The sequence below is a fragment of the Microtus oregoni genome, unplaced genomic scaffold, assembly GCF_018167655.1.
Source record: "Microtus oregoni isolate MIOR12 unplaced genomic scaffold, Mior012 000050F_ref0000143, whole genome shotgun sequence".
NCBI lineage: Eukaryota > Metazoa > Chordata > Mammalia > Rodentia > Cricetidae > Microtus > Microtus oregoni.
The window spans coordinates 8,171,910-8,316,088 of record NW_024543256.1 but is presented as its reverse complement, the minus strand read 5'-3'; the positions used below and the strand labels follow the sequence as shown (position 1 = coordinate 8,316,088).

The 144,179-nt window shown below is 41.1% G+C and overlaps 3 protein-coding genes across 5 annotated transcripts; 2 read left to right on the top strand and 1 right to left on the bottom strand.

Annotated features, from left to right (window-relative positions):
* The first annotated feature begins 10,811 nt into the window (after window positions 1-10,811).
* Window positions 10,812-20,926, top strand: LOC121437279 (XK-related protein 2-like). The gene is made up of 3 exons (XM_041637142.1): window positions 10,812-11,149; window positions 15,466-15,734; window positions 20,181-20,926. The coding sequence occupies exons 1-3, from the start codon at window positions 10,815-10,817 to the stop codon at window positions 20,924-20,926; spliced, it is 1,350 nt and encodes a 449-aa protein (XP_041493076.1). The 5' UTR covers window positions 10,812-10,814.
* A 47,353-nt stretch (window positions 20,927-68,279) lies between these two features.
* LOC121437227 (NADPH oxidase 1-like) lies at window positions 68,280-87,277 on the top strand. 3 transcript variants are annotated; one of them, XM_041637092.1, is made up of 13 exons: window positions 68,280-68,354; window positions 71,716-71,811; window positions 74,412-74,522; window positions 74,719-74,803; window positions 75,102-75,253; window positions 75,357-75,538; window positions 75,624-75,756; window positions 80,441-80,533; window positions 81,761-81,996; window positions 82,210-82,372; window positions 82,658-82,804; window positions 82,994-83,118; window positions 87,151-87,277. In XM_041637092.1, exons 1-13 carry the CDS (start codon window positions 68,310-68,312, stop codon window positions 87,275-87,277), a joined length of 1,695 nt encoding a protein of 564 aa, XP_041493026.1. In that variant the 5' UTR covers window positions 68,280-68,309. The 3 variants fall into 3 exon arrangements, with proteins under 3 accessions (XP_041493026.1, XP_041493024.1, XP_041493025.1); XM_041637090.1 differs by lacking the exon at window positions 74,412-74,522 and having other exon boundaries at window positions 68,310-68,354; XM_041637091.1 differs by lacking the exon at window positions 82,658-82,804 and having other exon boundaries at window positions 68,310-68,354.
* A 2,857-nt stretch (window positions 87,278-90,134) lies between these two features.
* Window positions 90,135-123,143, bottom strand: LOC121437161 (cleavage stimulation factor subunit 2-like). Its single transcript, XM_041637006.1, has 15 exons — window positions 123,060-123,143; window positions 121,854-121,932; window positions 121,083-121,252; window positions 120,428-120,564; window positions 119,777-119,899; window positions 119,525-119,662; window positions 115,893-116,013; window positions 112,933-112,995; window positions 103,795-103,854; window positions 103,014-103,155; window positions 101,646-101,830; window positions 101,154-101,431; window positions 93,787-93,897; window positions 92,748-92,873; window positions 90,135-90,371 (listed from the first exon to the last, which is right to left on the bottom strand). The coding sequence occupies exons 1-14, from the start codon at window positions 123,115-123,117 to the stop codon at window positions 92,751-92,753; spliced, it is 1,788 nt and encodes a 595-aa protein (XP_041492940.1). The 5' UTR covers window positions 123,118-123,143; the 3' UTR covers window positions 90,135-90,371; window positions 92,748-92,750.
* Between the last annotated feature and the right edge of the window lie 21,036 nt (window positions 123,144-144,179).

The following is a 144,179-nucleotide window of genomic DNA, read 5'->3' as shown; positions in this document are numbered from 1 at the left end:
AATTATGGGCCAGCAAGATGGTTCAGTGGGTAAAGGCACCTACTGTTAAGCCCGAGAAAATGAATTTGGTCTCCAGAACATACATAGTAGAAGGAGAGAACCGGTTCCCTTTAGCTGTTCTCTGACCTCTGTTTTTAGAAGCTTGGTACATGTGCCCAAGCACACACACATACACTTTATTATTTGTAAATATTTATAATTAACAATGAACGAGACAAAGATATTAAGGAGTTCAAAGAGTATAGTGAGCATTTGTCCTCTTCAGGAACTTGTCGACCATCTGAATCCAGACACTTAGCAGTTCTTACTACAAAGCAAATCCCCTTTGCAATCAGGACAGAGGTATGTGACTTAGATAAACTGACTCCAAGGATATATTCCTTGAATGGGAAGCCAGTAACATACAGAAATCAAAAACCTTTGTTTGAGACCATAATAAAAATGTACCTCCTAGTTCTCCAAAGGTAAGGCGTGCAATTAGCCATGGTCATAGTTGTTATGATCAAAGTTGGCTAATATGCTCTGAGACCTTACTGCTTCTATGAATAACTGAGCAAGCGGGTCCAGTTCTTAGGAATATAGGATTGTTTCAGTAGGTGACTTAGGTCACAGGACTCTTCATCAACATGGCCAATAATTTTATTAGACTTGTACTTCAGTCTAATGCTCTTTTGACCCAGCCACCTCCAGAGTGCCACCTGATTTTCTGCCACAGGGTTTTCTACCAACATATCTGTTATATAGCTCATCCATCCTGGTACCTACTCCTCAGAGGACCTGAGGGTAACAGTAGATGCGGTAGTAACAATGGCTGTTAAGGTGTTGGCTGTGTAGCTTAGAGTCTGCTTCTCCAGCCCAACCAGTCATTCTGTGAGCCTCTTAATACACTTTCAGTACAACTTTCTGCCCAAAATAGTTATCAATTTCTGTCACTAACAGCCATGAACCCTCCAGATTATACAGGAAAAGGACAAAAGCATCATATACAGCACAATAAGAGTTAGGACAGAATCTGGGAACCTAATCCGGTTTTATGCCCACCCAAATAAAATAACTACAGGTTGTGTAGAAATGCTAGTCCACTCTTACCACTAACTTTCCAGGTCACCATAAATTAAAAGATTCATTAACATCTCTCCAATTTACCACTTCTAAGGCAACAGTTCTCATAGTTAAATTCCCATGAGAATCCCTTAAGGGCAGGGGAGGACTAATTGCAAACCCCAGAACCTAAAGTATTAAATGAAGCAGGTACTTGTAGAATTATATTTAGTAGAGGATTGCCCTAGGGGTAGTGGTACAATGCAGTTCTAAAACAGTTCCATCCATCCCCTTATCATGCAGATTTTGACCCTTCTTTTGCTCTGGGTCCAAGTTAAGACTGACTTAATTCTATATACAAGGGTCTGTCACTGACACAAAATCTCTTGATGTTCTTGGGCTACCCACAAAGAATATCCCCTCCAAGTATAATTCAGGAACAATGAAATTGTGTATATACTTTCACATTCTTGCTTATTGGGCACACTAAGCACTTGTTGGACCTAGAAATGCTTAGGGTTTTTTTTGGGTTTTTTTTTTTTTGGTTTTTCAAGACAGGGTTTCTCTGTGTAATAGTCCTGGCTGTCCTAGAACTCGCTTTGTAGACCAGGCTGGCCTCAAACTCCCAGAGATACCTGCCTCTGCCTCCCAAGTGCAGGGATTAAAGCTGGGCACCGCCGCCACCAACCTATGAGCTGCTTGATCTTAATGACAAGGAAAGACAAGTTTCAGCAGTGCCAAGGGGAACAAGGGACTTCTAGACTGCACGACATTGTGTGTGACTTACAAATTAAACAACAGAAAAGATCACAAATCTTGGCTTGCTACCAAATCATGCCTTGAGCACCACTGCCTCTCCCACTTGGCTTTATTTTTGTCCTAAGTTGTTTTTGATTGCTGTGATAAAGCACAATGACCAAAAGCAATTTAAGGGGAGAAAGGGGTTTATTTCACCATACAGCTTAGAGTTCTTCGCTGAAGCAAGTCAAGGCAGCAAGTTGAGGCAAGAACTGAAGCAAAGACCATGGATGAATGCTGCTTCTTGGCTTGCTTTTCAGGCACAAATTCAGCTACATTTCTTAAACAGCCCAGGACTACCTGACCAGGGTGGGGTCACCCCTACTGGGCTTGTCCCCTCCCACATAAATCATTAATTTTAAAAATGCTTCATACATTTGCCTGTAAGGAATCTGATGGAGGTATTCTTTTCAATTGTGTTCCTTCTTCCCAAATTACTCTAGCTTGTGTTAAGCTGACAAAAAGCTACCTAGGACACTTCTGAAAATAAAACCAAAAACATCATTTTGTTTCTTGTAAAACAAATATCATAAACACCATTTACTGAAAGCTAATAACAGAGAATGAGGTTTATAGAGACATAAAATTTATAGCCAAAAACCAACCATAGATTAATACACCCAGTGAGAAGAACAATGCACTCACTGTTTAGTACATAATTATATGTTAAATTAAGTGAAATAGTATACTTTGAAATACAACTCATTAAGCAAAAAAATCTAATGTTTAGTTATAATGGGCTGAGTTTGCAAATTAACATGGAATGTTAAATTTTGTTCAATGTATTTTATTGGTTTGATTATATAAATTGGAACAAACTGAAGAGTTCTTTAACTTAAATAATATTAATCCAACCTGGCTGCGCCAGGTCCTAGTTTAGACCCTGGGTGAACTAACTTGCAATGCCCTCATTGCCTGGGAGCTGTGATTGGCTCCAATTTTAGTTGAGGAACTGAAAGCACAGAGAGATGATTGTTTCATCTCTCTGCAAATAGTTCATATAGTAGCACTGAGATTTGAACCCAGGAAGTCAGGCTCTGGTGCCTGGGTCCTAGTCGCTTAAAACAGAGCACTGTATTGAAAATGAAAATAGGGCTTCCAGAGAAATTTTAGTAATTGATTTGAAAATGCCAAGGATGTTAGAAAAACAAAAACAACTTGAGAAGTACAGAGCTGCCTTGGAACACAAAGCTATCTGCTTTCCCTGCTCTAACTTTTAAACCGTATGCCTTCCCAGTTCATTAAGGTAATTCTATCAGCTGCTCCTCACCAACTAACTTGTAGCATCCATGCTCTATCTTACAATGGTTACTATACCACATCTTCAGGCATGTGGGTGGTTCTACCTCCAAGAATTTGCCCACCTCTTCCACCCTGGGCGGAAAAGCTTCCTGCTTTGTTTTCTCCTATTCCAACACCATCCATCCCTGTTGGTGAAGCACACCCATTCTGCTGCTCTGTAAAGATTCGAATTCTCTAGTTCTCTTCCCTCTCAGAACAATTAAGCTTCTACTTCCTGTTGTCAGTTCTTTTGATATTTAACCGATCTCAGGAGTACAGGCTTTATTTCCCTAATTAGCCTCCCAGATTTCCCAGGAGAAGTGAGAGCTGCACTCTCCATGATGACGGCAACTCTCCACATGTGGCGATGTAAATTTCAACTAAGTAAGATCCAGTAAAATTAAAATTTCAATTCCTTGATCACATTAGTCACACTTGAAGTACTCAGCAGGCCCGTGTGCAATTAGACAGCACAGGTACAGAACACTGCCACCTCATAGCAAATTCCAGCGGACAAGAGCAGGGAGCGTCTGCGCCAGCTGTCACAGTTGTGCCTATCCTCTGTATACTCACTCTCCCTGTAAACACTGTTTCCTCTGAGCACAGAAAGGGATGGAGTTGCTTCACATTTTATTCCTATTCCTAGTACACCAAAAAAAAAGGGAACTCAGAAGATAAATCTCAAGTATAAATATCACTCAGCATGTCTAATCAAATCTTAAACCCCTTGTCTTTCCTCCATGCTCATCTCCCTGACCCCTCTGCTACATTTAGCATTATGTAGGATAGACATGCAGCTCCTGAAAAGTCATCTTTCTTTGCTGTTTGCCAAAGCCTAGTGAGCGGTGATTAGGAAGCGCCGGTGGAACCCAGCCTCAAGCTGACAGTCTCAGCCACTGGCCAGTGTTTCTGTTTTCCACCTTGTTTGGGCAGGGTGTCTCTTGGGTCTGCTGCTGCACTGCATACTCCAGGCTAGTTGGCCTGTGAGCTTCCAGGTGATTCTCCTGTGTGACCTCCTATCCCACCGAGGGGTGTTGGGATAGCTCATGCATATCTTTCTTTGCTCTACTGGCAATGGAACCACAAAAACAACGACGACTGGTTTACTTATTACTTAGCCCTCGTGCCAGGTAAAGTCTTTTAGATGCCTCAGCCTACACACTAGGCAAGAGCTATTGCTATAAATCCCAAAGGGTTTGAAATCTGAAACCTTCTGAACATCAGAAGCATTCAGAATTTTGAAACATTTTGAATTCCAGATTTCAAGATTAGAGATGTTTAACTTCCAAAGGATATGTAACTATTGCAAAATCAGGAAAACTATGAAAGAAAGATGGCCCAAGTATTTCAGATGAGAGATACCCCCCTCCTGCATCTCCATTTCATAGGGATCTGAAGTTCAAAGAAGTTCATTTGATTTGTTCAAAGTCACTGCAATAATGGTCCTAGGACTGCCAGCCAAACCTCTTGCAAGGTTCTTCATGTGAAGTCACTGCAAGACCAAATAAATAAAAGCAGGCAGGTGGGCTGTGAGAAGCAACATCAAAGAACAGAAACAACCTATGCAAAATTGTCTCTTCATTTCACTAGTCTGCCCTGAATTTCAGACCTACCAGCAACTACAGTTGGCCCTATTTCTTGGTGGCATATCTGTACAATGGAATATTACTCATAAGGGAATGATCAGCTGGTACCTGCCACAATGTGGATGAACATTGAACATGCCCTGCTAAGTAAAAGAAGCCATAAAAGGTCACATACATTGTGCCGTTCTATGAAATGGCCATGCTTTGATTTGGCTGTAATTTGAGTGTCCTCCAGGTTTTCATGTATTGAAATTAATCCCCATCATGAGGTCTGAAGAGCCTAGAAACATAGTCTATCCATGGTGTTTAGAGTAGAGCCTCTGGGGAGGGAGTGGTAAGGATTAGATAAGATAATTAGTGTGGAGGCTCCATATTGGAATCCTGGTTGCTTTATGGGAAGGAAGGGGGCCACTCAAACACAGAAGTGTTCACTGTCTTTTGCAGTGTGATCACCTGTGCCACCTTGGAACACTACTGGCAAAGGAAGCCATCACCAGATATGACCCGTCTCCTTTCAGTTAGAATCAATAGCCAAAATAAAATGCATTTCTTCGCAATTCACTGAATCTGTGGTATAGTACAATTGGCAAAAGAAATGGATGAGTCCACAGCAGGCAACCGTATTGAGAAAGAAAGTAGGTTAGTGGTTGTTTTGGCTAAGAGAAGGTGAATTTGTGATGGGCATTTAATGGCTATGGGCCTCTTCGGGGGCGTGGTGAGAAGCTGTGGCGCTAGATTATTGTAATGAACAAATGGCCTTGTACAAGGACCTCTAGACCACGTACTTTTTATGCTGTAGTATATGGCATGGGAATTATACCTTCGATTTATTATTTTCAAAATGAGTAATTTCCATTACGTTTTTTTTCTCCTCACTTGCCTCCACCAGGCAATGTAAATAGAGCTTTCCAGCTGCCTGGCAACATCACCCCTATTTCCATGCTACATTTCGTGAGAGCACTTCTTTCTCTTCGAAGCTAATTTAGATGTTCACTTTTATTAGATTTCCCCCCCACATTTTAAGTAGATTTCTTAAAAAGTAAAGTGCCAGGGGTAAGGTTGTAGAGTGGACACACTTGTGTTTTGATTTCAGGCTCGGAGTCTATCTGTGGATGATACTAATGAGGGAATAGGCTATAAACTGAAAAGCCAGATACTTTAATCCCTAAAGAGTGCATAGAAAAAAAAAGAAAAATAAACCTAAGTCCTAGAGGATCGATTTTTGCCTTAGATCTCTTAGGCTCCTGCAGCCCAAACCAAGCATTCTACAGAAGGAAGCCATCCTTCCTTTCTAGGTATTTATTGATTTTCTCTACCCAATGCCTCCCAGAGACTGGTATTCTGCGAGTGCCCTGCTAGTCACCCACTGCTGATTACTGTCCTTCCTGCATTCTCCCCTTGTGGGTACCCTCTATTGCCCTGATAGCACAGCTCCTGGAAGGCCTGTGAACCCTCTTCCCCAGTTGCAGTGGCTTGGAATGGTCACTCTTCCCAAGTGTCACATATTTTGAAGGTGTCTCAATACTGTAAAAATGCCAAGATCTTTTTGACAAGGTGACTTTGAGACTCCGTCTTTCTTCGTGCTGAACTGAGAATTGGGTGTGGCTAAGGAGTCATATCTTCAGCCTGCCCTTTTTGCACAATTTTGGTGCTTTACAAAAGGGGAACTAGACCCCGGAACACTACCTAGAATTCAGAGACCCGCCTGGAGGCTTCACTTAACTAGCTCTTTTTTTTAAAAAAAAATTATCTATTTATTTTACATCCTGGCCACAGCCTCCTTCCCCCACATCCTCCCCTCCCAGTTCCTCTTCCTCATTAGCCCCCTCCCACCCCCTAAACCCCTCCTATTCCATCTCCATTCAGGAAAGGGAGGTCTCCCATGAATATCAACAGAACATGGCATATCAAGTTGCAGTAAGACTAAGCACCTCCCCATGTATTAAGGCTGGGCAAGGCAACCCAGTATGAGAAGGAGGGTCCCAAAGCCCATAAAAGAGTCAGAAACAGCTCCTGTTCCTACTATTAGAAATTTTACAAGAAGACCAAGCTACACCACTGTAACATATATGCAGAGATCTAGGTCAGTCCCATGCAGGCTCCCTGGTTGTGGGTTCAGTCTCCATGAGCCCCTATGAGCCCAGGTTAGTGGATTGTGTGGGCCTTCCCGTGGAGTCCTTGACCTGTTTGGCTCCTACAAACCTCTTTCCCCCTTCTCCTTCCACAGGATTCCCGAACTCTGCCTAACTTTGGCTGTGGATTTCTACATCTGCATCCATCAGTTGCTGACTGACACCTCTCTGATGATTGATAATTGGGCCAGGCACCAATCTGGTCACAGTAGACTGCCACAGTAGACATCTTCAGAGATCTGTGCTTTTAGCGGGGAAGGGGTTTTTGGATCTTGAGAGTCTTATGACTGTCAACATTTTCAGTGTCCCTTGTCCTAAAGCCTAGAGTTGACCATAGAAATTGACTGATTGTAATAGCTAATCTTGACTGTAAAGTTAATAGAATCTACAATCACCACTAGTCTCTGGGTGTGCCTGGGAGGATTTAAGATACAGTTAATGAGGTGGAAAGACTTCACTACTGTGGGTGATGATAGCATTCTGTGGATTGGGGTCCTGGACTGAATAAAAAGGAGAAAGTGAGGTGAACATGCACATTGCTCACTCTTTGCTTCCCAGTTGATGCTGTTGTGTAGCCAGCTGCCTCCTGCTCTTGCTGCCGTGATGGACTGTATCCCTGAAACTGTGAGCCCAAAGAAGTCCCTCCTCCCTTAAGCTGCTTCTGTTAGGTATTTTATTACTAGAGCGGGAAAATTAATCAATATACAGATGGACCTAAGAATGTTAGAAACAGGGACATTCTCACTTAGTTTCTTCCAGTAGGGCACAGGAACAGGGAAATAAGAGACCAAGGATTTAGTGACCTAGAGCGCCAGGGAGTCTTTAGACTGAAAGTAGAGAAGCTGATTGAGAAGAGGAATCAGATGGCAGGAAACTTACAGGTTTATACCAGCCCCGGGGGAATCCAAAGAAAGTATAATAGGAGTCCTACCTACCCTTCCGGTCCTATAATGATTTAGTTGGAACATAAAAACGAATACACTTGAAATAATTCATAATTTGAGTCTAAAATGTAGTGCTGGCAAAATACAACCTGCCTGAGAAGGGACAGATCCATGGACTGACCTCCTCCGTGAGCCGAGGGGGTGATTAAGTTTGTATATTCAGCTGAATGACTTTGTGCCCTAGGTGTGATGGCCACAGCATTTGGAGTAGAGTCTGATTAGCCCTGCCTCACTACTTCATGGAGGAAGTAACTCCGAGGAACCTTCCTCACCACTGTCATGGCGAGTCGCACTAAACATTCGTTAGGCATATCCTTACAGTTACACTCTGTTGGGAAGGCCGAGCAAACAGACTTGAAGGACTCGTACAAGAGAGGATGTGTACAGGTAGCACAAGGAAAGGAAAATGAGGGGAGAGGAGGTTAGAGGTGGCTTGGCAGGGTTAGGGCTGACTCCTGAAAAAAAAAGATGAGAACTTGGATTCATGGGGAAAGGGATGAAGCCGTGCATGGCATCAACAAGACACAGAAGTGGGGGTGAGCAGGATGACTGTGGATAAGTGAGCAAACCTGCTGGACTGGTGTAAAAGGTGTGCAGTATGGTAGCGTGGGTGACTAAAATTATAGAGAAGCAGGAGTGATTACAGATAGCCTTGGATGGCAGGCAGAACAACTAGTCATTTGTAGACTGTAGAGCTATGTATTGGGGAGCGGTGAAGGCACGGGCATGAGGCAGAAAGACTGCAATTTTATCCTACTATCTTTATCGTTTTGTTTTTCTGTGTTTGGATACCTAATTCACCTTATCCTAGTGAAGTGGATAAGTTGGTCATTCTACCTGACATCCTCCTTCTTAGCTGTTTGCTAAAGCAGGTGGCACACACTTTTAATCCCAGCACTTGGAAGGCAGAGGCAGGTGGATGTGTTTGAGCCTGAGGGCAGCCTGGTCTACATAGTGAGTCAGCCAGGGCTACATCCGGAGAGATCTTGTTGTCTCAAAACAAACAAACAAACAAGCTAGCAAAATAACAAAGCCCCCACATAAAAATAAATAAATAAAAAAGGAAAGCAGTCCCTGTGCCCTGTGCCCCACTGGTGGAGCACCCATCTTCTTAAGTTAGTCTCAAAAGCGTCACCACAAAAGAGGAAGTATGAGCAGCTGCTAGACCAGGGGCAGCTGCTCTTCAGAAGACTACCTTCCAAGTGGGATCTGCCCCCAGTCAACTCATGGGAAAGGAAGCGATAAATGAGGGAGTTTAAATGCACACACTCACACACACACATGCACACGCACACACTAAATGACAAAGACTACATCTATCTTGAGTTCATTCATATTTCAGTGGCTGCTTTTTGGCCTCTCCTCTCATAGATTCCCTTTGCTGACTTCCTCCAGTAGGAGGAGATGGGCACAGGCAGGGTCTGCTCCATTTCTTTACTCAGAGACCGCTGTTTTCCTTTTTTTCTTTGGGGTTTAGGATTAATTATGCAAACGAAGCATGAAAACAAAAGCTCTCTGAGGTGGAGGAGGACTGCCTTTACAAATCCTGGCAATTTTAAGAGCTCTTTAATAAGACACCCCTCTCCATTTTCATGAATATCTGTCTTGGCTCCTTGCCAGTCTATTTTGAATCTGGCCCCTCTTCGGAGCCTTTTAACCAAACACCTAAAAGTTTATTCTGAAGCTTCTGTCCTGGCCTCATTTTGAAAGTGCAGAAATCAAGGCATGCATGTGCTATCTGTCTGTGGGCTGGCTTTGAGCTTTGATCCCTGTCTGATTCAGTCTTCCCTTTGCTGCATACAGCTTTACCTGGACAGGAGCTCTGACCCAGTTTCCTCTTAGGTTCCCACTTTTCTGATATTATCTGGAGGGCAATAGGACCTGGGGAGGTTCAACCCTGCGGCCAAGGGAGACACACCTGCCTAACCGCGTGGGTTGAGCGAGTGTGGGAGCGAGCCACTTTAGCTGGCTGTGGAGGGAGGGGTAGAAGTGGGTGCCTGCTTCTGCTCCCGTAGAAAAGGAAAGCTGTGGCTCCCTCCTGGATCCAGAGGTCATGGTGAGAGATGTTGCGGAAGACTGGCTCAGGCTCCTTTTTGTTGCGCCTAGCTACCTGGAGCATCCCTTGGCTAGTCGTCTTGGAACGCTGGCTCATTTTGTTTTGCCTCAGCTGTCCCTCCCACTCGCCCGGCCCACGCCACCACCACCCCGCCCAAGAGATCCAGGTGCCATAGGTCCCAAAGCCCAGGACCCGCCGCACTTCTCAAACTGTGCCTTCCTTAGCAAAGTGACTCTGTGAAGAAACCGCTCCAGCCTCTTGTGTTCAGTACTGCGCGCTCCGCTTCTTTCTGGAGAGACCTCACTAGGGGACAGTGGTGGCAGTACTCCAGCCCCCAGACAGGCGGTCTGGAGGGCGGGGCTTGGAGAACCTTCCTGAGAACCCTTGCCTCTCAGCAGGTCCTGAGAGCTCTCTGGTGCGCAAACTCCAGCAGACAGACGCGCTAATAGGCACAACCTAGCAGCAGGTTGGATGGATACCTAGTTGCTGAACTAAATCCTCCAGGCTGTGCCCCTTCTGCCTTGGTTCAGTTCTCTGCTGATTTGAGAGGCCACACTGATGAGAATTCCCCCAAGAGAAGCTACTGGCTGTGTGATGCGCTACCCCAGAGTGGCTACTCCCCTGCCTCGGGTACTGTGAAAGGAGCCTCGGTGGAAACAGCTGTTCCTTGACTTTCCACACTCCTGGAATTGGATACCAGCCTCAGTGCTGGAGGGCTTGTCCTAGCTTCTCAGCATCTATGTCGATGATCGCATTAGAGCGAAGTTCAAAGAGATACTTCTGGATTCGCGATTTCAGACTCTGCAAGTTAAGCTTAAAAGAGAGGTGGCTCCTTTTCTGACTTGTTGAGCTTCGTTCAGGAACTTGACTTGCCACAGTCCACCTGACTGATTCTTGGACAGCAGTGGCCACGGAGGCTCTATTGGGGATGGATGGGGAAGAGCTCTGAACTCCAGGCCCAACGAGATCCTCCACAATGGACAGAGTTTATGAGATTCCCGAGGAGCCAAATGTGGTTCCGGTTTCATCTCTGGGAGAAGATGTCATTCGTGGACCTAACCCATGCTTTACCTTTCCGTTTAGTATCCTCTTCTCCACCTTTTTGTACTGTGGGGAGGCTGCGTCTGCCTTGTATATGGTTAGGGTTTATCGAAAGAATAACGAAACCTTCTGGATGACATACACCTTTTCCTTCTTTATGTTTTCATCCATTATGGTTCAGTTGACCCTCATTTTTGTCCACAGAGACCTGGCCAAAGATAGACCACTATCATTATTTATGCATCTAATCCTCTTGGGACCTGTTATCAGGTGAGCATTTTTAAATCTCTCTGTACGGAGGAGGAGGAGGCTAATCTTTGTACGACTGATGCTGTGTTTCTAATCTAATTTTTCCGTTTGTGTTTCTAATCTAATTTTTCCATTTCTTCTCACTCGACTTCCCTGTCTACTGACCCAAGACTTTATCTGAAATCATCTTGGAAACCACCATGGTGACCTTGTGGCATGTATATGTGTTCAAAAACCATGAGCAATATCATTAAGATGACTTGATTAGACAATTCTTATTGAGTTTCTGTTGTGGAAACCGGTATGGGACCAACGAATGTGGTCATGCTGTGCTCTTGGGCATAGCTCCAGAGGGATTTTTTACTTTGCTAGGAATGAAAGCCAGGTGGGCATACTAAGTGCTGTTCCACTGAGCCATAGTCCCAGCCTCCAGAGTCTGTAATTTGAATTCTGCCCTTTAGATGCTTTCTGAATGGATAATCATTCATTCCTGCTCCCACTCTGCCCCGCATTCAGTTTACACAAGCTGAACTTCTTGAGCTGGCCTCTTTTTTTTGTCATTTTCAAAACTTCTGGAGTTCTGTGACATCTGGAAAGTACTTTACTGTAGTAGGTGGTGGCAAGCTGGCACTATAACCCAAGAAAGTTGTCTTTTCTATGTCGGTAGATCAGTCTCTCTCTTGCTTATCTCACATTGTATTGCTTCAATAAATGCACACCGATTGTAAGGGCCAAAGGAAGAATGCCCACCTCTGTCTGGAATTAGTAGCAAAGGGCATTGGTATATCCGGTGTTCACATTCAGACTGCTGTGAGCAGCGTGAGCATGTGCTTAATTGCAGGGAGACGGGCATCGGTGCCCGCAGACTCACCTGGATGCTATGGAGTTTCACGGGAGAGAAACATTGCATAACTTATGAAGTCAGTAGGGAGGAATGGACCAAGTTTGTCATGACTGTAAGAGAGGCAAACATCTGCAGTCAGCTGAGGAATATGGGTCATAATGTTGATGTTGTAACTACAATAGGAAGATAGCGCATCATTAGAGATCTCAAAATAGCCTGTGAAACTTATCAAGAATGAAACCGCCTTTGATAAAATTTATTACCTATCTATACATCTCTATAATTCTGTTTGTCAACTGTATTTCCTTAAATCTGGGAAATGTCAGTCAATATTGTAACATTCCATCCCAGAAAATGTGGGATATCTTCATAAAGCAGTGGCCTGAATTAGCTCAAGAATCTAGTCCTCCTTCTGTTATTCAGCAGGCCTGTGATCTCAGTGACATCTCTTAAAGATTTCTTGGGACTCAGTTCCCTCAGCTGCAAAATAAATGCGTGGACTAGACCTTGTATTCCAAATCCTAGTGGTCACAGGGGCTAGGCATATGCTATATAAACAAACCAAGTGGGCCAAGCATTAGAAAATAGTCTCACATATGTTGATGAATGAAAACAACGTCTCAGTAGTAAAGAAATGGAATACCACGGCAAATTGGAATCTGGGACGTGCTTCTCTGGGAGGCAGCCATCTTAAAATTATAAGCCATTGTTTCTAGGTTGGAATTCAGACTCAGTATTGCCAGATCTAACTTTTGAGGAGAAGTTAGTTCCCAAGAACAGGGTTTTATGTGAGATTTCATGATTTTAAATTTGGAAACTTACTAACTTCAAAAATGCAGTATGGGCCATACTAATTGCGTACTATCCAGATGTGTCTCAGCTGGCCCTATGTAGCTTTTGGGTTAGGTGATCTAAAGATACTTTTCCGATCTAAGTGTTTCAAGTTGACTGTAAAAGGAAGTCTTTATCTTTAACTTGGAACCCTGATGTTTCAAGATGTCACTAGAGACTCAAAACAACCATTATTTTTGTTCCTTTTCAAAATGCAATATACTGAATTAGCATTTGAAGAGGATGCAAATTTAGCAAGTACTCAGTCCTTGGTTTTTACTTCCTTTTTTTTTGTTTGTTTGTGGCCTTCTAAGCTATTTTTGACTTTGCTCTGCCTGGAGTGTTGTTCACTATTTTTCAGATTTGTCCTTGAGCTTGTAGCGCACACGGATTGAAATACATTTATAACCTCAGTTACTCTAAGCCCACATCAGGAAGAATAATTCTTTTTTAATTGAAAATTTTTATATATTTTTGAGAATTTTCTATATACATACTGTATTCATATCATTTCTACCTCTTTCCCCTCCAACTCTTTCTGTGTTCACTCACTCCCTTTCAAATTCACGACTCTTCTTTAGTTACTATTGGTATATCAATTATGTATTTATAAATACATATATATATATATAACTTGTTAAGTTCATTTAGTGTTGCTCATATGTGTATGTGTTTAAGGCTGATCAATTGGGATTGACCACAAGGTAACCTATAATGTGGTCCTGTTTCTGTTCAAGACTGATCCTCCCTCCCTCAGCAGTCATTCATTGCCTGTACTTCTTCAGAAAAACAATTGTCAACCCAGAAGTGGTACTATTTATATGCTTGTTTTCACGGTCCATTCCTTTCTTCATTAAGTAAGAGTTTGATTACTGCTATCAGGCAAAGGAAGCTGTTTCTAGGGCATGGCTCTCTTACATGAAATGCAAGCATGCTTCTGGAAATGAAGATGTACTCTGGTTTACTGTAGCTCGGGAGTAAGGTAAGAATCCTTTCTTAAACTAGCAAAATAGCCACAAGAATAGAAGCATAAACAGAATACCTCATTGCCACTGCCCCAATATTTTGTTAAGCAATAGTATGGGTGGGCTGGAAAATGGTTAACTAGTGAGAGTTGCAACTTCTTTCTTTCCTTCCTTTTCTCGTTCAGATCTTACAGTTTGTCTATCAAAGATGGAAATTTCAGGGCTGGGAAGATGGCTCAGTGGATAAAGCACTTACTGTGTAAGCATGAGAATTTGAGTTTAGGTTCCCAGAACCTTTGTATAGCTGAACCTGGAGTGCCAGTACTTCCATAGTGAGATGGGAGGCAAAGGCGAGAAAATCCCCAGAAGCTAGCAGGCCAGCAAGCCTGGTGCACACAAAGAAAACTACCTCAAACAAGGGGGATGTCAAGGACCAACCCCCAAGGTTGTCTTCTGATCTCTACATACACAGATTGTGGCACATGTATGCTTCTCTCTCTCTCTCTCTCTCTCTCTCTCTCTCTCTCTCTCTCTCTCCACACACACACACACACACACACACACACACACACACACACACACACATGCAGACACATGTGCATACATGCACATGTGCTCAAAAGTGGAAATTTCTTCTGTACATTTTGGAGTAGGCACACCTAAAAAAATTCCAGGGGACCCCGTGGAAAATGGCAGCCAGTACTTATAGTCTAAACCATCCTATTAACAGCCGAAGTCTAGGAGCTACATCAACCCTGTTTTCCTGGTAAGTCACTCCCAGTTATCCTCCCCTTCTGCCACTTCTCACTTGCCTTCTCTTTCCCATTCTCATGCTTTCATTTGCTCAGCAAATGTTTATCAAATTCCCACTATGTGATAAGAGCTGGCAGCAAGAGAAATGGAGCCTCTGCCCTCAATCTATTGGAGAAGATGTCTTAATTTCCACTACAAATATTCTTGTCAAAAATAGTCAAGTGTCCATTTTTTTCGGGGTAAGTGGCGGGGGAAGCAATAACTCAGGTGTAACAAGACAGTGTGTACTAGCTGCTTTTCGCTTCTGTTTACCGCATCAGAGCTGCCAGGGCTTGTGATTTTGATAGGGCATGTGTGGGAGGGTCACAGCAGGAAATAGACTGTCATCAAGACTTCAAGGGTAATATGCTCTGGTAAGGCTATTTTCTTCATAAAGAAATAACCAGGTTTAAAAGGGATCTGTCTCCAGCAAGAGGCACACAAAAACGAAATGTTTTCTTATAAAAGCAGATCTTAAGAATCTCAATTACGAAGCTGAATGCTTTTATTAAAGAGTGTTTGAATTGAGGTCTTGTGAAAACCAGGGCCTTTGAAGCCTTCATCTTTATCTCAGAACATACTATTTCTTAATACTTTTGTATTTGAGACATATTTTTAAGAAACACAGGCACATTTTTGAGGAGATAAAACAATTCCTTGACTACAAGGAAATATTTCTGAAATGGTGTTCTTAGGCCAGTAGGTGAACAGAGAGGAAAAAAAAACTTAGTTAGACTCAAGTGGCTTGGACAAGGTATGGCCAACCCTTTGAGTCATGTACAATGGACAGAAGAAAAGAAATGCCAAAAAAGTAATAGAACCTTCCCCCAGATATTTCCCTTTTATGACACCTTCCTTTCTTGGGACAATTTTAGCTAAGTTCCCATGATGCTTTACTCCCGCAGATGTTTGGAGGCCATGATTAAGTACCTTACACTGTGGAAGAAAGAGGGGCAAGAGGAGCCCTATGTCAGCCTCACCAGAAAGAAGATGCTAATAGATGGCCAGGAGGTGCTGATAGAATGGGAGGTGGGCCACTCCATCCGGACCCTGGCTATGCACCGTAATGCCTACAAACGTATGTCACAGATTCAAGCATTCCTGGGCTCAGTGCCCCAGCTGACCTATCAGCTTTATGTGACTCTGATCTCTTCAGAGGTCCCCCTGGGTAGAGGTGAGTGGGGTCAAGAGAAGGGAGGGCTCTGTTTAAACCAAGAGTCTTGGAAGTTTAGGCCGGAACTGTCCGATAGACTGGTTACTAGCCTTGTGTGCAATTTAAAGAAAAAACCAACCAAAACCCATTGAAAGTGCATTTCCTCAGTAGCAATAGTCACATTGCAAATGCCCAGAGCTGTGTCTGGTTAATAACGCAGCGTTCTGAGATGGCATAGGTTTAAGATGCTTTCATCATCACGGAAATTCTATTGGACAGCACTTGAACTTAGGGAGTCAGACATCTCAGACCTGCCAGGATTCTTAAACTGGGACAAGCTATGTTTATACTCAAAATTTCACAAACACACCCTTTGGCCACAGCAGCCATCAGAATCAAAGAAAAATTTCCCTTGTCTGGAATGTGTACATTGTGCTGCTAGCTGCTTAATTTGTTTAGAGATGGCCACCTTTAGAGAAAAAGTTCTTAAATATTTCTCTATATTTTTCTTTTCTTTTTTTTTGTTTTGTTTTTGGTGATTGGGTCTCACCTTATATTCCAGGCTGGTCTGGAAACTCACCATCTAGCTAGCCCAGGTTGACCTCTAACTCATGACAGTCCTGCTGCTGAGCTTCCCAAGTGCTAAGACTATAGTATAGACAAGAACCGGCATGCCTGGCTTGGAAGGTTCTTTTGAAAATTCCCTTCCCTCCTCAGACCTGAGTCAATCAGAGTGTGGGAAGGCCAGGAATCTGCATTTGTAAAAAGGACCCTCATTGATCCCATCTAGTTTCACTAAAGAACCACAGATTTCATCATTTTCTACCATGGTAGTAGAAAGACAGAATAGGACTGTGGGATGGATACAGGTCGATCAGGCCTGCTCCAAGATCTGCCCTTGTTTCTCTGTGATCTCTGAAGGAACTTACAAAGCAGTCACTGCCGTAAGTTCCTACTGGTAGAAGGATGGGCCCCTAGATGAGTAAGACCTCTGGCAGAGGATGAGATGAGTCAGTATTGTCAGTGCTGACATCAAATGTTGTTATTGAATTTTACCAGCCCCATTTTGCTTCATCTGGTTGGACAGATGCTGCTTCAGATGTGGGCACAGCTTGGGCCATTTCTTTATTAGTAAGTGCTGATCCTATTTGACAAAGTCCTCTGTCTTAAATAAATGCAAGGGGGCAAGTCTATCCCCTTTTCTCCATTAACGATTGATTATGAAGTTCTGTTGCTTTGGAAGGTTTTTACAAGTGTACTATGTGACAGTAATTTGAGGAAAGCATTGTCTGGAAATGATGCTGCTTTTCTTCCTGAGAATTTTGGGAGCTGGGCAATCATCTAATTAAAATATGTATATATTACGAAAGTGTTGAATATGCAGACTGATTGACCTACAGGTAATTGTGTCCACACAGAAAAGTCTACCCCAAGAGGAGCTGAGAAATCCACAGAGTTGTGACTTTCTAAATATTCTGTAAAAAGTTTACATCTTAATATACTACTAATTTTTGTTTTTATTATTTATTTATGGTCTTTTGAGATAGGGTTTCTTTGTGTAGTCCTGCCTGACCTGGAACTCACTCTATAGACCAGGCTGGCTGTGAACTCACAGAGATCCAACTGCCTCTCCTTTCAAGTGCAGGAATTAAAGGCATGCACCACTACTGCCTGACTAAGGGCTGTCAGATGTTTGGTAACATTTCAGGCCATGTAGAATAGAGAGAAAACAGAACGTCACTCATCCAAAGTCATCTTTGTTAACCATTCTAGACTCCTCTTTACTGTGTACACATATTGGGCTGTGGGTATAGCTCAGTGGGAGAGTGCCTGAGCATGTTGAAGGTCTTAGATTAATCTCCAGCACTGCAGGGAACAAAAACATGTATATGTATATGTTCATATGTGAAATACTCAATTTTCCATATTAAAATATTCATTGTTTACATTTTGCCTTTCTTGCCATATTTTTATACCAGTCTTCTAAATAGATTCATTTCCAGGATCAATTTGCAAATTGCCATATCTTTTACATTTTTTAAAAATATATATATGAGTTTGCCTGGACATATGTATTTGTATCACTTGTATGCCTAATGCCCGTGGAGACTAGAAAAGGGCATTAGATTCCCTGGAACTGTAGTTAAAAGCCACTATGTGGGTGCTAGGAACTGAACCTGGCTCCTCTGGAAGAGAGCAAGTGCTCTTAACCACCAGTCACCTATCTAGCTGTTGAGAATTATTTATATTAATTTTTAAATTATGGGTATGTATTTATGTATGAGTCTGTGTGTGGTATGTGCACATGAGTTCAAGTACCTTTGGAGGGAGGAGGCAGAGGCATCAGATGGCCCTGCGGTGAGTTACAGGTCACTGTGAGCTGCCCCTGGGGTGAGTTATAGGTCACTGTGAGCTGCCCTTGGGGTGAGTTACAGGTCATTGTGAGCTGCCCAATGAGGTTGTTAGGAAGAAAAGTCAGGTTCTCTTCAAGGCAGTAAGTGCTCACAACTGCTGATCCATCTCTCCAGCCTCCATTTTCTCAATCTTAATAAGCAATAACTACAAAAGAAAAAAAATACCCTGATTTTAGATTGAGTTAAATTAGTTAGGTATTGGGGGTTTTATATGAATAATCAATTCTATGTTGAATGGTGAGAATAGAAACATGGGTAGCTTAGAAAACTAAGAACAACCACTTTGCAATTCTCCATTTAGGCCTTTGGGAAGAGGGAGGAGGAGGTAGAAGAAATAGAATTTACTAGCTTTTAGACATTTCTCTACATATTTGGCATGTAATTATTTCATCTTCACGGCAACTTTATCTATGAGGTGATTATTATCCTCATTTTACACAAGATAAAGTGATAGACACAGAAGTTAAGTAAATCCTCCCTGAGGTTCTGTAAGTAGGCTATGGGAATGACTAGACTCGGTGTCTTGTTTGGAGCCCATGTTTCTGACTATAGCAGTGTTCAATCTCTTATGGTTAGTCTATTTGTAGAGGGACATATGGAAATGTTTTGGCACTTATTGCAAACATCAGGTTTTCATCATTTGATAGCACAACTATCAGTCACAGAGTTTGAATTTCAGGGAAAACATTGCCTACTTGGCTAGATGTCCATTATGATCAGCTTATCAAAGAGCATTGTATCTTTTGAATAGGAGCAAGAGTGGTTTAAAAAGACAAGGGCAACCACTTCCCCATTCTCCATTTGGGGTCTTTGGGATTTTAACACTCTACTCAATGCTCAGGAAGATTTTAGAAGTAAACCCGTGCTTCCTTTTGGATTTTCATGGGAGAAGGTTTCAGTTTTCTCACAGCTGGACATGTATCTTCTCGGCTCCAGCTTCCCTGGGTCTCCTGTTTTTGTGGGATTAGAATCATATATGTTTCAGGTCTACAATGTGAAGTTTTGACATATGTTTATCACTTCATGGAATTACTATTTGTGCTTGTGAACACTTCCAGAAAAATTACAAGTGTGAAGTAGAATGCCAACTTGTACATCAGAGCTCCCAAACTTAATCATTTTGTGACAGAAGGTTTATTCCCTTTGGCAAAAACCCTCCTGTTTTCCCAACCCCTACCCCTGGTACCATTGCCCTACTCTGTTTCTTTGAATCCAATTTATTTATGAGATTCCACTTATAAATGGGGTAGTACATTATTTTTATTTCTGAGTCTGGCTCATTTCACTTAGCACAATGTCCTTGATATTCATCCATTTTATTGCAATGATGCAATTTCCTCCGTATCATTGTTGAGTGACACCCACTGCATATGTGTACCATTTTCTTTACCTCTGCACTCATCAATGGACATTTAGATTGCTCCCATATACTAGCTGCTTGTGTCTTGCTGCAGTGAATAACATAGCAGGGCAAATATATCTTTGAGATATCGGCTTTCTTTGTATATGTAAACCAGTGGTGGAATTGTTGGATCATATGGTAGTTCTGTTTTTCATTTTTTTTACTTTCATGCTGTTTTCTACGATGGCAGTATCAATTTATATTCCAAATATGTATCAAAGTTCCATTTTCTCCATATCTTTGTTAGTTTTTTTTTAAATCTGCATCCATCCTAGCAGGCAATATCTTATTGTGGTCATTCTTTTCATGCTACACAAGGGTGCTACCACTGAGATGTACTGCCAGCCCTCACTGTGAATTTCATTTTCATTTTTCTAATGGTCCGTGATATTGAGCATATTCTTCTATATCTGCCACCCATTTATATGTTTTTGTAAAAAAATGTGTATCCAGGTGCATGCTGTTAGTGTACCTAGTGTGATCGTAAGTCTGCATATATACATATATATGTATATATAAGTATATATAACCCTTAAATAAATCTACTTTTACTTGAAGTATTCAAGCCCTGACCATCATCTCTGGACCTGTGGTTCTGAATACAGGCTTCACCACAAACATCACCTGATTGTCTCATTCCTTCCTTTGCAGTTGTCCTAATGGTTTTCTCCCTGATATCTGTCACCTACGGCGCCACCCTCTGCAATATGTTAGCTATCCAGATCAAGTATGATGACTACAAGATTCGACTTGGGCCCCTGGAAGTACTTTGTATCACCGTCTGGAGGACATTGGAGATCACTTCCCGCCTTGTGATTCTCGTGCTCTTCTCAGCCACCTTGAAGTTGAAGGCTGTGCCATTCTTAGTGCTCAACTTCTTGATTATCCTCTTTGAGCCCTGGGTTACGTTTTGGAGGAGTGGCGCCCAAATGCCAAACAATATTGAGAAAAATTTCAGCCGGGTTGGCACTCTGGTGGTACTGATTTCTGTCACCATCCTCTACGCTGGCATCAACTTCTCTTGCTGGTCAGCCAGGCAGTTGAAGTTGGCAGACAGAGACCTTGTTGACAAAGGTCAGAACTGGGGACATATGGGACTGCACTATAGTGTGAGGTTGGTAGAAAATGTGGTCATGGTCTTGATTTTTAAGTTCCTTGGAGGCAAAGTGTTACCGAATTACTGCCATTCCTTGATCGCCGTGCAGCTTATCATTGCTTATGTGATTTCCATTGGATTCATGCTCCTTTTCTTCCAGTACTTGCACCCTTTGCGCTCACTCTTCACCCATAACGTAGTAGACTATCTCCACTGTATCTGCTGCCGCAGGCACCACCCGGAGAGGGCTGAGAACACAGAGCCGTCCGGTGAGGCTGAAACAAGACAGAGTATTGTCTGAATTTTTTTTCTTCTGAACATTCTAGGGTGGGTTCGGGGTTGACAAGAGCAACTGTGAAATTGAAGGAGACCCCTATGTGTGTGTTCTTCCAGGTTCGTTTTCTTGACTCTTTTAGTAATCCTATCAAAAGAAAGACTGACGTCCAAATAGGGTTTCCTTTTTTTATGATTGACTGCTATGTTTGGGTACCAGCACTAATCACTGTTTGTTAGTTCATCCTCCTCCTACCCAAGTCAGTTGGGATAACTTCCGGGTACATTCCTCTGGCTCCGCATTTCCAGCTTTGCCCATCTGTTTGAGTTATCATTGTTGCGTCTCCCTGGGCTGATCTGAACTCGACCAGGACACATCTGGACTGACCAGAGGATATGACAGCTTACTAGGAATGAGCACCTCCCAGAAAACAGTCTGAGCCTTGTGGTACCTTTACCTGTGAGAGTGGCTGAGATATTTTGATTCCAATGAGAGACTGTGGCTAAGAAGAAGACCCCATTATGGAAGAAAGCGAATCCCCCAGATAAGCTAACACTCCATTAGGATTTTACCAGTGGTCATTCAGCAAAGACTTCTCTTTTTAGAAGCCTTCCTAGGCACCCCTTTATAGAAGGGCATGCAGAATAGGATTCTTTCAGGGAATAAATCAGAATGGCATATTTTTTTCAAGGCAGAACTCATAGTCACTCCGCAGCTAAGAACTATGTAGTTTGAACTCCTGATCTTTTTTGCCTTTGCCTTCCGAGTGCTGGGATTGCAGGTGCATGGCAGTGCATCTGGTTTATATGGTGCTGAGGGTTGCATCCAGGCCTGGGCAAGCACCACTTAGGTGATGCTGAAGCACTGGACCCAGGGTCAGATAAGCACTCTACCAACTGAGACATCCCTGCCTCCCCCCAGGATGTCTCTTAAGGAACAATGTAGGCTTCTAGCTCCATTGAGGGAAATGTTTGAATGAAATTTCTCAGCTGGTTCCCAATTATTAGGGATTCCCTCCAATTCAGCTTTTCTGTCGCTTTGCATTTTGTTACTTGATGGAAACATCAGAGAAGCCGAACTGTAACTGAAAGTGTTTATGACCTGTGAAAGAAAATGAAGATTTCTTTGTGTCTGCTACTGTCCTGAGTGCTTCATTGATTTTCATTTAGGGGGATAAAGTCATAATGGCTAAGGCAGCACCTTCCTGCTGTTTTGAATTGGGCTGGGTGACTCCTCAGCAAAGGAAAGGTGGAAGAGAGAAGCTGATCACATGAGATTATCAACACTGCTTTCTTCCTGTGGAATTTTACTTGCTAATGGGGAATGTAGGGTTTTTTTTTCTCAATCTTTCTGTCATTAACAAACCCCAATGGCCAGATCAACATGTTTCATCATGCTCAAGTATCATCCCAGCTGGATCCTTTGCTGGGCTTGTCAGCTGGATGCATAGAAGGTAACCAAACAACTGGCACTGTCCTGGCCACTGCCTGCCAGCAAACCAATTATCCCAGCCTTATCCAACCAATCATTCTTCCCCACAGACCAGGAAAGTGAGATGACCTCTCGAAAGTGCACACTAGCTGAGGAGCTGTTGGCAGTTGGTGGCTGCTTGGAGAAGGAGAGTGTTTTCTTCATGGATGCAGCCTCCGAGAGGCTTCTAGTGCTCCAGGAGATGCCCCTCCACCCAGCACACACTGGAAACACTAAGTGGATTCAGTGGGGTCTAAGGGGAAAAAGAGAAGGTACACGGGGTTAGAAGGGAATAGTGGTGAGGGGAGGTAGGGGGAAAATTGGAATGGAGGGAATGAGGGATGGGTTAGGTTGGTAATTTACTTCTCAAAACATTAAAGATGAAAACAAAATGGAAAACTACACGACTTGTGGCTACCATGTTTGAAGAACTTGTAAAGAATCTGACATGCAGTCTTCTGCCACCATCTAGTTGTGGGCACTCCCTCTTCTAGGTAGCGAGCTGTTAACCAGAATTATCCCAGTTCCTCACGTCTGCTGTGGTTCTACCAACTTCACCTGCCTTGGGGAGCTAAAAAGATTGGCTGTTTAATTGGGGAGAAGAACGCAATGATTCTGAGACAGCAGATTTCCTTTTACAGCCTTGACTCCTTCTTACCATTTTATGAGGACAGAATCCCGGGTTGTCATGTGAGACTGACATGGACTTCTGACAACTACTCAGGGAGAATGTGAAGGACATCATCACATTTGAAAGGAACACTGCCTTTTCAGATGCCAAGCAAAAATTTCTGCCTAGTGATTGCTGTGCCCTTGGTTAAAAGCTAAAACAGTGTTTAGAACAATAGTTTGGTGCATAAAGGCATATGAGTCAGCTCCTTAAGGGGAGAAACTATGGGAACAGAGAGACACAGGGTAGAAACGAGTGCCTCAATATCAAATCTGGCAAGCATTTTCCCCATGTGGCCTTCCAGCCATGATGACTTCATATCCTAGGAATGAAGAGAGTTTAGGGACAGGGGTGTGGAGTAACTTCTAACCTGAAAAACCTGCTGCCCTGACCAGGAGAAAGGAGAAGGGTTGTGATGGATACATTATGTAAACGAACCCTTAGATGCTCCTCTGTGGTAGCCTTCCTGTTACACAGCCATCTTCCAGACACACACACACACACAGCAAGTGTAGCCTATGAGAGGGTGGGCAGGGGAAGTACCCGCTTCCATTTGCAAACACCTGTAAGTTCCCTCTTTCAGCATAGGAAGGTTTTTTTTCAGTCCTGGGACTTGCACTCAGTGCCTTGCACCTGCTAGGCATGTGCCACACCACTAAGCTGTATACTGATTCCTTTTTGACTTTTTCTCCTGAAATAGGGTCTTGGTAAGTTGCCAAGGCTGGTCTTAGCTCACTGTGTAGCCTAGGCAGACTTTGAATGTGCGTTCCTTCTGTCCCAGCCTCCCTAGTAGCCAGAGTTAACAGACCTGCACTACCAGGCCCAAATATATCCTCTGAAATCAGGGTGTAGAATATGGACAAGTCTTGCTGAGTGAAAGAGTAGACTCAGAATAGGCTAGCAAAGGGTTTCTGGGGAAGGAAGACTGAGCCATGAGGTTTGGATAAAGGAACTACTAAAGCAAGAATTTCTTCCTAGTAGTCAACCTGTTCTCAACAGCTGTTCTCATACTGGATAATTTTGATAGGCTAGGTAGGGGCAAGTCAGCATAGAGGAAGGTGTAGGAAATAAATTGTAGTCATCATTTTCACTTGTTTCACAAGTATTTGAAATACTATGGACACAGAACGGTGATGTACAGTGAAAAATTGAAATAATAGCTTTTGTTTACGAGCACAGTGTGTATAGTATAGTACCAAATGCTTTAATTAGAGATGAAGTCGCACTTTGTATCCCTGGAATTTGATGGCCTGGAATTCACTATGTAGACCAGGCTGGCCTTGACCTCACAGAGATCCACCTGCCTCTGCCTCCCTAGTAAGTACTTGGGTTAAAGGTGTGTACCATGACACTAAGCCCATGAAGATTTATATATATTCTATTTATATTTATATGTTCAGTCCTTACAACTATCTCAATATGGTAAGGTATTTGCTACTACACCAAGCCTACTTTACAAGTAGAGTTCAAGGCATAACAAGGCTCAACGATACACTCAAGGTTGAAGCCAGTATCAAAGCCAGGGTTCAATCAAGACCTAAGCCTCTATGTCCTAAGTGTTTGTGAAGTTATCTTAGGAGTTTCAGGATTCCTTTCTAAGATATAGCTAGGTTCAGGCCAAACATTCTTTGCTCCAAGCATGTCTTATCAGAAGACAGCACTCGATTCCTTCTACAAAGAGAAGTCCTAAAGAACCCGAGCTGAAAACTGAGTGTGTGTTCATAGGCACCCGTAGTTTAGTACAAAGGTGCGGGGGATGGTGGTGGCTGGTAAGTCCCTTTCTGGTTTCCAATCTTTGTCTCACTTAGGCATTTTATTTGTGTGTATCTTTGTTGATGAGTTCTTGCTCTTTGAGGTGGGTTCTTGCTCTGTGTCCTAAGTTGGTCTCTGCCTCACTGGGTAGCCCAGGCTAGTCTTAAACTCCAATCGTTCTGTCACTGTCTCACAAGTGCTGAGATTCTAGCATCATGAGAACAGAGGAGGCTATGAAGGCATGGGAGCAGGGAGTCTGCTGGGAATCTCTTTCTTATTATTATGTATGTCTATGCACATATGCCGCAGTGCACCTGTGGAGGTCAGGGAACAACTTTGGGGACTCAGTCCTTTACTTTCACCAAGGCATCATGGGTTCCAGATCTAAAACTCGGATCATCGGGCTTGTACAGGAAATGCTTTTATCTGTTGAGCCACTTCCCTAGCCCAATACTGTAACTCTTTGTACTGTTGTCTCGGTTTTTCCTGTGAACATAACAATATAAAGAACATCAAAAAATAAACTCCTTTAAAAACCCTGGATCACAATTTTGAGAGCAACAAGTAGCGGTGACAGTGTGACAATTGAACTAGCACGACAGCGTTGTCTCCAAAATGATCGCTTTAAATGTGTCTTTAGAAAACTAATTCTGTATAATAAACTATATGCTAAGTACTCCCAAAAGGTGGCATGCTTTGGTTCTTAACACATTAACCAGCTTGGATTCTAACTTAGCATCATTATTTGAGTTGACTTTGCCATCCTGCTGGGTTTTTTTTCCCCAGTAAGTCAAAGAAACTTTGCACATGTTATTCTTAGGAAACTTTTCCTTCTTTCTCATCCTCCTTTGTTCCTTTTTCCACACTCCCTTGTTTTGCATCCTGAGAATCATACTTGACCAGTGGTTCCGTTTTGTAAACAATGACAAAAATGTGGGTGGAATTAATTATTACAAACTCTTTTCATCAATTCTTAGTTTAGAGAATGGGGAGACTACTGGAGATTTCTCCTTTTTATTAACTAGTTTGGAATATTTGGATTTTATAATGCTTCACATGACACATAATTAGAAGAGCATACTACTTAAAAAGTAAAGATGTATGGAAATTGATTCATACATGGCTATTTTCACAATAGCTTTAAGGTTTGGATGAAGACAGGCACATGCTTCATAGAATGAACTAGAAATACAAGGTAAATTATAATGGGCACCTTTGAAGAAAAAGGGCTGTCTGCTGAGTCTCTGCTGGATACCAAGGTCCACGTTGGATCATTTATAGACTTCCATTTGATTATCATGGTATTCTTATGAGGAAGATGTTCTATATCTATGCGACCTTGGACAAGAATGACTTGCCCAAGGTCGTGTAGTTTCCACTTCAATCTTTTTGACCCCAAGATTTCAGTTCGTTCCTGCTCTACCACACTGCCTCTCATGAATGGCAATTGTTATGATCCAGACTTCATAGCACGGAAGGCAGTGGACATTTTATACTCACCTATGGATCTTTAAATGGAGTGGGCCCATTCATATACCATATATAAAGGAACAAACAATGGGTCTCTTTAATAGGGGCCCTAATCTGGATTGAATTTACTACAGCCATCTTGGTTGTGCCTGCCATATTACTCAAAAGATGACCCTGGGATGAATTGAAATCCCAATATAATAAAAAATAAATTAAAATAGAGTATGTCCTGCCCTCCAATGAACTGTTTCATAATGAATGCCTGCTATGTTTATAGTTTCTGAGAAACGTCAGCATACTTTTCATTTGGGATCACTGTAGGAATCAAGTGAAATCCTTAGTGAATGTGTGCTATTGACACGACCATGGCCATGTCAAGACCCCCAAAGCCTCAGCCCCATGGAAATGACCAATCTTTGCCTGGGTGAGGCTCAGAGGCATGGCAAATCCTCCCTCTGGTCTGTGTGCAGCTGCTGATAGCATGTGCAGAGAATGTCCACCATAGCTTCCTTCCTCCAGATGTTTATGGCCCAAAGACCATCAGGGACAGCTCCTACTGAGATTAGCCAAACCTGCCTCTTTGACTGATCTGTATCCCATAATCCCTGCCTTCTTGATTCAGCTGTATGCATAACCCTGCTGTTCTGCTCATATGTGTATAACACATATGCTGAGCTTCTGGGTGAGAGGGATTGGACTTTTCCATCAGAGATCCCAGTCCACCCCATCCTAGCTTTTCTTTGTCTGTGTCTTTTAGTCATTGTCTTGCCCTGCTCAGTCAGGTCAATCCCTGGAGCCATGCTGGACATAGCAGTCCACCTTCGTTTAACTTAGTGTATAAGCCCCCTTCCTTTTGTCTCAAGTTGCAGGGGTTCCCCATCTTGCCCAAGATACCATTTTTTTTAATCTGCAAGTCCATAATACATCATACTTTGTGCAACCTGGATTTTCTTTTTCTTTGGTCTCTTGGTGTTTTCTACTTTGGACAGTTGGTTTTTGCATATGAGCCTTTCCTGAAACCTTAGCCAAACCAGCTTGTGGCTTAGCCGGCTCTAGAGGCTCTCCTCCCTCTGCATTCTCTTTGCTTTCCTGACCCAATTGGCTCTGCACCTCTGGATTAACCAACCTCTCTGCCTGACTCACTTGTTTCCTCACCTCACTCTTGCCCATTGGATTGACCCACTTTCAAATGAGACATTCCTCCCACCAGCCGCAACCCCAAGGTACTCACACCAGCTAGACAAGCTTCTCCGTTGTCTAGACAGGAGAGGGAAGTTGAATAGGGATAGTCAGAAAACTATATTTTTCTTGGAGCGACATGCAAGAAACATGTGCTCATGGGGCAAGATCAGAATGCAACACCATAGCAGGAATGCAGTAATTTGCTTAATTAACAATGAAACTGAAAGTTGAAATTGTAAGAAGGGACAGTAAGTAATAGGGCAAATTGAAATTCTATGGGCGTAGTCTGGCCTAGAAACCAGTGAGGCTTTGGGCAGCGACACAGCAGCAGAAGGAATGTACAAACTTGCCTGTAGTGGCTGTGTCTGGATGAGGTATGGGAATGAGCAGTAGCAGGCAATGGGATAGAAGCAAATGTTAAGGGAGCACTGTGAAAAGAGTGAAATTTTAACTATGCCTTGAAAGGTAAATAGGATTTTCATTGGTGATGCCGGGTGGGGATGTATTTTTAGCAGAGAGAAGTGAAAACAAGTGAAGCCACAGAGGTATCATGACTTATCACAGTTATGTTCACTGAACATCAAGTACATTCCAGATGTAGCATTTTAGGGATGAGGCATAGAGGTTAGGTTGCAAAGGCAGACTTGGAGACAGAAGAAATGCAGAAAGCCCTAAGATACTGGCTAAAAAAATTTAATCTGAGTCAGGCGTGATGGCACATGCCTTTAATCCCAGCACTCAACACACAGAGGCAGCCAGACCTCTGTGAGTTCAAGGTCAGCCTGGTCTACATAGTGAGTTCCCAGACAGCCATGGCTACATAGAGAAACCCTGTCTCAAAACAAAAACAAAACACAAAACCTGAATCTGTAAGCTAGTTGAATAATAACTGAAAGCTTTAAAATGCACACACAGAAATTCACATTTCAGAACAACGTGTGAATTTTATCCAGTCAAGCCACAGAACAGTTCCAACGCCCCATAGTATTCCTGTTGCTACCGACTTCTCTTCCTATTCTCCCTAACACCCAACAATCAGCGATTTCTTCTCTGTCCCTACAGTTTGTCGTTTGCAACTGATGACAAAACACATAAGCTCTCAAATTGAAGGCCTTTGAAGGAAGGGATGACTTGGCGAGGGCCCTTTCAGAAAGATCACTTTGCTTTCTGTGCGAAGGATAGTTAGGGGAGGGTAAAATGAGATGCGGGAAGGCCAGCTGCAAGAGTTCAGACCAAAGATGACTGTTTGGCACGTGTGGTCCATACTCATTAAAGGGAGGTTGCAGTCAGCGACACAGCTGTGGGAGGAAACTGCAATGGAACTAGGTCGTGTTGATGTCTCTATATTGCTTTCGCATATTTTAGTATGATTACCAAGGGGGATATAATAGTACACACACAACACAGTGGGCTGCAAAAGAACACATACATTATACTCCATATTTTATTTTCTAAAAGTGACACCTATTTTCACAGAAAAATACCTGCAAGATACAGAAATGGACGTGAAGATCTGAAATTGTTATTGCGGCATAATGGACTCAGTGGCAGTGGTGTTCTCTTCTAACATTCTACACTTTGAAGAAGCTCTATTTGCTCTCCTGCCAGCCTTCCCCAACCCTGATGCTTCTGGACTAAGTAAGAGAGCAGGTGACATAAGTCCACTTCTTTCATTCCTGTAGCCCTAGGGACATGGTCCCCACAGCACATCTTAACCAGCTATTATCTCTTTGTTATTGAGGAGAGAGCTGAGGTATTGTGACTTGAGCAAGATTATACAGCTAATTAAGGGTAATTCAAATAATCAAATCCAGGGCTTATAGCCCTAGCAATATTTCTTTTGTCAATTTTTTAATAACCAAAAATGTATAAGCATACATGAAAGAATAATATAGTAGGCTTCCATGGACCAGCCCTTGGCTTCAGCAATCATTATTTTCCATATTCTTTTATATTTTTTTTCTAGTATTGGGGACCGAACCAGAGCCTTGTGCACCTAGGCCAGCACTCTACCAATGAGCTACACTCCAACTCCGCTTTGTGAGTCTTGTTTTGCTTAGATACCAATCACTTTTTCGTTTCCACATAGCTAGAAGATTCAAATAAAATTTCACAAAAATGACTTTGGCAGACATCTGTAGTACGGATTTTCTGGTTATAAAAAAACAAGTACTATGTCACGAACAGGTCAGGTCAATGGAAATTATCAATAATTCCTTAATTCTCTGCCAGGAATCCAATTTTTATAGTAGCTTTCAAACTGCCTTTTCACAGTGAGCTAATTTCGATCAGGGTCCAAATGACCAAATGACTGAACTTAGCTGATGAACTCTCAGTTCAGTTTTATTCTATAAAACTCTCTCTTACCTTTGCTTTCCTTTTCCTTTTTTTCTTTTAGAAATAGTCTCACTGTGTATCCCTGATTATTCTGGAATTCACTCTGTAGGCCAGGCTGGCCTCAGACTCACAGAGGTCTGGCTGCTTCTGCCTCCTGAGTGCTAGAATTAAAGGCATGTGCCACCATAATCAGCTTCTCTTCCTTTTATGATATCACTGGTGTACTTTTAAAAATCAGGGTCCTCTATTTTTTGAAGTAGAGTTGGGGTTTATGGAAAGACATTTTTAAATACAGATTTTAAGCACAGGGTTAATGAAATGCTTGGGGAAAGAGAAGGGTAGATTAATAGTGAGTAGATTTAGGTTAATTGATGTGCAAAGCTCCAATCTAAATGTGGGCAGGGCCATTTCATGTGTTGGATTTCTGTATAGAAATAAAAGGAGGAAGCAAACTGAGTGCCCACATTTATCTCTCTGTGTTTCCTGACTGTGTATACAGTGTTACAACCTCTCTCCCATTCCTGCTACCATGTCTTTCTGACTTGAATGGACTGTACCCTCAAATCATGAACCGAAATAAACCCTTTCTTTTGAGTTTCTCTTACTGGGTATTTAATTACAGCCAGAAGAGTAACTAACACAGACACTAAAAAGACGATGCTGTGGACTTCCTTTTGGTAGCTCACTATGCCTACCTCCTTGATTTTGACAGATGGGAGCCTTCATCAGTGGGATCCGGGGATACTTGCCATCTCCACACTGTAAAGACTGTCATCGGAGAGGCAGATTTAACTCAGTTGGTAGAGTGCTTGCTTAGCATGCATGAAGCCCTGGCTTGGATCCCAGCACTGCATAAATTGAGGAGTTGGGATATAAGCCTGCACTTAGGAGGTAGAAACATGACGATTAGAAGTTCATGCTTAGCTGGGCCAAGCCTGGGATGCCGACCTGACAAACATGAGATTCTGCCTCAAAATAAATAAATAAATGGATACACAGAATAACATAACAAAGTAAGCTTCCTATCAACTTACCTAATTAATTATTGCCTTAACCCACTGCTTTATTAAGGAATCTCAACATGGTGTTTTTTTCTAATGCTAATGCTTTTCTTCTGTTGGGATTATTCTATAAATAGGTACTCTTTCATCAGCTGTCTTGCTACTCTGAGTCATGCCGTATTAAGGAAAAGGCAAGATAAATGCTTTTTCTCTTGACCAGTTTTATTAAAACTAAATTAAGATGTATTAAGCCTTAAGGGTTTTGGGGGGATGGATGGAAATGGGGGCAGTCCTTCAGTGCTTAGGTGGGCCACTTACAGCTGTGCCCCAGCCTTAGTGCTCTGCTCGTGTGAACCACCATGTGAAGCCAGCAGTGTGAGTGCCCGCAGGCTTTCCAGAGCATACATTCAGCTCTGGGTGCACACATGGCTTCTCATTTCCTCAATTTACAGAAGTCATGTTAAAATCTCTCTTTCACGTGTGCATTCCTTTACTGCCTCAGACCTGAAAAAAACATTTCTTCAAAGGACTCCAACTCTTTTCCATAGAAAAATATATTTAAAGATCAAAGCCTGGGCACCTTGGGTGTTTGCTTGCTGTTGGGTAGTCATTGCTTCTGAACTTTCAGATGGAAAAATCTAGGAAGAACATAATTATTACAATAAAATATGTATTTTTCCTTCCGTGGCAGTGCTAGACCTGCAGGTCTCTCTTCTGAGATTAGTCTGCTTTCCAAGAGGGTTGAGGGATATGCAACAGAAGAAGACATCTTCCGGACATGGCACACGAGACATGGACATGAAACCTGAGACTGCCTTTGCACTCACGAATTCCTGTGGCTGGGATTATATGCACAAGACCTGCACAAGGTTAGTCCATCAGCTTTTCATTGTGGGTGGCAAGGGGCTCATTTGACTCCAGCCCTCCCTCAGAGCCTATTGACAAATAATGGTTGTTCAAGAAGGAGGCGATATAGCCACTGCTAAGTTGTCCCTACTCCATTAAATGACCCCCACCATGCTCTCAAAAAAGTCAGTGGGTCACAGGCAAAAAAATAAAACAACATGAAAATAGGAGGGGGCATGTAGGGAAAAGTATTTTAGTAGAAGAGGGAGGAGATAAGAGAGCACATTGGGGTGATGGAAACAAAATTCATTGCATCTACATATGGAACCCAAACAATAATAAAAATAGGGGAAAAGAATAAGGCCTACTTTAAGAGACACCACGATAAATTTAGAAGAAGACGAGAAAGTGAAACTGATGACTATGTTTGGAGCTACTTGGCAATCCAGAATAAAAATAGTACAACATGCACAAAATACCCAAGGATGCATCATGTGCTGGCAGAGATACCGTTTGTCCGATTGTTCCCACCTGCATGGAAGGAAGCTGACAATGTAGCTTATACACACCCACTACCAATGTGACACAAGCCCTGGCTTGATGACGGAATACACTGTGGCATTTTGTTTTAACACTCAGGCTTCTCAATGAGTGCAGCAGGGATAAAATCCTTAAGAGGCACATAGAGGTAGCCAGAAATGGATAAAATTTGGGATGCACTGATGGACAACCTGAGGTCACTCCCACCTGAATGCAGGCCCTGCTGGCACTGCGTCTTGTGTACATCGTTTTGAGGGCTCTGAAGGGAGAAATGAATGAGGCTTGTCTGTCCATCACAATATCCAGGGATGCCATGATTATGATTTTGAAAGGAAGGAACTTAATGCAGAAGTATACTGAGAACACATTGAGGGTTGTATCATTGCAGACCAGGTGTGGTACCTGATGGGAGAAGATGAAGATGCTTATGGGAAACAGAAAGAGCAACAAAGCTTTAAACATCATGGGATAGATGTCCAAGAAAGTTACTTGTTGAGTAGAAAACAATCTAGTCTCACCTGCCAGCACCCCAGGAAGTCTCTCCCTGGAATTCTGCTGGCCAAGAAATCAAGTAGGTGATTTTCACTCTTCTTCCAACTGCAATTCCCTACTCTTGTTCCCAGCTCAGTAGCAGACGAGCTGCTGCAGCCTGTGCTGCCTCTCTGCCCCCATCCAAAGGGATTTAACAGATCTTCTCTTCTAGCCTGCCTTTCTCACACTGTGTCTCACCCGCCAATACCCAAGGTAGTCTCCCAGACTTGCTGGCCAACTACAAATCCGATAGAGCGCTAATATCTAAAATATATAAAGAACTCAAAAAACTGAACATCAAGGGTGGTGGTTTGAAAGAAAATGGCCACCAAAGGGAGTGACACTATTAGGAGATGTGGCTTTCTTGGAGTAGGTATGGCCTTGTTGGAAAAAGTGTGTCGCTGTGGACCTGAGCTTTGAGTTCTCCTATGCTCAAGCTGCTCCCAGTGTCACAATTCATTTCCGGTTGCTGGCAAGATACAGGACTCTCAGCTGCTTCTCCAGCACCAGGTCTGCCTGCACACTGCCATGTGACCCGCAGTGATGGTTATGGACTGAACCTCTGAAACTGCAAGTGAGCCACCCCAATTGTGTGTTTTTCTTAGAAGAGTTGCTATGGTCATGGTGTCTCTTCACAGCAATAGAAAACAAATACTCCAATTAAAACTGGAGTGCATGCTGGGAGGTGGTGGTGCACGCTTTTAATCTCAGCAGCACTCTGGAGGCAGAGGCAGGTGGATCTCTGTGAGTTCAAGATCAGCCTGGTCTACAAGAGCTAGTTCCAGGACAGGCACCAAAGCTACAGAGAGAAACCTTGTCTTGGGAAGAAAGGAGTACACATCTAAATGGAGAATACTCACAAGAGGAAGCCCAAATGGCTGAGCAGCTCTTAAAAGCTCACATTTTCTTTATAGTGAACTTAATAGCACGTTGCCTTTGAGAATCTTAAAAAATTGACTAATATTCCTAATGGTCTAAGTAACTGCATTCAGTATCCATTTTGTTTCTTTTTATATGTATAAGTGATTATCTACATGAGTATGTGCCATGTATGTACCAGGTGTATGCAGAGACCATAAAAGCATGTCAGATCCCCTGGAGCTATGATTATAAGATGGTTGTGAGCCACCATGTTGGTGCTGAAAATTGAACCATGGTCCTCTGCAAGAGCAGGAAGTTCTCCTGACCACTAAGCTCTCTCTCCAGTCCCTGCATTCAGTATCCTTTGTTTTAAAATTCATATAACATTTTGATCATGGTTTTCCTTCCCCTGTTTCTATCCTGATTCTCCTCACCTCATCACCCATTCAACTCCATACCTTCTTTCTCTCTCTCTCTCTTTCAGAAAAGAAACCAGTAAATAAAAAAAATCAAAAAACCCCACCAGAATTTAAAAGTGCAAAAAATGCTCAAGAAACACACACACATGAAACCTATAAACTCACACGCACACACACATACACACAAATGTTCAACATCCTTAGTCATCAGGGAAATATAAATCAAAACTACCTTGAGATTTCATCTTACACCAGTTAGAATAGCCAAGATCAATAAATCAAATGACAGCTCATGCTGGCAAGATGTGGAATAAGGGGAACATTCATCAGTTCCTAGTGGGAATGCAAAGTTGTACAGCACTTTGGAAATCCGTGTGACAGTTCCTCAGGAAGAAGGGAATTGATCTACCTCAAGATGCAGCTATACCACTCTTGGGCATCTACCCAAAAGATGATTCATTCTACCACAGAGAGACTTGCTCAGTCACATTCATTGCTGCTCTATTTGTAATAGCCAGAAACTGGAAACAGCCTAGATGTCTCTTAACAGCTGATGGGATAAAGAAAATGTGGTACCTTTACACAATAAAGTATTACACGGTTGTGGAAAATGAAATTCACGGGTTAATAAAAGGAATTAGAAAAAAATCACCCTGAGTGAGGTGACCAGATTCCCAAAGATAAATATGGTATATATTTGCTTATGTGTAGATGTTCACTGTTAAATCTTCAATAAGCAGGCTACAATCTATATAACCAGAGAGGCTAGGTATGAGGTAAGGGACTAGGTGGAGGATTAGCTCACTCTAGGAAGCAAAAATAGAATAGATAGTTATAGATGGATGGTAGCGGGGGATTGGAACAGGAGGATCAAATAGTGAGAGGGAGTGAAGAGCGGGGTGGGGAAGGTCATATGGGGAGAGGCAGCTAAAACTAAGGACCATTGAGGGGCTGTATACAGTAGTAGTTTCCTAAAATATAAAAACGTATAAAAGTGATATAAATGTAATTGCCAAATAATCGGGGAGACAGAGCTTCAACTGGATACCTCATAACCAAGCAAAGCTTCCAGTTTTGGGAATGGGTTACATCCAATCTAATTGTTGGCCAAAGGGGTACTAAGGGAACCCCCAAACAATCCAAGGTATTTCCAAGGTTGTTGAATGGTCTCCACAAACTGATGCTAAAGCCTTATTGCTGAAGACAACACCTATACAATTCACTGGACATGGAGAAGTCAGGCTAGTACATAGCTAGAGCCTTCAGCCCCACTGACTAGGGTTCACAGTACGGGAGGAGCTCTGCATGCTACCAGAGGAGAAAGGCAAACCCCAGGCCAGTTAGAAACCTCCTTTGATCTACAGTGGTGACCTGCCTGCAAGACGTGTTAGCGCAATAGTGGTACAAATCTTGTGGATCTAATCAACCAAGATCTGATTGAGTTTAGGATCTATTTCATGAGATGGAATTTATCCCTGACACTTCCAGGGTGGTCAAGAATCTGAGACTAGATAGGCTAGGGATCTATGGGAAAACTGAATACTATTGCTCTGCTAAGGAATATAGCAATAAAATGGGTCCTGTTGACATTCTGCTGCACTCATAGATCAGTGTTGTGCTCATCCATTGTCAGTAAAGCTTCTTCCTGCAGCAGATGGGAACATACAGAAACCCATGACCAGACAGTGTGGACAAAGTGAGAGATCTTGGAACACTCAGCTCTAAATGAGATGTCCCATTCCCTCCCTTCAGGGCTCAGCAAACCCTGCAGAATAGGAGGCAGAAAGATTATAAGAGCCAGAGGGGATGGAAGACACCCAGGAAACAAGGCCTTCTAAACACAGCAGGACCACACATATGAACTCACACTGACTGGCAGTTCACACAGGGCCTGCACAGGTCCAGACCTGATGGTGTCCCAGCACTAAGAGGGGACGTGGGCACAAGCCTGCATCTCTAACCCAGAAGCTATCTCCAATTGATAATCACTAGCAAATGGAAAATTAGCTTTCTCCAAAAGAGTCTTAACTGGGTATACAAATTAGTCTCAAGGCCAGGTCCCATGCCCAGAAGTAGATGAGAAACAACAAAACAAACTCAATGATTTCTGATTTTGTATCTTTATGAAGTTTCTGTGTTTGCCAATGTGTCTATATGTGTTTCTTGTGCTTTTTCATTTTTTTTTGTTTCTCTGTTCTTTGTTTTCTATTCAGGTTTGTGTAGTTAGAATTTTCTTTGGGCTGCCAATCAGCTCCCAAATAAAGACACAGAGACTTATAATTAATTATGAATGCTTGGCTTTATCTTAGACTTGTACCACTATCTCTTTTAACTTAATTTAACCTTTTTCTATTCATCTCTGGTTTGCCTTGGGGCTTTTTACCTTTCCTTCATTCTGTATGTCCTACTTTCCTGCTTCCTCAGTGTCTGTCTGACTGGCCCCTGGCGTCTCCCTGGCGTCCCTTTTTCTTTCTTCCTCCAGCCTAAATTTCTCCTCCTCCTTACTCTCCCTGCCTGGAAGTCCTGCCTATACCTTCTCCCTCGCTATTGGCCATTCAGCTTTTTATTAGACCAATCAGGTACCTTAGGAAGGCAAGGTAAAACAGCAATATATCATTATATAACTAAGCAACACATCTTTACATAAACAAATATCCTGCAGCATAAACAAATGCAACAACATCTTTACATAGTTAAACAAATATTCTACAACATAAATACAATACATCTTTATGTAGTTAAACAAATACTCTGGAACATAAACAAATGCAATATATCTTTACATAGTTAAACAAATGCAACACATCTTTGCATAGCTAAACAAATATTCTGCAACACGTTTATTTTCATTTTATTATTTTTTCTTTTTTTAAGCACCAGTTTGTTTTCTAATGAGAGAGAACAAGAAATGATGTGAATTTCGGTGGAGAGGTAGGTGGGGAGAGTTGGGGGAGGGGAAGATATAGTCATAATATATTGTATAAAAATATGTTTTCAATAAAAATGATGATCTAGTCTATGACAGGGATCCTAATAAATCATTTAAGAAGTAGTGGAATGCTCCTCCAAAGCTCTTTGCCTACAAGAGAGATTGGATAGCTTGAAAGAAGCTTCCATGGAGTGCTACAGGAAGGTTCAGAGCTAACCCAAGCAATGTTGTTCTACAAAGACTTCAGATGAAGACAATACATTTAGTGAGCAAGCCAGAAGAGAGAGGAGAGAAGATGGAGGAGGCAAGGGAAATGCATGCAGAATGATGTTCCAAATTTTAATTCAGTGAAAAGGAATTTTAGCTAACTACACTGTTTGTGTTTTTCTTAAATTTATAGCTACGTTAACTTCATACTTATTTGCTTAAGGCAGTTTGGGGTTTTTGTGGTTAGTTTTGTGTTTAGACCAAATATCACTACAGCTATGTCGTCATGATTATGTATCTAAAGTCACTGGAAGTTATTCGCTTATTTGTAGAATTATGCCACTGACTGGACATATAATTCGGGTACATTTGTTTCCATTCGTTACAATTTTAGGGCTTGGTTTTGTTCTTTGACTTGATTTTATTTTAGCCATACTTCCAAAATCATAGCTAGAATTTCGCTTCCATTCCTATCAGTCCCCCATTCCATTTTCCTTTTCCTTTAGTTTTTTTTTTCCAGATTTGGGTTCACATTTCTGATGTCCACTTTTTCTATCTTGGAACTCATTCTACATCGATATAGGAAGATTGCTTTCATACGATTCTTTAACTCCGTTACTGCAGTATGTGGGTATGTTACGTCTATTTAGTCTATTGACGTTGAGATGATGTCAACACGTAACACTGCACATACTCTAGTCGCAGTTTTTCCAGTATGTAATTGCAATAGCATCTGGGAAGTGATATATCCCTGTTTCATTTGTACTAGATATTGGCAAATTTACTTTATGTGGGGCTATTCTAGCTTGCGTTGCCACTCCTACCAGAGCCAATGCGACTCAGAATGGTAATTTGGGCCTTTCACCTCACTCACAGACATATTCGGTGCTTACGTCTTATTATTTTCCTTGTGACATACCTTGCACTAAAAACAAGAGAGTTGCTTGGTAGCAGTAAGGAAACTTTGGTGGCAAGCTTTGTCTTGCTATGAGTCACTTATCAAGCTGCCTGCCTGGGGCTGAAGAACATTCCAGAACATATTAAACAGCCTTGACTGACAGGTCCACATTGTCTCTAACTACACCAACCACGTTTGTGTAAAGAGTGAAACATTATACATGCATAGCTACATCTCCCTAAAGGAATTGTTTGCTGTTCATCATGAGCCATTGAAGGAAGCCCGCTGAAGGCTTTCCCAGCACAAACCCATTGTTTCTGTGGTTGTTGATCTTGCACCTGGACATTTGCCCTCACTTCTGTCACAGCCTCTCTTGAGTTTCCTTGGAGCTCTCGCCATCTTGTGGCAGGACAGGAGGTTTGAGAATTCTTCTGAGTTCCTAAGTAAAGAACTTGTGTGGTGTTTTTACGTTGTCTATAATTTACTTCAAAGTACTCCACTTTCTGTGATGTGTCATATCTTAGTTCACTTAAGATGTATATTTTTGAATTTTATCACCTCTGAAAGTTGTGTGAATTTTGCTATCAATGTCATAGCATTTTCTGTTTTGTGTATTATTGAATGATGGATCTTATAAATCCATAATATCTTGGACTCAAAGAATCACTTCTTTAATGAAATATTGCATCTGTCTATACAATAATATTTTGAACTTTTAGTCTTGGGTTGAGGTTGTGGAGGTAGGAAGGAGGGGTACATTTGTTATGTAGTTTAAAAAGGAAAGAACTATACATATTTATCCTTATTGCCAAGGCATTTTTGTAGTTCAGCTTATATTGCTTTTGATCCATAGTTGTAGTAATATGGGGTGGCAGGGCTGCGTTCCCCACACCGGGCAGCCCACATGGCTAGCTTATGCTCCGAAATAACAACACACAAACTGTATTCTTTTAAGCACTGCTTGGCCCATTCTCTTCTAGGCTAATTCTCACATATTAATTTAACCCATTTCTAATCATCTGTGTGTAGCACCCCAAGGTGCACTTACCAGGAAGATTCTAACCTAGTCCATCCTGGGTCGGAGCTTCATCCCGGGAGCGGGGCATGGCGTCTCTCTCTGAGGCGTCTGCTCCCGAGAGGAAAGCGGTCGAGTCTCTGACCTCACTTCCTCTTCCTCCCAGTGTTCTGTCCTGTTTTCTCCTCCCACCTATCCTCTAACCAATAAAATGGGCCAGGGCAGTGCCTTTATTAGCCAATGACCTTCCTCCATCATTTCCCCTTTTTCGGTTTAAACAAAAAAAAAAAAAGGCTTTAACTTTAACATAGCAAAATTACATATAACAAAACAGTTATCAAGTAAAAGTTACAATAATCTTTATCATAACTAAGGAAAACTATAACTATAACTAACTATTCTTAACTCCATCAAAGACTCCAGAAAGATATAATATTACCTAAGTAAACAAGAACTAAGAAACTTCAAACTCTAGAAATGACAAAGACATCTCACTGCCTGGACAGTCACCCAAAGTTCTTTTGTACCGTTGGGGCATCCATCTTCAAGCCTTCAGGCCCATGGTATCCAGCAGACATTTCCATAAAGCAGGAAAATTCAAAGTCAGTTCAGTCACTATCTGTTGTGTCCTGCAGAATGTCTCGCAGACTCTTTCATGAATCAGGAACCCCGAAAGATCATCTCACCTTAGGCAAGTTCAGTAGTCCTCTCTCTGCGGGTTCTCTGTGTCCAGTTTATGCAATAGTCCAGGCAAGAGCAGTTTCTTGCCCAAATGGCTATCAAACTCCATAAGGTGCCTCTTCGATGCCCATCTTCCTCTTGAAGTACATTGGTGCTGCCAGGAGCAGAGTGTCTCATTGTCATGAAAAGTCCTAAGTTATTAAAACATTAAATGTCCTATTCTGTAATCTTTGAAAGACATGAAGAATGTCTATCTAAAATATATCTATGCACATCTAGAAAATAAATTGGCCTAAAATCTCTATCAATAAAGCAAAATCTATACTAATGCAAATTATTCATATCTATATCATATCCCCCTTTAAATGTAAAAGAACGTTTATAAACCATATTTGGGAACATGGGCGCAGTTTTTTCTCTCCAAACTGCTTCCTGCTGAATGGGGGCGTCGTTAATTAGGTCTTTCATGGTATAACCTGTGTGCTAGTTTCATCTCAGTTGGCAGCTGAGCAAAGTAAATTTTCTGAAGATGTTCACTGCAACCCTTCAGGAGGGCGTGGTCCATCATACCAAATCGGAATAGAAGAAATGAACAGGGTCTCATCCTCTGTGAAAACAAAATAAGAAACTCCTTTCCAAAGTATCATATCCTTAGATACAAATTCAAAATATCTATGTTGGATTAGTTCAGCAGTATTTATAAATAAATATCTTTTAGTAGCTTTTGCTCTTTCCTCAGCATTCAAATAATTCAAAGAGAGCATAATAGCATACAGTATCAAAAGTCTCTGTGTATTTTCCATCTTTGTACGCTTTATTTTAACCTCTATTTTGTTTATTTTTACTTTCAACTCTTTGCTTTTTTGAGACAGGTTCTCTGTATCTTTGACCTGAAGTAACTCTGTAAACCAGGCTGTCTTTGAACTCTCAGAGATCCGCCTGTCTCTGCCTCCCAGGCATTCGGGATTAAAGGTGTACACTACTACACCTTGAACTCACAGAGATCTGTTTGCCTCTGCCTTCTAGGTACTGGGATTAAAGGCGTGTGCTACCACACATAACAACTCTCTTCCTTTTTTTGTTTTTTACTTCAAGAACTTCAACTTTTAGTCTGCATATATTTTTAACACACTGTAAACCATTCAGAAATTTTCTCTGTCTTTGAATCTCTCTTTACTGTATATCTCTCTTTTTCTGACCACACGAGTCTTTAATTTACCAAGCAATATCAGTAGGATTAAAGGCGTGGCTTTGCAGGCTGGATCCAGCCCATTCCTTAGCTTTCCAGCCTCATGGCTGAGGTACTGGCTGTAGCCAGCAAGCGAGCTACAACAGACAACACTCAAGTCCTCTCTCAGTAGCCGGCCCTCCTGCCTCAAATAGTCAAGAGTTTGCCCTGGCAGGACGGCCCAGAAAGCCGGCATTTTTAAATGGCGCAGCTTTTTTCCTGTTATGGCTGAAAACCGAAAAGCATGTGTTCAGCTTTTCGTCAACACCGTTTAAGTGTTTCGTGGCAGGACCTCTTAATGAGCTGCAGGCTTTGCAGCTAAAGCTGAGTCAGGAAGCCTCTCTTAAATGAGGCGCTTGCTTGCCTCTAGCAAGCAGAGTAGAACCGAGAAATTGCTGCTACCAAGAAACCAGGCACAATGCTTTCATTTTGTTCTAGAATTACTTCCCAAGCTGTCTCAGGCTTTATGTGGAAGCAGTTGTCCACGTGGGCGCCATATGTAGTAATAGGGGGCGGCAGGGCTGCGTCCCCCACACCCGGCCGCCCACATGGCTAGCTTATGCCCCGAAATAACAACACACAAACTGTATTCTTTTAAGCACTGCTTGGCCCATTCTCTTCTAGGCTAATTCTCACATATTAATTTAACCCATTTCTAATCATCTGTGTGTAGCACCCCAAGGTGCACTTACCAGGAAGATTCTAACCTAGTCCATCCTGGGTCGGAGCTTCATCCCGGGAGCGGGGCATGGCGTCTCTCTCTGAGGCGTCTGCTCCCGAGAGGAAAGTGGTCGAGTCTCTGACCTCACTTCCTCTTCCTCCCAGTGTTCTGTCCTGTTTTCTCCTCCCACCTATCCTCTAACCAATAAAATGGGCCAGGGCAGTGCCTTTATTAGCCAATGACCTTCCTCCATCACATAGTCTTTGTATTTGATTAATCTTAATCAAAAATACGTACTGAGAAGTGATTCCTTAGTATCTGAAATAGCTTACTCAAGTGTCCACTCCTCTAGTGTAGCTGAACCTTAGGCTATTTACATTACCCCATCTGAAACCTACCCAATCAAAAGTTTTTAATCTTTCTCTGTGACCTGCATGCATTTGTCAAAGTGTGGTTATTGCCCTCAGCAATAATATGATATAATTGGCATATTAGCAGCACAAGAAATAATGCTTTTTGTATACTTATTCAGTATGAATGATCAAGCTAAGCTAATTAACTTAGCCATCACCTCACATCACCACACCTCACAGATATTGTTCATGGTGAGAACACTTAATCTCTATTTCTCAATCATGTTCAAGCACATCATACATTTGCATGGTCTACAGTTGTAATGTAACACAGTAGATCCCTGGTCTTTCTCCCCATGTGGCCTCCCAACTCCATTTTGAATGACTTTTTTTTTTTACTGTTGTGCTTTTCACAATAAATGATGATATTTCCTTCTTTTTAAAGGCTACATAGGATTCATGGTGTATGATTTTTTTTTATCCATTCATCAGTTGAGGAAGAGTTAGTTTTCCCCTCCCTGGCTATTGTGAATGATGCTGCGACACACACAGGAGTGAAATCAATACACTGATTTCATTGCCTTCAAATAGATATTCAGAAGTAGGGTCACTTGATGCAGCAGCTTTGCTTTTCATTTTTTTGAGGAATTTCCATAATGATTATGTTAATTTACATCCTCACAACAGCGTGCAGGATTCCTTTTTTCCTTCATCCACACCAGCATTCATCTTTTAAAAAAAATTAGTCATTGTCTCCTACAAATAACGGAACTGGCCTTCCCCTGTAATCAGATTGGTGACTGATTACATTGTCATCATAGAACCTTCATCCAGTAACTGATGGAAGCAGATGCAGAGATCCACAGCCAAACATTGGGCTGAGCTCAGGGAGTTCAGTTGAAGAAAGGGAGGAGGGGTTATATGAGCAAGGGGGTTCAAGATCCCGACACAGAAACCCACAGAGACAGCTAATCCAAGCTTGTGGGAACTCATGGACTCTGGACTGATAGCTAGGGAACCTGCATGGTACCAACCTAAGCCCTCTGCATGTATGTGACAGTTGTGAGGCTTGATCTGCTTGTGGGGCCCCTAGCGGTGGGACCAGGACCTGTCCCCGGTGCATGAGCTGACTTTTTGGAACCTATTCCCTAGGGTAGGATGCCTTGCTAAGCCTTGATGCAGTAGGGAGGAGCTTGCTCCTGCTTCAACTTTATATGCTAGACTTTGTTGGTTCCCATGGGAGGCCTTACTCTTTCTGAGGTGTGGATGTGGGGGCAGAAAGAAGGTGGGGGGAGGTAACAGGATGAGAAAAGGGAGGGGAAACTGTGCTTGGATATGTAAAATAAACTAATAAAATAATTAAGAAATACTAGTCATTGTGACTGGAACGCAGTGACATCACCCTGTGGCTGAGATTTGCATTTCTCTGTGCACTAGGAATGTTGAACCTTTTTATTTCTTCTCAAATGTTTGCTCATGTCTTTGCACATTTTAAAAACTAGTTATCTGCTTCCTTGTTATTGAGTTTCTTTTCAGATTTTGATTATTAATCAACTCTTTATTTGATATATATAGTTTGTGAATATTTCCTCCCATTGTGTAGGTGTCTCTTTCACACTATTTTCTGCACTGAGCAGAGATTTGTAGTTTGATGCAATGCTGTTCTTCTCTTTTTACTTGTGTAGCCTGTACTTTGACGTTCAATAAAAAATGAATATTTTTTATTATATTGAGTTTTAGCTGATAAACTTAAGTACTCAATTGATTTTAAGTTGACATTTTTATATGGCAGTTCAACAATGTCCTAAGTTCATTTCTATGCATGTGGATATGCAATTTTCCCAGGACTATTTATTGCAGTGACTGCCCTTTCTTCATTGTGTGTTCTTTGTGCCTACAATGAAGATCAACTGACTATACATATGTGGATTCACTTTCAGGGCCTTTTATATGTTGTAGTTTTCTGGGGTATCTGTTTTTATACTTGTACTATGCTGTTTTAATTAACACACCTTTGTTGTTTATTTCAAATGCAGGTAGTGTGAATGTAGTACTTTTAGGTCAAGCTTGATCTGTCTACTTAGAGACTTTTAGATTGTTTTTTTTTTATTTTTGTTAAATATATTTATTTATTAAGGATTTCTGCCTCATCCCCGCCATAAATAAAGGACATTGAGCTTATAATTCATGTTCCTAGAGAAGCTAAATAAGAAGGTGAATCCAAAGACAAACACATAGGCATCCTCATGAATATTAACCTTCATCAGGCGATGAAAGGAGACAGAGACAGAGACCCACATGGGAGCACCGGACAGAAATCTCAAGGTACTTAGAGACTTTTGTGGTTCGATGTGAATTTTAGGATTCTCTTTTTCTATTTCTGAAAAAAAACCCATCTAATTGGAATTCTGATAGGGTTTCTATTGTACCATGGATCTCAAAGCAAAAAAAAAAAATCATGAAAGTGGGAAAGTGATGTGTAGGAAGGATGGAAGGGCAATAAGAGAGGGTGAAGGATTATAGTAATCGGAACGCACTCCATACATGTATAAAATAGTCAAAGACAAAATTCAGTAAAGGTATATACATACATACATATATATATATATATACACACACACACATATACACATAAATGTATATACTTTTCTCCGTGTGTGTGTATGTGTGTGCGTGTGTGTGAGAGAGAGAGAGAGAGAGAGAGAGAGAGAGAGAGAGAGAGAGAGAGATTGAGTGAGGGTACCCCCTATAGGTACCAGAATCCATGAGATTCCAGTGCCAGGTGTGGGTTACTTCCCTATGAGTTGTTGGTTAGGAAGGCACCAGAGGCCCCACCAAAAGTATAGGGTATTGCCATTTCTCTTGGGTGCACACCAGAACTGGGTGGCAAGACTCCATTGCTAAAGATACCACCCATTTTGGTCACAAGACACAGAGCAAAGCTGGAACTGAACTGGAAAGCTCCCTTCTGACTAGCTTCATAGTGCTGGAAGGTGCTATGCAGGCTGTTTGGGGAGAAAGGTCATCAGCAGTCTTACTCAGCTGTGAACCTTATAAACTGCAATAGTGATCTGCCAGGCATGATATTACCCTCTGGTGCAGTACTGGCATGACTATTATAGGGGTGACCAACCACTTTCTGATTAGATTTGAGGTCCACTCTACAGAAGGGAACTCATGCTTAGTCCTATAAACCCATTCAAGTGTCCCTGACTGGGGAGATCATAGGCACTAGGGAGAAATCTGCTAACTATTGTTTTAATAAATGGCCACATTAAACTGCCTTCTAAATGCCAATATTTGTGTTAGTACTGTGTTTAGCCTTTATCAGAAAGGTTATAATTGCAGTAGATAGCAGTTAGTGGAAAAGATTGTGACTAGCCAAAGTACCAGGAATAAATGATGGTGGAGTGCTTAGTCTAAAGGGACATCGGTCTCACTCCCTCCAAGATTTTGAGAACATCATGGAAGACGGGGAGGTAAGAAGGTAAGAGCCAAAAATATGGGGAGATGTGTAGCAGAAAGGTATCTTCTGGACATTACATAGCCAGTTCACCCATCAACTCACTGCACCTGTGGCAATTTGTACACCACCAGGACAAGACTGAGCCTATCACCAGTTCATCAGGGATTGGACAGGGGCCCATGAAGCCTCGCTCCTCCCTGAGGTACTTGGGAGCGCCGTTCATGGATGCTGAGGAGTTGTCATGTTCTTTAGCAGCGCAGTCGCTGAGAAGCTGCCCTTGGTCCATTAAATAGCCTCCCAGCTGTGCGTGTACCAGTAACTCGTAATTAAAGTGAGTGGGTCAAATGCAAAAAGAAGACATGAAAGAAGGAGGGACTTGTTGGGAAGAAGAAAAGTTTCAGCAGGATAGGGAGGGAGAAAAGAAAGAGGAAAGGGGTGGCATTGACTCAAATTTATTATATACATGTATGAATCTGTCAAAGGTTAAAAAATTGGGAGAAAAGGTGGACTTTCCCTAGTTGTCTTTTATAGTAGTAAAGCTGGCATTTCCAGAAAGCAAGGAAGGAAGAAAGCAAGGAAAGAAGGAAGGAAGGAAGAAAGGAAGGAAGGAAGGAAGGAAGGAGGGAGGGAGGGAAGTAAGGAGGGAAGGAGGGAAGTAAGGAGGGAAGGAAGAGAACGAAAGAAAGAAAGAAAGAAAGAAAGAGTCAATTACAGAAGCACTGAGCCTATGAACCCAGGATTCAGGAAATAGAGATTACAGGATACCTAGGGATTGCTTTCCAGTCAGCCTAGCCGAATCAGTGAGTTCCAGGTTCCGTGAGAGACTCTGTCTCTAAGAGTAGGGTAGCTAGATGTGGTGGCACACGCTTATAATCCTAGCACTTGAGAGGCAGAGGCGGGCAGATGTCTATGAGTGAATCTGCTAGCCAGCTTTGGTATTCTGGGACTAAGCATCACCCTGACTTCTACTCTCATTTTTGTATGTGTGTCGTTGTTCACATTCGCCTTTTAGTAAGAGCACCAGTTGTATCGATCAGGAGCCTGCCCTACTCCCCATCTCATCTTAACTAATCGTATCTACCGTCACCCTATTTCCAAATAAAATACCAAACTAGGATTTCTGGTTTGTACCTTTAACTATGAGTTCTGGGAAGATGAGCACCTACCTGACCCCACCCTTCCTGCTTCTCTAGCACACCATGCTGATTTTTATCTCAGGTCCTTTGTACATGCTAGTCTTTCTGTCTAGAATTGCAAAGAACTATGGCAGCTCCCTTCTCAGCATACAGAAGTCATTCATCATAAACACATGGTGACAGAAAGCTTTCCCATTTTGTTGATTTCCATATCAGCACTTTGTACAATGTCTGATAGCAAATATTTAATAATTGCTCATGATATATGATTATGTGTCAATAAGAAGAAATAGACATAAATTGGGTCTCCTAAGCTTTATAAACTTTTATATAATATAGACTTTAAGTTATATGTTTAAATTTATTAATAGACTTTAAGTTATATATATATTTAAATTTATTAATTTTATAATACAATCAATTGCTTTAGAAAATTTTTTCATTCCTTTGGAATTTTTTTTTAGTAAATGTTTGTTGAATGAACATTAAATAAATGAACACTCCCTTTGTTCTCTGACCCTCAGGATAGTGCAGTAAAGTGTTCTTTGAGGAAAATAGGGCTTTATCTCAAACTCTTAAAGTCCCATATTTGTCTTCTTTGAAACAATGTAATCTCATCGAAGGACCAATTACAAAACAATAAAATAATTGTATTCCTTTCTCCCAAAGTTTCCATTTCCTTGTGCTACCAGTAAACCACCAGAAGGCAGTAGAAATCAGAGCCAACTAAAAGGAGGTCAGTTCCAAGACTCATTTGCATGCTTTCCTCAGCCGGGAATGGCTCTCTGGCCCTCTTCAGCCTTCCAAGTTCCTTCTGGGGCTCTAGAAGCCCACATTGATGGGTCCCACCAGACTGCACATTAGGACAACGAGAATCCTTTCCCATAGATCCACTGACTCAGGTAAAGTCAAGGAACTTCAGGAGAGCGCAGAACCCAATGACCTCCCTCCCTCCCTTCTCCAGGATGTAGGACCAATGACAGGTGCTAAGATAAATTGATACCTCTAAAGACTCACAAGATTTTTCAGATTGATTTTTAATTTCCCTAACAAAGAGGACTCTAGTCGGCATTTTTGAAGTTTATCTTACATCTTTGAAGTTTACCTAACTAAAGTGGGGATTTTCCTGCAATAAAAAGGGAGGGGTGTTTGTGCTTTACAAAGACTCAAATAATGCAGGAAATAAAGTTGATTTTTTTAAAAAAAAAAACTAGTTCTCAGTAGACAAATCTTTAAATAAAAGGAGGAAGTAATTGAAACCATTTTGTGAGATCAATTCCCATCTTGTTCGCATTCAATCTTTTCCCCAACCTACTTGTACAGTGGTTTTTAAATTTTTGTGGATTGTAAATCCTTTAGCAAAGCATTTTATATTAATGTATCAATCACCTGCTGGTACTGTTAAATGAATTCTTTTTTTTTATTCTGGTTACCAAAGAATTGACTTTATAGCACAGAAAAATGCATGATTAATAGACATAATGTTAAATTATGTAACAGATTAAATGCACAAGCGTCTCTGGAACTAAAAATAATATAACAATGTAGCTTAGGGATGATGAGTAAGAAATCAAGGCATCATAAAAATGTAAATACCGAACTAAATGTGTGGGACAGAGGGCTCCCAGGAAGTGGGAATGGCATCCTAAGGTACAGATCTGAATTCAGCACCACTATTCAAAGTTGAGCGGACTTGGTTTTGGTGGTTTTCTTATTATTCAATTCCTCATCTATAAAATGTAACTAACAAGTTATACATCTGGTCTGGATCACAGTGAAGATAAAATGAAATATAACTTAAAATATCTCACACATTATCAAGCACTAAACATATATTTGCTTTTGGCAGTGAAATATTAGCCCTCTGGGGAGAGGAAGAGGGAAGAGGCAATGCTTGGAGAAATGCGTGCTGGATAGGGGAGGCTGGCTACCAGGGAAGCCAAGCCCTGCCTCAGACAGAGTTGGATGAGCGAAAGGGATGCGAATATGGGAATTCAGAGACACTTTAAGGAGGAAGAATTTAAGGATTGAAAGAATGTGGAACCAGAGAGGAACAGGGATGAGTTGAGTTGGTGTGGAACACAGCTTAGGAAAACTCCAAGTCTAGGAGTAATAAAAGATTCATGAGGCAGAAAGTTCATGTGCTTTGAAGAGTGCTTGGTGTTAAAGGACAGCGGGGACATGGTGAGTGCTCGTGTGCACTCTGGCCTTGCAGAGCAGCTTTGCCATGGGATGGTTCTCTGGATCAGCTAAAGGAAACAAAATACAAGAGAGGAGGCCTTGAGGTCAATTCAGAACACTATTTAGGCTTGCAGCTGGGTTGGATCCTTATTCATAAACAGGTATTCTGGCTTTACATGGCCCGAAGGCAAAGGCAGGGCTGAGCAATGTTAACCATCCACTCCCGTAGGATCTCACTAGCATTCTTCAGAGGCTTGCTCCATTGGTAAGCCAGGAGCTGTTTCCAGGGCACATCATCTCATTCCTCTCACAGCAATGCACAGCTTCTCATTTCAGCTTGTAGGGTCCAAGTTCTAACACCAAGATTGGCAGAGGGTCAGAGGAGCTTGGTAGACTGTTTTCTGCATTTCTGCCAGTTGTGAATCTTTAATGGTCTTCATCTGTTCTACGATGGAGCTTCTTTGACACTTACATCTGGAGGTGTCTACAGAGTCTGTGCTGCGTGTCACCCCGGTAAGTGTCCCAAGCACAGGAGCAGGTAATTCTCCAGGATGGCCAGGTCAGAGCAGGAGCGAGGCTGTACAGGCTTTTGTAATGGTAAACTGCTGTGGGGCCATTCTCTGAGGGTCTCAGGGGCAGCAGGTTCAGGCAGGGAGCCTGGCTGGGTGGGAGACCTCTGCAGGTCAGCTGGTCCCACAAGGAGCCCTGGTGGATGAGTGACAGAGACAGATAGGCACTCCATGCAGAGAGAGGGTTTGGGTATACTTTATTCAGTAGGTTATGGGAGGAAAGAGAAGGAAGCTGGGTGGGGTGAGGAGGAGAAAGAGGAGAGGAGAATCTACTTCTTGGTGGGGGAGGGAGAGAGAGAGGGAGAGAGAGAGGGAGAGAGAGAGAGAGAGAGAGACAGAGAGAGAGAGAGAGAGAGAGAGAGAGAGAGAGAGAGAGAGAGCAAGCTTGCAGGCTGGAAGCAGAAGAAAGATCTCTGTTAAATGAATTCTTATTCTGTAGATCTGTGAAGGGGACAGTGGAGTTGACCAAGTGGCTCATTTGGCCATTTACTTGAGCTCTGGTCCACCTCCAGCTGCAATGCACTCGGGTCCTCAGCTGGAGTACCTCATCATCTTAATGCGCTGTGCTCAGCTGAAGTACCCATCTGTAACTACCGCTTCTTGCCAGATCCCTTGGTTCTTATCCTACCTTCAGACTGAACTCTCCTGGGTTTCCTTTGTGGGGAGCCAAGGAAGGCCTTAACGAATGTATAAAGTGAGGATGAAGTTCTGAGCAAATGCGAGTTCATGTAAAGGACCAGTGCCTTGCACCCATGGGGATTTGGTGCCACCCCCACCCCCAGGATCAAGCTCAGACGGAGAGGCAAAGCCTTCCTCTGATCCAAGTGTAAATGTTGGCTGTGTGTGCAAAAACTAGCAATGACAGCTTCCTCCTCCCATAAGCTCTAAGACTGCTCGTCTCCACTTAAGTAGCTAATTCCTCCTCCCTGTGCTGTCTGTAACAAACACACTGGGATTCTGGGTTTTATAGTTGGTGCCCTGTTCCAGGGTGAGCATAGCCCACCCGACCCTAGCTGTTCTGCATGTGTGTGCTCTCTTCACTACCTCACTGCCCCAGACACATTGCCAGAAGTGGATGCTTTCTCTTTGGGCATGCTCTCTGTGAAATTATGAGTAACAGAGAAAAGAGAAAATATAAGTAACAGAAATATATGGCGGTGGACAGATGAGTCACCACCCTACCTCTCTCTTGGGCCATCACAACCACCAGCATCAGCTAAAATGAAATACAACAACTGGGGACAACGACGTTTTTATTTTCCTCAAAGGAATATTGATGGTGAGAATTTCTTACCTCCTGAGAAGGGGGCAAACAGCTGTTTTAGTAGGAGGGTGGGGGAGAACATAACTTCAAATTTCTCAACAACAAATTCATATAATATAGGGGATTGCTAATCTGACCTACTGAACTTTGAGCTACCCCTCTTCTGCTTTGATCCTATTTATTAAAAGCAGCATTGTCTTAATTTATAAGTGAAATCTTGGAATGCTCAAATGGTTATTTCATGGTTTTGTCCAAAGGACTTGCAATTCTAAAGCAATGGAAGCAGCAGAGATCTGAGTAGCGGTTTCTTTAGAGACAATAGTACATTATATGCTATTAATTCAAGCGTGAAGTATTCTGATATCATTGGATCTATATTTACTTAGTAATTCTCTTATAACTCCCCATTGTAGATCTGAAACCATTAATTTTTAGGCCTGCAATTCACACAAGAAAGAGCTTCATAACAGATGAGTTCGCCATACTAGAGATGTAAATGACTGCCTATTCTACCATATACTATACACCAAAGTTTTCCACAGTCCTTTCCTGCCTATTGAACTAGATAGACCTCACTAATAACCACATTAACCGGGTAAGCCAAAGGACGATCACATTGCTTAGTGAAAGACAACTCCATCAAATAGACTAGTTAGTAATTACATCTGGTTTGCAGCATAAGAAAGGTTAGATTTAGCTGGGCGGTGGTGGTGCACACCTTTAATCCCAGTGCTTGGGAGTCAGAGACAGGCGGATCTCTGTGAATTCAAGGCCAGCCTGGTCTGGTCTACAAGAGCTAGTTCCAGGACAGGCTCCAAAGCTACACAGAAATCCTGCCTCAAAAAACTAAAGAAAAGAAAAACAAAGAAAGGCTAGACTGCCCGCATTCTTTTATCAGGAATAGACAATGGTCAGTAGAGCGGATTGTATAAGGATATCTTTAATAGATGTTGAGACAAGGAAGGCTGCGAAGGAACAAAGCAATTGACATAGAGATGAGGGGGAAGGAGATTCATAGCACTGAGATGATACACCTGAAAACATAGTTCCCCTTTGCTTGTAGGCCTTGAATCACAAAGATGAGAAAATAAGTGTTGATGAAGGAAAATGTACTGGAGCCTGTAGGGCTAAAGGAACGGAGGGCATGAACTTTGCTCCATGAAAGGTGCGAGGAAGTCTAATTAAATGTCAAATTGTGTAGTCTGGTAGATTTATTTTATTTATTTTAATTTTTTGTAGATTATTTTTTTCAAAAAATATTTTATGTGTATGGATATCTTATTTGCATGTTTCCATGTGTACCGTTTTCAAGCCTGGTGTCTTTGGAGGCCAAAACAGGGCATTACATTTCCTGGGACTGGAGCTACTGCTTGTGAGCTACTATGTGGGTACAAGAAATTGAACCCAGGTCTTCTGCAAGAGCAACAAATGCTCTTAACTGCTGAGCCATCACTCCAGCCTGTTTGGTAGAATTTTAATCTTTTCATCATCTAGGACTTCTTTCCTTATATTTTGCTCATAGACTTTATTTTGAAGCTTGTATTAATATATATTTAAAAATAAAATTGCCATGAGTCTAATTAATTGTAGATTAGAAAAGAATGGCCATATATGTTATTAGAATGAAGGAGATTGATCTAGATTCCAGAATAAAGAACAAATACACCAGTAAAATTCTATACACATAACAAACATAAAAATGTAATGAAAATGACCATCAAAGTTTCCATCAATAATAAGAATGAGCTCTTAGGAATAAATCTACAGAAAAAATATACCTTAGGTGTTAAACAACCCTTCATGGAATGTTATTTTAAAACACAAATTGCTGTGTCCTGACCCTGGGGTTTAAGCTTGCTTAGTTCACCAGCCCTTCTAGAACAGATGTGGGACGCATCCATGATCCAGGCTTCTAGGTCTCAAGAACTGAAGCACTGAGGATTTTACAAGCTAGTGAGTAAAATGATTACATTAGGGATGCTGAGAAGGACATGAGGTCAAACCCCAGGTCAAAGCACAGAAAGGAGCATGAGCATTCAGGTAGTGTTTGTTGGTTAGTCCTGCCTTTCAAGTTTGACAGAGATTAAGTAAGCAGGGCAGAGGAGGACCATGTGGATCCTGAGCACAGAATGGCTTTACTTTGTGGCAAAAGAATATTGGGCTTGAGAGACTTATTGATAACAAACAGAAGCAGTCCCACTCTTGACTGATGGGAAGACACTTTATCTTCTCTCAAGACTGTGTGCACCAACTGAATGTAGCAAATACCCTGAGTAGGTCATGACCTTGTGTTCGTGGCTTGTTCCTCAAGAGTTTTAGGAGTACATGAAACTTGTGGAGGACTATTGCTTCCAACAAAGGGTGTTTGGGGGTTTTGTAAGGAGACAGCTACATGAGGTAGGTGGTTGTTGACAGAACAAACTATTATTGCAATTAAAATGGTACAGTCACCACTTAAAAAACTCCTTCACTCTTATTCAATTAAGTGTAGAATTACTGTACAATCTATCAGCTTCACTTCGAGGTATATGTGCAAAAGAATGGACTATGGATAGTCAAGCAAAAATGAGCATATAAATGTTCATAGCAACACTATCCATAACAGTCAGAAGATGGAAGCAGCCCAAGCATATCACCAAAGGACAAATAAGCAAAATTTGGTATGTCTGTCTAATGGAGTTTCTTTCAGAAAAGAAAAGGCAAGAAGCCCAGACACATGCACAGTCGTTGATAAATCTTGAAAGCCTTCTGCTAAAGGAAAGAAATCAGATACAAGTGGTTATATATGATGATTACACTTCTATAAAATGTCTATAAGAAACCCAGACACACGCATGGGCATTGATAAATCTTGAAAGCCTTCTGCTAAGGGACAGAAACCAGACATAAGTGGTTGTATATAATGATTCCACTTCTATAAAATGTCCAGAACAGGCAAATCCACAGAAGCCAAAAGCAGAGGCCAGAAAGCTAACAATTGTTGCTAAGGTCTGACGGAGGTGGATGGAAGTAACTGCTTAAGGAGTGTGGGGTTTTCCTGAATGGTGAGGAAAACTGTTTGGGGGCAGCACAGTGCTGGGAATGAGCTATATACCACTGAGCTGTGCATTGAAAAAACACTTATTTATTCTTATTCTTATGTATATGTGTAAGTACTTGCATGTGTACCGTGTGTGTGTGTGTGTGTGTGTGTGTGTGTGGTGCCCTCAGAGGCCAGAAGAAATGGTCTTATGCCCTGAAACTGGAGTTACAAGCCATTGTCATCTGTCATGTGGTTGCTGGGAAGCAAATATGAGTCCTCTAGAAGAGCAGCAAGTACTCTTAACTGCTGAGCCATCTCTCTTGCCCTTGGACTGTACATTTTAAATGGTTAAAATGGTGACTCTTGCATGCATTTTCTAATGATCATGTGTCTGTTTTCATAAGTATCTTATTTATGTATAGGCATTACTCACTCCAAGAAGTCAGTTGGTAAAGCACAGAAGCAACGGGACTTAAGGATACAGGTCCTGCATATGAGCGCTCTGGAGACAGCATGCTGGCCTTCATCTCCAATACACCTGGGTCATCTAATCCATGCAGTAATTGTCTTTCTCCTCTCCCAAACTACCAATCTTCTGTGGATTTCAAAGTACCTCCCCTCTACCCCAATGCCAACCCTCCTTCTCCTTTTTAAAAATAACAGTAAGAACAGTTTTGAAAAAAATCAACAGAACATAAAAAGCTTTGAATCATACTCCTGCTTTCAAAATTCAGACAGTCTTATATTCTCGGTAAGGGAGGATAAATATTTGCTTTTTGTCTGGGGAGCGCTCCTCCCTCTGTGTGAACAGTCTCTAATGTTAGAAAGGGAAATAGATTTTCAAAAGCATTGCACTTCCTTATCTAAGAGGCTACTCATTTCCATATGCTTTACATATGACAAAAGGCTTCTGACTCATTAACGTCATGTATGTTCATGGCAGAGGGTGTGGTTGGTCAGCCTTGACTTCGGAAAGCTTGTAGTTTTATCTTCTGTCCCAGACAAAGCAGGAAAATTCAGGTCCATAAACCTGGGTACAGAAAAATCCTTTCTTTCCCTCCAGCTTCCTTTCCTATCATCACTGTGATAAGTCGCAGCAGTCACTGATGCCACATACACATATCATCTCACGGTTCTAGACATCAGAAATCTGCAGTGTCTCATAGGGCTAAAATCAAACCATTAGTAGGCTGCGTTCTTTCCTGGAGGCTCTCACGTGTGTCCAGCTCATGGACCACGCACACCCCACGACAGCTATGCATGTGATGGCCCAACACAAAATCATAAACATACTTATAACATGACCCATTTATTTGCTATTTCTTTGGCAACTTGATTGTATGATCCTTGATTGTGAACTTTGTATGTGGCAATGCCAAATATTGGACATATCTGCTGGGAAGAATTCACTCTCCTTTTCAACTTCAAGGGGTGGCCTGCAGTCTTTGGCTTCTGGCTTCCTTCCTCAGTATTCAAAGTTAGCAAAAACAGGATGTGTTCTCATGTCCCAGAATTCTGACTTGTTCTGCTTACATCTTTCTTTATTTAAGGCTTCTTGTGATTGCTCAGACCATCCATCTAATCCACAGGCATCACCTTGCTTTGAAGTCAGATGGTTAGTCCATCTTAAGTACACCTGAAACCCTCATGCCTTTTTGTCTTGGAAGGCCACAAACTAACAGGCTTCAATGCTTCAGATGGGAGCATCTTCTGGAGGAGAGGGAGGCATAGTCCTGCCTCTGATGCCACTACTTAAAAATGTTTATTGAACATGAACAATCACAGAGAGCTTTATGTTCAGAGAGAAGAGGTGATCTGGATGAGACAGGGATTATTTTGAGAAGAGAAAATAACAGTGGAACTTTTCTTTCTTTTTTTAAAAATTATTTATTTATTTATTTATTTATTTATTTATTTATTATGTATACAATATTCTGTCTGTGTGTATGCCTGAAGGCCAAAAGAGGGCACTAGACCTCATTACAGACGGTTGTGAGCCACCATGTGGTTGCTGGGAATTGAACTCAAGACCTTTGGAAGATCACGAATTATAGGCTCAGTGTCCTTTATTTGTGGCTAGAAACCAATTATGAGTGAGTACATCCCATGTTCCTCTTTTTGGGTCTGGCTTACCTCACTCAGGATAGTGTTTTCTATTTCCATCCATTTGTATGCAAAATTCAAGAAGTCATTGTTTTTTACTGCTGAGTATACTCTAATATGTATATATTCCATACTTTCTTCATCCATTCTTCCATTGAAGGACATCTAGGTTGTTTCCAGGTTCTGGCTATTACAAACAATACTGCTATGAACATAGTTGAGCATATACTTTTGTTGTATGATAGGGCATCTCTTGGGTATATTCCCAAGAGTGGTATTGCTGGGTCCAGGGGTAGGCTGATCCCGAATTTCCTGAGAAACTGCCACACTGCTTTCAAAAGTGGTTGTACAAGTTTGCATTCCCACCAGCAATGGATGAGTGTACCCCTTACTTGCTCATCTTACTAGACCTGGAAGGAGGTGGGAGGTCCTTGGACTTCCCACAGGGCAGGGAACCCTGACTGCTCTTTGGGCTGATGAGGGAGGGGGAGTTGATTGGGAGAGAGGGAGGGAAATGGGAGGTGGTGGCGGGGAGGAGGCAGAAATCTTTAATAAGTAAGTAAGTAAATAAATAAATAAGTAAATAAATAGACCTTTGGAACAGCAGGCAATGTTCTTAACCACTGAGCCATCTCTCCAGCCCAAGTGGAAGTTTTCATAGGACCAGAAGATGTAAAAAGAGAAGGGAATCTCATGCCATAAAAATCCATGACCATTGAGGTGATCAGAAATGGCTTCCTGGTGGAGGAAGATCATTGGCTAATAAAGGAACTGCCTTGGCCCATTTTATTGGTTAGAACATAGGTAGGTGGAGTAAACAGAACAGAATGCTGGGAGGAAGAGGAAGTGAGCTCAGACTCGACAGCTCTCCTCTCGGGGGCAGACGCCTCAGAGAGAGACCATGCTCCCCGCTCCCTAGAAGATGCACGCGATGAAGCTCCGACCCAGGATGGACGTAGGCTAGAATTTTCCCGGTAAGACCAGTGCTACATAGATGATTAGAAATGGGCTAGTCCAAGTGCGAGAGTTAGCCGAGAAGAGGCTAGATAGAAATGGGCCAAGCAGTGTTTAAAAGAATACAGTATCCGTGTAATTATTTTGGGTAAAGCTAGCCGTGCGGGCGGCCGGGGTGCTGGGGACGCAGCCCCGCCGCTCCTATTACTACAGCTTCCTATAGGACAAGGAACTGACTAAATGTTCAGTGTTGTTTTTGCTGCTGGTGGGGGTTCTATGTCTTGAACCTAGGGTTTTGTGCCTAACTCTAACCCACTGAGCTATATCCCTGCTAGTCTTAAAGAAACAGTATAAGACTTAAACATTATTTCTCTTTTAAAAATTAAAGTATAGTAACATTATTTTTATTTCTGAGGTAAGAAAATCTTGTATCCTTTCTGACACATGAGGTGGAGTTTCATGTATCCTAAGATGGCAGTGAACTAACTACTATGTCGCTGAGAAGTTTGACACTGAACTTGTGACCTCTTGCCTACATCTTCTGAGTGCTGGGACTGAAGATGTACACTACCATGTTTGGTTTATATGGTAAACAAGAAGAACCTTGAGTATGGAGCCCAGGGCCTTGGGTACGCTAGAAGAACACTGTAACAACTCAAATAAATTCTTTATTCATAAGGATAGGATATATATATAGGATGTTATAGAAGAAGAAAAATAAGACCTACAGAAGTTAGACTTTTTTGGTTTATCAAGACGAGGCTTCTTTGTGTAGCCCTGGTTGTCCTGGAACTGGCTCAGTAGACCAGGCAGTCCTCAAACTTACAAAGATTTACCTGCCTCTACTTCCTGAGTGCTGGGACTAAAGGCATATGCCACCACCACCGAGCTAAAGCTAGACTTTTTTTTAAAGGCTTCTTAGAGTCAAAGTGATTTATCACATCACAGGAACCTTAATAGAGTGCTAGTTTGATGAGGTTTCATTCTGTTTATACATGGTGAGGAAAATTGATTTCAAATGATTCCACATCTGTCACTGACTCTTATTCTGGGCTGTGTCATTTTGTTCACACTGTGAATAAGGCCAGATTGTGTCTTTAAAAGGCCTATAAGCTAAAATCCAAAAGGAGCATCTTCTATAAATTCAAATTAAAAACAAACAGCAAAATAAATACAAGGTATCACTAGTTTCATCATCGAGATTATTTAAATGCTTCTTTTTTTAAAATTGGTTTTTATTGAGCTCTATATTTTTCTCTGCTCCCCTCCCTGCCTCTCCCCTTCCCCCTTCAGCCCTCCCCCAAGGTCCCCATGCTCCCAATTTACTCGGGAGATCTTGTCTTTTTCTACTTTCTACTTCCCATGCAGATTAGATCAATGTAAATCTCTCTTAGTGTCTGCATTGCTGTCTGAGTTCTCTGGGATTGTGGTTTGTAGGCTGGTTTTCCTTGCTTTATGTTTAAAACCCACCTATGAGTGAGTACATGTGATACTTGTCTTTCTGGGTCTGAGTTACCTCACTCAGAATAATGTTTTCTAGCTCCATTTTCCTGCAAAATTCAAGATGTCATTATTTTTGTCTGCTGTGTAGTACTCAATTGTGTAAATGTACCACATTTTCCTTATCCATTCTTTTGGTTAAGCTGTTTCCAGGTTCTGACTATGACAAATAAAGTTGCTGTGAAAATAATAGAGCACATGTCCTTGTGGCACAATTGAGCATCCTTTGGATATATACCCAAAAGTGGTATTACTGGGTCTCGAGGAAGGTTGTTTCCTAATTTTCTGAGAAATTGCCACACTGACATCCAAATGGATGTGTTGCATGTTCTCCTGGCCTGCTCAGCTGGTGTGTTCACAGGGAGTGCCTGCTGGTTTTGGAGGCTGGGTAACTGAGATGCGCTGGGGGAAGGAAGGTTGAAGGAGAAAGTCTTTAAGGTCCATTGGGGATGGGATCAGAGAGAAAAGGGAGACCACAACAGGTTTCTATCTATAAATCTGGGGATGAAGCCTGGCGGTGTTGGCACAGACCTTTAATCTCAGCACTCAGGAGGCAGAGGCAGGCGGATCTCTGTGAGTTCGAGACCAGCCTGGTCTACAAGAGCTAGTTCCAGGACATGCTCCAAAGCTACAGAAAAACCCTGTCTCGAAAAAACAACAACAACAAAAAAAATCTGGGGATGAAACTGGAGGATTGACTCTCAGGAGCAGTAGGAGCTGCGTGGGTCTGCTGCCTTCAGCCTACTTTTGCTCTGGGAAGAACTGCCCTTGATCTGCAGGGAGTGCTTGCTAGAGTTGGGATCTGGTGTTGGGAGCTGTGAACCCCCCAGATCCCGAATTTCTGGTAAACAACTTGTAATACTTGCAGCTGCTCTGAGCATGAGACCCTCAGGAGTTCCTGATGGCAGGGGAGTGGTTTCTGGTGGGTTTGGCTGGGGTGTGGCTATCAGTTAAGGATCCCTATATAAGCTGCCCCTGGACATACTAAAGGGGGCATTCTGGCATCAAGGATTACCCATGTCTCTGTCTGTGAGTCTTTGTGTGTTTCAATCTCCAGCCCCTTGCCCGGTTCACGAACTGTATGGTAATACAAAGAGAGCAGACGGGTGTGGTGCGTTACAGTCTGGGACAAAGGAACAAGTTGGGTGAGGGAGGTTAGGTGAAGATGCTCAGTGGGATCCACAGGTGATGTGGGCAAGGTGAGGGAAGGCTGTAGCTGGTGTTCTGTTGCAGTGCTAGGGATGGGACTGGGGGAATGGTTCTAGGAGAACAGAAAGAAAGGAGAAGGTCTGAGGGCCGCCTACCTGATTTTCTGGCAGATGTGGCCTGCCTGTGGTTTAGCAGGGGCTGCCTGCTGGTGTTCAGGCTGGGATATAGTGATGATTGGGGGAAGGAAGGTTAGGATGGGATGGTCCATGGGACCCACAGGAGATGTGGGCAGGGGTGAAGGAAGGCTGCAGCTGGTGTTCTGTTACAGTGCTAGGGAAGAGACTGAGGAGTTGGGTCTTGGGGAACAGAGAGTGCCATCATGTTCTTTTAAAGGTCCTGAAAGGATTGCTTGGAGTGTCCTATGTCCATGTCAACTATCTGTTGCTTGGAGTGTCCTATGTCCATGTCAACACTGTCTGTTACATAGTCATTCCTGGAGATGTGCAAGAATTACAAGTGTAAAACTAAGTTTAGGATAAGTGATGAATAAGACAGGTGATCAAGAATAGGAATAATCAAGTTAGGGAAGGGCTGTGTGTTTATAATGAATAAGAAATCACTAGCCACTGATACCACTGAAGTATTCTCTTGAAGTCTCCAGGAAACAGCCCAGTTCAAATGTACCCAAATGTCAACAATCTATAAACCTGGGAAATGCAAACATTAAGATGATAGATGAGAGAATATAGGGTAGAGGGAGACTGTTATAATGTTTGGAGCTGACGGAAGGGAAGCAATTTCTATAGAATTTAGAGACACGAGGGGCCGTACAGTAAAAAAAAAAATAATGTGTCTTTCATTGTCTAAGGAAGAGAGGTTTCAGATTAGAGGCATGACTATGGTAGTTAAATTAGCTGCTATAAACTTCTTGTTAAATGACCTTCCTGCTGTAGGGTAGTAATAATTTTCCATTCAGAGCACACAGCTATCTTAGTCCAGTGTCATTGCTAACCAGCTTATCAACTGACTTCCTACAACATCAGTGGAAGTTGGGAAGCCGCACCTTTAGACGGAAAGGTCCATTTAGCACAGCATTCATAATTCTTTAAGGGATAAATATATATTGATAACTTAGCGACAATGATAAATTACCCACTCAGTATTGGAGGATATTCAAAACATATTTAGTTCGTAGGACTGTTGATATCCAATGTTGGTATTTTTGTACAAGATGAGTGGCAAGGAATTATCCATCGTTTATTGGGCATCTCAAGTAAGAATAAAGTCATTACCTCTTTCCTTCTTTGAATGCCAGAGTTAGAAAATGTGCTTTACATTGAAACAAAATGTGCTATTTTGGAGTATTCATTCCTTCATTTTTAGGTCATCTTCTTATGTACACACACACACACAGAGAGAGAGAGAGAGAGAGAGAGAGAGAGAGAGAGAGAGAGAGAGACAGAGAGAGACATCTAACCGCAGGAGTGAATTATACATACACATCTTTCCATAACAAATCTCTTTTCAAAGACATTTTCCAAAGTCCTTAACTCTTCCTAACATAGAATGTCTCAAATTCTGGGCACCCTGCCCCTCACTTGGGCTTCCTCTTTTCAGATGTGGTCTTTGGTTTCTCCAACATTCTGCACCGCTTTCAGAAGTAAGTCATTTTGTGGTGAGCCATTAGAACAATGCCCACTCCAGCTTCCCACTGTGCATGCTTTCTTTCACACTGAGGGAGCCTGAAGTGGCCATGAGTGTATCCAGGATCCAGCTATGGGGATGCTTGATCTGTGGTAGCTTTAGCTTTGGGTTAGCGAAATATGAATTATGTGCATTCTTGGACGCTTCTATGTATAGTTAAGTGATTTCGAGATGCCTTAGTGTAAGAATTACATCCATAAATACTCTTAACACCTGCTGTTCCAATTTCACTCTGTATTGCATAACTCTAATGTGCAGGTGTGTCACCCAGCTAATAAAATGTTGCTTTAATGGGGTTTGTGGTGTTGAGATTTTCAGCTTTTAAAAATAAATGTAAAGTGTGCTGTGTGTTGAGCTATACTCTTATAAAGAGTAAAGCTTGTATACAAAATCATACTTTAACGAAGCCATTAAAACATACTATGGTTTCTTCTTTTAAATTAATAGTGTCTTTTTTTCTTCTAGACAGGGTTTCTCTGTGAAACAATCTTGGCTCTTCTAGAAGTCACTCTGTAGTCCCAGGTGGCCTTGAACTCAGTGATCTGCCTGTCTCTGTCTCCCAAGTCCTGGGATTAAACTCACATCAAAGATAATCCTTAAAAGTCAGCAGAATGAGTCTTCTTTGTGACTTTTAAATTAGCTAAACAGATGAGAACACTCCCTTTGTTCAGCATTTTATTTCGTTATGTGAATGAAGTAAGTCAAGAAAAAGAAGAGATACAAGAAACAGAGAGGAAGGAAAATGTAATTAGAGTGGAAACGTAGTTGGGCTTTTTAGAAAACCTACAATAGCAAGCCTAAATACAGAATTTGCGAGAGTTGGCGGGATGGCTCAGTGGCTAAGAGTACTTGTTGCTGTTATGTAGGACCAGAGTTCAGCTTTTAGCACCCACACGGTGGCTCACAACCATCCACAACTCCAATCCCAGGAAATCTGAAATCCTTTTCTTACCTCTGTGGGTGCCAGGCACAGACACACATGCAAGCAAACACTCATACAAATAAAATAAAAATAAAATACTTCATAAGTGAATTTGTTAATGTTAAATATAGCATTCAATATGTAAACACTAGTTTTATTTTTATGTATTGGTCATAATTTAAACATGTATCATTTATGATCTCATGAAAATATAAAGCACTTAGCAATAAAGTTTGTATAAAAGTTTCAAAGGCTAAGGATAGCCATGCTCTTGACTAGCAAGATGTGAAAGCTTGTCCTGTCAACTAAGACTTCAAAAACCATAGCAATTAAGGCGACTGCAAGGGAGAAGGAAACTGAGAGATCAAGAACAAAGCCACATGCAATAGACATTTTATGTCTATTAATAAACACAAACCTATGAACACCTGATTTTCGATAAAGGAGCTAAAAGTATAAAATGGAAGAAAGAAAGCATCTTCAACAAATGGTGCTGGCACAACTGGATGTCATCTTGTAGAAGAATGAAAATAGACCCTTATCTATCACCGTGCACAAAACTCAAGTCCAAATGGATTAAAGACCTCAATATCAGCCCGAACACACTGAACCTGATAGAAGAGAAAGTGGGAAGTACCCTACAGGAGCTGGGCACAGGAGATCGCTTCCTATGTATAACCCCAGAAGCACAGACATTAAGGGCAACACTGAATAAATGGGACCTACTTAAACTGAGAAGCTTCTGTAAAGCAAAGGACATAGTCAATAAGACACAAAGGCAACCTACTGATTGGGAGAAGATCTTCACCAACCCCACAACAGACAAAGGTCTGATCTCCAAAATATATAGAGAACTCAAGAAACTAGACTTTAAAATGCTAATTAACCCAATTAAAAAATGGGGCACTGAACTGAACAGAGAATTCTCAGCAGAGGAAGTTCAAATGGCCAAAAGACACTTAAAGTCGTGCTCAACTTCCTTAGCAATCAGGGAAATGCAAATCAAAACAACTTTGAGATATCATCTTACACCTGTCAGAATGGCTAAAGTCAAAAACACCAAGGATAACCTTTGCTGGAGAGGCTGTGGAGGAACGGGTACCCTCATCCATTGCTGGTGGGAATGCCATCTTGTGCAACCACTGTGGAAGTCAGTGTTTCGGTTTCTCAGGAAATTCGGGATCAACTTACCCCTGGACCCAGCAATACCACTCCTGGGAATATACCCAAGAGATGCTCTATCATATGACAAAAGCATTTGTTCAACTATGTTCATAGCAGTATTATTTGTAATAGCCAGAACCTGGAAACAACCTAGATGCCCTTCAATGGAAGAATGGATGAAGAAAGTATGGAATATATACACGCTAGAGTACTACGCTGCGGTAAAAAACAATGACTTCTCGAATTTTGCAGGCAAATGGATGGAAATAGAAAACACTATCCTGAGTGAGGTGTCCCAGACCCAAAAAGATGAACATGGGATGTACTCGCTCATAATTGGTTTCTAGCCATAAATTAGGGCCACGGAGTCTACAATAGGTGAACCTAAAGAAGCTAAGTAAGAAGGTGAACCCAAGGAAAAACATATAGTTATCCTCTTGGCTAAGGGAAGTAGACCCAATTGCCGGGGAGAAAATTGGGATTTTGGGGGTGGGGTGGGATGGGGGTAAGGGGAGATGGGGAGAGAAAAGGTAGAAGGGAAGGAGGGGGGACTTGGGGAATCAGGAGAATTGGGATAAAGGAAAGGTGGATAGGGGAGCACGGAACCACAATTCTTAGTTAAGGGAACCACTTTAGGGTGAGCAAGAGATTTGACCCTAGAGGGGCTCCCAAGTGCCCAACATGAGGTTCCCAGTTAGTTCCTTGGGTAGCTGAGGATTGGGAACCTGAAATGACCCTGTCCGAGAGCAATACTGACGAATATCTTGCATATCATCATAGAACCTTCATCTGGTGATGGATGGAGACAGAGACAGAGACCCACACTGGAGCACCGGACTGAGCTCCCAAGGTCCCAATGAGGAGCAGAAGGAGGGAGAACATGAGCAAAGAAGTCGGGACCACGAGGCGTGCACCCACCCACTGAGACAGTGGAGCTGATCTACTGGGAGCTCACCAAGGCCAGCTGGACTGTGACTGAAAAAGCATGGGATAAAGCCAGACTCTCTGAACATGGCGAACAATGAGGGCTGATGAGACGCCAAGGACAATGGCACGGGGTTTTGATCCTGCTTAATGTGCTGGCTTTGTGGAAGCCTAGCCAGTTTGGATGTTCACCTTCCTAGATATGGACGGAGGGGGGAGGACCTAGGACTTGCCACAGGGCAGGGAACCTGGACTGCTCGGTGGACTGGAGAGGGAGGGGGAGAGGAGTGGGGGGAGGGGTAGAAGGGTGGGAGGAGGGGGAGAGGGGTGGGAGGAGGGGGAGGGAGATGGGAGGCTGGGAGGAGGTGGAAACTTGTTTTTTGTTTATGTTTTTTTTTCTTCTTTTCTTAATAAAAAAATTATAAAAAAAAAAAATAAAAAAAATAAAAAAAAAAAAAAATAAACACGACACAATTCACACTTCATAGCAGGAAAGAAAGAAGACATTTGAAAAATGATCTTGGAATTTTTAGTTTTCCATGTAGAAAACTACTACATTAAAATTCTGCCTTACACCATACATAAAAAGTCAACTCCAGCAATTAATACACTCTAATTTTAAAAACCGCTTAAGAATTATACTAATCCTAGAAGCTACAGGTTACCGCATCAAAAAATGCAATTCCAGATGCAGGATACTTTGCTCCAGGTTGTTCACAGATGTACCAAAGACCTCCAAAGCCACACGTACTATGGCCATTGATCTTGGTTACCCTCCGTAACTTCATGTAACTACTTTTGGATTAGATTTAAGACGTGTTTCCCCTGCCTCTTCCTGTCAGGAGGAAATACATCCTAGTACTGTAAATCTACCCCAAGATCCCATGGCTGTGGAGCTCATAGGCTCAAGAGGTGAAACTACTGCTATTACTTTCCTAAAGGGACACAGTGTTAAACTGCTTTCTAAATTCGCATCTCTATATCCATAGAATAGTGCAGCTCTCAGACCTCCTGAAAGAGACTTCTTTGTGTAGTGGATGACAGTTAACACATGTAGTGACATTTCATTTGTATTTTAATAAATAGAGCTTGCCTGAGGATCAGAAAAGTAAAACAGCAACACTGGCCAGCCTTCCAGATCAGGCAGCAATGAAACACACCTTTAATCCCAGCAGGCACAATGACACACACCTTTAATCCCAGCAGGCACAATGACACACACCTTTAATCCCAGGAGCCACAATGACACACACCTTTAATCTCAGGAGCCACACTAGCTGGCCATAGAAACCAGGCGGTAGTGGTACACAGCTTTAATCCCAACAATAGAGAGGAATATAAAACAGGAGGAGACAGCTCTCAGACACAGTCTCATTCTGAGGTTTCCTGGAGGCAGGATCACCATTTTTTGGACTGAGGTTGAGGTAAGAGCCAGTGGCTGGCTGCTTTGATTTTCTGGTCTTCAGGTTGAACCCCAATATCTGTCACTGAGTTTTTATTAATCGTTCTTCCAACACAGAAATTCGGAACTGATCAAAGTGCAGAGATTAAGTGGCCTCGTGAAGTTCTCAGCCACAAATGAGACACTGCACTACAACCCTTTCCCTCCAGGCTAAGGAAACATTGTGTAATAGGTGGGGATCTTGTAAGAGCAAGAAGTCAGAGAAAATGGGCTAACCATGAGTCTAAGGGGAACTCAAATTTGACTCAGTGGGCTATAAAAGAGGCTATGAAAGAGGACATGAAGTTCAGACAGAATTTGGGTGGTGCGGGGTGTATCTGGGATGAGTTGGAAGAGAATAGGGGGTGAATATGCTAAAAATACCTTGAAATGCATGTTTGAAGTTCTGATGCATGATGTGAAATTCACAAAGAATCAATAAAAGTGAAAAAAGAATTGATAAAAACATTATATTTAAAAACCTTTTCATGAGTGCCCAGCTGCTGAGGCATGTCTGATGTCCAGAGTTCAATCCCTAAATCACACGTGGTGGAATGAGAGAACTCACACTTTCAAACTCTCCTCTGACCTCTAGATAAACACGGCGGATATGTAATTAAGAAAGAAAACAGATGGATCCAGAGCATAATTGTGAAAGGCAAAACCATGAAGTTTAAGAAGAAGATATATGAGACTATTCTGACATCAGTGTAGTAATGGATTACTAAAACAGTCACAAAATATAGAAATCATTAAGAAAAAGACTGGGAATCGGAGCATATAAAATTTAAGACTTTCCACTTATCAGAAAACACTATCAAGGCCATAAAGATAGGGTTGGGAAGATGGCCAAGTGGGTAAAGTGCTTGTTGAACAGGCATAAGGAACCTGACCTGAACGCCATCACCTGTGGTAAAGCCTGTGTCCTGGGGTTGTCTGTAATCTCAGAGGCGGGTGTGCTGAGATAGCTTTGGCCTCGGGGACTTGCTGGGCTATTCAGTCCAGCTAAACACAAGCTTTAGGTTAATGGGAGACCTGTCTCCAAAAAATCAACTGAAGTGTGACAATAAAACACTTGACATTGGCCTATGGCTTCTGCTGCATCCATGGACACTTACACCTGCACAATTGCATGTCACTCACGTTTTTTAAAGACAAAGAAAATGTAAAGCTACAACAACTACAATCAATAAAAGAACTCTCAAAATCTATAAGCAGGGGAAATGAAGCCAATAGACATATAGATTTAAAAACCAGAGCAACTAGACTTGGCAATTATCAAAAGAGAAAATGTAAGTACTAGCAGTTGAATTAAAAGATGCTTAATTTAATAATCCTAAACATTCACGTGGAGGAAGTGGAACTCTTCTGTGGAGTTCATTGGAGCAGACAATTACATGAGGGTTTTAGAACATCTTGGCTGTGAAAAACATTTGCAAATCTCAGGATCCAGGAATTCCACTCCCGGGTAGGAACCTTAGACAAAATGTGGCATATATGTGACAATCCATTAATACTATCCCATCATTACTCCACAAACAGAAGGCTTAATACGAAGTAAGTGAATTGTGACTACATATACCAGCATGTGTGACTCTCTGAAGAAAAGGTGTTGAAGAAAGCAAAACACAGAAGTGTGCAATGCATACATACAACTATATTTCTTTGACAAAACTTCAAAATAAGAAAAAAATCAGAATGGAAATAACTGAAGAGTTTGTGAGCCATGAAATATAGTTATGAAAAATCTAAAGGGGGAATTTGTGCTTCAAATCTCGGGTTTCATTGGTGAAGCAGATAAAAGAGACGTGATTAAAGAGGAACACCCTAGGTATTAATTCTTTACCATTGTTCTGTACTTCACACACACAAGCACATGCACACACACACACACACACACACACACACACACACTGTGTACTCTTATATGCATCTCTCAGTGTAGAAAGGAACAGTTTTAGTGCTCAGAGCTCAACAGAGAACTCCAGCTTCCCCACCATATTAGAGGACAATCACCTCCCCATTTCTGAAAGCTCTGTTTTGAAGTCTGTTTGAATAAGGTGCTTGTCATATTCTATTTGTCCTTCGGGCCAGTCAAGTTCTCCTTGGCACCCTTACCATATCCATCAGTCTGGAATCATCCTGCAGGGATATTGGTTTACTCAAATTTTGGAGTTAGCTGAACTATGGTCTAGATAGCTGCTGCTGTGATATAGCTTCTGAGGGATCAGCTCCAAAATTCTGGGAATGTATCTCAGTTTGACAGAGTATTTGCCTAGTGTGGAAGAAGTTCTGGTTTTGACCCCCAATATTGCATAGAGTAAGTGTGGGGGCGCACTCCTATAATCCCAGGAGGCAAGAAGATCAGAGCCTAAAGGCATCCTCAGCTACACAGTATGATTGAGACTAGCGTGGCTACGTGCGAGCCGTCTCAAACCACACAGGGTAGAAACTTCCTTAAAACACTTGCTTCCCTTCTTCCTCTCTTATAGTGGATCTCTGTGTAGTTTCAGCCTGATTGTGCTTCTTGTGAAGAATTTAAACAAATGCCTTGTCAAGGAAAACGGTGCTTTATGAAGTCACCTTGTGTAGGATTACCAGAGAGGTGGCTATTTCCTGAAAGAGCAAAAGCTTCACCAGGGAAAATCCCTGTGGTTGCCACAGGCGGGGCTTTTCTACCTGAGCTGATAACACAGCTCCATCTAGATGAGAAGGCAGACCACAGTTTTGGAAGCTTTGTGAGTAGGTGTGTATTTTGGCATCTTACAGACTCATAAACCTTGTTGAAGAAATCTTTACCAAGAGGGCCCGCTCCAGAAGCCACATTGCTCCTACGGAGGTTCCAAACTTGGACTCAACAATGGGAAACTGGCTGGCTAGCCACTGGCTCTCAGTTTTGTTTCTGGTAAGTGCTATTTCATTTCCTATTAATTGGGAATTTTAGCAGAGTAAGAAGACACCATGTTTGTTATTATTTGTAAAGTTATTCAAAAGAGAAAGCATCTTGTCAAAGTCAGTTATCACTTAGAAACAGCCAACTCTAGGCCAGATGAGAGAGCAAAGCCAAATGAAGTGCAGCTGCTCTTGTTTCCAGACCATGAGGACCTGCAGTTGAGATTTGTTTCCATGTTTTCTCTTTTCTCTTCTGTCTTATTTCCAACTGTTGACATGGAGTCTTGATTTTTTTCTGCCCTCCCTATATTGCTGCCATTATAAAACTATTGATTGGTTGAGATGAAAGTCATCTTCGAGATCATCTTGACCCAGCAATGCTCAATAGAAATATACTATGAGTCATTTGAGAAATGTCTAAATTATCTCATACTTGTGCTGAAAAGGATAAAAAGAAACATGATACTTGAGAAGTGTAATTCATGGGCATTCGTTCAGCATGTAATCAATATAGACAATATCAATATAATTTCTGTTGTTTGTTTCTAGGTCCTTGGAAGAGCATGTCTACTTTATATGCACAGCACATCTCAATCAGAATTAGTCACAGTTCAAATGTTTCATAACTACATGCTGATGGCTAGCTACTGCTTTACACAGAGCAGATATAAAACAATTCCTGGAGGTTTATGAAGGAAATCAATTTAGATGATAGATGATACACAGTGAATTGGTAACCATATTTAAACCCAGTTCACTGGTATTCAAGCTAGACTTTGCTCACCATTCCACCTATATAGGATCCCTTTCTACACACACACACACACACACACACACACACACACACACACCACATTCTTTATCGTTTTCCCTACATTTGCAAGTCACACCTCCATGAGGCTCCAGCGCCCTTCCTCACTCTCCGGGGTCTCTTGATTTTTGTTTAATAGTTAATGAAAACCCAAGCGCTTGTTTTTTTAATCCTCGGTGTCCTGTGTTTAGTTCCCCCTGCACTATAACCAAGAGATCCCCAGCTTAGGACAAGGGAAATGTGGCAAGTAGTTTCAGTTCTGCTACTGGATGACCTTGACTAAATTATTTATTCTTTCCAGACCTCAGGTCCTGCATGGTGTGAGTGGTGATCAATCAGCTGGTGGAGGAACATGTGATTAATTAACTGAATTGATTAGCTTCGGATAAAGGCTGTTTGTTTCTCTAAAAGCCTCTGCAGTCCCCCCTTCTAGTCTTTTCTGGGGGGCTGGAGAAATTGATCATTTCCAGGGATGAGTCACATTTAACTCTCTGACTTCTGGTTTCCAGCTGTTGTTCGGCAGCCCTGCTGGTGGCCTCGGCTTCTTGCTATCTCTGCCATGCACTCCTATGTACTATTTAGAAAAAAATGAATAAATTGCTCTGAAATAGTTTTACTCCTCTTTCTTCCCAGGTCTTGCACTTCACCTTCTTTTCCATTCACAGTGGGAAATGTAATTCCTGACTCCCAGATGTTGCTGTAATTACACCTACCTTGTCTACAGGTGTCAAGGGGCTGATGCAGAGCTGTGTTCCTGTGTCCATCTCACATTCTGAAATAGTTCTGATCCCAAAAATGAGTTTTTTTTTTCCTGTTCACCAGATTCATTTCCCTCCAATTTGTTTGTTATAGAATTTCATATAAGAATACTATATTTATACCATTCTCTTCTCCTCCCTCCTCATCCTCCCAAACACCTTCCACTCCTCAGGTTCATGGTCTCTTATTCTTTAATTATTCTTAAAGTATCTATGGCTTTCAATTTTCTTTCCCCACTGGCACAAATAATCTCTAAAAGACCTTCATTTTTGAAAAAGGATCCCAGGCAAAGGAGGCAGGAGGGAACTGATTGGATGTGGTGCCTGCTGTCCCTGCTACTTGGGAGGCTGAAGTGGAAGGACTGTCTAAGCCTAGTTCAAGACTAACTTGGGTCAAACCAGCTACGATGAGACCCCATATCACACACACACACATACACACACACACACACACACACACACACACACACACACACAAAACAGGAGAAAAACGGCAGAAGGAAAGAAAGGAGGAAGGAAAGAAGGGAGAAATTAGGAGTGAGCAAGCTAGTGTGGAAAATCAGCCTGTAGTTAGTATGTATTAAGCTTGTACTATATGTAAAACATTGTATTATTACTCAAGTCGCATGCATTAGTTATTTCAAGTCCCACAACACTGCTGTGGGATAGGTATTTCACTTCATAGGTGAAAGAACTGTTCCTAGAATTCAGATCACATGTCTGATATTACAGAGCTACTAATGGTGGCACTAGAATGGAGTCTCAGATGTTTGACTCCAGTTTACACTGAGAACCACTTTACTGTGCTGCTCCCGGTCTGTGAGTGCTCTATAGCTAGGGAATATGAACGGGCCATGCCCCAGACTAAGACCCTTTACTACTGGGCTGAAATGCTTCTTAGTGATTTGGGGTTGGGGTGTATCAAAACGCATCCCAGTGCTAAAGAGATCTGTTCAGTTGCAGACTAGGATAGAGTTCATCTCCATAGCAACACATACTGGCTTCCAAATTATTCTCTTAGCCAATGTGCGGAGGTTTGGACAAGCGCACACAGTCGTTACAATTCACACAATTACAAAACAATAGGTTAGGTTGCCAAAAAGTCTCACAACCTAAAAGCAGGAAAATATGTCAGGGTATAATTAAAGAGGCAGACCCAGCTGGGAATGGTTTAGACTTTCTCTAGTGAGCATTGTTTAAAAGATGCTAAATTTCTTTGTTTCTTCAAAAATTTACATGTTCATTCAGCGTCATTCTTTAGGGGTGATAGTTTGAAAGCTCATGCCAGTCCAGGAACTGGCCACTGTTTCTGAAGAGAGCTAGATACATGGTTTAGGCTTTTGCAAGCTATTTGGTCTCCATTCCCGCTACTCAAGTTCACCATAGCACAAAGAAAACATCCATAAACAATATGGAAAAGATTAGACATCCCAATCCCACTTTATTTATAGCCAATGACATTTGAGTTTTGTATATGTAATTTTTATGTCACAATATGTTATTCTTTTGATGTTTTCAAGCATTTAAAGTGAAAACCAAAAAGCAAACACTCTGAGTTTTGAGGACATGCCAATCTGGTGATGAGCCAGGTGTGGGCCATGGGTCTCAGGTGGCTGATCCTTCTCATTAGCATCAGATGCATGCCTCAGATTGGCCACTCTGAAAACAAGCTAGATACTAGTAGTTATATTAATTTAAAATGAAAATAGGTGAGTACAAGACACTCGATATGTCCATATTATTTCCTACCCCTTCCCTACACTTTTCCCAGCTCCTCCATATTCCTTGCTTGTTTTTTCTTCTAGGTGTCTTGGTTGGGGCTGAACATGTTTCTGTTTGTGTATGCCTTCCTGAATTATGAGCAGTCTGACAAGTACTATTACACAAGACAAATTCTTGGGGTGAGTAGTGGGCTTTGATTTCTGTTTCCCTTTTTTAGATGTATTTTTGCTATGTGACCCATGATGGCCTAACTCTCGCAATCCTCATACCTTAACTTCCCAAACAGCTTGTTATGTATGTATGTATGTATGTATGTATGTATGTATGTATATGATTATAGGCATGTGCCACCAGGCCTGGCTAATGTTTTTTTTCTTGCTGATGTTGTTTCTTAAAATCTTCCATTTGTGATCCTTTCTGACCCAGCTCTTTGATTATTTTCTGGGGGGCTTGGTTTACCAGGGGAAAAATACAGATGCTCATTCAACGTTGAATTTCAAATAAATGATGAGTATATATATATACTGGAAGCCTTCTTAAAGATCTGTGCAGTTTTTGCTGCTACCACGGAGTCAGGAAGCCTTCTCTTAAAGAAATCATACCTCTTCTTGCTTCTAACAAACAGAACAAGTCTGAAAAAAATACAGCTACCAAGAAGTCATGCTTAACTCTGTTCTTTTGTGTCTAGAACTTTCCAAACTCTCTCAGGTTTTATGTGGATGTAGTTGCCTCACTTTGGTGGCCCATTTTGTAGGTGGAGACTGCTTGTTCGTTTCCCAACTGCTCAGACCCAAATAATCACACAGAAACTATATTAATTATGATACTATTTGGCCAATAACTTAGGCATATTTTAGATAACTCTTACATCTTAAATTAACTCATTTTTATTAATCTGTATATCCCCATGAGGGTGTGGCCTATTGGTAAGGTTCTGGCTGGCGGCTGCCATCTTTCTCCTTTGGCATGGTGTCTCCCTGACCCTGCCTACTTTTTCTCTATATCTCTGTTCGGATTTCCCACCTGACTTTACTCTATTAAGCCATTGGCTGAAACAGCTTATTTAATAACTAATGGTAAAGAACATATTCATAGCATACAGAGGGCAATCCCACAACAGGTCCTCTTTTCTATTACATCAGACTATATACTGTTTTATAAAATTATTTACTTTGTGTGGGGAGTATACATGCATCTGTGTGTATAGGTGTGAGTACTTCTGTTCTGAAGCCCGGAGCTGTCAGCTCTTCTGCTCTGTAAGTCTCTACATTATTCATTTGAGATGAAGCCTCTCACTGAAAGTGGAGCTAGGCTGGTGGCCAGCAAGCCCCGTGATACTCCTGTCTCCATCCACACTCCTCAAGCACTGTAGTTACAGCTGTTGCTGTCATGCCTGGCTTTATACATGGGTGCTAGAGGTTAGAACTCAGACTCTCATGTTAACGTAACAATGTTCTTACCTGCTTCACCATCTCCCCATCCCTTTGTATGTATTTTTATGACATTACCATGTCATTCTGTTGCTATGGTTCTCTTGTATTAATTTGAGATTCGGTTTTGTAATACTTATACCATTATTCTTTCTGCTAAGGATTTCTTTGGTTATTCAGGGTCCTTTTGTATTTCCATAGAATTTTAGGGTTTTTTTTTTCTAATTCTGTGAAGAATGTCATTGGAACTGTGAGGGGAATTGCATTGAATCTGTAGACTACTTTCATTAATATAACCATTTTAACAATATTGATTTTTCCAATCCATGAGCATAAGAAGTGTGCCTTAATAATTGTTTTAAAATACTAAGAAATCATGCATTCTCACCCATAGTTGTCTTTTTAGTTGTTTATAGGCACATATGTAAGACTCATAAATTTGCTTAATTGCAATGAAAAATAGCCTGACTCTTCCACTACCCAATTACTACTATAAGATTGTCGTAATTCATAGATAGCAGTCCAAAAACAAAAAGCAACTTGGAGACCAGTTGTATAAAATTGAGAGGTTGACTTCAGCTGCCATGACTGCCTAGACCTTTTGCTGTTCTTATTTTATGCTCCCTGGTCACTCAAGGAAATCATCTTAAAGCTCTTCACTTAGAAATTACACTTTCTCGGGGAACAGTGCTTACCTGGCATGCAAACGGCCCTGTGTCCCATGCCCAGAGCTGAGCAAAGAAAGGCTTTCCCTTCTATCTCTAGCTATATTTAATAGTTCTCCAAGCATTCCATTTTAAAGATATCACATACAGCTAGTTAAATTTTTATTTTCTAAACAAGTATTGCTTTCTTAAATTTTCAACATTAGAAAATGTGGAAAAGAGAATAAAAAAGTCATCAACCATAATTGTATCTTTAAATATAAGCTTTAGTTAATAATATATAAAAGTATATATGATCTCCAAGGCTATTTTATAAAGGGCAAACAATAAAAGTATAATTAAATGCATGAAATAAAAATATCTTCTGCAAACTATTACATTCATAGATTGTATTTGCTAATGCAGAATTACTGAACCTTGTTCTTGTTCACATTAGTAAATAAATCACCCAACATTTCCAAACCACTGTCATGAGAATTCCTCAATTCCAGTAAGTTCAGCCCATTGTCTCTCTTTGGCAGAGGGACTGGCCTGTTATGCTGGTTGCTGAGAGAGAGTGACTGAGAGAGGCAGGAAACCGCCCCTTAATGTCCATTTGCTCATCCTAGAAAAGTAGACTGGACCAGTCCTCACCTGCTGGATGCTGAGATAAAGTAGCAGTCTCTTTTTTCTCCTCTATTCCAGACCGCCTTGGCCTTTGCCCGAGCCTCTGCTTTCTGCTTGAATTTTAACAGCATGATGATCCTGATTCCTGTGTGTTGCAATCTGCTGTCCTTCCTGAGGGGCACCTGCTCAGTGAGTTTCCACTGTGCTCAGTTCAGCTTTCACATTAAAGGAAGAGTCCCTTGGAATGGAACCCAGAGGTCTCCTTTGGTAGATGGCGATGGTTGGGTACTGGAATGCTGTGGTTAAGGCAGGCATGTTGGTGGGAATTAGTGAATTTCATAAGACTGACTTGTGACACCTGACCAGGATGACTTTGCATTTGTAGTTTTGCAACCACTCACTGAGAAAGCCATTGGATCACAACCTCCTCTTCCATAAGCTGGTGGCATATATGATCTGCATATTCACAGGTAATGTGGCAAAAGATGCAACCATGGACAACAGGTGATCAGGGTGCAATGTCATTTGCCTGTGCATGTAAACATTAAAAATATTTAATGAGCACCTGGAACTCTTTATGAGACACTTTTTAGAACCATATTCGTGGAGTATATAATCTGTTCCTTTGGGAACTGAGTAGATGGTGGTGGGAGGTCTTGGGTATATACTGTGGACTCTGCATTCTGCTAGGCATTATAGGTGGGAGTCTCCTATTTCAGTGGGATATGGTTGCCATAATGTCCTGACACCTCCCATCCTTCCACTTAGCTATTCCTGTCATTGCACACCTATTTAACTTTGAACGCTACAGTAGAAGCCAGCAGGCCATGGATGGATCGCTTGCCTTTGTTCTCTCCAACCTCTCTCGTCATGAGAAAGAAAAGGATTCTTGGCTAAATCCCATCCAGTCTCCAAACACGGTGAGGTGATTTGATGCGAAAGCATGGGTATCTGGTCATGATCAGGGAGATCATGGTATTCTTGGTAGATTTTGTGGCCAGGCTGACATTTCTCCTTTCACAGACAGCAATGCATGCAACGTTTACCAGTGTTGCTGGCCTTACTGGAGTGATTGCCACAACAGCCTTGGTTCTCATGGTAACATCAGCTATGGAGTTTATCCGCAGGAATTATTTTGAGCTCTTCTGGTATACGCATCACCTTTTTATCGTCTATATCATCTGCTTAGGGATCCACGGCCTGGGGTAAGGTCTTCAGATCCCATTCTCATGCCCACCCCTGTCTTTGGATAATTCATTGTCACAAACTGTCCTACTTTGTGTGTTTCAGTGGAATTGTCCGACGTCAAACGGAGGAAAGCATGGGTGAAAGTCATCCCCACAATTGTTCAAAGTCTTTTCTTGAGTGGGATAAGTATGAATGGAGTTGCAGACGTCCTCACTTTGTGGGGCACCCCCCTGAGGTAAGAATGCCATGGAAGAAGGCCTGTCTCCTATTTCACAGTTACCCTTGTTAGTATTGTCATTATTATTTGCTCACCGTTGGTTCCTTCCTATGAAAGATATCTATAATTTTCCAAAAAAAATCATCTGCAACAGGCAATTACAGGGACTCTTGAGAAAGAAAGAAATTGCTACAGCATGTAGCAACCATTAATTGCTGCATGCTGTGTGGCCTCTCTATAGAAGTAAAGTTATTGATAATATTTACTGTGTCCCAGTTTTGCTGTTTGAGATAAATGATCTCTGAGGTAAGCACTTCTTTTATCTCCATCTTGGGACAAAAAAATCTGTAAGATGATGTGAAGTCGGGCTGGAGAGATGGCTCAGAGGTTAAGAGCATTGCCTGCTCTTCCAAAGGTCCTGAGTTCAATTCCCTGCAACCACATGGTGGCTCACAACCATCTGTAATGTGGTCTGGTGCCCTCTTCTGGCCTGCAGACATACACACAGACAGAATATTGTATATATAATACATAAATATAAAAAAAGATTATGTGAAGTCATCATCAGTAATTAATGTAGCTTTCCTTCAAGTCTAGGTTTTTTACAAACCCAAAGATGAAACCCTTGACCACTGTATTGTTCCAAAAGTTCAGCTGATAAATCCCGGTCAAATTTTCATGGAGTAAAATCAAAACATCCTTGAAGCAGGCTATCTTTAATGGTACAGCATGCTTGACAAGTACTGTTTCACAGTTTTTATGAAGGCATGCAAAGTGCTTGTCCACAGACATAAGGATGAGTTCAGATCCTCAGCACCCACAGAAAAAGTGGGGCAGAGCTGCATGCACTTAAAATCCCAGCACTGTGGAGGCAGAGACAAGACGATACCTAGTGCTTGGTGGCCTGTCCATCTAGTCAAATTGAGAAGTTTAAAATTTGGCGAGAGACTCCCTGTCAAACAGTAAGGTGGAAAATGATTTCTGGCCACCACATGCCTATGCATGTGCAAATGTGTGCTTGCATGCATGTATACACACCCACACACACACCACACATGTGCACATGTGTGCTTGCATGCATGTATACACAGCACACACATACCACACATGTGCACATGTGTGCTTGTACGGATGTATACACACATCCACACACATACCACACATGTGTGCTTGCACGCATGTATACACACCCCCACACATACCACACATGTGTGCTTGCATGCATGTATACACACCCCATCACATACCACACATGTGCACATATGTGCTTGCACGCGTGTATACACACCCACATGCCGCACATGCGCACATGTGTGCTTGCACGCATGTATACACACCCACACCACACATGTGCACATGTGTGCTTGCACATGTGTGTACACACATACCACACATGTGTGATTGCACACATGTATACACACCCACACATATACCACACATGTGCACATGTGTGCTTGCATGCATGTATACACACACCCACACATACCACACATGTGCACATGTATGCTTGCACGTGTGTATACACACCCACACACATACCACACATGTGTGCTTACAGGCGTGTATACACAACCCCCCACATATCACAAATGTGTGCTTGCACGCATGTATACACACACCCACAATACCACACATGTGCACATGTGTGCTTGCACGCATGTATACACACACCAACACATACCACACGTGTGTGCTTACACGCATGTATATACACCCACACACATACCACACATTTGCACATTTGTGCTTGCATGCATGTATACACACCACACACATACTACATATGTGTGCTTGCACGCATGTATACACACCCACACACGTACCACACATGTGCACATGTGTGCTTGCACCCATGTATACACACCCACACACATACCACACATGTGTGCTTGCAGGCATGTATACACACCCACACACATACCACACAGAGAAACAGAGGCAGAGCAGAGAGACAGAAACAGACAGACAGAGGAACAAAGACAGACAGACAGACCGAGACTGAGTTCCAGAGGCTGTTTACAGCTCAGTGGTGAAGGACACAAGTTCAGATCCTCAGCACCCACAGAAAAAGTGGAACATAGTGCTTGCAATTCTGGCACTGAGGGGCACAGAGACAAGAGGATCAATATATGCACAAAACCTTGGATTTGATTCTCAACACCACCGAAAATAAATAAATAACAAATAAACTCATGGAATTAAGATGTGTATCCTCTGGAAATTATCATAGATGTAGTTTACTTTAGCTTGCTCATAACATTTGCTACATTGAGGAAATTGATGGAACTAGAACAACTTGTGATGCCTCAAAGCACTCTGAGAAGGATTAAATCTTTCAATGATATGCACAGATAAACTCATAGACTATATAATGTGCTATGTAAGAATTAATATTAATAGCTAAGATGTGACTATATGAACTGGTGTTTGCTAATAGCCTGGCATCAAGGGAAATCAGGACTACTCCACAAAACACAACCTATAGTAGCTTGTGTATTTGTTGCTGTTTAATAAGTTCTCTCCTTATCGAAAATCCCAAATGTATCATCTGTGGTTCTGATATAGGGCACCCATGACAAGTCCCTAGCAGATGCCTCTTTCTTTTTATCATCACTGAATATCTTACTGTATGAATTACCCCGACTGCTGGACACATGTTACCAGTATTAGGTTCTATCAAGTAATGGTATAATTAACAGCCTAGTACATGTAGTTAAACATATATACAAGTAAATTTATGGAATAAACTCCAAGTCTGGCAAATATTGCCTAATCACCCTCTCCAAGTACCTAGAAATGTGTATGTTCTCACCAGTGCTGGATAGGTTTATTTCTCCATAACCCACTCAATGCATTATGTCAGGAGTCTTTTGGGTCCTTACTAATATGTCAAGTAATTTAAAAGTATCTTTTAAAAAGTATCTATCATCTATCTATGTAGTGATAGAATGGCTACAAAGAAGTAGAGAGGCCACAGCAGAGTTCAAGAATTTCGAGGTGACTTTACCGGAAGCAGACGCAAGGCTGATGGTATTTCTGCAGAGGGAATCTCTGTGGGAGTCAGCTAATAAATCCTGCAGGAGAGCTATTGAAGAGGGCTCCAGCAAAGCCACAGCATCATAAGTGAGCAGAGCTTCAGCACTGAGTCTATCTGCAGGGGCGAGGTGCAGGACCAGGACCAGGGAGGCTGTGGAGGTCAAGTGCAGGATCAGACCTAGACAGATGAATGGGTGGATGGACAGACAGATGCCTTATAGTAGATCCTATCAACAGTAGGGACTTAACTGAACCAAAGCCTCTGAGACAGTGGGTAGTCCTCTATCTTTTCAGTCCTTTGATGAACATATGAAATGACCAGATGACAGGTTAATGGCGGACCTGCCCTTTCTCTTACACGGGTAGATACTCTGCTCTTTATGGGATCCAGTGAGGATATTGCTTATCAGTGTATTTTCTCTATGTAGTGCTGAAGACACATTAGATGAATCTATTTTAAGATGTACTTAAATTCAGGAGTTGCTTTGATTGACCATGGAATATCCTGAGTGAGGATGCCAGTTTTGCTACCTAAATGCATTGCTTTGTTTCTTCCATAAATGCTTACAAAAAGACACTCTGGTTTTTCAAGACAGGCTTTCTCTGTGTAACAGCTCTGCCTGTCCTAGAACTCACTTTGTAGACCAGGCTGGCCTCAAACTCACAGAGATCTGTCTGCCTCTGCCTCTCAAGTGCTGAAATTAAATGTGTGTGCCCCTACACCTTGTTATAAAAGATACTCTTAACACATCCGCCATTTAAAAATTAGAAAAATAACATATATTAAAGTTTTAAAAACAAAAATTCATATATTTCTACAACCTGAGATAATACTATCTATATCTTTGGAGTCTTTCCTCTATTGTCAAATATTCCTTTCAAAAATTTGTTTTTAAAACATCTGTATATACCATTTTGGTCATTTTTTTAGTGAATATTTTGGTCACTATAGTTGCCAAGGGCTTTTTGCACACCCTTGCTATTTTTTTCGATCCCTATTTTCTAGAAGTAAATTCTAGGATCAAAGAGAGGGACTACTTTGACACTGTTGAGATGGGCTGGCAAATTGCCCCCTAGGCAGATGCTGTCAACATCCATTAGTTACATATGTGAACACGTGAATTGTTCCAAACCCCGGTTAATTCTGGACATCACTGCTAAAATTTGACTTGTAACTTGACAGACTAAAGTGCTACTGTGTTTTTAAGAAGTCTGCTTACTTTGGGTGTTTTGCAGTGTGTTGGTACCTATACTCCGTCCTCCCTCGATGTTTTGCTACTTTTGTATTTAATCATTTACTTCTATTGTGCATTTCCTTTTTTCATAATGGGCATCTTTCTTTGATTTTCATTTTTTTTAATTTTGAAATATAATTTAAAACACACACATACACACATACCCTTCTGTCTTATTTTTGTCATTTGCATTTGTTCCCTGATATGACCTGTACATTTCAGGGAATGCTCTATTTTGTTGATGACATATTGACAAAGAAAACTCTTGTTTTGTGTTTGTTTCCATTTTAACCTGTGCTGAAATCAGTGACTCAATAATGATACACAGTAGAGAACTTGATACGCATGTGTTAAATGAAGAACCTCTACAAGAATAAGTCCTAAGGGAGAGCTTTAGGGGTGATTTCACTCTTTACCCTGTCTTTGTGCAGTCTTGGAAGTGGATCCTGGCACCAATCATTCTATATATCTTTGAAAGGACCCTTCGCTTTTACCGCTCCCAGCAGAAGGTTGTGATTACTAAGGTAAAGAAATATCCACTTTCCATCGCAGTGAGAAAAGCTCTGTTCTACCTGAGTGCAGAACTAAGTTGTCAGATGTTCACCCCCGAAGCCATAAAAATGATGTTGGAAGAAGAAACATGCTTAGTTTCCCCAGTGCTGGACAAAACTGTGGGCAATAGGGCTTTGGCCGGAACCACTAGCATGGGTCTACATTGGAGCGTACAAAGAGGGGACCTGAGCCAGAGCTTACCCACAAATGTCTTTTGTTCTGTGTACATGGTGATTATTTAAAGGGTGGATGGGACTGGGGATGTGGCTTCGTGGTGGAGTGCTTTCTTACTGTGCTCAAGGCCCTGGAATTGTTCTTGTGACCTAAACTAAAATAAAGAGCTGGTTATCAGCCATTTAAGAAACTGGATGGAAGTTTCCCCTTTAAAAGGACACTTCTGAGGGACTGGGGAGATGGCTGAGTGGTATTCACAGAAGAAGAGCTGCATCCAGGATTATCATGGTAAGTGAAATAAGCCTGGAAGGCAAATCAATGCCATGTTTTCTTGCACGCTTGGAATAGGAATTTCAATATGAATTAAATATAAATGCATATAGAGTATGAAAGCAACGGAGAACTATGTGGGGGACGAAGAGATTGTGACATGAAATCAGAATGGTGACTACTTGGGGGAGAAAGGTGTCGCCTAATAAGGGGGCAAGTATGGAGCAGACAAGAGCAAGGTACAGTGATATATGTGTATATATATTATACATACATATTATATACACACATCACAGTGTATTATATAATACATATATTATATCATATACACATATATCACAGTATGTATCTATATTATATACACATATCACATTATGTATATATAATATGTGTTATATAGTATATACACATATATCAGTGATATATATCATACTTATATGTTATATATCATATACACATATATTACAGTGATATGTATAAATATGTTTCATACTGGCATCCATTATTTTTATGAGAACTAAAGTACAACATTATTAAAGCAATTTTTTTTTTCCTTCTCTTGAAGTATCAGGAGCCCCGAGAGCACAGAATCTCACTCCCACATTGCAACTATTGTCTGGAGCTAAGTAGTGGCTGCTCCCTTTTAGAGGGGACTTGACCTCATACCTTACAAGTCAAAAGCACTCATTTAGCTAAATGCCTGCCCTTGCCATGTTCAGAGTTTGCCTCTCATGATCTATGTGCTTCACTCACAGGCTGTCATGCACCCATCTAAAGTGCTGGAACTGCAGATGTGCAAGCGTGGCTTTAGCATGGAAGTGGGACAGTATATATTTGTAAATTGCCCCTCCGTTTCCTTCCTGGAGTGGCATCCCTTTACTCTGACCTCTGCTCCAGAGGAAGAATTTTTCTCCATTCATATCCGAGCAGCAGGGGATTGGACAGAAAATCTCATAAGGACATTTGAACAAAGGCCCTCACCAATGCCCAGGTAGGTCCTTGAGACCTTCAGAGACTCAAAACAGAATGTAGTTTAACCAAAAAGAAAACAACTCCTTTTTGAAGCAGAAGCCTGGTAATCAAGCACATAATTAAACTAAGTGGGCAGGTACCGGCTGGGGAAGCAGCTTGTTTCTGGAAGGATAATTAAGGTTAAGGACTGAGACGAGACTTCATGCATCTGTTGTCTTCTCTCATTTGGTAGGATTGCAGTGGACGGCCCCTTTGGCACAGTCAGTGAGCATGTTTTCCAGTATGAAGTGGCTGTACTGATTGGGGCAGGGATTGGGGTCACTCCTTTTGCTTCCATCTTGAAATCTATCTGGTACAAATTCCAGCGTGCAGACCACAAACTCAAAACACAAAAGGTATGTTCCCACATGTCATTTTCCTCCTGGCCTGGTCCTGACAGGTTAAGGCCATTGTAGCTTGAGGTCTTACCCTTAATAAGGGGGGGCAGGAGAACTTATCTGGAGATAGTTAAGTAGGGTAAATGTCATTCATTACCCTTAGACTTAGTCAACAAATATTGATAAACCTGTGTATATACATATGTGTTATATATGTATGGATGTTACACACACCTGTCATCACCACAGTGTACTTTGTGAACGATACATAATAAGGGTATGGGCTATTTTTGCTGATTTCAGATCTATTTCTACTGGATCTGCAGAGAGACAGGTGCTTTTGCCTGGTTCAACAACTTACTGAATTCCCTGGAACAAGAGATGGAGGAATTAGGCAAAATGGATTTCCTAAACTACCGTCTCTTTCTCACTGACTGGGATGGCGACATTGTGAGTTCAATTAAAGCACTGACTCCAATCTCTAAATGTTAAAATAAAATATAATGCATGAATACTAAAATAAGTATTCCTTATCATTTCTTACCTGGCCTCATTCTCACACCAAAGGTTTCAAACTGGCTGAAAGCAGAAGCAGCTGTCAAACTTGGATTTTTTAATTTTATATTTTTCTGCTTCCAGGCTGGTCATGCAGCATTAAACTTTGACAAAGCCACGGATGTCCTGACAGGTCTGAAACAGAAAACCTCCTTTGGGAGACCAATGTGGGACAATGAGTTTTCCAGAATAGCGGCTGCTCACCCCAAGTAAGTACCTCGCCCTCCACTTAACTGAGTCTATAGAGTTAGAATTTAAGTCTATTGAGCACACCTGGGGAAAGAGCGCTGGGCCAGAAAGGGCCAGAGAGACAGATTATCAGGTAAGGTGTTTGCCACCAAGACTGATGATCCAACTTCAGTTCTTGAGACCTCACATGGTAGAAGGTGAGAACAAACTCCCTCCCCTACGTTGTCCTCTGACCTCCACTCTTGAACCATGGCACTGTACCCACGTGTTGAGCTCTGACTGACCTACACAGCGCGCGCGCGCACACACACACACACACACACACGCACACATATGCATGCACACACACACAAATAAATTTAACAGAAAACTTGAGGACTGAGGAAATTTCATCTGGGATTTTAGTAAAATAAGGGTCACAATCTTGCAGTTGAGGAAAACCTGTTCCTTGTTTCCACAAGCATCTGTGCCATGAACAAGGTGAAGATACTCTACCCTTATAGATAGTACTGAACCAAATAGAGCACCAGAGAAATTAACACACATTTTGGGGTTGGGGTGCTCAATAATTTGGGGTACTTTATCTAGTTCACTGACCAACAGAGCTCATTGTTTTGAGACAGTGTTTCATATATCCCAGGCTGGCCTCTACAGATGTGTGTGTATGCATATATATGTATGTACATATATACACATATATGTATGTATATATACAGATACATGTATACACACATCCTGATATATAGTTGTCTTACTTAGGGTTTTATTGCTGTGAAGAGACACCATGACCACAGCAAGTCTGACTTACACTTTCAGAGGTTCAGTCCATTATCATCATCGTGGGGAACATGGTAGCATGTGGGCGGAAGTGGTGCTGGAGGAGTAGCTGAGAGTCCTACATCTTGCAGGCAAGAGGAAGTCAACTGAGACACTTGGCGGTATCTTGAACATAGAAAACCTCAAAGCCTGCCCTCACAGTGGACAATTCCTCCAACAAGGCCATACCCACTCTAACAAAGCCACACCTCCTAAAAGTGACAGTCCCTATGCAATTATGGGGGCCAATTACATTCAAACTACAATAGCCAGGAACTGGAGAATAAGGACTCTAACTATATTGCATGTACATAGCAGCATTATTTATAATAGCCCAAAGTGAAAACATCCCAACTTCCAATCATCAGATGTATTGTATGTGGAGGATAGAGTTTTATTTATCTATAAAGAGGAGAGAAGTACTGACACATGCAATACCGTGGATTAACTTTGAAGATACTAAGCTGAATAAGAGAAACCGGGGGGGGGGGTAAAGATACACCTCCGTGGTGAAGAGTGTTTGCTGTTCTTCCAGAGGACCTGAGTTCAGTTCCCATTGCCCATAAAAGGTGGTTCACAGCTTCCTATAAATCCAGCTCCTGGGAATCTGATATTATACATGCACATGTTACCCCCACATGTATACATTTTTTTAAAAAATGAACATTATTAGAAAGAAAAGGTCACTTGTGGTATGACCTTTCTGTATGTAGAGAAAGTAGATCAGTGATTCTGTAGGGCAGGATGGTACAGCTGGGAGGAAACCAGTGAGTTCTAATGTATGTAACATGAGGAGCTTGCTTGTTGGGGTTTCTGTCCCACCCAGTACCCCACAGCCGGCAAGCCCCCCCAAAAAATCAGAGATCTCTATAAGTTATAAAGCTGATTGGCCTATTAGCTCAGGCTACTTATTAGCTCTTGTAGCTTATATTAACCCATTATTCTGATCTATTTTTGCCATATGGCTCGGTACCTTTTTCAGCTGGCAGGTCACATCCTGCTTCCTCGGTGATCTGCACAGGACTGGGAGGAATCAACTTCCTCCTTCCCAGAATTCTCCTGTTCTCATTGCATCATTTCTACTCCCTGTCTGGTTTTCCTGCCTATACTTCCTGCCTGGCCAATCAGTGTTTATTTAAAACATGATTGACAGAATACAAACAATTCTCCTGCACCAAATGTAGATGAGGAGGATGGAATTAGTGATGATGGTTGTGTATTAACTTTGTGGTTACGCTGTGGTTATGCTAAAAAGCATTAATGGTACAGTTCAAAGGGTGCATTTTATGGTACATGTACTATGCCATAATTAGACTTAAAAAGAGAAGTTGATATCCACAGCATAATTAGGAAGGTTGGCTTTGGCAGAATACCTCCTTCAAAGGCACAGTAAAGTTTGGGGTGGGGATAAGTTCACAAAAGCTTCTTTATATAGCACTTAGCTCATATGCACTTGCTGCAGGACAGGTACTTTTCCATCTATTTCATGTCTGTAATTCTCAGAAGAACCCTGCAAGGTAGGTTCTACTTGAATTCCAATTCTCTAAAGAGAAAGAGATGACATAGTGACATAGGTGGGATGGCAGAGCTGGCCTCTGCCTGCACTAGCTGAGATAGCTCAACCCTTCCCCCTTAGGGACCTCCATTCAGGAAAAGCCAAAGCCTTGATTATTTGGCAGAAAAGAATTTGAAGACCAACCAAAACGAAGCAAGTTCATGAGTTTAAGTATTTCAACAGAGAATCATATAGGACAAGGGCAGTATATAATCCCAAGACATGGACACAGGCTTCTTAAGAGAGTTGCATCTATGTACTTTCACAATGACAATGTATAATCCTGTCATTGGGTTTAACATTCCCCAGAGGGTATACTTTACATGGTTTAATATGGAAACAAAGCTTAAAATTCAGGGGAGTTAAAAATGAATAAAACTTTCTTTACTTAAGTGTTATTCTTTTGTGAACGAAGTTGTCAGGTGCTTTTGTGAAGTATGAGATAGGGAAGCCTCTATGGCAAAACTCAGGATGATGCTCTAGGCCTGAGTAAGCACAGTTCATCGATTTAATTAACATTCTTGTTTGACTTGTCTTTAGAAAAAACCTTGCATTATCTCGGTAGGTCATTTTGGTTTTATCATCTGGGCTGAGGTCTCTTCACTTAGCATCAAAGACAAACTAGATCTCTCCCTGATCGTCCTCTTAATTTCTCCTGTCTTTTTCTCCTGCCCCTGCCCCAAAGCCTATCATTTAACAGCAGTATTGCTCAGTATCTTGTGTCTCAATCAAATGGGGGAAGGCTGAGAGCATACTTAGGACTTGGAAACAAAATGTTAAGAAAAAATTTTCTTGGAAGGAGGATTTCAACAACTGAATTTAAATTTTTTGAATCAGAACATATAAATTATATACAATGGGTTTCATTATATTTTCTTTTCTTTTTTTTTTTTTTTTTGGTTTTTCGAGACAGGGTTTCTCTGTAGTTTTGGATCCTGTCCCGGAACTAGCTCTCGTCAACCAGGCTGGCCTCAAACTCACAGAGATCTGCCTGTCTCTGCCTCCCAAGTGCTGAGATTAAAGACGTGTGCCACCACCACCCAGCTTCATTATATTTTCGTACATGTATATAATGTATTTCAAATATTTTTATTTTTTGGAGTTAAAGTAAGTACATTATTTCCTCCCCCAATTCCTTCCACCTCAAATTCATGGCTATATATATTTCCATATATGTGTGTATATAAACATATATACACACATATATGGGAATACATTTTTTCCTAAAATAATTTATATAAATACCACCTGCTCAGTTTAATGTTAACTTTATGTGTGGTTTTAGGGCCGATCACTTGAATTTCAATCCTATTTACTTCCTATCTTGTGCCCCTCCCACTCCTGCTGGTACTCATCCCTCTTCCACTTTCATGGGTTCTTTTTCCTCCCTTTTTGGTGACCTAGTAAGTTTAATTAGGGCTGCTTCCAGCATTGGCAAGTTTCCAGTAGCTATAGGACTGAAGAAAATGGTGAAAATGACTCTTTCCCTCAGCAACCATTACTAATAGCTCCTCAGAGAATGGTGGGGGCCATGTGGCCATGTGCACCCCAGCAAAGGACAGAATGATGATGGACCCAGTCACACACAGCTCGACATTGCTGGGAGTAGCAGAGGCTGTTCTCCATTTCCACTAACAGCTTTCATTGCATCTGGGTAATTACTGTTGCTCTATTCCTACAGGTCTGTAGTGGGGGTTTTCTTATGCGGCCCTCGGACTTTGGCAAGGAGCCTGCGCAAATGCTGTCAGCGATACTCAAGTCTTGATCCTAGGAAGGTTCAATTCTACTTCAACAAAGAAACTTTCTGAATTACAGAAAGCAGCACAGTAGCCCACTTTCCCACCTTGCAGTCAGCTACTAGATAATACTGTGCCTCTCAAGGACTTCACTCCCTCCTTTTAAAAGCTTGCATTCAACTTCACCATAACTGAGCTTTGCCAACCCGAGAGCTGCATAAGCCACAATAATTTCAAAGCACATGAACTGGGTTTTGTAGGATAGTTGTAAATCCTGGGAAACCTGACTTCAGCTGAGCTTTGCTGGTTGACACTTGCACAATCTAACCCCTGGTGTTTTGGTTGATTCCTGAACTTGGTTCATAATCTCCCCTCCCACTAGTCCCTCACAAAAGATTTCTAAGTAGGGTGACTTTTAAAATATTTATTAAATCCAAGACAAAACAATAATCATAAATAAACAACATAAAATTACCAAGATTCCCACTCCCATATCATACTTACTAGGTACATTGTTAAACACAATCTTATCCAGTGTGACCAACAGTTTACTTTGTTTTGTCAAGAAAAACTGAAAGTTTCATCTTTGCTTATTGAACAATTTTGCTTACTTTCCCTAGAATTTCCATCTGAAGTATATTAACCAATCAAATTTGAATTAGAATTAGAAACCTATACTGCCATTTTGTATTGTTTGAATTAACTGGGAAGGCCTGGCCTACATCATGGAATAACTTAATTCAACAGCAGCTTTCTACTACTTTTGTTAAAGGAGTTTTTGAATGTCTCGTATAGAAAAATAAAGATTTTTATAATTTTGACTATTTTCCAGGTCTTATTTACTGAGGAATCATTCACTAAATGTCTATTTTTCCTATCAACCAGGACAATAACTACACTGGCTCTGGGATGTTGGTCATGTTACAAGAAACAGAAGCCCCAGCCTCCTCAGAGGCGAAAAACCCCACACTTCATTGTACTCAGACTGTTGAATTCACAGATTTAGCACACTGAATCTAGACCACTTATTTTCTACCAAGAGTGAACAAATTTACATTTCCTACTACTTAGGAAGCTATAGCTTGAAAGATTAGCAGGATCATTTTTCAGTCACTAATCTGAACATAAGAGACAGGTCACAAACTTGGGGTAGCTAAGTGTACTAATTATAGCAGAAAAAGCACATCCATAGGGATGAATTGGGATGCCACTGCTCATGTCAATTTATTCACCTAAATGTTTGCTAACCACATTAAGTTTAATGAGGCCTTGGGAAAATGCACACTAGGATTTCCAGGATATGATTTCTACTAGACAATTGCTTACCAAATAACTTCAGCCTCAGTAATCTTGATTGGAAATTGCTTGTGTAAAACCCAAGTTCCTAACTAGAAATACTTTTCTCATGGTCTCTGTGTCTAAATATATTGGTGCTTTTAAGTCATAACAGCTGCTAAAATCATCACATTATTGACTTATTATTTATGTAGGAGGCACAGAAGGTGATGTGAAAACAAGGAGCTACATGCATAATTAATATCCAAGTTGAACCTGTGGTATAAGTGGAATAGGCAGGGAGTGCTTGCTGTTTTGCACTTTTCTTGATGACATATACTGCAAATTTTCATTGTAAATATATGGAGAAAATCCCTCAATTTTAATATCTTTGCATTCTTTTGTTTGGCATGTAAGCAATGTGCTTTATGTGCCTAGTAATGATTTTAATTCACCTGCCCATAATCCTAACACAGAGAGTAGGGTTCTGAGAATATAAATAAGCTCACAATTAGTTCTAGTAAACTTTACTAATTATTAAGGCAACTCTTCAAATGTCTTGAGGTTAACCTGGTGGAAAGAAACCGTGCTCCTCCTTAATGGCACTATGGGAGAACAGAAGACATGGTGTTCTGTTGGTTAGCACAGGCTAATGGCACTAATAACCTTCCAAGTAGGTAGTACTTAGGAAAAAAACAGGCAACCATAACAGGGCCTTCCTGTGTTCTATACTTGGTCCTCTTAAAAGACTTGAAAATGTAAAAGTTTTAGGGTTTTCTGTTTTAAGTTCTTGGAATGAGTTTAGTTAGTGGATAGGGCTGAAAGCTTTGCAATTTTCTAAAACCTGGGATAAAATATATTTTCTTACTTGATTTTCCTATTAAATTTGAACATGTGGAAAACCAGTGGCTTTGTAAACTTGTAAAGTTGGCTACCTAGACAGAAGAGCTCTACAACAGTCTCTCTGGTTGTTGACACACACTCAAACCAGTGCCAAAACAATCTTTATCTTAACTCAGAACGGCGTATGTTCAGACTTGCTACTGACCAAACAACACATTTGGATAACTGAATTTTCTTAAACCAAACACATTACTGTGGTATGCTCTTTGCTTGATGGCCTTCTGGCTATTTTATAGCTTTAAACACTTGCTTTTTTTCTCCCAGAAAACTCAGAGACCCTAGAAAGTTTTCAAAGGGCAAAGTCTTTTTTTTTTTGGTTTTTTGAGACAGGGTTTCTCTGTAGCTTTGGAGCCTGTTCTGGAACTAGCTCTTGTAGACCAGGCTGGTCTCGAACTCACAGAGATCCTCCTGCCTCTGCCTCCCGAGTGCTGGGATTAAAGGCGTGCATCACCACCACCCGGCAAAGGGCAAAGTCTTATTACCTCGTTAAAAGCAAACACAACAAAATTCCTGAAGACATTGATTCCAAGAAATACTCAAGTATCACTAAGAAGAATAAATGTTTATGCTAACGTGAGAATAGAGCTATGGCAATATAAGATGAAAGGACAATGCTGCAGTAAGAGTAGAAAACATATCTAAGCTTTTACCTTTGCGTTTAGCTTCTTTAAAGCAAAAGGGTCTCTCTCTCTCTCTCTCTCTCTATATATATATATATATATATATATATATATATATATATATATATATATATATCAATTTTCGGTATGCTAAGATTGTGTTCAGAGTTTATTTGACATCACAGAAAATATACAAACTAAGACAACAAAACGAACTGCTTTCGTTTGGAGAAATGGTCATGCGAGTCCTCCACCTGGCACCAACTGAATCATCAGGGGTTAGGATGCAGAAGTCACCATGTTTTCAACATTTCAGCAATGTTAAGGAATTACTATTTCCAGATTTGTTGCCAGGTATTTTTCAGAACCTGTAAGAAAAAATTTGGAGAAAGTCACTGTAAGTGAACTTCTTTTTTCTAAAACCCAAGAAAAAAACAGCTACCCTCATAAAAAATGGAACAACAAAATTGGACTGAGGGAAGGGAGGAGGGGCTGAAGATCAAACACCATTGTTTGCCTGTGTCCTGTCTCCTCATTGTCCTTTGTAGCAGGGTTTCTCAGCCTTAGCATTACATGGAATTTTTCAGCCAAAGTGCTCTCTCAAAAAGAGAAAGATGCCCTGTGCATCATTATGGGATGTTCAGGAGCATCTCTGATCTCTAAGCACTAAATGACAGTGGCATACTACTTTCAAATGTTTTGTCAACATAAAATGCCTACAGAAACTGACAAATATAGTAGAGGCAGGCAAGACTCCCCTATTTCACAACTACCTTCCTTTCTCTTTCTCATATGCGTATGTGTGCACATGAGTGCAGTCATGAGCAAGAAGTTCAAACCAACCTCAAGTGTAAATCCTTAGGATAGCCATCTAACTAGGACTTGAGACTGGGTGTCTCACTGGGACCTGGGGCTCACTGATTAGGTTAGGCTGGCTGGTCAGCAGGCTCCAAGGATCATCCTGTCTCCACTTCTCCCAATAAGATTACTAGAGTGTGCCACTGCACCCAACTTTTCAGGTGGATTCTGGGGTTTGAACTTGGCTGCTCATGCTTGTGTTTGGGTAGCAAGCACTTTACGAACTGAGCTACCTCTCCACTCCAAGAAATATTTATCTCTAATTAGTGAGAAATAACATTGTGATGGGAGAAAGGAACCAAAACTCTTAAGTTTAGGACAAAAAGCCAATGTTTCAGCCACAACATGCATAAATAGAGTTTGCTCACATAAAATTAGTTGTGGCTTCACATCCACTGGTATAAATTACTCAGTTGTAAAAACTGAATACAGTTTGTAGTCTAGTTCACAGTAACATACTAAGAACAACTGCCTGGCTTTGTACTACAAAGTAAAAATATAAGATGCAATCACCGAGGGAAACTGTGTGAAGGCTACAAGGTCCTTTGTATTATTTTCCCAACTTCTTATCAAACTATGATTGCTTCAAAGGTTAAAATAAAAACCCTGTAAATTCTTGCCCTGAGGTCAGTATTCAAGGCAAATGAGATACAATTAAGAGTACACAATGAAAGAACTTTCAGGAAAACTGCTATCTCCCACACTCTAAAACCAGTAATTTTCTCAAACCACACAGAATGCCTTTTCTGACATAATTTGTAATAGTAAATTACTATGATTATAGTCCATATTTTTAATGAAGAAAATAGGATGTTTGGGATATAAGGAAACAAAGGTGAAGTACAATATATTAAAAATCTAGTTTCCAACCATCTACAATCACTCCCAGTTTTGGTACAGTCATTTAAAGTCTCAGTAGATACGATGCATATTCGCATTTTGAAAGTTTTGAAAGTACTACAAATACAGACTACAGTATAGTAAGACTGCTAATTATCATAAATGAGTTCACTGTTATATGTAAGCCTGTGTATGAGAATTATAAGACATGTGAGGTTAAAATGTAAAAATTCCAAAGACATTCCAACAGGTATTGGGACAATATGAAAGTAAAACTGCTTTCAGAGAACGGAATTGTTTATGAAATACAAAGATGGGAGTTTTGAAAACAAAACAATATTTATATAGCAAGTTTGGTCATATGGTTATTTATGAGGAAAGTGCACTTAAGATTCTTCTTACATGATGGATGAACAAGAAAGATAATGGTACTATACACTCTTCTTTAAAATGTAAAGAAACTGGTGCTGACAGGGACCAGTTTGTAATAGTCAACCATCAAAATATTCATTACAAGGGCTGGGACATAGCTCGGCTGGCATAGTGCATGCTTTGAATACATGAATCCCAAGTTTGATCTCCAGTATCTCAAAAGCAGAGTGCCGTACTGCATGCCTGTCATCTTAGCACAATGGAAAGTGGTAGCAGGAAGACCGAAGTTCAAAGTCATCTTCAGCTACATAAGGAGTTCAAGGCTAGACTGGGCTATATGAGACCTGGACACACATGGACACAGAGACACACATTCCAAAACAAACATTAGAGTAACATTTTATTGAAATATTTTGTATTTCCTCCATTTTGAAGGAATGGTTTGGAATAAAACCCTATATTAATTTCATCATCAGCAAAGGCTGAAAATAATTCAACAACTAAACAAATGTTCTGCAGCCTTACCCTATACCCAAAGGTGCTGACTACTGAAGGGTCAAGACGGCCTAGTGAAGATCAGGGCCTCAGAGAACATTACATTGTTAAAGGTTAAAGTTACACACTTCAAATACAGAAGGACCTAGTTCTGCCCAGGTACCATTCAGTCAGCTCACCTTTTAAGGTGCCCCAGTGGATTTCTGTATCTGTTCCTTTAAGATTAGGATACTCTGCCTCTGCTCAGGAGGCAGCATGGCAATCTGGTCTGCAGTGAGCTGAAGGACCTGCATAATCAAAGCAGCCTGTGCAGAGGAGAGCAAGGTTGTGAGTTTCAATGATGTGTCAGAAAACCAAAAAAACAGAAACAAAAAACAAAAACAAAACCCAAAATATACCACCAGCTTCTGTCTAAAAAAACTGTCATAGACTATGAAGCAAAATGGGAAAAGGGAGGATATTTCTCCCCGCCCCCACACTGCAAGCCAAAATAAAGAAAATGGTGAGAAAAGACACAGTGAAGCACAAGATTAAATGAAAATACCTAAGATTAGATGGTGTGAAGAGATGCTCCAGGAACTCAAAGTTCCTGCATACTAAGATGGTAACTGTGAGCACTGTTTTGAGTTTCCCTTTTCACAAGTTTAATCCTTCCTATCAGACACAAGCTCCCAACAATAGCCAAGTATAACAACAGAAAAATATACTTGTGGTGAATCTGCTATTTTGTTTAAGTATCGGTAGAAAGGGGAGGCAGAAAGGAGCTTGGATTTTAGGTCAGTTTGGCTTGCACATAAAAACAATTGACATTTATAAATTAGTCTGAAATGTAAAATAAGTTGTCAATTATATTCACTTAAAAACTTAAGGTTCATGGGCTGGAGAGATGGCTCAGTGGTTAAGAGCATTGCCTGCTCTTCCAAAGGTCCTGAGTTCAATTCCCAGCAACCACATGGTGGCTCACAACCATCTGTAAAGAGGTCTGGCGCCCTCTTCTGGCCTTCAGGCATACAGACAGAATATTGTATACATAATAAATAAAAAAAAAAAACTTAAGGTTCAGGTCCCCAAAATGCTCAGTCAAGATCATTAGAGTCCTAAGTTAGAGTAAACATCGCTTCCAAAGGGACTTTGAAGACCCAGGATCTTCATGGTAACTGTGAAAAGATCAAAATACTAGATTTGTGCACTGGGAGGCAGTGAGACAGTGTTGCTTACCTTCTCATGATCCTGGGGTGTGACTTGGCTCTGTCCAGGACTAAAGCCACCAGGTTGGTTTCCAGCTTGCATGCCTGCTGCTTGAATGCCTGCTCCTTGCATGACTGGGACCTATAGGTAGAAAGAAAGAAGACAGCATACAGAATTCCTGAAGTCTATGGAACCTCAATACAGTACCAATCTTGACACAGGTAAGAGTGTAAAGAGAATTAATGATCTAAAGATCAGCTTATACTGTTAGCAAAATCAGAAGTTAGTGTTTAATCAAAGACCTACTAGCATACAAATTCTTGCATATTACAGGTCCATCATCATAACAAATAATACACACTGCAGGAAGGGGACATTAAATTAGCAAAATTTAGCCAAATAAGCATAGGGAAAACTATGAGCACTTGAGAAATTAATGATCAGAGTAAACACAAGTGAAGTCAGCAGACTTTACATAACTGTATTCTGGGAAGTGATGTTCACAAGACTACTGCCTACCTCTATTTCAAGTAAACACTAGTAGTTATTTTCAAAGGGCTCTATTCAATAAAACAGATGGAGACAGAAAGGAGATAGGAAGGTCTCTGGGGAAAAGAGAATATTAGCCCAATATTTGCCTTTTAGAGATTTCTTAAAAGCAAAAACTATGAATATCCCTTTTAATGCTCAGATAACTAATGGCAGTGTGAATTTTTTTTAAGCCTCTTCTTCCTTTGTTTTTTTTTCAAGCAGTGTTTTTCTGTAGCTTTGGAGCCTGTCCTGGAACTCCCTCTGGAGACCAGACTGGCCTCAAACTCACAGAGATCCACCTGCCTCTGCCTCCTCAGTGCTGGGACTAAAGGCGTGTGTGACCACTGCTCGACTATTAGATATTTTTATTGCATATAAATTTTTAACAAATTTGTTACCTGCTTTCTCAGATTATAACCAGGGAAGTATAGAAGAAATATACAGAAACATGTGTCAGGAATAGATGATATGTGAATAGATGTAACAATGTGAAGAACCAGGTGATAGTCCATCAGTAAAAGGGGCAGATACACTACAGGATAAAACTATGTTATAACATAAATAATAACAGATCTATTTCCATGTCGATTTTGAATAATCAAAAATGATTTAAATATTTTTGCAATTTACTTAAGAAAATAGGAAGCATAAAATACATTCAGAGAGTTGTGCTGGTGAAGGGTCACTATGGCGGACAATGAGGACTACTGAGAACTCAAGAACAATCGCAGTGGGTTTCTGATCCTACTGCACGTACTGGCTTTGTGGGAGCCTAGGCAGTTTGGATGCTCACCTTCCTAGACCTGGATGGAGGTGGGAGGACCTTGGACTTCCCACAGGGCAGGGAACCCTGACTGTGTGGGGGGTGGGGAGTGGGGGGAGGGGGAGGGAAAAGAGAGGCGGGGAGGAGGTGGAAATTTTTAATAATAATAATAATAAAAACATCAAGGACAACACAATAACATATATTAAAAAATAAATTAAAAAAGAGGAAAAATATACATTCAGTCGATCCTTTTTCACTAAAACAGCTCAAACAACTTTTAGAATAGTTCTTTCATCTGGTATGGTGGTTTGAATAAGAACGGTCCTCACAGGCTCATATATTTGAATGCTTACTCACCATAGAGTGGCACTATTTGAAAGGATTAAGATGTATGGCATTGTTGGAGGAAGTGTATCACTGCAGGTAGGGAGCTTTGAGGTTTCAAAAGTTCATGTTAAACTCAGTATCTCCCTCTGCCTTTTGGATCAGGATGTAGCTCTCATCTACTTCTCCAGCACCATGCATTGCATGTCTACTGCCATGCTTCCCACCATGAAAATAATGGGGCTAAACTTCCCAAAATGTAAGCCAGCTAAGACCTGTTGTGGTCATGTTGGGTGGTGATAGCTAACTCCTTTAATTCCAGCACTTTGGAGGCAGAGGCAGGCAAATCTCTGTGAGTTCGAGGTCAGCCTGTCTACAGAGCAAGTTCCAGGGCAGGCTCAAAAGAAAAACTAAGGGGAGTGGTCATTGTGTCTCTTCACAGCAATATAAAAGTGACTACGACATAACTTGGTACCAGGGACTGGGGTATTGCTGTAGCAGGCTGTTTGTTGGTGGAATATGGAAGCCTCTGAACTAGAAAAGGGGTTGGGGGCTGGAGAGATGGCTTAGTGGTTAAGAGCACTGGCTGTCCTTCCAGAGATCTTGAGTTCAATTCCCAGCAACCATCTATAATGAGATCTGGCAACTTCCTCTGGCTTGCAGGCATACATGCAGAGCACTATTCATAATAAAAATATTCATCTATTTATTTTTATTATGAACACTGCATTCGTAATAAAAATAAATAAATCTTTAAAAAAAGGAAAAGGGGGGCAGGCGGTGGTGGCGCACACCTTTAATTCCAGCACTTGAGAGGCAGAGGCAGGCAGATCTCTGAGTTTGAGGCCAGGCTGGTCAACAAGAGCTAGTTCCAGGACAGGTTCCAAAGCTACAGAGAAACCTTGTCTCGAAACCCCCCCCCAAAAAAAACCCACCCCTCCCCCCAAAAAAAGGAAAAAGAAAAGAAAGAAAGGAAGGGAGGAAGGGAAGAAGGGAAGAAAAGAGGTTGAATGCTTTAAGTAGGGCTCAATGGGCTATCTTAGCAGAACAGTGACAATAGTGCTAAGGGTGATTTGAACCCAGCTCAAGAAGTTTCAGATGGGAATGATATTAGTAAGTGGCCTAGGGACCATTGCGACATTTTGGCAAAGAATGTAGCTGTTTTTGCCTGAGTGTTAAAAATATGCCTGAGGCCAAATTGAACAGTTTTAGATTAATGGCACTAGCAGAGATTTCAAGACTGCCAAATATTGACTATGTCTTGTGGCCCCTCTTATTCAGATATATAAAGAAAAGGAAAAAGCTGAGCAAGGAAAAATATAAAATGTACAGTTTGAGGAGAAAAGCAGGACCAGGAAGTGCAACAGAACAAAATTTCAGTGCTCAAGGAGATAAAAAGTTTAAGAAAAGCCTGATGCTAAATGGAATAAAAGGAGTGGTGTGACCTCAGAGCAAGACCCCACCCATCTAACCTTCAATTAGTGAAAAAGAAGAAAATCTTAAGCAGTAAAGGAAGCCATCAACATCAAAGGCTGATGCAAATGTCTATTATGAACAAGGAGGCCTAATTCAAGCCACCCCATCAAGCAGTACTACTTGGCACCTAGCCCAAAAGGAGTTCTGGCTTTAGAGTCAATGATACAAAAATGGGGTCGTGGAATATCCCTCTGAGGCTAAGTAAAGCTGCTGAGGCCAGGCATGTGTTAAGGTGTCCTTGTATGGTGACATAGAGAGGCCATTGTGTGAAACTGTGAAAGTAAAGCCTAGATTTCACTGGAGACTCCTAAGATGTTAGAGATGCCAGAGTCATGGGATATCTGCCAAGAAAAGTTGCAGATTGGGTGTGGATCCAGCCCAAGAGAGAAATGTGCTGCAGTCAACAAAGTGGAAAGGAGTTGGAGATCTGAAGAGCATTTTGACATCAGACATGAAGATCCAGAGTTTGGAGTTTGCCCAGCTGATTTTCAGTCTTGCTTTGGTCCAGTATTTTCTATTTATTTATTTATTTAGGATTTCTGCCTCCTCCCTGCACCCGCCTCCCATTTCCCTCCCCCTCCCCCATCAAGTCCCCTCCCTCATCCGCTAGAAGAGCAGTCAGGGTTTCCTGACCTGTGGTAAGCCCAAGGACCGCCCACCTCTATCCAGGTCTAGTAAGGTGAGCATCCAAACTGCCTAGGCTCCCCCAAAGCCAGTACGTGCAGTAGGATCAAAAACCCACTGCCATTGTTCTTGAGTTCTCAGTAGTCCTCATTGCCGCTATGTTCAGCTAGTCCGGATTTAATTCTTACAATGCTTCCTTTCCTTCTTTTTGAAATGGTAATGTGTCAGTGTATGTTGGAACTGTGTGACTGACCTTTTTATTTTTATTTTATGGGTTTATAGTTAAGAGATTGTCATGAGTCTCAGATGAGACTTTGAACTTTTGGACAGTATTGAGACTGTGATGGAATATGGTGACTTTTGAAGTTGAAGCCAGGTGGTGGTAGAATGCATTTTTGTGTTATGATATAGCTATAAGTCAATCAGAGCCAGGGAGTCAAATGTGGTGGTATGAGTAAAAATGGCCCCCACAGACTCACATGGTTGAATGCTTATTTACCAGGGAGTTGCACTATTTCAAAGGTTTAGGAAGCAGGTCATTGGGAGATAGGCTTTGGGGGTTTCAAACACCCATGCCAAGCCCAGTATCTCCCTTTCTGCTTATAGATCAGGATGTAGCTCTCATCTACTTCTCCAGCACCATGCATGCCATGCCTGCTGTTGATGTAGGTGGGTCTTCTATCTATCTGTTTCTTTCATTGGTTAATTAATAAAGAAAACTGCTTGGCCTGATAGGTCAGAACATAGGTAGATGGGGAAGACAGAACAGAATGCTGGGAGGAAGAAAGCAGTGAGGCAGATGTGATGAAGCTCCAGCGCAAGATGAACATAGGTTAGAATCTTCCTGGTAAGACACCACCTCGTGGTGCTACACACAATAGAAATGGTTTAATCAAGATATGAGAGTTAGCCAGTAAAAGGCTAGATATAATGGGCCAGGCAGTGTTTAAATGAATACAGTTTGTGTGTTGTTATTTTGGGTGTAAAGCTAGCCATGTGGGAGCTGGGCGGGACGAAAAGCAGGCCTGCCTGCAGCTCTTTCTACATGTTGTCATGCTTCCCACCATGATAATGGAACTAAAACTCTGAAACTGTAAGCAAGCCCTCAATTAAATGCTATCTCTTGTAAGAGTTGCCATTGTCCCCTGTCCCTTTCTGAATGGAGATGGAGGACTGCATAGGGAGGGTAGATGGGAAAGGGGGACAGGACAAAAGGAGGAAGGGGAACTGGTTGGGATGTAAAATAAATGAAAAAAATGTTATTTAAATAAAAAGAGTTGCCATTTTCATTGTGTTTCTTCACAGCAACAGTAACTAAGACATCTGAAATACTTACTCTCATGCATCAGCTCTTTTCTCAGACACTGGGGACATGAAGCAATGGCACATAAAGGATGCTATCTATATTAATACTTAGTTCAGGGACTTGCATAAACCTTAATAATTATGGATATGAACAACCTCTGGGTACAGTCACTTAGGAATTTACTAATACTGATTTATACCAATCTGAGACACTGCAGTATGAAATAACTACCCCAAATGGCCAGTTGAAGTTTCTAGGAATATCTGTACTAGGCAGATAAATACTAGTAAGACTGGTCAAATACCTTGGTTGGCCTAAGACAATCCCAGTTTATGTTTTTTTTCCCCTCAGGGTAAATTATTAACACTTTCATTCTTGAATGTTTTCTTCTTTGTATGACAAATTATATAACCACCCTATAACAACAAGCCTCTTAGCTACATGCTTCTAACTGTGTGGACTGGAGTTAAATTTAAAATCTAATTTAAAGGGATATGAAGGCCATATTAAGTTAAAAAAACAAAGATCATAAAAAGGATAACAGTAGAAAGCTACACTAAAAATATCAGATAAGCAAAATATGGTGGTGCATGCCTTCAAGTCCATCACTCCTGAGACAAGGGCAGGCAAATCTCAGTGAGTTCAAGGCCAGCCCAGTATATATAGTGAGTTTCAGGTCAGCCAGGGCTACATGAAAAGACTTTGTCTCAAAAAAATCAATCTAATAAAGGCAATTGTCTATCACAAGTGAAAGATACAGAAGAGGAAGTTGAGGTTCCTAACATAACACTTTTATAGATGGCTGGGATGTATTATTATATAATTATTGACTATATTGCTAAAATGTAAAAAGTATCAATTTTAAGTTCTTATTTTCTCTACCTTGGATTTAACTGACTTTATAGACTTTTAATAAAAACTATATTGGGCTGGGGGTATAGCTCAGGGGTATTGAAAAGATGTATAAAAATGTGTTGAGGCTATTGACCATAGAGCATGCAACAAAAATCAAAGCCCACAAACACATTTTTATTTTTTTTTCACAAACACATTTTTAAAAGCAAAACCTGAACTACAAAATAAAATAAATTTTTATTCTATATATACCAAAAAAAGCCACATTTTTATCTCAAATTAGGGAGAATCAGGCAAACACCCACACACAGAGACAATATATAGATGCAAATAGGACAGAGAAGCAGAATAGATGAACAAGCTGTATTTCTTGCTCCGTTATTTTTTTAGTTAGGTGAATTTGGCCAAGTCACCAGACTTAGGTAGGCGGGGAAAATTAAACGGAATGCTGGGAGGAAGAAAGCAGAGTCAGAGAGATGCCAAGGATCCTCTGCCTGAGATGGACACAGGTTAGAATCTTGCCGGTAAGCCACTGACATGTGGCGATATACAGATGAATAGAAATGGGTTAAATCAAGATGTGAGAGTTAGCCAATAAGAGGCTAGAACTAATGAACCAAGCAGTGATTTAATTAATACAATTTCTGTGTCGTTATTTTGGGACTAAGCTAGCTGGGTGGTCGGGATGAACAAGCAGCCTGCTCATTCTGCAACTTCTGGCCTTCACCTTCCAAACCTATAAAATCAGAGAACTAGATGCCAGACATGTTGCATTCTAGTTTTGATATTTTCCTCTCTTCTTTCTCTCCCAATCCCCAAATACACTGGAAGACACAGAAGCACATGAAAATGGGAAGAAAGAAATGAAAAATGAAGGCACCAACATATAGAAACTTGAGAAGATACACACATTCCATCTTCCCACAACTAACTGGAGATGATAAAAATGAGGTGACTTATAAAGCATCCCATACATACAGCTGAAGTGAGCCAAGTGAAGGAGACAGAAAAGCGACAGACTGTGCAGTTCCAGAATTATATGCAGATGGCCTTTCCTATACCACTGTTTATTTAGATGCTTTCATGATAATAGATCCACACAGGTCTCTGCCACCCCGAGATAATCTAAATGAATGCAACTCCTCAAATGCTCTAGTTCAGGTTGTACATGGTAATCATTTGGGGGAGGTTTTTCAAATGGCCTAAGATCTGCACAAGTATTTGGTGGGGGGACTTTGTACACATTGATGGTTTATATACTTAGTGCAAAGTACTCCCTGCCCTGTACATTTTCATTTTCAGAGGTTTTTCTGAAATAGTGAAGCAAGGTTGTTCTTTTGGGTTAAGTATTAGAGGCTAGTCACCCTTCTCCTAAGGGATATGAGAAAGTAAAAGGAGAGCCTATTCTCTCCTTTCTAACAAGCAAATTCATTCAAGTCAGAAGACAACAAATATCAGGCTCAGTAACAAATCCCCAAATACATTAAGATTTTATGTAGATACTATAAGTATTACCTGTCTTGATCCCTGGGGAACGACAGCCCCCATGTTCATTGGATTGGGACCTTGGATTCCACTAGGTATAGGTCCTCTAGGTCCAGGTACCGGGCCTCTGGTATCCATGCCTCTGGCCTCCATGGCACGGGCTTCCATGGCACGGGCTTCCATGGCACGGGCCTCCATGGCACGGGCTTCCATGGCACGGGCCTCCATGGCACGGGCCTCCAGTCCCCTGGCATCCAGTCCTCTGGCCTCCAACCCTCGTGCATCTAATCCTCGGGGATCTCTTCCACCTAGAAAGTTGTAAGAAAACCAGTTAGTATAGCTACTAACTTCTAGTCACATCTCTCCTTGTCTGTGACACTGTCTCCTTTCCAGTTTATCAGATTTGTAGGTAAATCGTAAAAACTCTTTCCCAAGACTTCTGTCCCATATTAGAGCTGAAGAGAGTCAAATTCTTCACCAACCATGGCTATTAGCTGGAGTTGTGATGCAGTTTCCCCTTACCTCTAGCATCCATGGGTGGACCCCTCTGATCTATCATGGGTCCTCTTGGCTCTGCCATTAAAGGTCTGGGCTCAGCTAATGGACCTCCCCTCATGTCATGTGGGGGTGGTCCACGACCTTCATGGCCAGGAACATGGTGCATGGGTGGGCCCTGATGAGGTGGTAGTGGGGGTCCCAAGTAAGCTCTAGAGATGGAGAGAAGTGACATATTTTAAAGCAGAACGTACCAACATTGAAATGTCAATCCGATCAGTATACAAACATCCAACAGAAAACTAATACAAATATCAGTAAATAAATGGTAACAAAGTAACATCACACTGGGCAGTGGTGGTGCACGCCTTTAATCCCAGCACTCGGGAGGCAGAGGCAGGCGGATCTCTGGGAGTTCGAGGCCAGCCTGGTCTACAAGAGCTAGTTCCAGGACAGGCACCAAGGCTACAGAGAAACCCTGTCTCAAAAAACAAAACAAAACAAAAAAAAAGTAACATCACACAGACAAAAGAAATCTATAGAATGTAAATCTATGCATTCTGGAATTTATTTGATCAGGGCATTTAAAATTAGTAAAGAATTAATAGACACTATAAGTACAATGAATATGCAGTAGACTGCTTAGCAATGCAGATTCTGGATTCAGAATAAATGGCTGAAATCTAGGTCTTACCATTTATTAGCTATGTGGTCACTACCTTAACCACTATATGCCCTGGTTTCTTTACCTGTAAAATAGGACTAAGAATAGTCATTTCTAAGGTTAAATGGATTTATTTGTCTCTCTATCTTTGTGGGGCTGAGGATTGAACTAGGGCATTGGAAATGTTAGGCAAGTGCTCTTACCATGGGAGTTACACCCCCGGCCTAAGGCAGATATAATGAGGTGATTTAAGTACTTAGAGAAAAGCTAGAGGTGTGATCCCCACCAACATCAACAACTACTGTCATTAATAGTACCATTACCTCACGTTTTCCTTGTTTAGGTATATATTACTATAATTTTCAATTTCTGAAAATACAACAGTCATTGTTGGCTCCAAGTTATCTTCTTTTTCTTTTTTTAAGAGGGTTTTTGTAGCTTTGGAGCCTGTCCTGGAACTCGTTCTTGTAGACCAAGCTGTCCTCAAACTCACAGAGATCTGCCTGTCTCTGCCTCCTGAGTGCTGCAATTAAAGGCATGCGCCACCACCGCCCAGCTTCAAAATTACCTTCTTAGCTATACGATTATGTTTTCGGAAAAGTGCTTAGTTTTAGACAGTGGTTACAAATCTTATTTATCTTTTAAAGTAGGCAAACAGGTCCGACCATTTGCTTTCAATGTAAGGAAACTTTTCAACTTCTCAGGGTGTTTCCTTCTACATGAGTACTTACCTAGGCTCTACCTCTCCAGTTACAGACATTAAAGTGCCTCCCCGTGGGTCATTGGGGGCATCTCCTAACAGACCACGAGGAGTTGGGACATTGGCAGGCAAGGCTCCCCGCTGCATAGCTGCTCTGGGGTCTTGCATTGGCACTGGCAGGGAAACAAACAGGGAGTTACTGCTGTGAAAGACACATTAGGAAACAAGAAATGACTATAGCACTGACAACATAATTCAGACACCTTAGAGTGGGTGAAACCTCACCACAGCAGAATCCTCTTGCAGCTCAAGGGCAGAAACAGTGCCATTTTAGAGGTATGGATGGAATTATATAAAGAACAAACTGGGGAGCCACCTGCCAAGGACTAGCACTGTAACCTGAATAAACTTATGATCTTGGTTTTCCTTCTAATCAATCTTAGGTTAAGAACCAGAGTCACAAAAGAAAGGTAAGTTCTTGGCATAGGAACCCTGCCATGGCTCTGCAGGAACCTGCAGTCTCCTTACAGACTACTATTCCAGCCAAGCCTCCTGACACCAGTAGGGAGAGAGTAGATCTTTGGACAGATGCCCATATCATCCATGTTCTCTGCCCTGTGTGAAAAGGTCAATCTTAGGCTTGTGGCCCCAAGAGAAAAAAAAGCCACAAAACTAACAAAAAGAAAAAATACCCCAAAACACTACCCTTTTGGGGTTATGAATGTGAGGATGACTGCCAAGCAGCTCCTTTCCTTTCAACATCCCACCCTGAATACCGCAAGCAAAAGGAAACCCGCAGATACAATGGATACCTTGAACTCGCTCAATTGATGCAGGCCCGGTGGGTCCCACGGGCGAGTGCTGTAGGGTTCCTAGGTGAGCAGTAAGTTCAAAAGGAGAAATAGCAGACACTTAAAATAGCTTGCACACACACAGGAACATACACATATGGAGAATGGAGACTTACATGTCAGTAAAAGCCGAGAGTTCGTTAGTTTGCCCCGGCCTACAAAACTTCCTAAATACAGGAGGCCTTTCTCTTATCCAACAGTTCCACTTTGACAGGCATCTTTCTTAAGGGAAACTGTGTACTGGTTTACTTGGGCAAGAATAACCAGCAATTTTGGACTCTCCTTTCTGTTACTACAGAATTTTCCTTTATGTCTTCTTGTGCATTAAAAAAAGAAATAGAGAAAAATGTATTTTCAGAAATAAAACATGAAATAAATTCCAAATGGAATGTGACATGAGATTTATCAGAGATAGGCCATTAATGGACCCACACTAATGGCAATACTAATTTTGTCTCATTTAAAAGTTAGAAGCTCCACCGGGAGCAAATCCAGTCCTGGGACACTGGCGGATCAGGACTGAGCATGTAATCTGACCCAAACTCAGCAATCTCCACTGGAACAGGTACAGGGGAGTAAGCGCTGAGCTAGTAAGCTAGAGCCAGAGACTGCTGAGGGTCCGGACGTGAATCTGGGACGTTCAAGGGAGTAGACCAAAGCCAGGACCCCGGTGGGTCTGGGCATGAGTCTAGGACCTCCCAGGAACTAGGCCTGAGCCATGACCTCTGCCACTCTGGGCGTAAGTGAACCTGGGACCTCCAAGGGAACAGGCAGGAACCAGAGATCTTGGCGGGGACAGGCATGAGTCTGGGTACTCAGAGAGAGTAGGGCTGAGCCAGGACTTCTGTGGACATCAAAGGGAATAGGAACCTGGGTCCTAGCGTGAGTCTGGGACCTCTGAAGGAGTAAGCAGGTCCTCTTTAGGTCCAGGTGCACCTGAAGCAGTAGACAGGAGCCAGAAACCTTTCCACATCCAGCTCCAACCCAGGGACTCCTGCAGCAGGAAATTCAAACCAGGACTTACAGATACAGGTCAAATCTGGTAACCTAGGCCATCTTTGCTCTGAGGCAAGGAACTCCACCTTGGGCAACAAATTCCACAGGAGTGGCTCTGAATGAGCTACCTAGGACAGAGAGCAACAAGCTTCACCAGGAGCAGAAGCCAGGAGCAAATTCAGTCCTGGGAGCCAACCCAGTCCCAGGACATTGGCAGACCAAGACTGAGCCAGCAACCAGATCCAGAATCAGCTATCTCCACCAGAACAGGTACAGGGGAGTAACAGCTGAGTGAGTGAGCCAGAGCCAGAGACCACGTAGGGTCCCGACGTGAATCTGCAACCTTCAAGGGAGTAGACCTAAACCAGGACCCTGGTGGATCTGGGCGTGAGTCTAGGTCCTCCTAGGAACTAGGCCTGAGCCATGACCTCTGCCAGTCTGGGCGTGAGTGAACCTGGGACCTCTGAGGAAATATGCTGGAACCAGAGATCTCGGCGGGGCCAGGCGTGAGTCTGGGTACTTGAAGAGAGTAGGCCTGAGCCAGGACCTCTGTGGGTCCTAGCGTGAGTCTGGGACCTCTGAGGGAGTAAGCAGGTCCTCTGTGATTCCAGATGTACCAAAGCCTGGGACCTCCAAGGCAGTAGATTGGAGCCAGAAACCTTTCCAGGTCCAACTGCAACCCAGGGACTTCTGCACGAGGGGTTCCAGACCAGAATTAACAAAAACAGGGCAAAGCCAGCAACCTAGGTCAAAGTAGGCCTGAGACAGCAAACTCTAAGGGAGCAGAACAAAGCACAGGAGCGCCGAGCTGTCTCCAAGAGTAGAGTAACCAGCAGGGTAACTAGAACTGTGACACCGACTATATCACAAGGAACAACCACCTGAGCTTTGGATTCACTGGAACCTAGATTATACAACAGAATCTCAGACAGACCCAACCACACCTATTAGCAAAAAGATGAGTAGAAAAGGTAAGAACATACGCGACATAGCAAAGAAAAACACAACACCAGTAAAACCTAAAGACCCTACAACAGCAATACCTGAACAACCAAATATGGATGAAGAAGAAAATGATCTAAAAAATAACTTCAAGAGAATGTTTGAATCTCTAAAAGAAGAAATGAGAAATTCCCTTAAAGAAATGGAGGAAAAGATAAACAAAAATTGGAAGATGTCAGCAAATCACTTAAAGAAAACCAAGAAAAAGAAATCAAACATATGAAAGAAACTATTCAGGACTTGAAAACCGAAATAGAGGCAATAAAGAAAACACAAACCGAGGGAATTATAGAAACAGAAAGCATGAGAAAACAATCAGGAACCACAAATGCAAGCATGAACAGAATACAAGAAATGGAAGAGAGAATCGCAAGCGCTGAAGATACAATAGAGGAAATAGACTCATCAGTTAAAGAAAACATTAAATCTAACAAGAGCTTAACCCAAAATATCCAGGAACTATGGGACACCATGAAAAGGCCAAATCTAATAGGTATAGAAGTTCAACTCAAAGGCACAGAAAATAAATTTAACAAAATCCTAGAAGAAAACTTTTCCAACCTAAGGAGAGATATATCTATGAAAATACAAGAAGATTACAGAACACCAAATAGACTGGATCCAAATAAAAAGTCCTCTTGCCACATAATAATCAAAACACTAAACATACAGAGTAAAAAAAAGAATATTAAAAGCTGCAAAGTAAAAAGGACAAGTAACATATAAAGGTAAACCTATCAGAATTACACCCGACTTCTCATTGGAAACAATGAAATCCAGAAAGTCGTGGTCAAGGGTTATGCAGACATTAAGAGACCATGGGTGCCAGCCCAGACTACTATACCCAGCAAAACTGTCAATCACCATAGAAGGTCAAAACAAGATATTCCATGACAAATTTAGATTTCACCAATACCTAGCCACAAACCCAGCCCTACACAAAATACTAGAAAGAAAACTCCAACCCAAGTAAGATGGCTGCAAAACACAGACAATTGATGTCTCAAAGCAGCAAATCCCAAAGAAGGGAAAAATGCATTAATTAAAATCATCAACAATGAAAACTACATTAACAGAAGATAGAAATCACTGGTGATTAATATCCCTTAATATAAATGGACTCAATTCACCTATAAAAAGGCACAGGCTAACAGATTGGATACGAAAACAGAATCCATCCTTCTTCTGCATACAAGAAACACATCTCAACCTCAAAGACAGACATCGTTTCAGAGTAAAGGGTTGGAAAAAAATAAACCAATGGATCTAAGAAACAAGTGGGTATAGGTATCCTAATATCTAACAAAATAGACTTCAAGCTTAAATCAGTGAAAGGAGACAAGGAATATCATTTTATATTAGTAAAAGGAAACATCCATCAAGAGGAAATCTCAATACTGAACATCTATGCCCCAAATACAAGGGCACCCTCATATGTCAAAGAAATACTTCTAAAGCTTAAATCATACATTAAACCACACACACTTCAACACTCCCCCTCTCACCACTGGATAGGTCAATCAGACAAAAAATGAACAGAGAAATAAGGAAACTAACAGATGTTATGACTCAAATGGACTTAACAGACATCTATAGAATATTCCATCCAAACAGAAAAGAATATACCTTCTTCTCAGCACCTCATGGAACCTTCTCAAAAATTGACCACATACTCGGTAACAAAACAAAGCTCAACAAATACAAAAAAATTGGAATAACCCAATGTACCTTATCAGAACATCATGGTATAAAACTAGAAGTCAACAGCAATACTAGTTCCAGAAAGCCTACAAACACATGGAAATTAAAAAATGCTCACCTGAATCATCAATGGGTCAAGGAAGAAATAAAGGGAGAAATTAAAGACTTCCTAAAATTCAATGAAAATGACCACACAACATACCCAAATTTATGGGACACAATGAAAGCAGTGTTAAGAGGAAAGTTCATAGCACTAAACACCTACATAAAGAAGCTGGAAAAATCCCACACTGGTAAATTAACAGAACATATGAAAACTTTAGAACAAAGAGAAGCAAACTCACCTAAGAGAAATAGACTGAAGGAAATAAAGTGAAAACTGAAAACAAAGTAGAAACAAAGAAAACAATACAACGAATCAGTGAGACAAAGAGTTGGTTCTCCCAGAAAAATCAACAAAATAGACAAACCTTTATCCAAACTAACCAAAAGGCAGAACGAGAATATCCAAATTAACAAAATCAGAAATGAAAAGGGGGACATAGCAACAGGCACAGAAATCCAGAGAATCATCAGGTCATATTTCAAAAACCTGTACTCCACAAAATTGGAAAACTTAAAGGAAAGGACAACTTTCTGGATAAATATCACTTACCAAAATTAAATCAAGACTAGATAAGCAAATTAAACAGACCTATAACTGGCTGAAGAAATAGAAACAGTCATCAAAAGTCTCCCAACCAAAAAAAAAAAAGCCCAGGACCAGATAGATGGGTTCAGCTCAGAATTCTACAAGACTTTCAAAGAACTAATACTAATACTCCTCAAATTATTCCACACAATAGAAACAGAAGGAACATTGCCAAACTCCTTTTTTTTTGAGGCTACAATCACCCTGACACCCAAACCACAGAAAGACATTACTAAGAAAGAGAATTACAGACCAATCTCACTCATGAACATTGATGCAAAAATAATAAATAAAATACTGACAAATTGAGTCTAAGAACACATCAGAACCATCATCCATCATGATCAAATCAGCTTCATCCCAGAGATGCAGGGATGGTTCAACATATGAAAATCTGTCAACATAATCCACCATATAAACAAACTGAAAAATAAAAACCACATGATCATCTCATTAGATGCCGAAAAAGCTTTCAACAAAATACAACATCCCTTCATGATAAAGGTCTTGGAGAGAGCAGGAATACAAGGAACATACCTAAAGATAGTAAAGTCAATATACAGCAAGCCAACATCAAACTAAATGGAGAGAAACTCCTAGCAATTCACTGAAATCAGGAACAAGACAAGGTTGTCCACTCGCTATATCTATTCAATATATTTTGAGGTCTTAGCTAGGGCAATAAGACACCAAAAGGAGATCAAGTGGATACAAATTGGAAAAGAAGTCAAACTCTCACTGTTAGCTGATGATATGAGAGTTTACATAAGCGACCCCAAAAAGTCTACCAAGGAACTTCTACAACTCATAAACACTTTCAGCAATGTAGTAGGATACAAGATTAACTCAAAAACATTAGTAGCCCTCTTGTACACACATGATAAAAGGGCTGGGTGAAGAACTCAGAGAACCAACACCCCTCACAATAGCCACAAATAGCATACAATATCTCGGAGTAACTAACCAAATAAGTGGAAGACTTGTATGACAAGAACATTAAATGTTTAAAGAAAGAAATTGAAGGAGACACCATAAAGTGGAAAGATCTCGCATGCTCTTGGGTAGGCAGAATTAACATACTAAAAATGGCAATCTTACCAAAAGCAAACTACAGATTCAATGCTATGCTCATCAAAATCCCAGAAAAATTCTTCAAAGACCATGAAAGAACAGTATTCAACTTCATATGGAAAAGTCAAAAACCCAGGATAGCCAAAACAATCCTGTACAATAAAAGAACTTCTGAAGGCATCACAATCCCTGACTTCAAACTCTACTATGGAGCTACAGTACTGAAAACAGCCTGGTATTGGCATAAGAACAGACAGGAGGACCAATGGAACTGAACAGAAGACCCGGATATCAATCCACACATCTTCGAACACCTGATTTTTGACAAAGAAGCAAAAAACATCAAATGGAAAAAAGAAAGCATATTTAACAAGTGGTGCTTGCATAACTGGATATCAACATGTAGAAGAATGAAAATAGACCAATATCTATCACCATGTACAAAACTCAAATCCAAATGGACCTTAGACCTCAACATAAAGCCAGCCACACTGAACCTTATAGAAGAGAAAGTGGGAAATACACTTGAACGCATTGGCACTGGAGACTACCTCCTAAATATAACCCCAGCAGCACAGACACTGAGAGAAACAATTAATAAATGGGACCTGAAACTGAAAAGCTTCTGTAAGCAAAGGACATGGTCAATAAGACAAAACGACAGCCTAGAGAATAGGGAAAAATCTTCACTAACCTCACATCAGAGGTCTGATCTCCAAAATATACAAAGAACTCAAGAAATTGGTCATCAAAAGAACACATAATCCAATAAAAAATGGACTATAGACATAAACAGAGAACTCTCAACAGAGGAATCTAAAATGGCTGAAGGGCACATAAGGAAATGTTCAACATCCCTCGTCATCAGAGAAATACAAATCAAAATAACTCTGAGATTCCATCTTACACCTGTAAGAATGGCCAAGATCAAAAACACCGATGACAACTTATGCTGGAGAGGATGTGTGGAAAAGGGAACACGTCTGCATTGCTGGTGGGAATGCAAGCTGGTACAACCCTTTGGATGTCAGTGTTGCAATTTCCCAGAAAATTAGGAAACAACCTTCCTCAAGATCCAGTAATACCACTTTTGGGTATATATCCAAAGAATGCTCAATCAAGCCACAAATGCCCCTCGACCGAAGAATGGGTAAGGAACATGTGGTACATTTGCACAATGGAGTACTACACAGCAGAAAAAATGACAACAGCTTGAATTTTGCTGGCAAACGTATGTAGCTAGAAAGCATTATTGAGTGAGGTAACCCAGACACAGAAAGACAAGTTATCACATGTGGTTTTTAAACATAAAGCAAAGAAAGCCAGCCTACAAACCCCAGTCCCACAGAGAATTTAGACAACCATGAGGACACTAAGAGAGACTTACATAAGACTTATTCTACATGGGAAGTAGGAAGTAAAGACAAGATCTCCTGAGTAAATTGGGAGCATGGGGACCTTGGGGAAGGATTGAAGGGGCGAGGGGAGAGGCAGGGAGAGTAGGAGAGAAAAATGTAGAGCTCAATAAAAAATCATTAAAAAAAGGGGGAAAAGAAAAAAAGAATTGTTCGTGCTTGTGAGAGTGGCTTTTTAATTTCTTCACATGCTTAAAAAATGTATTTACTCACCTAAAAAAAAAACCAAAAATGTGAAGGGTATAATAAAATGATGTTGTAAAAATGAAAAAAGTCAAACATTTCTGTCAAAAAATATTAAATGGGTCAATGCAGCTGATGAACTTTCCATGAAAGAGAGTTACGAATGAAACAGCCTACTACATAAAGTCTATGATTATAAAAAACATGACAAAGATTAATGAGCCAACACAGTCATCAACATTAAACAAAGGAGGCGGGAAAGCAAGAAGCACCATCTCAAACATCTCTTGTCACCATTACAAATGCACAAATGAACAAGGATTCCAGGCACAGGAAGACAAATTTGGTCACAAATGAAAACATTGTTTCCTATACTAGGTACTGAAGGAAATTATTTTTTAATCTCATTTCATTTTAATCTTTGTATCAATAGATCCTTGAAATAGTTTCAAAATGCAAGTCAATTCCTTTTGTTAATTCTTTCCAGAAAGATGGGGTTAAATTACAGTAGGAAGATGTCTCATAGAAATATGTGTTAAGCGGCTAAGGGATTCACTGAGACTAATAGCCTAGGAAGAGGGAGAGATTTAATGGAAGCCTAAGCCCTTTTCACTACTGCAAAGGTACTTTGGGTTAGATACAGCACATACTGACAGCAATAGGATGGAAGTACACAGCAGCACAGAAGCATGGAATGTTTTAGAGGGAAGAGGAGCTATTTGGCAGAAGTTTGTCTTGTTGCCATTTATCTGATGAGACATGTGTAGACTCTTCATTTCAATCACCAATGACTCTGTATAAACCATGCCCTATATATCTTAATATTTTGCTTTTGAAGTAGGTTTCTCTTCTAAGAAATTCACTAAAAAGAAAAATATTAAATCCCTCTGTTCTTGTTCAAAGCAATCTATTCCCATCACAGGAGGAACCTTTTGAGTAAGCATAGTATTTTGAAAATTAATTCTGAAATTAACACTGGCAGTATAGAATGATGGGAAGAGGGCAAATTTTGTTATTACGTTTTTTTGGCTTTCCAAGACAGGATTTCTCTGTCTAACAGCCCTGGGTGTCTTGAAACTCGCTTTGTAGAACTGGCTGGCCTTGAACTCACATAGATCTGCCTTCTCCAGAGTGCTGGGTATGTCACCACCACCTGGTAAGGGCAGATTTTGGATTTAAGGATTTTAATTTTTAAGTCAAAAGAGAACACCAGATCATTCTCAGAGGTATGAGTATGTACTTACCGTAGCCCATTGAGAAAACTCCTGTGCTTCCATTTCTTTACCTGTAAAACTGAGGCACTGCCACCTACCTTAACAAGGTTGTCCACGGAAACGAAGTGACTGAGTATTTACAGTATATATTCAGTTTCCTTTTTTCTATTGTCTGTTGTTTTGAACTGAACTACTATACTTTCTCTTCCTTCAGACTCCAATAATATGAGGAAAGAATGCAAAGATTCTGGAAGGGCTGCTGCTCTTATATATACAGTGTTTTTGCCACAGTGCAGGAAACACTGCAACTATGCTTTATAGACCTCTGCTTTGCTCCCAGTTTTCTACAGTGATTATATCTTGACATCTACAGTCCTGGTCACATACTATATTCTCACTAGTAAATCTTCTTACAAAGTCAACAGCTACTCACAGATTGAGAACATGCCAGTGGATCTGTCAGACTGTCAGGAAACAAAGGATGCATATGCTGTATCACCAATTCCTGTAGAGCTAAGCTCTGAATATCCCCTATGGAAAGTCTGAACCAAGAGAAGTTTTGTTGACCATTGAAACATTCTACATCTGCAATGTCCAGTCTGGTCTTCATTAGCACGTGTGGCTACTAAGTACTTGGCTACTGAACACTTGAAATGCAATTATTGTTCCCAGGAAATAAGACCGTTAGGTGTTACTTAATTTAAACTTGATTTTAATTAACTTAATCTTTAAATTGCCACTGGTGGTTAGTGGCTGAACATTAGACAGTGCAGATATAGAACATTTCCATGTTCAGTATATATACAACAGATATTTAATATTTAACCTTGTCCTCTTTCCATGGGCACTGGTCCACCTCCTTGCATTCCCACTTGGGCTTGCATGACTCCTAGAAAATAAAGGGCAAGGAAAAACATATTTGGTCTGTAGAAAAAAACAATAGTGGCTTAGTTTACAAATGTCATCATTTTTTCCCACAAAGGAGAAGCATATGATGGAAGATGATAACTATCATCCATCCATGCAGAGAAACAGAAGATGAAATCTATCAGGACATCATACTTCAGTGACAAATGAGCTCAGAAGAAATATTTCATCTCAATTACCAAAATTTTGGCAGAAAGCCCTTTAATGGCGAAAAACAATGCCTATTACCCACAAGCCTCCTCTCATGGGAGGCAGTATGACTCTTAGGGTATTTTATAAATGTGTGGCTATATTATTTAGTTCTGACAAAGCTCTTTAGGGGCATGGTTAACCCTGAATGAGATGGTACCAGGGATACTAGGTGGCCTACAAAGTATGAGGAAATCGAAAACCTTTCAAATGACTCACTGAACATTCATACAAAGGAAAAGCTATCTGTTGCCATCTTAACCTAGAATCTGAATCTGTTTTATTTGTAAACATAAGTTATATGTACTGTTTTTGTATATATACACTGACTTTTCTAGAAATGCAATTTCTTAGTAAATTATGGAGACTCCAATTAGTAGCATGATACCTCACTATTTAGGAAAACCACATCAATAGTCCTTGTGGTATTTGAATTACCAAAGCAAACATTACTATAACAGAGAGTAATCAATACACCACAAATCCTTGTCTGATCCCTTCCACATAGCAATAACTCTCTTTTCCTCAAAGGAGCAAGAAATGCTCTTGAGTGGGGACAAAAGGAAAGCTGATTTGTTTGCAGTTAATTAATACTTCCTTAAAATAGAAAGTATACATCACACTGTCCCTATTTCATTGAACTTGGTAAGCACTAAAAAATTTAGGGATTAAGTACCCAGAGAACTGGGTGCTAGTCTAGCTCTTGCTACTAAGTAACTGGGATTCTGAACAAGTGCCTCAATAAAATTACTACATTCCTGACTTCCTCATCTGTAAAATGAACAAGTTGTTCCAAATGGCAGTCCTCAGAAGGTGGCCCCCAGCTAGACAAGCTACATCACTACCAACAAGAAAAATGCAAACACTGAAAATTCTCAGGTTTTGCATCTCAGATTTATTAAATTATAGTTGGCAGAAGGGACCATCAACCTGCATTTTATAGGCCCTTCAGGTGATTCTAACACACAGTAAAGTTTGAAACCACTGATCTAAAATTATTTGAAAGCTTCCTTCCAGTCACAACGTTCCATTCCATTGAATTCAGACCAATTACCAACACAACGCAACGGCTTAGAATATGAGGAAAAGATAGCAGAAGGCATTATGAGCATAATTTCCCACATTAAAAAATTATATGTAACACCTTAATTTGTACGGGCTAACTTCCCAATGGTGTAACTGGTAGTCAGATTGTAGGAATCTTTCATGTTATACTACTTGCTTGAAAGGTTGAAAACCTTCCTATTTCTATCAATGATGTATGAGTACAAACTGCTTTACAAATATTGTCCTCTTCTTTGAAACGTGGCACTGATGAGCGTTTAGTAGCATTTTATTTTTACGTTATTTGTAACCCCAAACCATAAAGGAGGCTGTTGTTGTTGGCCATCTGGCTTTGCTCTTTTACAAAGCTCTTAAGCAGTTTCTTCCTGCATGTTTCTATAAGTTGTTTTTTTTTCTTCTTAGTAATTTTCAAGCTCTGTAGGATAGCTAAAAAAATTCCCAAGACATTTTAATGAATTCATAAATATATATACTATAAACTCAACATCCCTTGAAAGTTAATTATTTTAATTTTATGGATACACTCAGTTTTGCTTTTAGGTTCTTTTTTGGGGGTGTTTTTATTGTTAAGAAATTTTTTGTGCCTGGTGCTAGGGACTGAACATGAGACTTTGGACATGGTAGACAAGTGCTTTACCACTAAGCTACATCCCCATCTTCATTCATTTCCTCTTCTTTTTTTTTAAGATTTATTTATTTATTATGTATACAGCATTCTGTCTGCATGCCAGAAGAGGGCACCAGATCTCATTACAGATGGTTGTGAGCCACCATGTGGTTGCTGGGAATTGAACTCAGGACCTTTGGAAGAGCAGCCAGTGCTCTTAACCTCTGAGCCATCTCTCCAGCCCTCATTTCCTCTTCTTGATGTCTTGTAGTTTATTATTTTTCTAATTAATTAGTAGCAGTATGGAATTTACTTTATTGGTTAGTAACATGGGTATTTAGAATATTCATTTTCCTTTAGACACCACCTTTACTATTTCTCATATGTATTTGTATGGAATATAAACATATATTACTTTTTGTTTTAATTTATACTATTTATGATTTTTTTTAATTCCTCTTTAAATAGCTATAGTATGTTTCTTAATTTTCCAAGTCAAAACTTCTTCCCACTCACCTTTTAATTATTTCTAATTTTATTGGTTTAAAACCAAACTATGTGATCTGTAAAAATCTCTATAGAAAAGGTACTGATATAGTCTATGCTAACATTTCATGACAAGGTAAGTACAGAAATGGAGAGCAGATAGAAATCTCTATGAATTTGACACTATTGTGACATCCAAGTGTGTGGTCAGCACACGTGTCTCACTTAAGATTTCATTTAGCTGGTGGTGACATATGCCTCTAATCCCAGTACTTGGGCATCTGAATTAGAGGGATTGCCAAGTTTGAGGCCAGCTCCAGCTACACAGCAAGATCTTTTCTTCCAAATAATACAAAACAAAGTCTTCAACCTAGAACACGTTATAATTACACATATATTTTATGTATTTTATATCAAGATACTATTATTAAACAGGTAACTGCACTTCAGCAGTTGCTATTATAAATCCTCGGCAAAGAAATAAAATAGTAAAGACTTTAACTGAAAGTTACCTGCAGGGGCTAAAGAACCAGGGCCAGGTCCTGCTACAGCTGCAGCCATTTGCACTGGGGCAGGTACTCCACCTGGCATAGAAGCTTGCATCAGAGTTGCACCATTGACATGCATTCCGCCCTGACCAAGAGAAAAACAAGTGTGAGCAAGTCTCTGCAGCCTCAGCATTAGGTTTATCACATACTCTGAATTCCAAAGAAGCAAACTGAAGTACGTGGCTTGAGCCTGGTTATACGAATGCAGTTAAAATGAAGCATATGCCTACTATAGAGGCTAATGTAGTCTTATCCATGTGGCAAGGCAGCAAATAACAACCCATCCTTGACATCACTGACTGGTGCCTAAAAATAAGTTGAAAATGTACCTTATGTTTAAGACAAAAAAGGGACTGAGACTTCAAAAAAATCTTGCTGGTACTGTATTTTTATGAAAAAATTTATGAAAAAAAATTTCAAGCTTTAATAATTTCTGTCCTTGGATGTAACTTTCTTGAATGTGTATATAATTTGTAAATGATACATTAAATTGCCTGAGAGAAAGGGAATGTAATCTTTTCATGAGGCATTCCATAGAGAACTATGCACATCTTTGGAATGTAAAGAACTGCAAAAAATAAAGTTTTTTAAAAATCAAACTCAGTTTGGAGTCTTGAGTTCAGTACTATCCTACCCTTTCTGCATGTCTCTGCAGTCTGTATATAGTACAATAGTTTACTAATAAAGTGACGAATGAGATTCAGAGTAGAGATGCTTCTCATATCGGCTGCTTCTTAAAGCAACAGCAGTGGTTTACCTGTTGGATAAAGTCCAAAACAGCATGGATCCCAATAGCTCATGACTGGTTCACATGTTCACCCCTGACCTTATCATTGTGAGTGGTGATGGTAAAGGGAGTGAAATGTACTGGCACTCTTGTTTTCTTCAGATACATTTCAAGACCCCTAGTGGATATTCAAAGCCTTATATATTTTTTAACTTGTCTGTATATATCACTGCTTTTCTCTATGGTTCATTTTAGAGGTTTACAACAATAACTAAAAATAGAACTCCTCCCCCAAGACATGGTTTCTCTATGTAACAGTATTGGCTGTCCCGAACACTGAGTAGACCAGGCAGAGATTCACCTGCCTTTGCCTCCCGATTTCTGCAATTAAAGGTGTGCACCACCACCGCATTGCTCTCTGCCCCTCAAGTGCTAGGATTAATGGTATGTATCACCAAATTTGGCTAACCTATTAACCAGTTAAATTTTTTTTCAAGCCAGGAATAGTGGTGCATGCCTTTAATCACAGCATTCAGGAGGCAGAGACAGGTGGATCTTTGTGAGTTACGAAGTCAGCCTGGTCTACATAATGATTTCTAGGACTGTCCCAAAGCCATATAGAGACCCTGTCATATATATATATATATATATATATATATATTTCCCTCAATTTTTTTGTGTCCACATGTACACCCTAGCACGCACGTGGAGGTCAGACATCAGAAGACAACTTGCATAAGTTTTCTTTTTCCACTATATATGACTCCTGGGGATTGAACTAAGGTTGTCAGGTGTGGCAATAAGCTCCTTTTATCTATTGAGCCATCTTGTCATCCATCCATCCATCCATCCATCCATCCAGTGTGTGTGTGTATACTATGGCACACTTGAGGACAATTTGCAGGAATACATTCTCTCCTTCCATAATGTGTCTCTCAGTGATTGAACTCAGGTTGTCAGGCCTGATAGTAAGCATTCTTATTTTCTGAACCATTTGCAGTCCCCCTGTCTTGGTTTCTTTTTTTGGAGGTAGGGTCTCAAATATCCCAGAGAGACTTCAGTTTTGCTAGGTAGCCAAGGATGACCTTGAATCCTGATCTACCTGCCTTCATCTTACAAGTGCTAATATTACAAGCACCACCATGCCTGTTCCTATCAGTGGCTTTATAAGTAAGGTTTTCCTGGAATACAATCAGATACGTTTACATATTAGCTCACATTACAGAAATGATAAGAGCTTTTAAAGGCAACGATATTTACTGAGTTTCTTAAGAAAATGTTTACAAATTTTTGCCTTATGCCATCATAGGATTCATCCACATTTACCTCGGCCCACCCAGTAGGTGAAAAATTGTGGCTTATTTTAGTTTATATTTTTAGACTGAATACTTAATTTCAGTTTTGTGAACTGTTTATGCTTACAATTCATTTTGGTATTTTTAAAAATAATTTATAAGCTTTTTTGCTTATGAAAAAGAGATATAGCCAGGTGGTGGTGGTGCACACCTTTAATCCCAGCACTTGGGAGGCAGAAAGAACTCTGTGAGTTTGAGGTCAGCCTGGTCTACAAAGGGAGTTCCAGGACTTTGTAACAGCTAGGACTGATACACAGAGAAACCTGTCTCAAAAAACCAAAAGAAAGAAAAAAAAGAAAAATAGAGATATAAAGATATAAACAACATAACTTCCTATGTGGCTTTCATCTACACCTCATATTTCTACTCCTTAAATAACTACTCAGAATTCTTATACACATTTAAAATGTTTATATTTGGGCTTGAAAGATGTCTCAATGCTTATAAACACTTGTTTCGCTTGCAGAGGACTTGGGTTCTGTTCCCAGCATCCACATGGAAGCTCAAAATAGTCTGTATCTCTAATTCTAGGAACGCTGACATCCTCTTCTGGCCTCCTTGGACGCTTCATGCACAGTGTACTTACATATATGCATAAAAACAGATATACATAACATAAATCTTTAAAACATACTTATAAATATTGAACTATTTTTGCATTTCACTTTAAAGTTTGAGAACTTATGCTAATATATATATATATCCATATGGAAAATGTTTCCATATTTACTTCATTTTACTTTCTGTATGCCATTATATTTTTGAGTTATCTGTGCTGATACCACATATTCTTGCCCACCTTAATATTATATGGCATTAGGTTTCTAAAGGTCATTTCTATTTATACATGTAGTTTAACTGTTTAAGGTTTTCCATTGGATATATACCAAATTTTCTCCACTTTTTACTAATGAACATTTCATGTGTTTGTAATATTTGCTACTATTATATGACAATAGACATCTTTGAGCATGACCACTCTAAATTCTAAATACTCTTTATTTAGAATTAATCTTTTGCCCATCATATGTGTGACAAATCCTTTTCCCATTTTGTCTTTAGTGTTTAGTTCCTTTTCTTTATATAAACGTCAACCTTAAGATGTATTAAATTTTTATGTCTATAGGGTTACAATCATGCTTTTGAATATGTGCTTGGTCCTTTGTTATTGCTGAGAATGGAGGCAGTAAAAATGCTTGCCTCATTTTGCTGCTATGCAGATTAAATGAGATAACAAGGAATACTGAAGTGATAATCACAGTGGCAGATATACACACCCACAAAAAATTAGCTTACTAGAAAAGGGTTTACAGGAAGAATCTCTATTTTATTAACTTGGAATGGAATCTACACTCTTTCAGGTAGCATGTGCTCTGCGATCTGGAAATTTCTCTTATGCCTAAGAATTTTAATTACCAGCTCTGATTCCTGCTGTTTCTTCTCTCAATATTCCCCTGGAAAGAAAATAACATTTTAAGACAGATAAAAAAAAATACTGTAGAATAAAACCCTACCAAAGATTGAGCCTGAGGGGCCTGAGGATTCTGCTGGTTCATTGAAACATTGGGTCCTGAGCCAGGCCCAGCAACATGGACTGGCTGAGGGTTGCCTGAAATCAGCGTTGGCATATTTGTCTGGCGATGCAGAATTTTCTAAAAAGTGAAAAGATACATCTATGAGCTCTCTGTTTAACAAGCCAATCAGGCAGTTCTTATCCCACTCAAAGAACATCCTACTATTTCCATATAAGAATCAGAAACACTCACCAGGGCAATCTCAGGATCCACAATTCTCATCACTACCTGTGCTACATGTAGCAAAGCATACGCCAGCTGAGGATTCTGAAGCAACATGTTTCGTGCTTCCTGGGGACTATTCTGGACACAGAGCTGAGAAGGTAAGAAAATTCACCTTCAGGGTCAATACTAAGAATATGATAATGATTTGAGCCATTTCATCTCATAAATGTAATACTCAAGACAATCTCAGTTACTATTGATTTTCTTTATGAGACAGTGTTTCATGTATCCCATTTTGGTATTGAACTCACTGTGACACTTCTGCCTCAGCATGCCAAGTGGTGATACTAAGGCACACAACATCATGTGATTTAGCACAACACCTGGTGATTTAGCACTGATTTTGACATTGAACAAAAAAAAAATCTTGGCCATGGCAGGCAAGAAAAAGTACTTATAATATGGTAATATTATCACTTATGGGCAAAGCTATAATTTAACATCTATGGGGGCACGAAAAAATGCTGGACAGTTTGTGTATAAAAACAGCTCTGTGTATAAAACGTGGAAGACGTAGTGTCTACAGACTCAATTACTTAAGCCCAGGGAATTATGTTCATTAACTCCTTGAAAAGCTGATGTAAATTGTTTTGTTTATAACCTAATGCCTCCTCCCACCTTCATCTGTTTCATCAGCTCAAACATCTGTTCTGGTGGAAGACTAGCAACTGCTTTGCTAATAGATTCAGGGGCATCCTCGGGGTTGATGGTCTCTCCATAAGGCGACTCAATGACAGGTGCACCAGTGCCAAGGCCTGATTAGGAAGAAAGCAAACAACAAAGTTAGGAAGGCAAAATAACACCTTAAGTCATTTCAAGTGTCTATTTTCCAGAGTGTCTGTGAGCACCAACCGTAACTTGAAACTCTGGAAATGAAAAGTAAGTCACGGAAGGAAAAGTCAGCAAAGGAAAGTGACAGTATACCTTCTGCTCTTAGAGGATAGCAGACACAATGATAATGCCATTACTGATTTCGTTGACAAGTCACTTCAGAAGAAAAGCATTTAAACAGACAAAGACATTAATTTCAAGGATTTGTGGAACTGCCTTTAGGCTTGGTGGACCTGAACTCCCCTTAAACTAGAAACCAACTCCTAGGGAAGAGAAGGATTTCTAAAGCCAAGTTGCTTAAACATACACATCAGGTAAATACACTCAGGTACCTCAGGGGCTAACCACCCTCAGCATCTTTTAAAGCATAATCACAAATGGAAAACTTGCATTGCCTCATCTTCAGTAACTTGTAATGGATATGGTTTGGATTTATACTCACTTTTGAGTTCCTCTTTGTTCTTTTCACTGGCAGCATTATCCACTCGAAGTGCTCGCCCACTGAATTCGCGACCATTCAGGTTCCGCATGGCACTAAGGGCCGTCTCTTGGTCTTGGTATTCACAGAAGCCATAACCCTTTGGTTTTCCTGTCTCCCTATCATACACCAATCTGAAGAGCAAAACCAAATATCAGGAACAAATACTACATACGTACAGACTGACTTCCTGCTAACATTGGCATGTTCGAATTTAGCCCACAGTAAGATACCCTTGTAGCAGACAGCTTTTTATGAGTTCGAGGCCAGCCTGGCTAAAGCATGAGTTCCAAGGCTGGGCGGTGCTGATGCACACCTTTAATCCCAGCACTCGGGAGGCAGAGGCAGGTGGGTCTCTGTGAGTTTGAGGCCAGCCTGGCTAAAGAAGGAGTTCCAAGGCTGGGCGGTGGTGATGCACATCTTTAATCCCAGCACTCGGGAAGCAGAGGCAGGTGGGTCTCTGTGAGTTTGAGGCCAGCCTGGTCTACAACAGCTAGTTCCAGGACAGGCTCCAAAGTCACAGAGAAACCCTGTCTCGAAAAACCATAAAAAAAAGAAAAAGGAAAAAACAAAAAAAGATACCCTTCTAACTCTGCTTTTGTGTTTTTGAAACATTTTTAATGAAAGAAATCTCTCAGCTAAGACTGGATCTGAATAATAAAGCATGTATATTTATCACAAAATCTGTGGTGATTTTTAAGGATCTCCCATGAATATCTTAAAAGAGGATCTCACCTGAAACTAACAACAGGCCCAACCTCAGAGAAGATGTCCTTCAGCTGTTCTTCAGTAGCTTCATAAGGAATGTTTCCCACTAAGGAACAGATAATACATTAAAATGCTGGGACAGTAAGGAGCTCTTTGGTGAGCAAGTAAACAGTAGGCTTTCTAGTTTTATCAATAAATATGTAGCAACTGACTGAATGTTCTTCAAAACCCCACTTCCACTGTTTCTTTTCAGACCTCAGAACAGAGCCAGAGACTAAATAAAAAAAGATGTCTTCCAAACAGTTCTTGGACAGATATGACAACTAGCATGTTTCCCCTAACTTTGATGAAAATCAATGTTTAAGCACTGGTATTTACCCACAGAACTGTGAGTTCAGCCAGTGACTACCAAAACCAGAAACTAAAGGGGGTGGGCTCATGTCTTTATTTCTACGCATAAACACACTTGTGGAGGAGTAGCCATGAATAGGGGAGGCCTTTTAAAAAGCACTGCTTTGGTACGTTTCTTCCAAACAGTGCTTCTGGTTCTTTCTGAGAGTCTTACATGTAGCTCTGGCTCGCCTTGTTATGTAGTTCTAGGCTGGCCTGGAATTCGAGGCAATTCTACAGCCTCCAAAACGTGCTTAAAAGCAAGACACGTATTTTAGAAGTAACTCGTTTAAATCTTAAAAATTGCTTAGTTTCGCTTCTCTAAAATGTCCCTGAGCTTTAATCAATCAATCAATCATTCATTCATTCACAACCCACCTCAAGATGCCAGGTGGCCGCTACCACTATGGTTGGATGAAACGTTACAAGTAAAAAGCAAGCGATATTACGCGTTTATGAGAGGGCGGGAAGTGGATATAGGGTCGATGGCTTCAGAATAAAATCTGTATTTTGGGCTAAGAGAAGCAGCACGGAACAGGGACGCTCTGTTTCCACGCACCTTTTCTCCTAAAAAATAACTGAGAATCATGAAGGGGAAAACGCAGAGAAGACCAACGCTAGAGTCTAGCTCCCTGAACCACACTGCGGAAAATCTCCAATACCTTGGAGCGGAGGTGTCGTGGGGGGGCGGGGGGGGGGGGAGTCTGTTAGCCCACGAGTACACCAGGCTGCCGCGTGAAAGGACAGCGGCGAAGCGGCACGCCCGCCCCGACACCCGCTCCAGCTGGGGACCACAGGGGATGTCCCTCCCTGCCCGGAGAGGCGCCACCGAAATCCTCTCACCGAATACAGAACGCAGAGAACGATCCACCGCAGGGTCTCTAACAGGCAAACCCGCCATGGCTCACCCCCTGAGGTGGCTTCCGGTGCGCCTAAACACACTTCCCTGGGAGAACGAGCCCGGGGCCGAGCGCGCCTCCGTCCGGTGGGAGCCGGAAGCACCTGGACGGAGCCGCCGCGGATCCCGCTCCCCGCATCATGCTGTGTGGGTTCCCGCTTAGCATTTGGTCCGGGGGCGGGCCGACAGGCTAGTGGGAAGGGCTAAGGGCTGGGGAAAGGGGCATTGTCCAAGCGTCGCGGGGCGGGGCTATGCTAATTTGAAGGCTCTGCGTTTGCTGTCTTTCCCTCTCTGTCATTTCAGCTGGCTCTCACCCCAGCCTTTAAAAGCCACGCTGTAGCGGCTTTATAACAGGGAAGTCATTTGCTATCAGCTCTGGCACTCTCGTCTCAGGTCTATCCTACTGGAAATGCGGAGGCCTTCCCCAGTAGCATACATCCTATTATTTTGTTGAGACTTGGCTGAACGGAGGGAGAGCTGAGACAGGCTGCAGAATGAGAGGACTCGCAAAGTCTAGTACCAGCAATTAATAAGAGAGCCTAGGGAGAACGAACTGTGCTCTCTCATATAGCCCCTGGGTTCCAGATTCTTATTGCTGGTGGAGTGTGGATATTAGTAGAGAAGCTTTGAAACGATGGAAAATGCCATTGGCTGTGGTTGTGCACACTCCAGGGATACTGCAGGAACGGTTGCTAACCTGCCACTGGGGTTGGATGAAATCCAGAGTAGGTATCCTGAGGAGAATAGGATTAAAGGAAGAACAATGGAAGGAGTCAATAGCACTGCCACCTGAGAAAATCTATCTGGTAAAGGAAGTCCAAAGTAGTACAATAAGCACAGAATTGGAGGCATGGGCTTAAAAATATTAATTCCATGGACTGGGTTTGCGGCCCATCGGTAGAGTGCTTACAAACCATGCATGAGACCCTAGATTAAGTCCCCAGAGGGGGGAAAAAAACGTACCTCCTATATCGGCAGAGTCTGTGCTTTAAATGTGACGAATAGTTCAGTGTAGTGATATAGCTAAGTAGATTTCTCACCTAATGTTTTCAAACTGCAAAAGATTTACTTAGGATACTCAACTAAGAATAGGGGTGCTTGGACCCCCACACCAATCTATATAAAGGGTGAGATTTTACACAAGGAACTGGAGAGTCATTTTTAGTGAGCGCCTCTAGTGGTTCTCAGGGCTATGCAATTTGGCAACCATTGTAATCAGTGAAGCAGTTTTATGACATTTGATACAGCCACACATTCTTTTTATCTGCAAAGTTTTGTTAAGGAATAGCTTCTTCTACAGTAGGAGGCCTAGACATTCTTTGTTCAGCTCTCCCCCTTGGGAGAGAGGATGTTTGGAAACACACAGGAGTGGTTTGGGATGTACGTGTGTATGGTTTGGTTGGATTGCTAGAAGATCCGGGAACAGTAACACACTAACACATCCAGGGTTCCACTTGATAAACTCCGCACTCCACCAGATGCCCGGTTTCCTTGAGGAACACTTTCTGTCAGCTCTACTGGAGAAAGCAGACCCTGGCTTAACAGCCATGTTGTGTGGTCTGTTTTTCATGGATATCTTCTGCTTTATCTCTCTCACAAATACGATGCTAGTTCCCATAAAAGCTGGCATGTTCAAGTATCGTCTCCATCGTCCGCAGTTTTAATTTTTGTGGAAGGCACAGAGGTCCTTCTGCTCACAGATAAGCACTAGAGGGACCAGGAATATTAAACACACAGTGTTGTCTCTTCAAGAGAAGAGATGTACAACCGGTTTCCTGCCCACAAGGCTGGGAGCTGACCTGGTTGATAGCCTGGTGACTTTTGTACTATCTGCGTGGCTGAGTCAACACCGGATCCTCCCACAGACCCTTATCATGAGCTGGTTTTTCTCAGTTAATCTATAGAGCCTATCTTTATGGAAGAAGTCACATGTACTTTACAGGGAGTTTCAGCATCTTCATATCTTAAGCTTTGTTGTACACACAGCACTGAGTTATTTATCACTAGGGATTTCTTTTTTCCAAATTGTGCTGTGCTTGAATCTATTTAAAATAAACTGCTCAGTGTCAGGCTCTCTAAGTTTGAACCAACACCAACTACTGAGTCACGGTGAACTTTCTTGCCTCCCATGGATCTCTGCTGCCCACCATAGGCTCGCAGTGACCCCCATAAGTACTATTGCTGTACAGTATCTTTCCACAGAACAATAGTTTGTGGCAATGTTAATTTGTTAGTTCACAGTTCTGCAGGTCAGAAGTCTAATCTGACTGGATATGGCTGGATTCTCCCATTTAATTTTTCACAAGAATGGAATCAATGTGTTGGGCTTTCTGTGGCTTGTCTGTGAGACAACCAGCTTTTAATCTCCCTTTATTGTTAGCAACAATTGTTTCTTTGTGGCCATAGACTGTGGTTCTTTTCTTGATGCCTATTTTTTCTGGGGCTGTTAGCTTTAGCTCGTGGATGGAAAAGCTTCTCACTGGTCCGTGCATGGGGTAACTCTCAGAGCCAGCTTTTGTATGACAAGACTTTTCCTGGGGAGAAGAAACACAAATATCTGAGTCACTTAGGAAGGACAGTCAGTTGGTCTGAAACTGCTTCCAGGCACTTTGGTAGGTTTCTGTGTCTTCCAGGCACTTTGGTAGGTTTCTGTGTCTTCCAGGCACTTTGGTAGGTTTCTGTGTCTTCCAGGCACTTTGGTAGGTTTCTGTGTCTTCCAGGCACTTTGGTAGGTTTCTGCATCTTCCAGGCAGCTGGGCTGGTCTCAGGATCTTTGCAGCCTGGCTCATCTGAGAGTCTGTTTTGCACCTTGGGCTTGTCTGACGGGGTTCTTAGAAGCTTGTCTTGTTGTCTGAAGGGGTACTTAGCAGCTTGTCTTGTTTACTGTTGGGGGGAGGGGCCTAGTGAATTTGGTCAATTTCAGGGACGCCTGAAACTATTTTGAGTTGTTTAGCTCTCTGCTTAAGGAAATAGCTCTCAGGGTGGAATGTTTCCATCTTGGAAGAAAGGGCTACCTACACAACACCAGCAATGGCCCAATAAAAACTTGTGCTTTCAATCTCAGTTTTGCAATCATAACTGGAGAATATTCTGCTTGTACAGGCTCACTGAGATATTTTCTCCATATCAAGATCAACTATGTTGGGGCTGGAGAAATGATTGGCAGTTAAGAGCACTTGTTGCTCTTGCTCTGGCAGAGAACCCAGGTTCCATTTTCAGAATCCATTCACATAGCGGCTCAAAAGGGTCAGGAATTCCAGATCTGTGGGAACACATGCCCTTTTCTGACCTCCATGGGCACCAGGCACACATGTGACATGCAAATATATAGGTAAACAATAATTCATACACAAAAATACAACTAATACATTTTTTGTAAGAAGATCAGCTATATTGTGCAACAAATTAGAATCATGAAAGTAAAAGTCATTAAGAATTAGGAGGCAAATAATCAAGGCCTTGGGAAAGAATCTTAGGGTCCATAAGTAGATCACTGCCTATCGTGCCCATTTTGTGGATACTCATGTCTAAGTAGCCAGGTGTGGTTACACATGACAGTAATCCCAGCACTCGGGAGACTGAGTCATGAGGATTGTGGATTTGAGCCTAACTTGAGCTACATAGTAAAGCATTGTCTCAAAAAAAAAAAAAAACCACACACACACTTGAGTAACTTGCTTTAGGTCCCACAATAAGAAGCTGTAGCATGGTTTCTCTGATGCCAGAGACTGTTCAAATGCTGTTTTTATTCCCTCCTAAGATAACTGAGAAAATTTAGATGGCTCAATATGTTTCATTACCATTTTAGGGAAATAACGTAAAGCATATGATCTTTTAATGCTGAGTAGATGGCTCATAGAATGAAACCACCAAGAAAAGATTGAGGCACTTAGCCAGAATGTGTTCTGCATCACCAGCCATCTGCGGAAAAAGTCCTATAAGTACTATCATATCAGCAGCTACACTGACTGTATTGCTTATACAAAAGGAGGTGTGTGCAAGGGGTGCATCCTAAATGCGGTTTTATCTTTGGATTTAGTATATAGGCTGCGAAGTAGTTACTCTTACCTCAGTGCGTGCTTATTGAGAATCTTCTCATCACTAACATTTTTTGTGTGACACTTCCTTTGTCATCAGTTTATAGCAAAGTAAGAACACAAAATGGAGTGTCTGATCCTCTTGTAGCTGTTATGATTGAAGGCTAAATTAGCAACAATATAGGTGTGATATTAAGAAATATGAAGAAAGAAGCATTTTTACACCAGTAGAATTAAACATATAGGAAAAATGCACCTGGGGGGGGCTTTAGAAAGTTAAAAATACCACTAATGGAGAATCAAAGAATTTGGGAGTTGTGGTGCTTTGAATGAGATCGTTCTCCATAGGCGCCAATGTTTGAACACTTGGTCCCCAGTTCATGAAACTGTTTGGATAGGTTTGAGAGATATGACCTTCCTGGAGGAAATATGTCACTGGGCACAAATTTTGAGGTTTCAAAATCCTCTTGCTTCTGGTTCAAGATGTGAGAACTCATCATCTACTCTCCGCATCCACTGCCTGCTGCCTGCTATCTCTGCACCACAACCATGGATTCTAAACTTCTGAAACCAGGAGCCCAAATAAGCTCTTCCTTCGCTAAGCTGCCTCGGCCATAATATTTTATCACAGCAACAGAAAAGTAACTAATATAGGAACCTGTAATTAAAATTTATGGGAATGAAAATTTTGGAAGAAAATTCTGAGTTCTTAGCCAATCTTGTAGATGACATTACAAATTTTAGGTAGGGTATACTTAAATGAAGAAAGCAATAATATTCAAAGCTATAAGGGTACATAGACTTTGAATTTTTTTCCCTGATTATAGATGTTCAAATTTCCAACACTAATTCATGTTTAATCCATGTTTTAATCTCCTAAAATTCATTAATTTCATATGTGAATAAAAATCGCATTCACAGACATTGATTGTAGAAAGTGGACTTGGTGGCTCATGTCTGTAATTCCAACAATCCATGAGGTAAAAGAAATCTCTTTTGTTTGCCTTGCAGAGAATAGATTGAAAAGCAGCCTTTCTTGTATAGATGCCATGCTATGTACTCTAGTTTCTAAAAGATTCTAGATGAGACTGGCAGTGAGGGAACTGTTCAGTGAACATTGCCTGAAAGAAATAAGGAAAGATGTGACTTACAGAGACTGCGTGAATGATGGGCACAGATCCGTATCAGTGTCTAGTTGAAGGTACAGTAGTAGCCTTTGTTTCCAGAAGTACTGATCCTGCTTTCTACACTGCTGGATTATCAGAATGGTGCTACAGCAGTATTAATACCTTCTGGTAAGACTGGACATTTCATCCCTACTATTACACCAAGAAGTTGTTCACTTTACCAAAATTGTTCATTTGGGTCTTTTGATTTTTTTAACATTTTTTAGTTAATTTTGTTCTCAATGTATAGTTCTCTATTTCATTTCCTAGAATCCTCTTCCTTCAGAGAAGGTTCTAGGCTCTTATTCTATACCTTTGCCTTTAACCTGTGTGTGTCTTGAGAAGTGAGGTTTCTTCTATGTAACTCTATAGTTGGTCTTGCTTTTTAAACCATTGTGGTATTCTCTGTGTATCAATTGGAAATTTTACGTCTAAAGAAACTATTGATAGGTTGTAGGCAGAATGTTTTGTTGAGGCTTCTGGCTTGCAAATAGCCACACAGAGAGACTTATTATTAATTATAACTACTCAGCTGATACATTAAGCTTATTCTCAGCCAGCTCTTTCAGCTTAAATTAACCCATATTTCTTATCTATGCTGTACCAAGTGGTGGTTCCTCTTCTCAGCACAGTATTTTCATCTCCTGCTCCCTCTGCATCCGGTGACTCTGCCCTCTTCTTCCCTGCCTTCTCTCAATCTCAGCTCTCCTGCCTAACCTATTCCTGCTTAGATATTGGTCAGTTGGTTTTTGAGAAAACCAATGAAAGTAATGCATACTCACAGTGTACAAAAGGATTATTCCACAGCAATATATATGGTTTCTATCACCACCCTTTTGCAACTTGTTCTCTGGTTTCACTGTAGCTCATCTCTCCCTTCCTTACAGTCTCTCTTTGTGACTGATTTCCTAAATTATATACATTTGGATTCCTTGCTTAGTATTATTGGTTTGTCTACTATAGGTTTTTCTTAGATTTATTTTATTTGTATGAGTGTTTTTCCTGCATTTATGTATGTGCACTGTATGTGTGTTTGCTGTCCATGGAGGTCAAAAGAAGGTGTTGGATCCTTTCCAAGTGGAGTTACAGATGGTTGTGAGCCACCATGTGGGTGCTGGGAACTGAACCTGGGTCCTCTGCAAAGATCAGCAAGTTCTCTTAACAGCAATCTCTGCAGTCCTGCTTACAGATTTTTGTTTTGTGGTTATCACAATGCTTACAGAAATCCATTTTAATTAGAACAAGATATTTTGAAATCATTGTAACATGATCATAAAGATAAGCAAGAGAGAAAATATATTAAAAGGCTATATTTACATCCATTCCTTTCTCCACTTTGAATTTTTAAAATTTCTTTTTATTTGTTGTGTCTTTCACATCATGCATCTCAATCCCATTCATTTCCCTGTCCCTTCATATCTGCCCTCTGCCCTTGCAACCTCCCTCCAAAATAAAATAAAATAAAATTTAAGAGGAAAAAAAGAAGGAAGAATGGAAAAAAATCTCATCATGGAAGCTTCAGTGTGACACCGTGAGTCATGCAGTAAGCACTTTTGTCCATATATCTTTACTTGCAAGTGCTCATTGCAATGAGTCATTAGTCTGGTTTGAGGCCTTTGGTTTCTACTACACTTTTGGTACTGGACCCTCACTGGAACTCCTCTTGGATCTCTTGTTGTTTGATGTGTCATGGAGATCCTGGAGCTTTGGGTCTGCAGGACTGGCCCCTTCATGTGCTCCAGCAGATCATAGATGGCGTGGATGTTGGGGTGGGCCAACTCATAACCCTGGTTCTGGACCTGCACAGTTGCAAAGTTTGGCAGCCCACCAGCTCCTCCCCATCCTCACCTCTAGTGTGAGCTCTCCAGCATTACCCTGGCTAGTTCACCCCTTGCAGTGATGAGCAAGAGGTGGGGCCGGTTCTCCTGCTTTCACACACTCAGTGTCAGCTTGAGCACACCTGTTCATTCAAGGCCAGCTCTACTGTGTTGCTCAGGAGAGGTGTAGGGGCTACTCTCCTGAGTGCTGCAACTGATGAGGGGCAGCGACAGCTCTCCTGCTCTATGACCTCAGGGCCAGCTCTCTCACCTAACACAGGTGGCAAGGTGGGGAGGGCATCTCTTCCTCATCCCCACCACCACATGGCAGATGAAGAAGGGGCCAGATCTCCCACACTCACGTTCTCCATCTAAGTCACCCTCACCCCTGTCAATAGGGTCTACTCTACTGTGCTGTCCAGGTGAGGTGCAGTGCCCACTTTCCCAAGTACTGCAGCTGGTATGAGGGAGGGTCAACTCCCTCACCGTCACAGGTGGCAGGGGCAAGGGGGAGGGCATCTCTCCCTCACCCTCCCCACCACATGGCAGATGATGGGGATGTGGCTAGTTATCCCACCTGCACACCCTCAGGGCCAGCTCAGCTGTGTCTGCACCAACGGGGTCAGCTCTATTGTGCTACACAGGTGAGGAGCAGGGCCTGCTCTCCTGAGTGCTGCAGCTGGTTAGGGGGAGCATCTGCTCCCCATTTGTTGCAGGTGGTGAGGAGTAAGGAGAGGCATCTCTCCCCCGCCCATGCCTCCACATGACAGATGAGCTTTGGGGACAGCTCTCTCATGCTCACAAATTTGAGGCTGGCTCATCCACACATCCACCAACAGGGTCGGCTCTACTGTATTGCCCAGGTGAAGAGCAGGGTCTGCTCTCCTGCGTGCTGCAGCTGGGGAGGGACAGGGGCAGGGGCGGCTCTCCCAATCTTTAAGACCTCAGAGCCAGCTCTCCCATACTCCTCAGGAGTAGTGGTGGGGGAGTGCATCATGGGGGAGGGCAGATGAGAGGCGGGGTCAGATCTCCCACAGTCGTGGTGTTAGACCGGCTCACCTTGATGCACCCCCCAACAAGGTCAGCTCTGCTGTGCAGCCCAGATGGGGTGCAGGACCTGCTTTCCCAAGTGTTGCAACTGGCAAAGGGGAGGGTCAGCTTCTTTTCCAACTGGAGTCAGTAGGGGCAAGTGGGAAGGGCATCTCCAGCCCACCATACTGCAGACATGGAGGAGGTACCAGCTATACCCCTTTCACATCCTCAGGGCTGGCTCACCCACTGTCTACAGGGTTGACTCTACTTGTGCAAGGCACAAGGTCCCTCAACTGGTGAGGGGCGAGGAGAGGACAGCATTTTTCCCTCACCCATGCTACCATATGGTACACAAGAGGGATGTGACTTGCTCTCATACCCTCAGGGCCAGCTTGCCCATGCCCCTATGAACAGGGTGAGCACGGCTGTGCAGCCCTGGTGAGGTGTAGGACGCTCTCTCCTAAGTGCTCAAGCCTGTAAGGAGCAGAAACAGTTCTCCCTAGTGTTGCAGCCAGTGAGGAGTGGGAACAATTCTGTACTGCCCTATTCTCTCAGCCTTTGATGGTATCAGGAGCCATGGACATCAACACAGACTGAGGCTGTGTCAGGGCCATGAACCCAGACATAGGCCCTGACAGCAGCCCAGGGCTAGATATCATCATGGCCCTGGGTAACAATCAAGTCACTCAGCCTTCTTAATGTTTTCACCTCTTCAGATCTGCCTCTGTCCACAGGACACGAATCATTCTGTCTCTTTCTCTCTCACATACCACACCATACATTTATTTGCTCACCATAATAGTGTCCATCAGTTTGGCTCAAGGCACAGTGAGGGCCTGTGTTTTCTCCTGGATCCTGGGGATCCTGGGGTGGACTGCCCCGGGCCTGCATGTGGCCTCCTTGTCCTGCTCAGTGCATCACGCTTCTTCCTTAGTGCCTGGGGGGCGACCACCCTGGGGCTAGTGTGTGGATATCCTTGTCCTGTTCAGGCCATCATGCCTCTTTGATTTTTGAAAAATAATACTGACACACTTGAACCCAGACTTTTACATATACTAGACAAATGCTCTGTTGTACTTCTCATCCTTGAATCTTACTGTTTTTTTTTTAATTTTGGACATAATGACTCATTATGTGGCCCAGGTTGGACTCAGATTCATGATTCCATCTCACCTTCCCAATTATAGGAGCTAAAGTCATTAGTCACTGTACCTGGATAATTTTCTAATTTTTATTAGTATACACTAATTATACATAAGTATGGGTTCATCATCATATTTTCGTACATATACGTGATGTATTTCAGTTATATCTATTCCAATTGTCCTCTTTTATCCCCTCCCCCTCTTATTAAGCCCTTTCCTCTTCACAACTAGACCCCCTCTACTTTCACGTCTTTTTTTTTGGTGACCTGTAGCATGAATTCTAATTGATCTTAATAATAAAAATCCAGAGTCAGGTATTAGGGGGTGAAAGCTAAAAGCTCAGAGATGTCGAGCAGCCTGCCATTAGAGTTCATACCTCTATAAAATCCTCAGACTGCAAATTGAGAGATCCTGTCTCCACCTGTCTTATATTCCTGTCTCCACCTCTCTAATGCTGGGATTAAAGGCATATGCCTCCGGAGTACTGGGATCAAAGGTGAGTACCACCACTGCCTGGCCTCTATGGCTAACTAGTGGCTCTCTCCACACTCTGATCTCCAGGCAAGCTTCATTTGTTGGAGAATAAACAAAATATCACTACAGTGACCCAATGAGTCTCATTCGAATTATTTACAGTATAGGTAAACGTTTGTTTACGGGATCATGGGCACTGTGCCAGTGGCTATACCCTTGAGGAAACTGTCTTTCTTTTCTCTATTAACTGTTTATCAGCCTATAAATCTGCTTGGGGGCGGGGCCCCATGAACTTGTTGTAATAGGAGCAACCACTCTGTAGCAGTGTGGAGCAGTGGGCTGTGTCCTGCCCGGCTCCCAACCACCTGGCTAGCTTATGCCCAGAAATAATTACACAGAAACTGTATTCTTTTAAACACTGTCTGGCCCATTAGTTCCAGCCTCTTATTGGCTAATTCTCACATCTTGATTAACCCATTTTTAATAATCTATGTATATAGCCCCACAAGTGGCTTACCAGGGAAGATCTTAACCTGCATCTGTGACTGGTGGGAGAATCATGGCGACTGCCTGACTCAGCTTCTTTCTCCCAGCATTCTGTTTGTTTACTCTGTCTACCTAATTTTCTGTCCTGTTAAAGGGCCAAGGCAGTTTCTTTATTTAACCAACGAAATCAACACAAAACAGAAGACTCTCCCACATCATGAACTAGTCCTTCTTCTGTGACAGGGTGTTGATGGGCAACAATCTTGTGCAGATAATTGCTGCTTCTGCAAGTTGAAGCTGGCTGTTGTATGAGATTTTAGTCTGTCTCATTTATTGGTTCCATTCTTCCAGGTCCCACCACCTATAGAACAGTACACAGTCCATCAATAAGGGATGAGACCTAGATACCATTTACCCCATCTATTTCAGGATTTGGGTTAGCTTGATCTTTTGCCTATCTGTTACACATTAATCATGCTATTATTTTTTAATTTTTATTTTTTCACACTGAATTTTTGGGTAAATTTTTCTTAAAATTTGTACTTTTGACAGTAGTTGCATTGAATTTGAAAGATGACTTGGGTACAATTGACAACTTAACAAATTTAAGTCTTTGAACTTTTTAACATGGAATATGTTTTGACTTATTTGTTTTATCTTTACATTTTTACAAATTTTCAAGTGAAATATTTTAGTGTACAAATGTCAGAAATCCTTGGTTAAATCTTTCATTTTTGATTTTTTTTTGAGACAGAATTTCTCAGTGTAACTGCCTTGGCTGTCCTGGAACTCATTCTGTAGACCAGGCTGGCCTTGAACTCACAAGTGCTAGGATTAGAGCGATGTACCACCACCACTACCCAGCTTAAATTTATTATTTATTTATATTTTAAAAACTTTTTGTGTGTTTTTTCTCTGTGTAGCTTTGGATCCTGTCCTGGAACCTGCTTTGTAGACCAGTCTTGGCTTCAACTCACAGACATCTGCCTGCCTCTGTCTCCCAAGTATTGGGATTAAAGGCAGGCAACACCACTGCCCAGATAAACTTATTTTTAAATGTTTTTCTTTTTTCTTTTTACTATGAATTTAATCATTTAACACCATTTTTAGATTGTTTTCATCAATATAGACAGCTAATTGTTATGCATATCCTGCAACGTTGTCTTTGCATGTTTTGATATTTTTGAAGAAAACTGAGCGTTTGCAAGAAACCTTCCATTATTAGCTGTTTTGGTTTTATTGCTATGACGTTTTAAGTGTTGATATATCAGATCATCTCTGTGCAGCAGAAATATTATTTTTTTCTAATTCAAGTGATTTTTTGTTTCTTTTATCTACTTGCTCTGGTAACACTGAATTTCCTTTATTTGGGAATGCCTCAATTTCTCCCTTGTTTCAGGAGAATAGTCTTTCCAGATGTAGAATTCTCTGTTATTCTCTAAAGATGTTACTCCAATCTTTCTGGCTTCCTTGGTTTCTATTGAGAAATCCACTGAATAACTTTCTTTTTGTTTGTTTGTTTTTTTTTTTTAAATGTTTCTCTTTATAGCTCTGGTTGGTCTGAAACTTGCCATATAGAGTAGATTGACTTTGAACTTGCCTTCAGTATGGGACTACCGGTAGACAGCACCATTCCTCAGCTTTTACAAGCTTATTGAGGGTCCCTTTCAAGTGATGAATTTCTTTTCTTGCTGCTTTCAAGATTCCCAATTTGTTTTTATCCTCTGATAGATTATAATATGCCATAGTTTCTATCTCCTTCAGTTGAACCTACATAGATGTCACTGAAGTTCTCGTATTTGTAAGTGAATGTCTACTTTAATATTGAGTTATAAATGTCACTCCCAGCCTTCCAAGTGCTTTGTGCTTGGACTCCAACTCCCAGCCTGCCAAGTGATGACCCCACAGGGTATTTAAACTTGTGCTGAAAGGAGAAACACATGGTTTTAGGTTTGCATGTGTGCTTCCTCTGTCTTTCCCTTGCCATGCTTTCCTGGACACTCAGGAGTGTGCCATCTATTAAACATGAACATTTAATTTGGTTTGATTTGGTCTGATTGGACTTCTTTTGTGTCGGCAGAGTGGCTTGTCTTAAGATTTTTCTTAACAGATGAGGTTTCCACCAAAAGGGTTCTTTTTTACCACAGGCCCAGGGCACAGGGCTGTGCTGAAAAATGCCCTTCCCGCACATGCCCTCCACCAGGCAAGATTGACTCCAGGTGAGTTTCTCTTTTAAAGTGCATGCTCAGTAGGGTTTAGAGTGACCCATTCACTTTTCAGTTTCTCTGATGAAGCTGTGGGCCCACACTGGAAACCTGACCCATGCGGTTTAAGTCAGACACTTTCACTGAGGTGAATTTTGAGTGATCGTGGTTATTTTGGAGCTAAGTTAGCTGGGCGGCAGGACTAAAAGCAGGCCCACTCCTCACATTCAATTTTTTCACAGTCCCATCTGTAATGGAAAAATTAAAAATGCTGCAGATCCCCAGCAGTGGCAGACAGCAGAAACACTGCAGGTCCCCAAGTGGTGGCAGCGGGCTGTGTGGCAGCAGGCAGCTGGCCCTGAGAGCAGCCAGTCCCAGGCAGGGATGGCTATATGGTGGAGGAGGGTCTTCTTTCTATGTGTTGTTTTCATTGGTTGAATAAAGAAAACTGCCTTGGCCTTTTGATAGGGAAGCCCTTAGGTAGGTGGAGTAGACAGAACAGAATGCTAGGAAGAAGGGAAGTATGGCAGATGCCATGCTTCTCCTGCCCAAGATGGATGCTGGTTAGACTCATGCCGATAAGCCACAATCAAGTGGCGATACACATTAATGGAGATGGGTTAAATTAATATGTGAGAGTTAGCCAATAAGGTGCTGGAGATAATGGGCCAGGCAGTGTTTTGATTAATACAATTTCCACGTGGTTATTTTGGAGCTAAGTTAGCCGGGCGGCAGGACTAAAAGCAGGCCCACTCCTCATTCTTCTTACTACAGCTGCAGGTCCCTGAGCTGGTCCAGGGCAGGGAGACACGCAGCGGCAGGCAAGAGACAGAGACATGGATAGGCACATGCAGAGTGAGGTTAGATATTTATTATGTGGGTTATGGAGGGGTAAGGGAGAAGGGGAGAAGAACAGAGAGAGATACAGAGAAGAGAGAGAGAGGGAGGGAGAGAGAGAAGAGAGAGAGAGAGAAAGAGAAGGGAGAGACAGAGGCTGCCTCTTCAAGAGGGAGATGGAAAAGGGAAGTAACCCAGGCTGGAAGCTGAAGATCAGCCTGCCTCAGTGGACAGGGGAGGGACTGGGCATGGTTTGTCTCTTAAAGAGACAGAACAGATCATTACACCATCTTCAACTCAAGAATTGTCTCAGCAGATGCACTGTGACACACTTGAGCCACACAGGCGTATGCTAAAATGGGTATCTTATGATTCTAAGCTGATTCCTAAGAGCCCTCTTACAAAAAATTTCTTTAACTTGGGGGCTAACATAAAGCAAACATCGCTCCAAAAGACTGTGGTTCCTAGATGCAGTTCCTAGATGCATGCTCCTGTCCTGCTCCTCTATCCCTTTTCCTGCTGAAGGCGTAAGTCACAAACAATGCCACACCAATTTGGAATTATGATTAATAGGGTGGTATTTATTTAAAAGGGAAAAAACTTACAGATCGCCGTCCCAGACAACAGCCCTCTACACAACCAGGAAGGGAGTCTAGTCACCTGCGGAGCAGGAAGTGAAGAGAGAGAGGAGAGGGAAGTGGCCGCTTTTTTAAAGGGAGAGAGACCACGCCCCAATGGGCTGGTATCTCAGCAGCTATAGGCTGGAGGAGTAGGAGGACCTCCTGCAACACCTCCCCCTTTTGTTTAAATAAGAGAATTCTAAACCAATTATGAAATTATATACAATAAGTACAAATATCCTATTCTAACTAGCTTAGGTCTTGTATAATAAATAACTTGGCCAAGTCATGAGAGAAAGTAACTACATTTATATAGTCTTCAACCCAATCAAAGATCTGAGAAGGGAAATAATGTTACCTGGGTAATTAGGAAGTTCAGTAAAACAACTTCCAAAACATGCAACAAATCACAGAGACAACTAGCTACCTGGGCAATCACCCAAAGTCACGTTAGCAGTGTTGAAGCAACCAACTTTGGCTAAGGCCTAACATAACTGACATACCATTTTCAAAGGCAAACAACTTTTCAAAACTATCTTACCCTGTCTTGGCAGGATATGACAGCCCTGTTTTATCCATTGATGCATGCTCTGTATCTCTGTCAGTGGTTGAGGTATGGGCATTTCTTTGCCCAAAGGCCAGTTCTGCCAAAAAGAAAGGCTCCAGGTGGAGTGTCTTTGGTGCTCAACATTCTCTCAGGAATAGAGTGGTGTTGCCAGGAGCAATTGTGTCTCACTACCACAAAACTCTGAGTTAGATTAAAGGCCATTTTCTACAGCTCTTTGAAGAAGTTGAAGATTATCTATCTATACTGAGTATAATCTCTATATATCTAAAGAACCTGATTAGTCTAATTATAAATGACAAACTTAGATGACTATTAATCTATATAATTCTCAATATCTATCTAACTTAAAGACTAAGAAAATAAACGACTGTGAAACAAATGAGGACAATGACCTCCAAATATAAACAATGTACAAATATACATTGCAGTAGGTAAATATATATCAATACACAAATATTATATAAGTATCTTAATCAGAGGTAGAAATGTACACTGCAATATGGTAAATATATATACTATATATATCAATACAATATATGTCAATACATAAAAAATGTTTTAAACAGAGGTAGAAACATGCATGCATACAATAGTCAATATAATTTAACTTTGTATCAATATACAAGAATCTATACCAATATATTTGTCTAAAAACAGTAACTCACAATTACAAATATATTATCCCATCATCCCTCTTTTTTTTTCAAAATGATCCCTGAGCTTATAAAATTCCTCCCCCAACCCTCAATCATATACTAATTATAATCAACCCCTAAATGATGTCCCTAAACCCAAGGGCAAACTTTACTGGGAGAGGGGACGTCGTCCTCTAGAATTACTTCCAGCTGTCATAGGGGCGACATTCTTTCTGGGTGATCCTGTGAAAGTAAAATGATGGTTAAATTTCAAGATCAATGTCTTTTAAAATTTCCAATAGTCTCTTGAGTATTTTGTGCAGGTCTGGCCAAAATGTTGTATAAGATGTGCACCATTTCAGCTAACCAAGTTGGAAATGTCTTGTGCAGCTGGTACCCAAAGCAGGTCTTGTAGTAGCGCTATCAGTATCATGACGTCATATCAACCAGGTGGAGTTGTTGTTATGGGGCCCCATCTTCTTCCTGGAAACTTCAAATGTCACTTCAGGAAAAACTCATTGTTCATTGTGAAAAACTTAAACATTAATCATATAGACATATATATATATATATATATATATATATATATATATATATATATATACATATTCACTGAAAGACATGATAGATATATTCAATGAAAAGTATGATATATATGAAGAAAAGCAAAGATGTTTTCTAAACTCATATTTCTTTCTGTCCCATATCATGGCTCTTGACATGAGACAGAAACTCCAGAAACTCTGGGTTTTTCTCTTACTAACAGGCTTGGAATTGGAGAGGGACTGAGCCAGAGTCCAACTTCAAAACCAGCTCTATAAATTTAGAAATATGGTTTAATATATTTTACTTACACAACCCATTCAGTTTTCTTGATATTTCCTATTGGGCAGGTATTTTTCCATCTGTCAGTATCCAAACATCCAGGGTCCCTTGAATTTTTCAAAGATGAGTGTTTTCCTGTGGAGATAAGAACAGAACCCTGCCCCCATTTTATATATTTTTCTTACCACCTGTATGAATATCATTATTGTGGATGAGTTGCCATTTCTCCTTTCCAAGAGGTTTCTCCTCTTCAAATCAAAACTATTAATTTTGATGGTATCCACAATTTTTCTTCTCCTGTGGAAACAAGAGCAAAACCCCTTCCCCAACGTAGCACATCTCCTGGCTTCCATTGAGAGGTCAGCACATCTTTGAAATAAATCGGTTGATTTAGTTCAGCAGACTTTTCCATTATGCAATGTCTTTCTGCTGCTGTTGTTCCTTTCTCATTAGCGTTAAGAAAATTCAAGGTTAATAAAGCATTATGTAATCTATTTCTGGGGGTATTTTCGGTCCCTTTCTGTTTGTTCAGCATATCCTTTATAGTATGATTTGATCTTTCTATGACTGCCTGACCTGTAGGATTATTTGGTAAACCTGTAATGTGTTTTATATTATAATAATCAAAAAAGCATTTCATTTTCTTAGATACATATGCTGGACCATTATCTGTCTTTATTTGTGCAGGTATACCCATGATGGCCATAACTTCCAATAAATGTGTGATTACTGAATCAGCCTTTTCTGAGCTCAGGGCAGTAGCCCATTGAAAACCTGAATCCGTGTCTATGGTATGGTGTACATATTTTAATTTACCAAATTCCATAAAGTGGAGCACATCCATCTGCCAGATTTCATTTCTCTTAGTACCCTTTGGGTTACTCCCTGCAGGCAACGGTGTTTGATTATAGAAAGAACAAGTAGGACATCTCTTTATAATGTCCTTAGCTTGTTGCCAAGTAATGGAAAATTCTTTCTTTAGGCCTTTACTATTGACATGATGCTTCTTATGAAAGTCTGAGGCCTGCAACACACTTCCAATCAATAATTGATCAATCTCAGTGTTGCCTTGGGCTAGAGGACCAGGCAGACCTGTATGGGACCGGATGTGTGTTATGTACATCGGACAAAGCCTGTTCTTGATTATGTCTTGTACCTGGATAAACAATGAAGTCAACTCTGTGTCATCTGGTATAAATTCAGCGGTTTCAATATGCAAGATAACTCTTTCTGCATATTGTGAATCTGTAACTATATTAAGTGGTTCTTTAAAATCCCTTAGCACCATAAGAATGGCATATAATTCTGCCTTCTGGACAGAATTATAAGGGCTTTGTTCCACCTTACTCAATTCATCTGACTTGTAACCTGCTTTCCCTGATTTATTTGCATCAGTATAGAACGTACGGGCTCCAGTTATTGGAGCATCACGTACAATTCTAGGAAGAATCCAAGAAGTTCTTTTTATGAGGTTAAGTCTACCACTTTTGGGATAGTTGCTATTAATTTCTCCCAAAAAATTAGCACAAGCTCTTTGCCACAGTTCATTGTCTTCCCATAATTTTTTTATTTCTTCAGTAGTAAAAGGCACTATAATTTCTGCTGGGTCTATACCTGCTAGTTGACGAAGTCTCAGCTTACCTTTTATAATTAATTCAGAGACTTTTCCACATAAGTTTTTAATTTTTTACTTGGTTTATTAGGTATAAATATCCACTCTAAAATAATATCTTCCCTCTGCATTAGAATCCCTGAAGGAGAAATTCTGGAAGGCAATATGACTAGGATGCAGCTAAGATTTGGGTTCACCCTATCCACATGTGCCTCCTGTAATTTTTCCTCAATCATTGACAGTTCCTTTTCTGCTTCAGCTGTCAGTTTTCTTGGACTATTCAAATCTTTATCACCATCTAAGGTTTTGTTTAAATGAACTATTAGATCAGGTGTTATCCCAACAGCTGGTCGTAGACTGGAAATGTCTCCTAACAATCTTTGGAAGTCATTAAGAGTCTTTAACCGGTCTCTCCTAATTTGTGCCTTTTGCGTTTCAATTTTCTCTAACCCTATTCTGTAACCTAGGTAATTAATAGAATTTCCTCTTTGAATCTTTTCAGGGGCAATTTGTAATCCCCACCTAGGCAAGACTTTCTTTACTTCTTCAAACATCCTTTCTAAAGTATCTTTATTTGAATCAGATAACAAGATGTCATCCATGTAATGATAAATTATGGACTTGGGGAATTGTTTACGAATTATTTCCAATGGCTTACTTACAAAATATTGGCACAATGTAGGACTATTGAGCATACCCTGTGGGAGGACAGTCCATTGATATCTCCTATTAGGCTGAGAATTATTATAAGTAGGCACTGTGAAGGCAAATTTTTCTGTATGCTTTTCTTGTAACGGTATAGTGAAAAAACAATCTTTCAAATCAATAACTATAAGAGGCCATCCTTTTGGTAACAGAGAAGGCAAAGGAATTCCAGATTGTAGTGGGCCCATAGGTTGAATTACTTTGTTGACAGCTCTTAGATCGGTCACCATTCTCCATTTACCAGATTTCTTTTTTACAACAAACACAGGAGAATTCCAAGGGCTGGTTGATTCTTCAATATGGTGAGCATCTAGTTGCTCTTGCACCAGCTGTTCTAATGCCTGTAGTTTATCTTCAGCTAGAGGCCACTGTTTGATCCATATTGGCTTCTCAGTTAGCCATTTTAAAGGTAGGGCTGTTGGTACCTCTAAAGGTTTGGTATTTGCTGTATGTTCTTGTACAGCCTGAATGGCTGGTGACCTTTTTCCATAATACCTCATCATATCCTTCCCAGAATTATGAGTTTCTGGAAATATAGAATGTTAATCTGGGTATTCCATTGCTGTAGCAGGTCATGGCCCCATAAATTTATGGCAATATTTGCTATATATGGCCTTAGTCTTCCTATTTGCCCTTCGGGCCCTATGCATTCAACCCATCTTGTGCTTTGTTTTACACGAGATAGGGTTCCAATTCCCAGGAACTGAACATCTACCTCTTGAAGAGGCCAATTCGGATGCCAAGATTCTGGGGTAATGATACTTACATCTGCACCTGTGTCTCATAAGCCTTCAATAAAAGTGCCATTTATACAGACTCTTAGCTTTGGTCTTTGATCATTAATAGAAGTCTGCCAAAATATACGTTTACTCTGTCCTACTGGTTTTTTTGACTCATCCTCCACAAGTAATTCATCATTTAGACCAGTATTACTTTTTACAGCAGAAATTGGAGCTTTTAATTTTCTTGGTGAGGCACGTTCTCCACTGTGACTGGGAATGACTGGGCCACTGTTGGCTTGGGGGCCTGCGAGAGGCCCCTCAAGGAGTTTCCCGATGATATCGGATTGCCCTGTCTGTCTGTTGTTGACCTGCATTCGTTGGACCAATGCCGTCCTTTACCGCATCTCCTACATATACCTGAAGGCCGAGGTCTCCTATTTTTGTCATTCCCAGAAGAGATATTATTCCTAGAAATTCTTCACCTGCAATCCCTTTGCAAATGTCCTAATTTACCACAATTAAAACACCTGGCAGTTTGATGTCTCCTCATTGCTTTGGAAATCGCTTCTCCTACCCAAGATTCATCATTATAGCTAAACGTCTCAACATTCATCGTATGCTGAATCCATTCATCCATAGGTGCTGATCTAGACTTTAAAGGCCCAATTATCTTTTTTCATTCTATGTTTGCATTCTCAAAAGCTAGAGATTCAAGAAGTATTCGTCTAGCTTCTGGGTCTGTTACCCCTATGTCCAGAGCCTTAATTAATCTTTGCAAAAAGTCAGTAAAGGGTTCTCTCTGTCCCTGCCTAATTCTGGTATATGATTCGACCCTTTTTGCTGGATCTTGTATCCTATTCCAAGCATTTAAAGCTGCTTGGTGACATAGACACAATACTTCATCGTCATAAAGAGCTTGGACCTGTGGATCAGCATATTCTCCTGCACCAAGAATTTGATGTTGGGAAGTCTCAATACCTTTTGCTCTTCCTTGCTGTTCCACATGTTTGGATTCTTCTCTGAAATAAATTCCAAACATCAAGGAAGGTCCATTATCTAAAACTGCAGACACTAACTGATGGAAATCATGGGGAGTAGCTCTAGCATTAGAAGGCCAAGTCCTTATCATTTCCTTTACATATGCATTGTGCAAGCCAAAATTAACAACAGCTTGCTTAATTTCTTCCAGATCATTCATTGCTATCGGCGTCCATCTAGCTTCTCTGACTCCCTTTGAGCCTTTAGAAGTTGACGCTTTGTCAGAATTAATATAGGGTATGTTGCTAGAACCCTGATTAAGCCAGTTCTAATAGCTGGTGGAGGCAATGCATCCTGTCCTTGTGCCTCCTTACTCTGTTCACCAGCTGCAATAATTTCTCCAATCTTTTCAAATCTTTTTATCATTGTCTCTCTTAAATCCTGAATCTCCTGACCTGTATATATTTCCAGTGATTTCACTGAGGTATCAATTTTTTGGTCCCCATTCTGCACCTGTGATTCCAGAGCTTTAATTTTTTCCTTCAAAGATAACATGTCCTCCTTAAACTTTTCTTGTATATCATGTAGATTCCCATCTTGGAGGTACATTCTGTCGGTTACCTTATCAAAACTTTGTGATAAAGTCTGAAGGTCAAATTCAACAGCCTGAACCCTTTCTGGTAACTTTCTAATACCCTTGGATATGGAGTCAATTTTGTCTGTCATAGTATCCACTTGTTCAGATAACCTCTGATTTTCAATAATTTTAATCCTGTCAATTAGTTGTTCATTATTAGTTCGTTAAGATTCTATCGTTCTTAGGAGTGCCATATTCTTCTGTTCATTATTAGTTTGTAAAGATTCTATCATTCTTAGGAGTGCCATATTCTTCTGTTCATTATTAGTACGTAAAGATTCAATCGTTCTTAGGAGTGCCATATTCTTCCTTAATGATAGAATATGGAAAAGAAAACTGAAACCTAGTAACAAGCAAATTAAGGTATCCCCATAATCATATAAACCTTGTATGATGTAATTTATTGTATTAGTAAATATAAATTTACTAATCCATTGTATTAGTGAAAACAAAGCAGTAAAATTTGCGTTAGAAACGAAAACTGCCATATTACCTATTATCCAGCAGGTGGTGCTGTTGCCAAGTCACGATGAAAACGGGATCCTGTTTCAGTGCCTTAGTAGAT

Bases quoted from the DNA above. Each gene is read 5' to 3' on its own strand.
- LOC121437279 (XM_041637142.1), top strand. From the start codon at position 10,815: ATGGACAGAGTTTATGAGATTCCCGAGGAGCCAAATGTGGTTCCGGTT. The intron at 11,150-15,465 runs GTGAGCATTTTT...TTACTCCCGCAG, and splicing joins CTCTTGGGACCTGTTATCAG to ATGTTTGGAGGCCATGATTA. The intron at 15,735-20,180 runs GTGAGTGGGGTC...CTTCCTTTGCAG, and splicing joins AGAGGTCCCCCTGGGTAGAG to TTGTCCTAATGGTTTTCTCC.
- LOC121437161 (XM_041637006.1), bottom strand. From the start codon at position 123,117: ATGGCGGGTTTGCCTGTTAGAGACCCTGCGGTGGATCGTTCTCTGCGT. The intron at 121,933-123,059 runs GTGAGAGGATTT...TCTGTTCCTTAG, and splicing joins TTCTCTGCGTTCTGTATTCG to TGGGAAACATTCCTTATGAA. The intron at 103,855-112,932 runs GTTAAATATTAA...CTGCTCACCTAG, and splicing joins GCCCATGGAAAGAGGACAAG to GAACCCTACAGCACTCGCCC.
- LOC121437227 (XM_041637092.1), top strand. From the start codon at position 68,310: ATGGGAAACTGGCTGGCTAGCCACTGGCTCTCAGTTTTGTTTCTG. The intron at 68,355-71,715 runs GTAAGTGCTATT...TTTTTCTTCTAG, and splicing joins GGCTCTCAGTTTTGTTTCTG to GTGTCTTGGTTGGGGCTGAA. The intron at 81,997-82,209 runs GTAGGTCCTTGA...CTCATTTGGTAG, and splicing joins AGGCCCTCACCAATGCCCAG to GATTGCAGTGGACGGCCCCT.